Consider the following 144,179-nt stretch of genomic DNA (forward strand, 5'->3'; position numbering starts at 1 on the left):
AACAAATCCAGAAGAACATTTTAGCTTCATAAATAAATGCTGGTAATGCATTGACACCACTGTCAGTGTGTGCCAGAAAATGACAATTACATTTGAAGCAAGTAGCTTGCTAAAGTAGCGACATGCAATTAGCTTGCTAAAGTGGCAGCATGGAAGATGCTCTACAACTTTGAGTTGCTCATTAATTTGGGATTGAAGGACTTCCACTTAGGAGAACTGCCAAGAGCATCAGATGAATCAACTACAACACTGCGTGAAAGGCAAATGAACTTGTTGGTTTTGGTGTGATTCCATCAAACTCCAACTCAAGTATCAGGAAATGAGTAAATAACACTCTGAAAATGATTTTACAACATTTTCATTAAGGCAGCAGCAATTCCTTGACATCAAATGTATCAAACAGATAAACAGATTTCAGCTACTACACAGCCTTCATCAGGCTTCCATGAATAAAATTGCATGAACAGGGTCCTGAAAGAAGACCTCATGAGGATCATGTCATCCTTGTGCTGCAGGGTCTGCAGTGGCTGCTAGTGGTAATGAGGCCATTGTTAAAGATGTTGACTACCTGAGGAGACTGTGTTACTCTATATTCCTAAATGCAGGGCCTTCTAAACAAGTGAGGGACTGCTAGTAGTTTCCAATGGGGGTCTTCAGCCATCTGTTAGGTGATCTTCAATGTCACTGCACTGTAAAATTCATTACCTTGTTGCATTTGGGTTTCACTACCTTGTTGCACTTGGGAGTATAATATTGAAACCTATTTATGAGGTTCCATAAGGCTCTCTGTGTTAGTTATGTATTATTGTAAATGAAAATACAAACTCTAAGATTAATTATTGCATCTCTTGTGGTATGTTTCTTGACTGACTCTTCTTTTTGAATGGTGCATGTTCACAATAATTATAAAGATATCTGTACATGATCACCACCTGCTGACCAAACTTGCTTCCATAAGCATGAAAACCATTAAAGAACTGTTTTCTAGTACATTTATTGGTTTAATTCTTAAGCTTATTACCACCTGGCCTTCAAGAAGCTTGATTGTCATAACCACATGCTGGTATTTTCTAATTGTCATATAAAAACTCAGTAAGAAGCTGAAATCCCTTATAAGATCCTCCAAAGCTAGCTATGAAAACAAAATCACCACTAATTCTAAGGACAACCACAAAGCATTTTATAGCTATGTCAAGAATCTCGATGGCAACGCCCAGATCTGCTCTGAGTTACAGCACAAAGGCACGAAAATTACAGAATCAACTAATATTGCCAACATCCTGGCAGATAGGTTCAGTGCTAACTTTACCCCCCCCCACCCCCTAATGGGCCCATATCTGTACAGGAAGAATGCAGAGTCCCTGTAATCAGGTAAAAGCTGCACTCTCTAAAGTCAAGAACACAGCATCCATGGGACCGGACAACATCCCAGGCTGCGTTTTACATGAACTTCAGAACTAACTGGCTCCCCACTTAAGCACCATGTTCAATAATAGCCTCGCATCAGGCTTTGTGCCCACTGAATGGTGCACAGCAACAGTTATCCCACTCCACAAAGGGGAAGCCACCACTGATCCTGGGAACTATCGACCTATTAGCCTGATGAGCCTGGTCTGCAAGGCCATGGAACGTATCATCATGGAACTCATAAACAAAGACATTGATAACGTCCAAACTCTAGATCCCACCCAGTTCAGGTTTGTGAAAGGCAGATCATGCCTCCTGAACCTAAATGACTTCTTTGAGGCAGTCAACCAAGCCGTAGATTAGGGTAAGGTGGTTCACACAGCCTATCTTGACTTCGCCAAGGCTTTTGACACCATCCCCCATTCTGGAATTATAGCTAAGCTCACTAAACTAGGTATAAATCCCTATGTCACAAGATGGATTGCCAACTGGTTCACTGACAGAACCCACACTGTAAAATTTGCAGACTCCAAATCTGACCTCAAAGCAGTGACAAGTGGAGTACCACAGGGTTCCGTCCTGGAACCTCTCCTGTTTGGTATCTACTTTTCTGAAGTACAGACTAACACATAAAGCCTCTGGCTAATGAAGTTCACAGAATACTGCAAACTAGGAGCCATAGTCAAGTCCCCAAATAATGTGGACATCCTACAGAAGGGCCTCACTGAGACAGATGCCTGGTGTCAGAGCCATGGCCTCAAGCTCAATGCCAAAAAGTGCAGTGTCATCCCCTTTGGTAAAAACTCTGTACCCATGAACTACCACATAGGCAGCAATCTACTTAACACCGAATGTGTGATAAGAGACCTTGGGACCCAGGTGGACAGTAGTCTCTCCTTTGATAGTCACATCACCACAGTAGTCAGGAAGTCCTTCTACGTGGTACACCTCATCATAAAAGGTTTCTCATCCAGGAAAAAAGAGGTCATTGTTCCCCTCTACTCGACACTCATTAGATCCATTATAGAGTACAACACTCTTTTTGGAATGTACCTCACAAGATATCTGCAGCAGCTGGAAAGGCCACAGAAGTACCTCACAAAAAGGATTACTGGCCTCAAACAAATGCCCTACACTGACTGCCTCAAAAAACTCCAGCTTTACTCTGTAGCATATCACCTACTCCGAGGTATTCTCTGCCTAACATATAAAGCTATGTTAAAACCGGAGCTGTTGGACATGCTACACCTAAAGAAATCCCAATCCCTCCGAGCTACACACTCTAGGGACCTAAACCTTGTCACTACAATAAGCAGGACATGACGGAGGGATAGATTCCTGTCCCAGAGACTTCCCATAATCTGGAACAGGCTACCCATCTATGTCAAGCAAAGTTTTTCATTACCACTCTTCAAGAAAAATCTTGATGAGTGAATGGGAAAAAGGAAATACACCCCAGGGATCACATCTGTGTCTCTGCTTGACAGTGGCACAGGAAAATAACTTTCTTGGGTGGCGTAAGCCAGGGAATCTTGTTGGTTAGGCTTACGTAGGCCCTTGGGCCGATAGCCTATTACCTCCCTATGAACCTATGAACCCATGAAAAAGACTATTTTACCAGAAGTTATTGACTGGAATCGTCTAATTATAAAAGTAAGCTTATGCTATAATCTTGGAAGGGTTTTATAATGTGTCTATCACATTTTTGTATTGGTGGCTTTTATTTTTAATATTAGGTTCCTCAGTCAGTTGTTAGCTCCCCTAAGTGCCCCAGGCATAGACTTTTAAAAAATGGAATTGGACTTGATATTTCATTGCGGACTACTCTTGAATAAAGATACAGAAGCAGGAGAAATGCTATTGATCTTTGAACTTGAACAGTCTCTACAGTGTCAAAGAGAGAAAGAGAGAGGACAGAACATGTGGATTAACAGAAAGTGATACTACTGAACTGGAATACATGAAAACACATCCTATACGGTAAACTAAAATACTTTTTTAAGCAGTTTATCCCATTAAATGTCATTTTTTTGGTTTGTATAACTTTTCCTCATATTTTTTTTGTCTATCTCAGCTGTTTATGATTATCATTGCCCATTGTCTCCTGCCTGTCCATTCATTCCTCTGATCTGTGGTGTTCTAGGACACTGAGAGTGGGAGGCACATGCTCTTAATATTTATTATTTTGGCTATAACACTTACTGCACTGTTATTGTGCTCTTTTGTGTATGTGCTGCACCAAACACCCTCAACCACAGCAAGACTATGGGCACTCCTTGACAAGCTCACATTCCACCTGACCCTAGTGTAATAGCTGCAGTCCCAAACCTTCCCCCACGTGGAGCTGTTGCAATGGGACTCTACCAAAGCCTTCTCCAGAAATGTGTGATACAGCATCAATCAGTAACTTCCACCTCTCTCTGGCAGCTTCTTCAGTGTCCAGACCACTGATGGTAATGACATCATCTGAGATTTAGTGGAGGTTATAACCTCTATGTTACAGAGCTGGCAGCAGCTTGTATAATTAAAAAGCAAACAAAGAAAAAAATAAGAAAATGACTTAGCAAAATTCATATCATACTGACATGATATAAGATTTATAACCAAGAAGAAACACCAAAAACCAGGGAATGTGTCACAAACAGTTTAATGGCAAACCACGAACAATACACAATAACGCTGAAGTATTCCACAACACGTTTTTGTCCTTGACTTCATCAGATAAAATCACATAATTAAACTCATCTTATATATATGCAACCAATCACAAAATACCCAATAAAAAAACAGGTCCAATTAAACAATTAAAAGAATTTAAAATTACAAGCACCACTGTGAAAAAGTATTATATGTAAAATTATATATGAATATGTACAAAGTTTTATAATAAATAACCCCCTAATATTTCATATGCCAAAACTAAAACTTATGAACTCATATTATAACTTGGCTGACCTCAGTTTTAAAACTGGAATAAGAGAAATAATTTCGTTGAGACCCGGTGTTCTATTGGCTTCTAGTATAATTTGCCAATAAAGTTCTCTATATTCCACCAGTGTTTCCCAGTTCCCACCTCTAGGATCAACTAAAACAGTTTCAAGAACAAAAAATTTAAATGTAGCAAACTTACATACATTGGTATGTTTATACAATGCATTATTTTCTTTTTTTGTCCTAATATCATAAAGGTGCTCATAAATTCTTTGCTTGAGCATTCTTTCACTTTTCCCTACATAAAATGAGTCACATTTTGTACAAGTGGCTAAATATATAATACCCTTGGTGTTACAATTGACAAAAGTACCTAATATTAATTTATTTCGTCTACTCGATAAATATAATGACTCTCCTACAATGAGATATGTGCAATAACTACACCTTCCACATTTAAACAATCCTGTTTTTCTCTTAGTGGCATTTTCAAACATTCTGTCATGTGTCCCCTTCTCCAAAATGTTCTTAATATTAGTACCTCTCCTGTAAATGAATTTTAATTCATTGTCAAAAATGTAGTTTAGATCAGATAATCTAGCAAAGTTTTTCCATTCTTTGTCAATAACTTTTTTGACTATTCCTGACTGCCCATCATAGGTTGTAATAATACCGGTTTCATATTTAGTAACACTATTTTCATTATTTGACTCACACCTTGTACAGGTTTCACCTTTACCTAAAATTGGTGCAAACCTGCCTCCTCTTTCATTTGACACCTCACTACATACCTGGTCAAAAAGTTCACCCGGGTAGCCCCTATTTAAAAATAAACCTTTCAAAATTCTACATTCCATATTATAAGTACTGTCATCTGAGGTCATTCTACTAAGGCAAACTAATTGCCCTTTCATCACACTTCTCTTTTGGTAGGTTGGATGCGAACTGGTGAAATATAAATATGAATTCGAAAAGGTATCTTTTCTGTAAATTTTTGAATTAAAACCGTCTTTGGTCTTAGTAATATTTACATCCAAATAATTTAACATTTGATTGTCAAGTTTATATGTAAATTTTAAAAAATCGGTCGTACCATTCAAGAATTCGGTATATAAGTTGAAATCATCCACATTCCCTTTCCATAAAAAACATAAGTCATCCAAAAATCTACCATAAAACGTCCAAAATTTACTAAAAACGGAAGTTAATAAATATGTATTTTCCCAATAATGATATAAGATTTCTAATGTGGAGAAGAAAAAATACCAGCTGTCTAAGTAAGCAGCAGTCTCTGCAATACAGGAAGTGTCACTTACTCATCAGTTTTAAAAATCCCCAGTCCATTAGCGATTTCTTTCAGTATTATACGTGGCGATAATAATATTAATAATAATAATTTTAATAACATATTTCAGTCCAACTGTATTGTTTGAGGGTCTCTGTATACTCTCCGTGTTTTGGATATTAAAATGTTTGCCCCTTGAATGGCTGTGTGTCTACAAGAGAATCTTTATTATATTTAGATACCCTGAACAAGCCAAACTATCAGATGCTCATTCTTGTCATAGATAACATTTACCTCCATGTCTTTAGGTTTGAGATAATCACTTTATGAAGAGCTCTGCATATTGGGATTTGCACCAGCTTTCTTGTGAAATATGCCAGTTTGTCTTTCCAATAATACTTTACTTGCAAAATAAAATCTTTTAGATAGACTACCTTCTAAATGCTTTTCTGTAAGTCCATGCAGTCTGTAAAGCTCCTTATGATATGTATTTTTGTGACATTCCTGTGATGTTATGATGACTAATCTAAAATGTCAATACCCTTTTAGGTGGCAGGTATTACAAGGAAGCAATGCATATGTGTAAAAAAATGATGTGACTTTTGTATATTTGATGCTCTTCATTTTGAAAGCACAGTTTTTTTCTTCATCAGAAAATACAGTTTAAAGGCCAAGCCAATAAAACTGGTGAATGAGTTGTTAAGACCAGAATGAGGTCAATATAGATATTTTTATCATTCTTTTTTCTCTATTATTTTGCTCAGAGATGTATTCATTTGCATACCTCCTAAGTTCACTGCTTAAGAACTATGGAGAAAGACTAAACAGTGGTTGGCAAAGGCACAAAATCAGGGGAATTGTTTTGAATATTATTTAATTCACTTAGAAAGTTAACAGAACAACAGGTTTTGCATCAACATGCATTTTCTGAATAATAATAATAAGTACACAATTCTTAATATCTGCTATTAGAGACTAAAATCCTTCAAGATTTAACAGAAAATCAAACATTTTCAAGGGACATGCCAAAAATATGAGGCAAAATCAGAGACAATTTGCAGAATCAGGTATCATTGCGATATATGTTTTGATGAGGCATATGACTTTTGAGCACAATAAAGCACAAGTAAATAATTCTGTATGCATTTTAGAAAGATGAGTTGCAGAATATTAGGAATTGTTTCAATTAATTTTGTCACTTCAGCTCACTAGTTTGGAGCATATTTTCTCAGTCATTAGCAATGTGATCCTAACTCAAGTCAAGGAAAAGACATTAGATCTCCCATAGATAATAAAATATGACATTGTTTGCCCTCATCAAAATTACTATGGAAAGAAACCTATGCTTGCACCTCTGTTTTTCACCTGACTACATTCTCCTACTAGCACCTATGCACTACTTCTTTCTTTTTTTCTCCAAATTTTTCTCTTTTTCCCATCCTTATTCGTACACCCACTCTCTACCCTACTACACTTCTTACTTCCTTTACACCTTTAAAAGTCTCCCAACTCTAAGCTAATCTTTACCTCTCTCCCTTAACTATATAAAACTTCTTATTACCCATAATAATTGTCGCAGTTTTCTCTTAGTAACAAATAAATAAATAAGGTACTGCAAACTATTTATAAAAAAAGGCAAATCTTTATACAATTGCACTGTCATTTATTACTGAAACAGTATCTTTAATTCTGTACTTTAAGTTATACTGTCCAATGAATAGTCTTCCCTGATCTCTATCACTGTAATGTACATGCCTAACTGTCTTTTAGTTACAACATATATTGGCATCAGATGTTTATTTGATTGTATTTGATATTATATTCTGCTTGTTTACTATTGAAATGGCCTTATATAATTTTATGAAAATTTTAATTTTGTGTTTCACTCTGGCGCTTTTCTTCCTGAACCTCTGCTGAAAATGGGCAGTTACCTAGTCAGACCTTCCCAGTAAACAAATGTCAATAAATAAAATTAAACAATAATGCAAACATATTGTAATACATACCATCTTTAAAATTTAATGAATACTATGTATTAGAATTACATTTTAACAAGTTATCTGTTACAGTTCAGGTTACAGTTCATGCACACGCAAATGCACTGATTTGAAAAACGAAGCAAATGACAATGAAGTTGCCATGCGTGTCCTAGCTCTGTATATGGAGTTAGACAGTTCAAGTTTTAGAGAGATGCGACTTGATATAGAAGTCTTAGCAAAACTGTATTCAGAAGATACATTTTCAAAAATCTGTTCTAGAATTAACCAAGATATAACTAAGCACATTACACTTTACAAGCAAGAATGTCCAAGAGGGTGTTTGGTCTTTTGTAAATAACACATGCACAGTGGAGTTCTGAGGCTTGACACTGCAGGTGGATGGCCTCTACACCCATGAAAGGATGTTATTTACATAGTATCACATTTCCTGGTGGGCATTATTACACTTAGAGAATGGACTGTCTGAAAATTGTGTTTCAGTTATTTTTTTATTACTATAGTATCATTTTTTTATATTTTTGATGTAAAGCAGTTCCTCTACCTAATGTTACATCCAAAATATAAGCTTATCGACAAATGTCCAGACATTTATCTCTTTTTTTCTGGTCCCTTTTTTATAAAATGTGTGGTTTGTTTGCATTCATTGGGGATTTAAATCTCAAAATAATAATATATATTTGAGTTTCAGACTTTATTTCCTTCAGAAAAGGCGTGCTAACACAAATCCTGTTATTCTAGCAATTTTCTAATTTTCTAACAATAATATTTAAAATCTGTTCCTATTTTTGAGCCTCCCCCCCCCACACACCTTTATTTTAGGCATTATCCAGATTTCTTCAGCTAAGAGGTTGCATGGTATGTCTACCTCTTAACTGCTGCTGCCACTGCTGTCTCACTCTGTCTCTTCCTCACACACACACACACACACACACACACACACACACACACACACACACACACACACACACACACACACATCCACATTCGTGCATGCAAGCATGCATGCAGAAACATAAACACACACAATTCTTTATTTTTTTTAATGTTTCTTTAATTTGACATTCACTAAAGAGCAAAATTGCTGCTTAGTGAGCATAAAATAATAGCAGCCATTAGCTTCCTTACATTCTGAGATTCATGGCACCTTAATACAATTTCTGAACCATCAGACTCATTTTTCATTGGGCATTACCTGCACATTAACACCCTGCTGGAGAATATTCACTCTCCAATCAGCGTGGTGATGTACAAATCACCCATTCTCTAAACTGCAACAGTACCTAGTAAGCGGGATTCAGACAGGGTTGCAGTGGGGTAAATCTTATGCTCTTCAGAATATATATTGTATATGGTGTGTCTTAGACATGATTCAAAGGAGAGATGCACAAAGTCTCGTGATACACTGTGTGCCTCTGTATGCAAGAGTGAAGTGCACTTCTTGCAGAATACTACCATCTGCAGTGCTGCACTGGTGTTCTTCCCCAGAGGAACAAGTATGTCTCCTTCTACAGTGGCTGGAAGTACCTGTAGGACAGCATAAGCATATGGCACAAAATATATAAAGGTGATAACGTGCAGTTGGAAAGTAAAATATGCTAATGAAAGTGGTATTGCTTCCTTTCAACATGAAAGGCTATGAAGACATGCTGCTATGTATATCAACCAAATTCGTGAAGAGTGATAACAAACAGGACAGATGCAAAGTGAAGACTTCCTTGGATAATTAGAATACATTTTCCAAATTATGTCATGGTACAACAATTGTCACCATTCACAGGTGAGCCTTCTACTTTTCCTTTGTAATATACCATTTGTTGTGCAGATTGTGTCCTGTACAGCAAATAATGTGGCCATTTATACACTTGCTTGAGAAGACTACACTTGTATTTTTGTTGTCATATGTGAATCAACTATACATATGTGTATTCTATGGATGACCTCCTCTAGACTTGTCTTGTGTGGAAACTGGTTGGATGTGCACTTTGGTGATTTCCGAGTCAAGCATTGTCACATATTCATGATATAAGCTCAGCTGCATATGTCATAACACACCAACATAGTCTGTGGTATTTGGTAATATACAGAGCAGTGTGTGAAGAAAACAAATACTTCTTTGAATGGGTAGCATGTTTTTACAGCTCTTCTCTGCATACTGCTATTACATACCATAATAACTCTCTGCAACTTATCCTAATGTTATCATTTTAAATTTATCCAGATCCAATCATGAAAATATTATGCACTGTCATCCATTTTCAACCATTTTAATTTTATCATGATCTTAGTATGGAACACCATTCATTGTTATCATTTTAAATTTAACCTAATCCCAGCATGGCAACATTACAGAAAAGTCAATATAATTTTAAAAATATGCACATTTTCGGACTTGTTTTGTTCTTCCTTGAAACAAATCCTGGTACCCACAAAGAAACTGTCCTCAGCACTAAAGATATATTGGCCAAAAGGATCAGTCACATTGACAGTGTGATACTTAAGAAGGAAACAACTGATTAACTAACTCTCATTAATACGAGATGCCTGCAGTATATCTTTTTCAATGTCAGCTACAAGGTGAAACATAATGATGTAATGAATCCCAAAGAGGAAATCTGAGATCTTACTGTGCGGTTTCATTGACTAATAGCTCAAGTAAAGCATTTTAGACATGCACTAGCAAAGCAGGCTTAATACTTTGGAAAAGTTGTGCTTCTATGACGTTGCAATGGGTTATGACTACAGATTTTATCCAGAGCACAATGCATAACAAAAGGTGCACAGAATAAGAAAATAAACGACATTTAGACAGGATGAAAGAAGTTTTGTTTAGCCATTGTCCACTTTATTTATTTACATTTGTTAAACAGGTATGTAGATTAATAGGGCTACCTTTTTTGTCCACGACCTGGCCCACAAAGCAGCAATAACACATCAAGAGAATAACTGCACAGTTGTGACACTTTCAATGTTTTTCTTTTTTAATGGATATATTAAAATGAACTATTTGGCTGTGAGACATTTGGCTCCTTTTGCACATTTTTTTCCACAGAAACACAGATATTAACCCCCCAGATTAGGAATGTTCAGGAATGTATATTCAGATATGAGATATGACTCTCAAAAGAAATGTGTCGCTGAGATGGACAGACAGATGACCCTGAAATGCTGTTTTCACATAATATCCTGTACATCATGACTGTCTCAGCCAGATTCTGTAGCAGATTTAGAATGACACTACAGGCAATTATTTTATTTTATCAAACAACAAAGTCATAATTTTATTAACATCATGAGCACAGGGCTATGCACATCTATACTCATTTCTCACTGTTTATTTATTATGTAAATCTTTCTTTATAAGACTAATTTGTAGTAAAGAAGAATAATGTGTTAGGTCAGCAAAGTATGTTGAATTTTTAACTACTTCTGAAAATGCAGTATGCATGTTGATGAGGTTACTCTGGACTGGCTATTCATAAACAGTATATAATAATGTCAGACAAGAAAATAGTTCAATTTAGAAATAATACAGTATGTGATCTACGGTCTGCAATCTGATTGTCATTGATTGCGCTACACTACCACACATCACCATTATTTTGTTCCCAACTTCCAAAGGATAAAATAAGTGAAGATATTAAATGTGGACAACTGATAGGAAGATAAGGAACATTAGCACTACTATAAGGGTTATACAATACTGCAAATGTTTCAGTCACAATTGCTTGATATAATAGCTATCTCAAAGAACCAGTTATGGCCAACAGTATCTTATATTCCCTTATGGGTGCTAGTCCTGCATATGTGTTGTGGGAATGTATGACCTTTTTCTCAATTTCTACAATTAGTTTCTTATATCAATATACTGTTGTGCATATTTTTCAACTGTCCTTAACTTTCCAGAATGTCCGTGATTTTGCTTCACACTTTGCCCTGTCCCTAATAAAATTATTGATTTTCTGGTTAGCCACTGAGGATTGCAGTTGGTCAGTATGCCAGACATTAGAGTTTCAAACTTGCCACTGAACAGAAAATGCATGTTGTTGCAAAAATTGTCAGTCTGTTAACAATTTAAGTGAATTAGACTAATATTAAAAAATAAATCCAGATATTGGGCCTTTTCCCCCCTCACATTAATTTTTCTTTGACAACAGCTCTTGATCAAAGAAGTTGAGAGATCTGAACTTAGTAATGATCAACAACACCTCAAATCACACAGAAAATGGAAGACTCTGAAGCGTGTCAATAAGATTTGAGGATCAAGTGTTCTCCAAAGTTCTGTTTCATCTATAAAAACTGAAGAACTGCTAATAAAGCCACGCATAAAGAAATGCAGCATTACAATAAGACTGTATAATAAGTGCTACTTTACGCAACTGAAATTGACAGTTCCTGACAGGATGACAACAAACTGTTTTAATGACCAATCCTTGATAGAAACAATCCTTCAGCAGATGTAAGATAAACTCATAGCTGACCATCTCATGCTGGTATTGCCTTTATACCTTCATTTAGTAAAATATCTCAGAATAGTATCTATGAACAGCTGAAAACTAAGCTTGCCTTTCACCTTGTAGATTTTATCACTAAAAAAAGAATGCAAAGAGGTACATAGGTCAGGATAATATGAAGTATTAATTAACACAATCATAAGTGGGTATGTTACAAGAACCTGTATATGGTCATAACATCATAAAGCATAATGTATCTATAGAGAAAATAATACACAAATTACAGGTACTTGCAATATGTACCACTGTTAAACATGAATTAAAATGTGGAAATAAGGAAGTGGAGGAAGGCAGAAAAGATTAAAATAAACAAAAACATGTAGTAGGGGGGAGTCAGTTGCTATGTGTGTGCCTATCACCTATTGAAGTTCAACATATCCAGGAAGTGCTACAGGAGTTTGGGAACACCTTCACTGCTAAGCCAGGGTGTACCCTCCTGATGAAACATTATGTAGACACAGGGCCTCAGTGGAAAAAGCCTCCTTGTAGTGTGCCTGAGTGAGTTAAGCAGAACCTCAAAGAGGAATTGCAGGAGGAGATCTTGGATCCGGGAATAATCCATCATTTCAGTGGCTTATTCCTATTTTAATTTATCTTATGACAAAATATAAGTTAATGAATAAATATACTGCATTACTTTTAATATGCATTAACATAATACTTTCCTGTTATCTAATCTGGAATAGACTTAACTTTGGGATGTCAGCATGGAGAAATAGTTGGGTGGAGTGATCAGCTGAGGGACCCCTCCAAAATGGTCCAATTTGGGCATCGCAATTGCTAAGGCCGACCCAGAGAGGCAGACAATTGGGAAGCCATATTTTTCTGAGATGATAATGGCAAACAGATAAAGTGTCTAGAATGTCTGAAAAATGCATTATGCTATATGTTATAATGGGAGGTGCAGTGGTGTAGCTGATAGCATTGCCACCACACAGCAAGAGGTTCTCTTGTTCGATTTTTGGCTGGGGTGCCTTCTGTGTGGAGTCTGCATGTCCTCCTTGCATTTGCATGGGTTTCCTCCAGGTACTGCATTTTTCTCCACATTTCAAAGACATGCAGTAGGTGGATTAGACACTCTAAATTGGCCCTAGGTGTGAGTGTGTGTGTGTGCAAGTGTGTATGGTGCACCCTCCATGGAGGGCTGGGCCTTGGACTAGTAACCTGATTCTGTAAAACCTATAATTCTACAGAAACAACAAGTTTGTTGCCCAATGTAGTACATGATGTGTAAATGGGAAAGAGAGAGATGTTATAATAGATTCTTCCATTAGGATTTTCAGATATACTACAATTTGCATTTAGATCTGAAAATAATTTGAAACAACAATTGTATTGCAAACATAGGCTGATGCCCGATGCACACAATAAAGCAAGTAAAATAGGAACAAACCCATGTTGCTCTTTTTTATTTTATAAATACATTGTGAAAAGGTTGAGGTTTATTCACTCAAAAAAGGCAGATAGAATATGATTGTACAATATACTATATAGCTGAAAAAACTATTCTATATTAAACAATATACACTAAATATGTTGCTATTTGTAGCAAAATAAAAAGTTGGTTTAAAATAGGGTGGCATAACATTATAATAATATTAATCATAGTATTCAGAGAATTCTATTACTGAAACTTTTATAGCACATTTTGTCAGTCTTAATTCTAGAGACTGGGCTTAGGCTCTTAAAACAGAGCTACATGAATGCCAGTGGATAATGGTATTAAAGAGTACTGAACACATTTGGGTTGAATAAGATAACTAACATTAAATCACTGTTGAGAAAGCTACATTGCGATGTTACTGATTGGTCTATTATAACATATCAAATTCCAAGGAAATCATATCTTTTTCCAGTATTCAGGCAGCCCAAATGTGGGTGTTATCAATAATCATCCTGGAAAAAAAATGAAAAAGCAGAATTCATTGTCTATATTTGCATTTTTAGTGAACAAGCTAATAAAGTGCATGCAGCCATGTAACATCTACAGTAAACATAGAGTAACAATATTAGACCTTTAACAATTTTCACCCTTATACATAAATAACGGAATTGTGAAACAACAAAATAAAGAAAAAACATAGTAAATAAAGAGAGCCAATATTATCCCCTAAAGTATATTCAGGGAAAGATTCAACAAATGAAGTAGACTATACATAACATTTCACTAATGGCACTATATTATGTCATGGGTGTCCCATAAATGTAGGTCAAAATAAGCCCTTAATTTAATGCACTCCTTGTACTCTCAGTTAACCAAGATGCTCATGGAGAAAACTAGGCATTTCTTTGGTCCACTTTATGAAATAATACATTTCCAAAATATAAAGATAATTTCAAAAATAACATCTACTGCTATCCTGATTTTAATTTATAAATCACGAGGTACTGATAATCTTGTCCCAATAGGAACAAGTAATGAGATGATACAATTGCTAAGATGCCTAGACCAATTGATAGTAGCGCTAACTCCAGACATACATTGTAGAACATTCTGATATCGTATGAAAATATCAAACATTGGGTTAATTATAATAATTACATTTTCAACATTGTGATGACTCTTTCAGCTCTCTCTGCTATAATCCATCCATGGAGTATTGCCATGTGTTCACCATCTTAAAAAAGTAAATTACATAGTGAGAGATAAATTATGGTCATTGATGTCCTTTATGAGGTTTAACTATTTCTACCCCCCCTAACTCCCCACTTGATCCATCCCACTCAATGAGTCCTAAGATCTATTATTCTGTAATTTGGCTCTTTAATAAAGAATTTATATAAATTAGAACTTTTTGCTCCTTATCTTGATGTAAACCAAATATTTATACTAAATTGTTTCCTGATGCATTTAATTCAAAGTCTTTATTCCAGTCTTGAGTAACAAAATTAAAATTGCCTCAGATCCAGTTCTGCCGTATAATCAGTATATAAACTTTACAGAAATGATCATTAAACCAAATTCTTTTCCATATCCCTCATAAGGATTTGTTAATTTGAAATTCACCATCTCTCTGGTCCACAATCACAAAATCAGATTGGATTCATTTGAAACTAGATGCCCCCTAATTCAGGTCAGAACCAAATGGGTCTGGGATCGGGTCTTACTCTACACAATCAACGTTAGAAAATTACCAACAAATTTTTCAATTGTATCACTAATAATATATTGTGTCACTAATATCGGCTTTCAGGTTACAAATATCCAGGCCTCTAGTCCATCTAAGAAACAATAGAGCCTTTCTATTCACTCTGTTGTTGACCTACTGCAATGTCTATATCTTCTCTCTCTATTGTGATCTTGCTGGTTGAAGAATATGACAAAGCTAAAACAGTACCTTAAGAGGCAACCTCATTTATTTGATTGTATTTTATGCAAATATGGTAGTTTCAGATTTTCTTATCTTTAGATTTTTATTCTTCACTTCTGAATATAAGATTTCTGCCAAACATAGTTTTGGGTGGACAAGTAATAGTGATCTCCAAGTAATTACGTTCTTTAAGCATATCAATATTACAGATCAGGAAAGGAGACCTGCTATTTTCCACATACACCCTATTCAAAGGAAAAAACAGTGTTTTATCCAAATTTACATTGAACCCTAAAATGATGCAAAATTATTAAATAAATCCAGGAGGCATTTGGATAAATATTTCTGAATCACTGATTCACACCATGCTGTCATCTGCAAACCATGAGATCATAATACATACATGAAACTTGTTCTAGCATATGATGCAGTTTCTAAATAATTAGCTAAAGTTTCCACTGCCAGTAAAAAAGAAGTGGGGAAAGGGAGAATCCTTACCTCATGCCTTTTGACAGCTTAAATGAATTTGAACATTGCTATTGCCATTGGTGCAAACAGAAACAAGGAGAGATCTATAAAGTGATTGAATCTTGGCAACAAAGTCATGAAAGAAATTACAATCTTCCAAGACTCTCCTCAGAAATTCATATTCAGTAGAATAAAATGTACTTTTAAAGTACAATGGTAAGGCTGCTATTCGTTCTGAGCTTCTATCTTAGATTTATTGTGTAATTAACCATAGTCAAACCAAGTCTGGCTCTCCAAACTAATATGCAATAAACAGACAATACGAATCGGACCAAGTGCTAACCAAACCAGAAACAAGACCAAAAGCACTTGAAGGAAATAAGGCTCCAGGCGAAAATTCTGATAGTTTAATGAGGTAAAAAAGTAGCGTAAACACTCCACACTGCGTTTTCGTGTAAATCCACTTCATCAGACAATTTTACACCCTCAATTCATGCCCCTTAAATACAAAAACTTTAATTGGATAAACACCAATTAAGCCAATATTGCAACCTTCTTAATTGCTCTATTAAGACAAACATAAATCAGAAATTAGCTGCTGGATTCAGTTTAACTAAACTGGCAACAAAAGGAAAAAGCAAACTCTCCTTATAAAAATGAGCATGGCTTGATAAGCTTCACTTAATTTATAACTAAATATTGCACTACTTCCATTACATATCAAATAAAATAAAACTCTATTTCTCTAATTCAAAACATTTATACATAAAACTTTAAAATATACATATATTGAATGATAATATGGTGCCATCTAATGGAAGAAACCATTATTACAATAAATTCAATGTCATACAGAAAAAATAAGGTGATTCACAATGAATTTTATCCATCACACTACTTAATATTAATGTGAATAAATTGGAAAAATTTTTCCAATACAAATATTATAGACCAAATCTAACTTAATATTTAGTAAATAATTCATAAATTTTCCTTCATTACAATCAATAAATAAATAAATGAATAAATATATATAAATACACAATTTAAAAACAATTCTGTTAAAAATAATTTTATTAAAATGATTTTAATCAAAAATAATGCATATGTAGGTACTTCAAAGTTTAGCTGCCCTCATTTTGAGTACTGGAGTTATTGAAATCAAATCATTAAGGCCAGGGGGTTTATTGGCCTCCAACTGTAATTGCCATAGAAGCTCCTTGTACTCAATGAACGTCTCCCAATGGCCCCCCCTAATATCTTTCTCTACTACTTCTAAAACAAAAAAATTATATGTGGCCAAAGGGCAATCCATCTTATGTCTATACAAAGCATTCTTTGAATTATTTGTTCTTATTTCATAGCGATGTAATCCTATTTTTAACTTCTTTCCCAACATAAAATGAATCACATGCTTTGCAAAGGGCAATATAGACAATGCCAAACGTATCACAGTTGGAGAAAAATTTACTCTCTACTAACAAATCTCTACTCTTTATAAAAATTGATTCATTTGCACAAATATGTGGGCATTGTGAGCATTTCCCACACTTAAAAGTACCCACTTTAGTTCTTCTATACTTATTCTTTCCTTTATTTCTTTCGAGAATGGTTTTTAAATTTCTGCCTTTCCGGAAGGTACACTTTAGGGGTTCTGCAAACAGGTAGTTCAGTTCTGATAACTCACTAAACTTCATCCACTCTTCTTCCAAAGTTTTTATAATCCTATTGGCTTGCCCACAATAATCAACTACAAAAGTATTTTCCCTTACAATTTGATCAGTTGTAGGTATAAATGGGGCCTCAGATTTGCCTCTACCTAAAATAGGCTTGAATCTCCCCATTCTACCTTCCCTAACTTCTTTTTCAATTTCTTTAACCAAACCTGGTGGGTACCCTCTTTCCATAAACATTTTATACAGAATATTACATTCTTCATCAAAATCTGTGTCCTTTGAGGTCATCCGGCATGCTCTAACATACTGTCCCTTCACAATCCCTTTCTTTTGATGGAAAGGGTGTGCACTTGCAAACGCTAAGTATGAGTTAGAGAAAGTTGTCTTTCTATAAAGCTTTGAAAAAAAAACCACTCTCACTTTTACCAATATTTATATCAAGAAACCTCAATTCATTTCTATCGCATTGGAATGTAAATTTCAAAAAATTGGTTGATTGTGAAATATATTCAAAAAATGCTTGAAATTCAGCCTCTGTGCCTACCCACAGAAAACACATATCATCTAAAAACCGCTTATATAATTTCCAGCATTGATTAAACTTAGAATTAATTATAAACTTACTTTCCCACTCTGAAAGGATTATATTCATCTTGCCCCATTGCTACCCCTTGCTCTTGCTTATAAAATTCCCCTTCAAAATGAATAAAATTATTATTAAGTACCACATCCATCAAGGTTAATATTAGATAAAACTCATTATTATTGAATTTCCCATAATTAACTAGAGCTTCCTCAAAAAGCTTCATACCTTCTTCATGGGGTATTGATGAGAACAAATCAACTATATCTATTGTATAAAATATCAAGTCTTTATCAAAAACATCCGGGGTTAATAATTTTAGCATTTCCCATGAATCTTTTAGCACACCATTACCAAAATTGGAAACTACCTTCAATTTTGTGTCCAACCATTTGGCTAATGGGGCAGTGACTGAGTTTTCCGAAGCCACTATAGGGCGCATAGGTGGACACTCTATATGCTTGTGTACCTTCGGTACCCCAAACAACGTCGGTACCGTTGGTTGATCAACATATAAATACTGAAATGTAGTAATGTCAATTGACCCTTCTAATACTAAATCATTAAGGACTGAATGCACTTTTTTATTCGCAGTATTAATTTCATTTATAGAAGCCCTATGATACCTTTCCTCATTATTCAATATATCAATCATTTTTTCTTTATATAGCACATAATTCATGACTACCGTCCCACCCCCTTTATCCGGTTTTGAAATTCTAATTGATTTATCCATACTTAAACTATCTAGTAAACTATTTTCCTCCTTTGATAGATTGAAAGCTATCTTATTTCTACCCAACTCATTTCTTAACTTTTTCTCCATAAGAATCTCAAAATTTTTCAATTGTGGGTGCAGTGGTGGGTTAAAAGTTATTATTAAAGAAAATGAAAATGAAATGGAGTTTTTAAGTAATATTATAGAAGATGTGAATGGTAGAATTACAAGGGACTTACTTTTTACAATTAATGAATGTCAGAGAATGTACTATGACACATTAAAAAGAGTTGATAGAAGTATTAGTAATGTGTTTCAAAGAAAAAGTAGAAAGTTAGAGAGGGATGTACAGGATTATAAGAATAAAGTAAGCTACCCCAAACCCCGTAATAATTATAGTAATGCATTTAGGTATGAGGGATATGAAGCAGCATGGGTGGATAATGAACAGCATGTCAATGAAGTTATTAGTGAGAATAATGAAATAGGTGATATTAATGATTTATCAGAATACCCCCCACTGAGAAGATCTGAAAGAATTAAGAATTATCAGAATAGCCATCAGCAAAATTTTCAGAAGGGGGGGGGGGGGACTGCATATGTGAATTACAACAGGGGTTACCAGCGATGGTAATAGAAAAGCAGGTTTTTAAATCTCAAGATGAAGAACAGATTGCAGTGAATGGGCCATGTCATACCTTTCAGGGCTATAATATTTTCAATTATAGTAATGTTAGTATTGAGAAAATACATTTTAGTTTGTTCTCTAAAGGGCTAAAATTTGTGCCAAATAGAAGGGCTGATATTAGGAAAGTTCTTATTGATCTTAAGCTTTTCCTTAGAAAGAAGAATTTTGAGATTTTATTCCATGGACAAAAGACAAATAATAATGCCAATGGTTGGCTAAAAAGAAGAAGTACTTTTAACCCACCACTGCACCCACAATTGAAAAATTTTGAGATTCTTATGGAGAAAAAGTTAAGAAATGAGTTGGGTAGAAATAAGATCGCTTTCAACCTATCAAAGGAGGAAAATAGTTTACTAGATAGTTTAAGTATGGATAAATCAATTAGAATTTCAAAACCGGATAAAGGGGGTGGGACGGTAGTCATGAATTATGTGCTATATAAAGAAAAAATGATTGATATATTGAATAATGAGGAAAGGTATCATAGGGCTTCTATAAATGAAATTAATACTGCGAATAAAAAAGTGCATTCAGTCCTTAATGATTTAGTATTAGAAGGGTCAATTGACATTACTACATTTCAGTATTTATATGTTGATCAACCAACGGTACCGACGTTGTTTGGGGTACCAAAGGTACACAAGCATATAGAGTGTCCACCTATGCGCCCTATAGTGGCTTCGGAAAACTCAGTCACTGCCCCATTAGCCAAATGGTTGGACACAAAATTGAAGGTAGTTTCCAATTTTGGTAATGGTGTGCTAAAAGATTCATGGGAAATGCTAAAATTATTAACCCCGGATGTTTTTGATAAAGACTTGATATTTTATACAATAGATATAGTTGATTTGTTCTCATCAATACCCCATGAAGAAGGTATGAAGCTTTTTGAGGAAGCTCTAGTTAATTATGGGAAATTCAATAATAATGAGTTTTATCTAATATTAACCTTGATGGATGTGGTACTTAATAATAATTTTATTCATTTTGAAGGGGAATTTTATAAGCAAGAGCAAGGGGTAGCAATGGGGGCAAGATGCGCCCCGACATACGCAAATATAATCCTTTCAGAGTGGGAAAGTAAGTTTATAATTAATTCTAAGTTTAATCAATGCTGGAAATTATATAAGCGGTTTTTAGATGATATGTGTTTTCTGTGGGTAGGCACAGAGGCTGAATTTCAAGCATTTTTTGAATATATTTCACAATCAACCAATTTTTTGAAATTTACATTCCAATGCGATAGAAATGAATTGAGGTTTCTTGATATAAATATTGGTAAAAGTGAGAGTGGTTTTTTTTTCAAAGCTTTATAGAAAGACAACTTTCTCTAACTCATACTTAGCGTTTGCAAGTGCACACCCTTTCCATCAAAAGAAAGGGATTGTGAAGGGACAGTATGTTAGAGCATGCCGGATGACCTCAAAGGACACAGATTTTGATGAAGAATGTAATATTCTGTATAAAATGTTTATGGAAAGAGGGTACCCACCAGGTTTGGTTAAAGAAATTGAAAAAGAATTTAGGGAAGGTAGAATGGGGAGATTCGAGCCTATTTTAGGTAGAGGCAAATCTGAGGCCCCATTTATACCTACAACTGATCAAATTGTAAGGGAAAATACTTTTGTAGTTGATTATTGTGGGCAAGCCAATAGGATTATAAAAACCTTGGAAGAAGAGTGGATGAAGTTTAGTGAGTTATCAGAACTGAACTACCTGTTTGCAGAACCCCTAAAGTGTACCTTCTGGAAAGGCAGAAATTTAAAAACCATTCTCGAAAGAAATAAAGGAAAGAATAAGTATAGAAGAACTAAAGTGGGTACTTTTAAGTGTGGGAAATGCTCACAATGCCCACATATTTGTGCAAATGAATCAATTTTTATAAAGAGTAGAGATTTGTTAGTAGAGAGTAAATTTTTCTCCAACTGTGATACGTTTGGCATTGTCTATATTGCCCTTTGCAAAGCATGTGATTCATTTTATGTTGGGAAATCCGAACGGAAGTTAAAAAACATCTTTACGAAATAAGAACAAATAATTCCAAGAATGCTTTGTATAGACATAAGATGGATTGCCCTTTGGCCACATATAATTTTTTTGTTTTAGAAGTAGTAGAGAATGATATTAGGGGGGGCCATTGGGAGACGTTCATTGAGTACAAGGAGCTTCTATGGCAATTACAGTTGGAGGCCAATAAACCCCCTGGCCTTAATGATTTGATTTCAATAACTCCAGTACTCAAAATGAGGGCAGCTAAACTTTGAAGTACCTACATATGCATTACTTTTGATTAAAATCATTTTAATAAAATTATTCTTAACAGAATTGTTTTTAATTAGTGTATTTATATATATTTATTTATTTATTTATTTATTTATTTATTGTAATGAAGGAAAATTGATGAATTATTTACTAAATATAAAGTTAGATTTGGTCTATAATATTTGTATTGGAAAAATTTTTCCAATTTATTCACATTAATACTATGTAGTGTGATGGATAGAATGTATTGTGAATCACCCCATTTTTTCTGTATGACATTGAATTTATATTAATAATGGTTTCTTCCACTAGATGGCACCAAACTATCATCTAATATATGTGAATTTTAAAGTTTTATGTATAATTTCTTTAATTAGAGAAATAGAGTTTTATTTTATAGGTAATGGAAGTAGTGCAATATTTAGTTATAAATTAAGGGAAGCTTATTAAGCTATGCTTATATTTATAAGGAGAGTTTGCTTTTCCTTTTGTTGTCAGTTTAGTTAAACTGAATTCTGCAGCTAATTCTTGATTTATGTTTGTCTTAATAGAGCAATTAAGAAGGTTGCAATATTGGTTTAATTGGTGTTTATCCAATTAAAGTGTTTGTATTTAAGGGGCATGAATTGAGTGTGTAAAATTGTCTGATGAAGTGGATTTAAGTGTGGAGTGTTTTTGGCTTACTTTTATACCTCATTAAACTATCAGAATTTTCGCCTGGAGCCTTATTTCCTTCAAGTGCTTTTGGTCTTGTTTCTAATATGCAATAAACCCTTGCTGCCAATCCTTCATCAAATAAGAGATTGCATTTTTGACTTTGTACACTAACACTATAGCACACCTTTTACTGTCTAAGAAAAGCAAGAAGGTAGGCTTATATGCCCCTAGTGCTTTGCAGTCTATGTATGAATTAATAAGGAAGAAATTCTACAATCATTGCTGAACCTGGTGATGAGCATTCCTCAGTGTAAAATTCTGGAATCATAGGGACTAATAGTTTCTTATCATTTTTAAAAACTCAGGTGTGAAACTATCAGTGGCACACAGAGCTCCAATAAAGGCTGTCCCTCCTCAAAAACAAGTGTATCACAAGGGAACCACTGGCTCAAGTGAAAGTATAGAATGTAAATCTTTAATATCTCCAAACACATGGTAAAAACAGCAATGTTGCACAATTGGATTAAGCTCTTTCATCTTCTTACAGAAGACGTCATCAGAATCAAAGAAACCCCTCACTACACCACTTTATAAAACAGCACAATGTCTCCCAGTTGGATATAAACTTAATTAGTTCAATTCTTCTTCTTTCAGCTTTTCCCAGTTAGGGGCCAACACAGTGGATCATCTGTCTGCTCATGATTGGCAGTAGAGTTTTACAGTGTCGAGTTGCCAGCCCGGCGCCCAACCTTCCACAGAAGGCACACACATGCACACACCTAGGGGCAATTTAGAGTGTCCAATCCACCTACTTCATGTCTTTGTGATGTGGGAGGAAACCGGAGCACTGGGAGGAATCCCACGCGACCACAGGGAAGACATGCAGACTCCGCACAGAAGGCACCCCAGCCGAGGATCGAACCGGAAAACCTCTTGCTGTGAGGTGGCAATGCTAACCACTGCACCACCGTGGCCACCCAACTTAATTAGTTCAATAATCGATGCAAAAGATATCAAGAACTATATTTTAAAGACATATATATATATATATATATATATGTATATATATATATATATATATATATATATATATATATATATATATATATATATATCATTGTTATTGTTAGACAACTGTATAATAAAAAAATAAATAAATTGTTAAACTTTTAGTTATAGTAAAAAATATTATACATAAAGGCATGAAAAAGCATGGAAAACTGCTCCCAGAAGGCCATCCATTAAAAAATTTCATAAAAAAGCATCTGTAAAAACCTTGTATAAATGTAACAGTGCAAATAAATTAAATAGAACAGAATAAATAATTGTTAAAATTACTGGTTGTTGGTTACATTTTATAAATTACTTACATTGAAACTTTCCATGAAAAATACACATAAAAATATATATAATATATAATAATAATATAAAATCCGCATTAATAACCACAATAGTGTGAGCATATATATGTATATTGCAGGATGGTTTGTTTTTTGATTTTTAGTTTTTAGCCCTTTTGAGCTTAGATGCCTTTAACTTTAGTGCAGGGAGAAGTGATATATGATCATTCATACCAGGTGGAGTACAGGCATCTAACCTCATCTGCCATATCATCTCCCTGTACTCCAACCTATTCTCCCAGTCCCCACCTCTGTCACTAGTAACCACCTTTTCCAGTACCCAAAATTTGAAGTCTGCTTGGGTCCAACCCATAAAATGTCGGAACAGGCATTAGTTTTTCTCCTCCTGCCAGGATGACTTCCAAAAGGAAGGATTTTATTCAGGAGCTGAAGTATGTCCTTTCTCTTTTTTTAGAAAGAGGGCATCCAGAAGAACTAATTAGACCTATTAAGGAAAAAGTTTTACAGGGATGGGGGAATATATATATATATATATATATATATATATATATATATATATATATATATATATATATATATATATATATATATATATATATATATATATAAAATACCCCTTCTCTATGGTGAAAGTTTAACGAAAAAACAGAGTTCTACATCTGGTGCATTACCTGTTACACCATACTTGGTAATGACTTATGATCAGGATACCTGGTGGATTAAGAAAAGTATAAACAGAGTTTGGGACATGTTCCAAAGAATGCCCAGTAGGTTGGACATTTTCAACAAATGTTAGAATTATAGTTTTAAGAGGAACTACAGTCTTAAGGAGCTATTGGAAAAGAAGGATAGTATTGTTAATGGGACTGTGGCAAAAATGGGGACATATAAGTATAGAAGATGTTCCCAATATACTTTTATGGCCAATTGTAAAACTTTAGAAATTCCTAGTATGCCCTTTAAGTTAAATGCCATGACATATAGTAGTTGTTATTCAAAAGGGGTTGTGTACCTGGCATACTGTAAATTTTGTTGGGCATACTACGTTGGCAAGACTGAATGTAATTTGAGACAATGTGTGTACGAACATATGTATGACATTAATAGGAAGAGAGAAATGAATGCCTTGTTCCAACATTTTACAGGTTGTACCCAAGCAGACTTCAAAATTTGGGTATTGGAAAAGGTGGTTCCTAGTGATAGAGGTGGGGACTGGGAGAATAGGTTGGAGTACAGGGAGATGATATGGCAGTTGAGGTTAGCACTTGCTTTTGAAGAGGGACAGCCTTTATTGGAGCTCTGTGTGCCAGGGTTGTGTGTTATTCAGTTGTCATACCAGCGTTCATCTGTTTACCGGTTAAACTATCAGTGCCTTGTGCTTTCCCAGAACAAACTTAACTCATAGCAGCATATATTTCAGTTACTTTAAGGCTTTACTCAGAGTATCCTTGTCTTGGGAGCACACCTGATTGTGAGAGAAAACCATTTTGTTTGGGTAACATTACACTTCATATCAGATTGGCATAATTATTTTAATAATTTCAACCATTTAATCACCTAATTTGCACCTTTTTAAAAATCTTCTCTTTTAATAACACATATGGCTGCCAGTCTACATCACTCAGTTAGTTTTTGGGCAAGAAGTATTGATGAGGTAATACCTTTTGCCCAATAAAATATTTCTTTCTATTTTGTATGTAATGATGCATATTGAGGTGCCTTATTTTTCTTCTTTGATTGATGTTCTCCATTGCTACATTCATTCTGTCTATAATGTGATTACACTTGATCACTTTTATTTTCTAAAAAGTCATTTTTTTTCTTTGTGACCTCCTTTTTTCCTTTCTTGATTGAGGCAACTTAATTTTATTTTAATCTGGATCTTAAATCTGGAACTTCATAATAAGTGCCAATAACCCAATCAATATTCTAGAATCTGCACATTGAAGTTCAGGATAGCTTTATACAAATCCTTAATAATATAATCTTGATTATCACTGGTTATGTAGTAATTGTCTAACAAAATCAACACACAAGCAGCTCTTATTTTTGAAAACAATCATCTACCCTTAGAATTCCTTACTTCTGCCTCTAAAGTCCACCACAATTGTTTATGTCTTAGCATCAAAACCACTCTCTCAATCAGGCCACATTCTGAAAAACACTCAGTGTTGCAATGTTTGATGGAGATTCTTGTAATAAGACTACCAAGGCATTACGCCTCTTTAACCACACTAAAATCACCTTCCTTTTATAAACAGTCCCTGGAACCCCTGACATTCTAAGAAATTTTTAAACTGTGTCCACACATTTACCTGCATTTTGTGTGACTCTTGCTTCCATTGAATTATTAATGAAATGTCCTTACTGAATTATAATTGCATTCTCCCATCCAGGTTGAGCCTAAATTACACCAACAAGGTTAAAAGGAAGGAAAGAAGGAAGAACACTCCAGGCACATAATCCAAGATAATTAATTATATTCTGTATATGGGTCCTTATCAGTTGACTGAGTTTTCAGAAACTTGAATTCCATGTGGTCGAGACCATATGATTATGTTTTTGAAAGCTTTTGAATGAACATCATGGTACAGTGACGATTGAGAAATTTACCCCTTTCCTCGCTGTAGTGCAATCTTGGAGTTGGTATATATAATTTGCACGGAGTGTGGTGGGATGCAGCCCTCCACATGGAGTGTGCAGGGGTTAGGTAGGTTTTTGTGCTTTTTTTATGCTTGCATATTCAAAAACTAGATATTATGGTCTATTTGATATATTTTGAGTTTCTGAAAGTTTGATCATATGACATAGACCCCTATATACAGTTCATATGCAGTTAAGAGTCAAGCAAAAAAAAACATTACGAGGAAAAAAGTACTGACAGTTTAGAAAAATTAATTGCATAGATCTGCTTCACAGCTATACACAAATTATCAACTGATTGCCCACTCAACCCTTCAAGCAAAGATGTAAGAAACAAGACCTATTAACTATCTGGCAGAGATAATAAACCATAAGAACCTGCCAAAATATTTAGTCTATATAGAGTGAAGTCTTAAGCAAACAAAAAAAAAAACCTTCAGAGATCCATTTAGAAAACAGCAGAAACAATTGTTTATAACATAAACAACTTTCCATAAAAGTGAGCCCAACACTTATCTGAAAGTCCTTAAAATAAAAATGTGGTTCTTAAATCATGTGAGAAGTGAAGTTATAACAGATCCAGATGAAGAGGCGATGGAATAATTTTGTTCTGTTTAAGAAATCTTAACAGTATTTGAATCTGGCTTGGAAAAACCATTGAGTCCATATTGTTTACCTTCTGCTAGAGCATCAGAGCAGTTGCAAATAGTGAGGGCTCCTGCCTTTCTAGATTCTTTGTCCAAATGCTGAGACATATCAAATAAGGCTCAAAGGGATTTGCTTGATATGTTACAGGAGCTTTGTCTCTCTCACGTTACAGTCCATGATAACACATCCTTCTAACTGGGTTCACCTGAAACAACTCGATTTTCCCAGCCGATATTGTGATAAAATTTCAAGGGTTGTCTTAGCTTCTCCATGTTTGAGTTTGAGTCCAAAACACCATGGAGAATCTCAACTACTCCAGCCTTATTATTATTAGTCATCAAAATACCTTTCAGCTCTTTGTTTTGAACAAAGATTTTACCTGCCAGTCATTATACTTGAAGTTGTAAATAATGAATTGTCATTGTACATTAGGGATTCTCAACTTCATTATGATTCTATAAGCTATTCAAGGACCAGCAAAGTATTATTATTGAGATTTTTAAGTGCCATGGTTATAAATCAGAGAGGTTCCTACCTTCCTCTTCCTTCCAACAGATCAATCAGACCAATCAGATGTAAATTGTTATGTTTTACCCTACTTTCAGTATAGTTTATTTTATTTTCTAATTTAATTGTTAGGAGTCAGATTTCTTGGATATCAGCAGAGGTTGCAACTGCTATATTTTTAATGGTCATTGCTGTGATGCCCGTGCGCTGGCCCAGTAATCAAGGAGCCACAATCCTCACCACTAACACCAGTGAAGGGCATCCACATTGGGAAGGATAAGAAATACACACACAGTAAAGTACAATTTCTCTTAAGAGCACACAGAGATCACAGTCAGTCTGGGGCTGGTTTCTCCCTTTCTCTCCAGATCCCCAATAAGACTCCCCACTGGCACAGTTATAGAGAGGGGTCCTTAGCCAGGGTCCCAAGCCAAGTCCTCCTAGCACTCTCTCTGTCCAACCAGTGCTTCATGTCCCGCCCCAAAAAGCTGACACATACATGCACACTTTGAGATATGAGTTATATACAACCACACAGACACTCCAGGGGAAGGCTGGCACAGGTTCACTAGCTGTGCCCCTTCTGTCAAGCTATAAGGTAATAATCACTACCACCAGGACCCTTACTTATCAGCTGCTAAAAAAGCCCTTATCAAAGGGTTTCCGATTATTACTGTGCAATATTATTATCCAAATGGTAAGTGTGACTGAGCAGCAAGGGTTATTTGTAGTGGCTTTGTACAGTATCACTATATGCATGCAATGTACTCTAGAGCTTAAACTACCTATACACAAAACAGCCAAAGTTGAAAGGATTAAAAATATTTAATAAATAATTAAAACACAAGACAATTCTGTGCAATTCAACACAGTGCTATTCAAGAGTTCAGAGATCACAGGAAAATGCTTAAAATAATACTGTAGAATAGCTCTGACATAAATATAGAAAACAGCTAGACTAAACTTACTATTTTCTATTTTTTTCTAGGAGATGCACTAAAGTGTAAGATCTTACTTACATACAGACAGAGCAAAGCAAGTGCTGGTGAGTGGTCAGGTCTGAAGACAAATGCAAAATGCTCTCCCACTGTCTCTGATAAAGTTCTTTAAATTGATAATACATCCTGCTGACTCATTTTAGATAACATCATTCTTAACAATTCTATGGTTTCCTAGGCTAACAGAAACTCTACATTTACATTTCTTAGTAAGCTTGCACCTGGTCAGAAAACTACATCAATTAAAGACATTATATATATGTAAAATCTAGCAATTAACACTAGCCTCAAAATAATAGAAATAATCTGCTGGTTCAGCCACCACAGCTCTGAGCCCTGAGATCAAAACAGATATAAAATGCTTGACTTATCAGCTTTCTTACAGCAGAGTGCACTGTTGTTACATATTTGCAGTTCAACATCCAATACAGTCTTTTCACATTTAAGAGAACAAGTCTGTGGCTTATATTTATATTCACAAATGACAGAATTATCTACAAAATTATATCTAGCTAGGCTGGCAGCCTTCACGTCTTCACAATTGCCACCAGTTGCTGCTCTTTTAAGTTTTCTTCAATGGAGGATCATTTCTGTTCATGCTTCACTGTAGTAGATTTAATAATTTGAACACCTTACAAAATAATCTGCATCGCAGAAATAATTGTGTCAGTACTTGCTTTTATGTTGCATAGATGTTCCATTCTAATTTGTGCAGATCTGGCCATCTTGAGTCCTTGAAAGTTGTCATCCCTATGTATGGTAAAATGAACAGAAAAGAATAACTAAAATATTTCTAATAATAGGCACTATCTTACCACCAGTAAATTCTCTGTATTGAGTATATCTTAGTGGATGGGAAATGGGTAAGTAGAATTAAAAATAAAAAAAGAAAAGATGCTTAAATTTTAGAGTGAATGCCAAGGGAGTTTGGAGAAAGAAATCTAGCTGCTCATGCTTGCATTCTTTGGATGGTTTATGTATATGATTAAACCTTTGCCTTTAAACTTTCCAGTATTTCTGGAACTCTCTTACTATATTTTTCTGGACATACTTACTATTTCTAAGTACGGCTTTTGCAGCTTAAGCTGCATATTTACATTCTTTCTAATAGAAAAAAATAGAAGACATTATTTTCTTGATGTATCTTTATCAACAATTCTTATTCATAAATTATGAAAGAACTCACAGAACTTAACTCTATTGTAACATAGCCTGCAGAAGTTTTAGTACTAGGCTTTTTCCTAATCATCCAGAAGGAATGGAAGAAAATTGTAGTCTAACAGCAGTTTATTCAAGTTGAATATCACAAACACAAACAGAACACGAGTTAACCTAGCTTTCATCCTTAGGACTTCATCAGAACAAAAATACAAGTAACAGCTGGAGTTTAAATATCATACTCATTCACTTGATACTTCAATTAATCAATTAATGGATAGAATATTTAAACAAATATTACTATAAATTCAAAATGAATATTTTTTATAAATATATAAATATATATATATCCACATGCAAACCATAAAAATACATGTTAATCATCACTTTAAAAACCTTTATAAAATTCATTAATGTCTTCCTAAAATATGTTTCAACTTTAATAAGGGAGCAATGCTTACATAGTCATTTATACCAGGATAATGTTGGGCATCCAATCTTAATTGCCATTTTAATTCACATATGTCCAAGTGGACATCTAGTGTCCTACCTTGAACATCAATATTAATCTGTTGAATCACACAAAATTTAAAACTGTGTTCATTGTTGGCAGTAATATGCCTAGCTAAGGCATTAGTAGACTTAAAATGCCTAATGTCAAGTGTATGCTCTCTAATTCTTTCTCTAAAATACCTAGATGTTTTTCCCACATAAAGTACTGGGCACTTCTGACACTTAGGTTCATAGGTTCAGGATGATCATTTGCCATGAGAATTCTGATGATGCATGCTTGGTGCGCTTATAAAGGATTCTCCTTTTCCACAGGAGTATTTTTTTTCCTTTTCACCGATCAGGAAATTTGTTTGTTTTGTTTGAGGAGTGTTGAAATTTGTTTTAGAGAAGGTGTGTGGTTTTTGCAGTGTTGTGTGTGGATGTGGTATCCAGTGAGATTAGTTAGTATGATCTTATCTTACCAGTGAGGGACTAGTGTCTGGTCTGGAGCATAGAGTCCATAGTGTCCCCATGTTGGTGATCTTGTTGGAGTGGTGGTGTTTTCCCCCATAAGTTTTGGGATATTTGAGTTTATAAATTCTAGGAAGAACCTTTGACTGTGGGGCTGCCCCAGTGATGCTTTGGGTAGTTAGAGTAGCCCAATATAATGTTGATTGGAGAGGTGTTTGAGACCTTCTTCTTTTCTTTTCTCCCGAGTTCCAGTGGGGGGGTTGTGGGGTTCTGGGTTAGTGGGTGTGCTGTAGGCAAAAACTGAGTTTTTTTACCCTTTGTTGCACTTGCATGGATAGTCTCTGGGTCGTGATGTTGTCAGCATGGTATGGGGTGTGTGGGTAGTGGGTGAAGAATTGATACTCCCCTCCTTTTTTAGTGGGTTGGTCGTTTTTTGGAAAAGCATGGTATGAGGTATAACCTGGTAGTGCTGGGGTGCTCTCGGGAGCCTTAGCCACATATGCTATATTTTGAGCGTAACAATCAAAGTGTACTGTGATGGGTATATAATAATTATTAATCTTAATGTAAGTGACTGTATGTAATATATATTGACAAATAGAACACCTCCCACATTTGAAATTCCTAACTTTTTACCACTTACAATTGACTTAGCAAGAGGTCCTTTTTCCAAGATTTTTTTTTCAAAGATTGATCTTTTCTAAACACACATTGTGGGACACCCCCCACTTTCAATCATACATCTCTATCCAGTTTTAGGATGCCCCAATTTTTCTTGACCATCCATACAAGCCAATCCACATCATCATTAAAGGTGGTGATATATAATAGTGAATTTGATAACACCTTACTCCTACCAGTGTCACAAGTTTGAATATCAATATTCTCATCCATGAACTTCTTATCTTTATCCTTCATTAGTATAGGTTTATAAACTCCAATCTCTCTTTTATGTTAGATTTTGTGCATGACGTTCATGCACAAGTCCTCTGGGTAGCCTCTACTTCTAAACATGCTGACCATGTAATTAATTTCATCCAGAAATTCCTGATGGTCACTAACCATATGGGCCGCCCTCACCATTTGCCCTTTCACAATTGCTCTTTTTTGATGTTGAGGATGTCAACTATCATATTGGAGATAGGAGTTGGAAAAAAGTGTTTTTTCTATGAATATTAGATCACAAACATTTGTTAATTCTATCCACAGTCAATCTAACATCTAGATATGTTATTGTGTCAGAACTGAATTCATATGTAAATTTAAGAAAGTCTACCGTGTTGTTAATATACCTTATAAAGGCTTCCAGTTCATCTCTTCCACCTTCCCAAGCAATAAATATGTCATCCAAATACCGGGTATACAATTTTATACAGTGACTATAAGCACTAGTAAAAACATATCTCTGCTCCCAATAGGACATAATGTAGTTAGCATAAATGGGGGCACAAGTAGCCCCCATAGCCACTGACGTTACTTGTTTGAAAAAATGTCCCTCAAAGAACAAGAAATTGTTTTTCAATACTGCTTCCATTAGTGTGAGGTAAACATTAATTTGATCCTGGTCATATCTTCCTGTTTCAATCAATTGATACTCCAACCATGTTAATCTTGTATCATGGGGGATAACATTAAATAAATTGTAAACGTTGATGGTAAGAAGAATAGTGTGGCTATTGATGTTTAAAGATTTTACCCTATCCAAAAAATTCCATGAATCCTTTGTAATGTAAGAAAAAGTAGTTAAACCCTGTTTCATGTAAAAATCCAAATATTGACTGATAAAACATGTTTTACTTCTTTTACCATCTACAATGGGCCTAAACTTGACATTGTTTAGCCCCTTATGCAATTTGGATATCTCAAAATTACTACTAACCATGGGGCTGGAATTTCACATAAATTCATATTCTGTTTCATTTAACTGACCTTGAAATAACATGTCATCTAACATGAGGTCCAATTTTTGATGTGCAATGTTAATTTCATTAATACTACTTTCAATATAACTCTCTTCCATCAACATAGCCATCATCATATCAATATATTCATTTTCGTCTACAATCACCAACCCATTACCTTAATCAGGTTTCATTACACGTATATGTTCAGAATTAACCAACTCATTTAACAATTGGTGTTCATCATAAGACATGTTCTTGTAATCACATTTTTTATGTTCTTTAAAATATTTTTATATCTAGTTTACATGTTTTCTTGAATATTGCTATCATATTGTTCATTGGGGGGTTAAATTTACTAGGCTTTAATAATTTCCTTTGTTCTTACTGCAATATATTTTAGGAAGAAATTAATGAATTTTATAAAGGTTTTTAAAGTGTACTTTCGTTGAAGGTTGTGCATCAGGGCCGGCAACACGGCACGTAAAAATCTACTGCCAATCATTAGCGGACCGGAGTTCCACTGTGGCGACCCTTAACTGGGATAAGCCGAAAGACACAACAAAAGCAACTTAAAGTAATGATTAACATGTATTTTTATGGTTTTCATGTGAATATATATATATATATATATATATATATATATATATATATATATATATATATATATTTATATGCGTATATATATATATATATTTATTCATTCATGGTTTTTTATGTATTCAGTATATAATGTTGTGGTAATTTATATCACAAGAGTTTTTATTTCTATTTTTTATTCCTATATTTAATACATATATAATGGTTGTTACTTTTAACAGAAATTATTCATTTTGAATTTATAGTAATATTTCTTTATATGGTCTATCCATTGATTGATTAATTGAAGTATCAAGTGAATGAGTATGATATTTAAACTCCAGCTTTTACTTGTATTTTGTTCTGATGAAGTCCTAAGGATGAAACCTAGGTTAACTTGTGTTCTGTTTGTGTTTGTAACATTCAACTTGAATAAACTGCTGTTAGACTACAATTTTCTTCCATTCCTTCTGGTTGGTTTTCATGGTCTGGTTCTTGGTTTTAGTCTTTCCTAATCATGTTAGTGATCTACACACATTTCTTTCTCTCTCTCTCTGATTCTTAAGGGAATGAAAACCATGGCCAAGATATGTGTAAATGAGCTGTACAGCTCTCTTCCAAGGAAACCATCCTTCTTATGGGACTTCAGGCTAGTAACCTGCCATTGTACATTCCACTGTAAATGTCAGTTCTTCATGGATTTGGGGTAATTATTTAATTCGATTTGTTGAAATAGAAGAAAGTTGACTATTATGACTGCATCTTGTTCTAAATGAGTACTATAACTTATTTTGTTGTTTGTAATGCATGCTTGTTCTCCTAAGAGTTATTGTATTGCTGTTTGCCTGTATTTAACCTTTGTATGCACCTTTAGTCTAAATTATGGCTGGGAAGGGTCTTTGGACCAGCCCACCTTACTTTGTTAACAAGCAAATAAAGAAATAATATAAGGAAACCCAAATGGCATGCAACTTGAAATATGTAGGTTTGAATTTGCACTATGGTCACACAAGGATAGGTCTCCCAGTTCCAGAATTTTGCTGTATTAACATTTCTGATGGCATGCTGAGTGCACACTGTACACTAGTACATGTTGATGCATTTGTATATGAGCTATTAACTACTCATGCAGTTGCTATATATTACAGGAAATGCTGGAAATCAGGGACCCATGTTTTCTTTTTTGTTTTTCTACTCATGTCACAAATACTGGAAGTGTGAGTATTGCACATTGCCTCATTAGGTCACATCTGTCTAGGGGTATAGTAATATTTTAATTATGTTAAGACCTACTGGTTAAACACCATTCTGCTTTATAAATACATCATTGTTCAGTATTTATGAGTTTGATGAAAAATAGTTAATTATACTTGCTGTTGTGTGTCATTTTTCAAATGAGAACCAGGATTGCAGAGCTTAATGACATAGGACAAAGAACAACATATGCAGTTAATAGGGTGTAACATAGGCTGCTCTTGTAAACAAGGCTATAAAGTCATTTGATGATTCACAGTGAGTAGAGGTAATTAGAAGTCATGCAATTAACACTGAATTTTGTTTGTATTACTCTGCTCAAATAAAAAAAAAAGATTAACTTGCCAAACCTGGATTCATCTCCACTTTTTATGCTTCAGGAGAGGTGCATATTTTTCAGTTTAATCATCGGTAATCAATTTAGCATCCTGTGGAGAAAAAAAATAACAACATTTCTGAAAAGTTCTTCTGTGTCCAGACTTAGCATTGTATTCTGCCTGGCTGAGACTTTCTTGTCTGACCCCTACATAACATGTGGGATGTAGTGTTTAATCTACTATTCTGGATACAGATCCTATGTCCAGTTTTAGGAGCATGCAAACACAGAGCATGCTTGACAAGGTCATTTCATTACTGAACAAAACAATAAGTGTTCTATACATGACTGAGAGAACTTAAATAAAAGTGGGACAAACAAACCTAGAAAATTGATAGAATAACAGGTTTTGCATTAGCATGAATTTTCTGAATAGTATGAAGTCTGAAACTCAAATCTCTGTCATTATTTTCCAACTTAAATATTTAGTGATTTAGAACTATATTTCAGTGGATGTTAGGTCACAAGTGGCACGTGACATCCATCAATGTACTGCGTATGTTAGTAATTATTTACCAGACTTCGTACACCTAAAACAAAACTTCTCCACTTCCAAAGTAATGTGTCACTGAGAAAAGAAGCGTTAAAATGAAAAAGAGAAAAGCATGAATGGAAACTATAGCTATAGCCAATCTCACCAATGTACATAAACCAAAAGGAGAATAGCAACAACTGAATCAAAAAATGAGACCACGATCAGTCTCCGCTAGGTTAACCAGTTCAAACAGTGAAGCAGGACTCGAACAAGGATAAGGCAGCAGGTTTAATAACACTCAAACAGCAAACAGAACAAATGTAAGCGCTTTCATCTGCGATGGTCTGATGACGTCTGCATCGCAGATGAAAGCACTTACATTTGTTCTGTTTGCTGTTTGAGTGTTATTAAACCTGCTGCCATCCTTGTTCGAGTCCTGCTTCACTGTTTGAACTGGTTAACCTAGCGGAGACTGATCGTAATCTCACCAATGTGACTATATGCATGCGCAAATGATGCTCTAAGACACTACATGAATATAATGGATTTATGTATCATTTCCTGCCATCTGATATTTATTGCCACAGAAAATGCCATGAATATCTACTTCACCCTTAAAACCTATAATGTTACTAGTTGGCACATCAACAGGTTGTGTCACAATTCCAACAATGGTATATGACATCACAGGCACATGTCATATTAGTAACTACAAACTTTAGCATACTGTACTTTAAGTGTATATATTATTACCATGATGGCAGTGCAGCTATGGGTCAGTTGGCATTAAAAAGAGCCTTTATGCACTTGAAGAAATAAAGTCGCACACTGTAGGGCGAAGTAAACACAGCAGAATATAATCACAAGGGGAAGTCTGTAAGGTCAGGTTGCTGTGTTTGAGCATCAATATTCACTGGTAATATTTAATACCAATCAAAACTGGTCTCCTGTCAGCAGTGAAGTGACATTGGGAAGTGACTGAGGCACTCTGCAGTGATACAGAGAAAGAGCTCAGAGCATCAATAAAAGGTGTCTAGTGTTCTCTCACTATGCCTGCTTTGCTTCAACACATTTTGTAATATATTTCGGTACAATCCACTGAAGACAAGAAAATGTAATTGTCTGGTTTCTAATATATAGCATGTTCAGCAGTCATGGCATAAGGAGGAAAACTAAAAGGTTGAATAAACATATCAGCAGTACAGAGGGGAAACAGAAAGATTAAAGTGGTTCAGACTGTTTCCTAGAACTGCAGCACTCAAATAAGACACTGTCTATAGCACTACAAGAAAGGATCACTCTGACCATCCTTGCCTAACAATGAGTATAACGACTAATGTAACCAGAAAACTACTTCACAGACAGCAGCACTGAAAGCAAATGTATACTAGAGAGGGCAATACAGCCTTTAACTAGGATTAGCACAGTCCATTTAATTTCTTTTATATGCACTATAAATAAATGGACAAAAACACTCATCATGCAACAGCAGACTGTGAAAGACAGAGATAATAAGTATTAGACCACTGAAGTACAGGCCCAGAGGACACACAAAGGTACTCCAAGAGGGCCTGTCTCAGACAAATAGCTGGTGTCAAAACCATGGATTAAAACTAAGTGCCAAGAATGGGTATAATCATATCCTTTGGCAATTATGACTCTGATGTAACTAAAACACCCTGAAAGTTGAGCCTGCAGTTAGATTTCTAGGACCCTATGTGGACAATGAATTGTCCTTTAATTATCATGTATCCACTATTGTAAGGAAGTCCTTTTTAACTGCACAACTTATATCTGAAGGTACTGCGTCCAGACCCAAGGATGTCATTGCTCTACTCTACTTGGCACTCATTAAGCTGATCATCGAGTATAATGCCCCTTTTGGTATGTACCTGTCCAACAAACATATGTCCACACACTTGTCACATTTTGAATGACCATGACATTTTCTGATTAAAAAGCTCAAGGGACTACATCCTAAAAGCTATGCAGACTATCTCAAAGTGTTGTCCTTCTTCTCAGTATCATGCAGGCTACTAAGAGGTGACCTTTGCCTTGTATATAGAGCTTCAGCAGACACCATTCTATCATAGCTATTGCACATTCACTAGCCCAATAATATCATAAACACCCACAGAAGGCATCTCAATCTCTTTTGCAAACTAAATGGAACATATTGGAGGAATAGGTTTGTATCATATGGAGAACCACTTCCATGTATCTGTCTTCCACTCCACATTAAGAACTTCTCTTAATCTATTTTAATGTAATTTGGATGAATGGATGGGTAACTGCAAATTCATCTCCATTTAAGTACCCCTGTCCCACATGGATAGGAGAAACATTTAAATGTGCCAAAGTATCCTTGTTCAGACTAGATCTGGGCTACTTGTATTCAAAATCTAACAGTTGAAAACTACCATGGGGATGAAAAGCTAGGCTTCTTAGAATCCTCACAGATCAATAGCTTCATAAGTACCTAGGAATCTACAGACAAGTCACTGTCAAAATGTTCTAAGCACCAGCAGAAAATGATAAACACATACACACATACATATAAACACATATAAACAAGCACAGTGTTAGACATGCATTGGTATGTGACACTTAAAAGTAATAAGTAAATACCAACATAAACATGCCCATCACTAAGAGTACTCATTCACAACTACACCAGAGTCAGTGACTCAGCTAGAGGCCTGAGCAGGTAACATCAGTATGCTTGCAGAGAAGATCCAAGAATGATATAATCTGGACTGCTCACTGCTGAATGGTATCCTTAATGCCAATGGGATGACCACAAGAAACAAACAGTACATAAGTTAGTGAGTGGCTGATGATGTCTATTTGCCTGTATTCCTCTTATACTAAAAGCATGCACAGCCTACATCACTTCTTTGAAAGTTTTATTGTAAAACTATCATGAAGAAATATCATTAATATATGCTGACATCATAATGAAGAATAATAGTTAAATAATACATGACTGTACACAATAATTATGAACTAAAATATACACATAAATAGGTACATACAAAATCCAGGAGTGCAAGCAACAATTATGAAGTAATATGCATATGGGGGAGTATAATAAAGCCTACATGGACTTTTTTTCCATGTAGGCATCATGGCATACTGCTTACATGAAAGTAAGCAGGTTTGCGATCCAGTACACAGAGCTGGGTGGTGTGCACTCACGCGCCAACACGGAAGCATCCGTGCCATGCAAATCACCTCATAAACAGGTGAATTGCATGCAAATGAGGGAGGTAGAGTGATCCAATAAGTGGATAGGCAGTCCTGCAGACCCTGTGTTGGTGTCTGTAGTGTACATGGAAAAATTTCATGTACTGGAATTTAAATAGGCAACAGAGGCCGCAAAAGTGTGGTTTGCTGGACAAAAATAGGATAGCAGACCCAGATATGTGCAAAATTATCCACCATGTGTTCAAAACCACATGGAAAATACTTTGAAATAATTTTGATCTGTGTATGTTTGTGAGGTGCGCCACAGTGCGCAAACATGCTGTTATGAAAAAAAAAAATAAAAAAAGATTGTAAAAACCAAATTTAGTAGTCTGTGACAGTAATGTATTATTGGACCCTGCATAGAGTATCTACAATTGTGGAATGGTGCTGTTGCCAATGAGGCAGGGCCTGTAATCGTGTAGTTTCCAGGTGTCTGCACGGATCCCTATTCAAATGAGGTGAGGTTACTGAAAAGCACAAATGAGTATCCATGTCTGGAGATCCCATTCATGTAGGCACAGACCATGGTGGTGTCCAGAGAAGAGGTAGCTGACATCAAGAAGGGGGTGTGTCTGAGGACTTGTAATCTCATTGGAGCTCAGCTGCACCTGTTTGTGAGGCATGCCACTGTGCTCAGCAGGGGGCTGTACACTGGCTGCTAAGCTTTGTTTTCCTTCAGGGCATGTGTTTCAGTCTGTTTGCATGGCATGCTGCCATGCTTAGCGTGACCTCTCATGGGGTGCATGCAGTGACTGCTGAGCATTGTTTACCTTCCCGGCACGTGTTTGTGTGACGAGCTGCAGTGCTGAGTGAGGAAGGCTGTTCAAAAAAATAAATAAATAAAAACTTGGCTGAGAAAGTCAACTGTATATTAATTACTGAGGACTTCTGTTTCAATTAAACTAGGACCACTAACAGTCTGTAATGATGTACTGTACTTGGCAGGTGGAATGCATTAGAAGTAGCCAATCACACAGGCTGCACCTACAGCAGAGTACTATAAAGGTTGCATACACCCTACAATCTGATTTCACCCCTATACTCTGCACCAATGGAGTAGAGACTTGGGACTTTTAACTGAAGAAATGCTAGGGGCTGCTGCTACTCTGCTACATCTGTATGTGTTAGATGGTGAGGTCAATGCTGCTGCTGCTGCTGCTGACTATAGGCCTAGACTGAGAAGAAGAGTGTTCAGGCCCAGGGTAAATTTCCAGGGGCTACATGAGCTGGAGATCATAGATTGCCACAGGGTGGACTGGGACATACTAGAAGAACTCACTGAGCTCTGCCAACCTCAACTTAGACCCAGAGCCAACTCATCCCAGTGGAAGCAATGGTATATGTAACTCTTAGGATACTAGCTATGGGTACATTCCAAAGACCAACTGGGGACATGATGGGGGTTTCACAGGTATCAGCATCCAGGGTACTCCACCAGTTCCTGGATGGATGCTACCACATGCCGGTGAGCACATTTTTCCCTCACCCCTGAGGCAAGGGCCAGCAGTATGCAACAGGTCTACTGTGTAGCACACTAACTTGATGTACTGGGTGCCATAGATTGCACTCATGTACACATCAAGGCACCCCTCGGTGAGGAGTGTATAATCTATGCCAACCAAAAGGGGTACCACTCCATCAACTGCCATGTCATGAACAATGCCCAGGGCATAATCATGAATGTGTGTGCTGGCAGCCCTGGCAGTTATCACTACTTCCATATCAGACATGCATTACAGCTGTACCAGATGTTTGCTAGGGGGGACATCCCACATGTCCATTTACTGGGGGATGCTGGCTGCACACTGGAATTGTGGATGATGACACCCATCAGAAATGCACACACACCCACTGAAGAATGCCATAATGAGACACACACACACAAACTAGGAACATCATAGATCATGTGTTTGTGCTGCTGAAGTCATGGTTCTGGTGCCTCGATATATCTGGTGGAGTCCTGCAGTACTATCCAGCCACATGTGTACACATGTTCACAGTATGTGCCATGCTACATAATATGATCCTGCGAAAACAGTTGCAGCAGAATCAGCAAAGGGAAGGAATACACAGCTCCCCACCAGTGCCTAGGTCACCACAGACACACCTACAGGGGGACTTGGTGGAGGAACCCCCTAAGGATGTCCCTGTTGGCAGACATAGGTTTGCCCAGTATGCCCTGACAACCTAGGGGCCTAGGGACTAAAACCTTACTCTGACTCACCTACATATTAGTAAAAATTATGCCAGCTAGCCCACACAACCTGTGCCTAACCATGTATTGGCTGTGTACTGCATGCATCAGACAGATTCAGACCTGAACTACAGGTCTGACAACTGTTGCAGTCATAAGGTAAGTCATACACCTATTCACCACTTGTAAGGAGTACTAGAATATGGTAGCATATGTATAGACCTGCCGCATGTATACAGGGGACTATAGTAGAATACTGGGCTACTTGGGAAGATCTAACAGCCACTTGGGACAACAGGTATTCTGTCCAATAGTATGTGCTCCATAATATGCACTAGGCACATGGCTGAAAAGTCCACTGCAATATTCAAGGGAGGTGGCTAACAGTGGGGTGTCACAACAGTTGCACAACTATGTATGCCATTAGAGCATGGGGTGGTTGTACCCCAACCCCATCTCATTAGTTTGCCTATACAGCTGCTGTAGCACTATATCTGCAATGATATCAGCAGACCACCCAATTCCAGGGCTCTGACGTAGAATCTGGCCACATGTTCTATGTCTCATGTAACACAGGGATGACAATGTATGTCTTTATGCTGTTGATTGTGTGATATATGATGCATCCCTGTCTGGCAGCCTGTGTGACTCAGTAGATTAGAGACATTAGCATGGGTGATGGTGTTGATGGTTCAAATTTGTCAATAGCCACATCCTTTGCATTTGAGGTAGTCGTGTTGTGGTATTCCCACAGACTGTCATAACCCCTCTATCTGTTACTGCAAGAAAGCTGGACAAAGCGAGAGTGAATGAGGGAACAAAGGGCCAAACCTACAGACAGACATTGTACATGCTCTGAGTAACCTAGAAGGTAACTAGTATAACAGCAGGTTGCAACAGGTCAGATTAGCTGCAGGATGTAAAGACCATCACTTAAATGTGTCAGTAGTTCCAACAATTCACTGACTGCAATTTACAGTATATTACTGGAAAACCACAAATTTATGAGGAACAGAGCAGACATACGTGGCAAATTATTGTACATTCTGTAAAAACATGTATAGGGAGAGGTATGCAGACTGTCACCACGTGTGTGGTGTTACATCATGTACCCCAGTCACATCATACCTCTCAACCTCTTAGAGCAAGAAATCTGGCCAAAGCCATGAAGAAAAATGGGACAAAGGCACACAAATAGGGAGACTTTTAAATATTGCTCTTACAAATGTAGAAAGTTGATAGAATAGCAGGTCTTGCATTACCATGACTCTCCTGATGAATATGGAGTCTGAAACTCAAATGTCTGTCATTACTTCTTAAACTCAGTCTTCAATGATTTGACACTAATTTTCCAGAAAACCACAATGTTATGTAAAAGGGACCAAAATATGAGGCAAAATTCTGGACCGTCTGTATAGCTAAGTATAGTTGAGTGGTATGAGTCACATATTAAGTTCAGCAAACAGCTGGGGAATGCTTTGGACAATATCAGGGAAATGCTGTACTCTGGTAACAGATGCAACAGCCAATGGTCTGCAGCACACAAAATCCCGGACAGGAGTACAGGTAGCTCTGGCCTGAAGTCACCTTGTAAGTACTGAGATTCACGTTGGACATGCTCCTACACTTAGCTAACTTGAGACTACGTCTGTTGCCTGTTCCTCCCAAACACCTGTTATGTGGAAATTTGTCTGTACATACATGCATACAGCTCTCTCTCTCTCTCTCTCTCTCTCTCTCTATATATATATATATATATATATATACATATCTGTCTCTCACTGTCCCCCTCATGCATGACTAGCTTATCCATCAGTATGAGGTACATATATATATATATATATATATATATATATATATATATATATATATATATATATATATATATATATATATATAAGATATACATATAGATATATAAAGTACAATGATACAGAGACTCTCCACATTTATCTGCATAACACATTTACATAACATACACACACACAGCAACAGTTAAGGAGACATCTCTGTTATACATAGTTATATAGATATGTGTGGGGATGTACAATTGTCCCCACATAACCTCAGAGTGCTGGGGTTATCTGCACTTACACACCACAACAGTTGTCCGATGGAACCAGACCAAGGCCACGACAGTACATAATCCACTCACGCACAGACTCTTGTGTCTGTGGAATGTCACCTTGTAGACAGACACAGGTGAGCAGGTGGTGTAATGTACAATGGTTGCAACGCCTGCCTTGGACAGGCCATATTGTCCCTGGCCACATGTCCACCTATCAAACTGCAGACAACTGCATATGGCCATGCTGATAACTGTACATGCATAGCAGTGATATTGCCAGGTATCCCACTCCTAGGACACTAGAAACGATGACAGTACCAAGCAGTATCACTCTGGAGGCATGCTGTCTAACACAAGACCACCTTGCATGCACCACAAGTACTGTGTCTTCATCCACATATACAAGAGACATAACCTATGGAATGTGAATTAAATACTGTGAGCTGCAGTGTGTAATAGTAGATAGGTAGGGGTTCTAATCTTATATCATCTGACTTGTATGCGTGTCTGTAAATATATCACCTTACAGCACAACAGACATTCCCATCTGGCCTATCTCTGTGCAATGATTATGTATTATAAGGTTATGAATTTTATGATCCTGTGACTAGCTGCTAGCCTCTACATTGGCCTCCTTTACAAGGCTTGCTGATGTCATCCACCTGAAGCATGCTGGCTGACAGTTTAATACAAGGTAAACTCCATGGCACATGTGATAAGTATTGCAAGCTGTAGTGTGTAATAGTAGATAGGTAGGGGTTTTAATCTCACATCAGCTAGCTCTGTGTATGTATAAATATATCTCCTTATACCACTCCAGACATGCCCATATGGTCTATCTCCATGCAATGGTTATGCATTTTATGGGCATGTGACTAGCTGCTGGCCTCTAAATTGCCCTTAGCCACATAAGCATAACTGATGTCCACCACCTTCTAGATTTGTACATTTAGAAAACCCACATCACATGTTTCAAGGGTAGCATTGTCCCTGATGCACTATTATACACATATGCTCCTAGGGAGATATGCACATATACCGCCTTACCTTGCTGACATTGTATTTCTATTGTGTCACCATGCCATCCTGTGCTGCTGTATTGCTATCATGTGTCCATTGTTTAACCCCTCACAATCCTGGAACAGACACATACACAAGTCTTGGACACACCTGTCATTGTGCAACACTACCGTCAGTCTAACATTATGCAACAAAGATATGCAAAGTTTGATGTGTAATCATGACACAGTTTGATTAGCACAATCACTAGCACCCTTGCTATTTTCCATTCCTCTTTTTTCATTTGGCCAGGAAAAAATATGACCAAAACAGAAATCTGCAATGTCCCTGTTTAACTTATGTTGCTTCTGACGCTGAAGCTTAATATCATAGGTGGATAGCCGCTCATGCATTGACTCAATTGTGTAACACAGTCAGAAAAAACAGGAGAATTAAGCAACTCATTTTCCATCTTAACTATTTCCTTTCTTGGCCGAAAGAAAAAAGAGGAATGGAAAATAGCAAGGCTAATCAAACTATAAATAAGCAATAGTCTCTGTATGGCTTAGATAATCATGACACAGGCCAGCATACAATACCTGTAGTGGTCCACAACATGTGCCATGGCAAAACAATACTGCACTACACAAGTACATGTAAAGTAATATAGTCACCCTGTGTAGCAGACACGTATTTGCATTTCCCTGCATCAATGTTATGGATGGCAGGGATATGGCACAGGTATCATCACATGCATAGGGTGTGGTTTGGGGTGCCAGAGGCCTAGGCTGTGCCAAACAGGTGACTGCATTTGTGTGAGTCAGGAAGGGGTGCAGATTAGTAGGGCCATGGAGAGGAGCTGTGTGTGTGTCTGTTGGTGACCTGCATGTGTCAGTGATGTTTGAGTGTGTGTGTGTGTACACAGTCAAGCCCATTGTTGCCCTACACATGTGTATGTTGAACAGCTGTGGACCGTACATGGTAGAGTGTACAGTTCACTGTGTCTGACCATGAACACGTGAACTGGCTAAGCCAGGAGTCGCACTGGCACCACCTTGCCCAATGTAATATGCGGTGCTAGTACCTGACAGTGACTACAAAATGCTGGGACTGTTTCCCCCATGGGACTGCTTAGGACCATGTGCCCATGGCCTGCCACATCATGGTGTGGGCAGCACACTTCCAACTGTAGCACTGGAGGTACTTTCACTACGGGACCGTGACTGTGCACCACCATGTGGACTCCCAGCAGATGGCATTACTGACTTTCGTCCACGTATCCAATGCCCAACTCCAAACAGATGTTCAACCGCAATGTGCAGTCAAAGACAGACACTGACTCAGCCCACCATCTATCTACTACTTCAGTGAACCAATCCAAGGTGCCCCCAATGCTGTGGAGGCAGTCACAGATGTCAGACTGTGCTGCATCCGTAACCCTAAGCATCCATCTGGTGTTGCATTCATAATGTGCCTGTGCCTCCATGATGGCCTGAAACATGCGGCAAGTGACCCATGATGTGACACCTGCAACAGGTGGTGGATGGACAACAGTCCTCCTATGAGCATCTCTGTAAATTTGCCTGTTTGGGACCTCACCAGTTCTCTGGCTATGGCCTGCATCTACACTCACTGATGCCATAGTTGTCAGACTGTCCTGTTCAATGTTGCCACCTTCTCACTGTCCAATATCTGTGGCCTCTGGGGACTAGGTATGTGTGGGCATACTGACTATGTGCAGTGACAATGGGGGCAGAAGAGTGATGTCAACCTCTGGGACAAATTTAGCCACTGACAACCCCACCTGTGCCTCACTATGGCAACCATCGTCATCAACATCCAATGAGATACTGACATCAGGTTCTGAGGGGGACAGAGTCCAACCCCCCATCACCTGTGAGAAGCAAAACAACAGCAGCACATTACTACCTGCACTATTATGCATGGGAATCCACACAGACTTATACAGATGAGCATCCACAACTGCATTACAAGTCCCATATCTTCACATCTGCTCCCATGCACAACAGACAAACTCACAACAACAAACACAGACAAGTCAGGCCTGTTATAACCTGCACTTAAGCTACATTCAGTTAATGTTGCCAGTACAATACACCTGTAATGTATGCAATATGACAGAATGAAACATAAAACCCAGTACACCTATATTGAGAATGATATGCAAGTAGTCGTATCACTGCATCAGGTTTGTACCATCTCCCTGTTGTGTTTGAATAGGCATGTTGGAGAACTTGCCTCATGTATAGCAGGCTGCGTAGTCACTCATAACTATAAGTGCAAATGTGTTAATGTTTGTACAATTATACACCTGTCATTACCCAGTCTTTACTCTGTAGTTAAGTGTTCCAGAATGGAACATAAAAATATCCTACTCTGGCTAAGCACAACAGTTGTACATAGGTCAGAATGGCAGCCCTTAACTTTCTTAGGGTATATGTGATCCTTAAAACAACAGTATTACACTTACACAGTGCAGGACCATGGACTTAGGCCACACCTGATGTACCTATGAAAAAGTGAGGGAGAGAAATTGTCAACACCACCAACTGTTGCAGCACTACAAGGTAACTTGTGCATATATCCACATGTACAGCAGCTACTGTGATAATGGCTATATTGCTGACATTCTGAGTATGTGTGCACAACTGAGCATACCCCCCCCCCCAATGTACTGGTATGTACAGCCTGCTACAATGGCTGATACAGTATTACATTGGTAAACACAGTAAGCTTACCTGGATGCTCCACTTCTGTGGGAACTGTGGCACCCACCTCCACAATGTATGGCATAATTGATGCCTGGGTGCTGTTGGTTTTTCCTAGGTTCACCAGGAATTCCTCTATGGCTGAAAATGGTTGTTCCATCACAGGCCCTCCACCAGTGGCAGCACAATCCCTGGCAACAGCAGCTGCCCTTGTCATGCAGCATTCACCATATCTGTGGCCTGGACCAGCTCATAGGTCCTGTCCTGCTGACCAATCTGATTGACAGGCTGCACAAGGTCTGCCTACAATGCTGCCCACTTTTCCCAATTGTGCCTACATGGACAACAAGATCTGATAGTGATATCTCAGTCAATCCAGTATGTCATTCTCCACAGATGTGAAGGGTGCATGTCTCCTGCAGTACATGGTTCCTGAAAGACAACAAGAGGGGAACACATTGCAGGACCAGATACATGGATGTCCACTATGTACAGATCCCAAGCCCATAATGGACTGCACTATCCACTGCTCCCTCACACTTCATACTCAATAGTTTAGCAACACACTACATGTGTGGTTATCACCAATATGCTAGTAATACTGGGGTATGTCCCTGTGTGCCATGACTGATTCTGCTGTATGTTCCTACACCCATCACTGCAGGCTACCGTGGTGTGTCCCCTATGGGCAAACTCCCACTAATATGTCATGCAGCCACTGTCAGACTAATAGTAGTGTGCTATTACAATGACTATATGGGGACAGTCCAACAGCACCAGTGTGCCACATTGACCAAAAGCAATGCAACCCTCTGTAGAATATGTTCACTGTAGGCATCATACCTCTCAAATATACCGATGTTTGCAGACTGTCAAGATGTTTGCTTCATAGTCTTGGTCATTTTCATACAAACCTGTGGATGTCTGATGAATGGTTGGCCAAAAATTGATGGCTGATGTCAGAAAATAAAGACAGACATCTGAGTATCACATGTCATACTCATCAGAACAGTTATGCTACAGTAATATCAGTTTAGTCTAGTCATGCTATTACTTTTTACGAGCAATACATAAACATATCACTGAGTTTGGGCCACCCCCCCCATTAATTATGGCTTTGTCCTGAGCTTTTGCTGTAGGAGGTTGACAGGTATGTTAGGCCCAGCTCTCAACCAAGCAGGGACACATCTCAACAGATATAGGAAATTAGCCAGAGTACATCAGGGACATTCAGGGACAGTTTTACAATGTTAGAACTAATTATGAGAGACATGGACAGAATGAGAGGAGGTGAATTACAGTACAATGTTTGACGTTACAAGGGTGTACACGCTCCCTTATTGTCATTATGTACTATGTGTAATCCACTAGCTTTCCTACAACAGCTGACCATTGTAGGTGGGATTGGCAGGGACAGAGCTGAGATGTGATTGAACTCAGGGACAGTTGAGAGGCATGCCTATAGGTGTAGGACAGCAGAGCATCAATGACATGTCATTACCGTAGATTTAAGGCAGGCTTACTGCTATAATCTCTATCCCCCATAACTCCATCCTCCCATCTGTATCCTGTAATATAGAGAAATCTATTACATACCTGGTGGAGTGCAGTACTCCTTTGTTGAATTTTGCTTTCAGTAATCTTTTGATAATGCACTCTATGTGTGTTAAGCCTCAAACAGACCTGTTCCCCATAACCAGCTGTTTGCCTTTATAAGGTGCTGCTCATTAGCAGGTAATTGCTTTTGCACCACTGTGTGGCTCAGAATTGCTAACTGCAGCCAAAACAGCTATATTGCACTATCATTAGCCAATGACACACCACCACAGTGTAATATATGTCTTCATGAAGGGTCCCAGTTGTACATGTACTTTGCCATTAATAGTTTAGCAGGTGTTTTTCCACAAGTTGCTGATAAAAGGGCATATATCCCTGCCATCACAGGCCTCACTTACATCCTTTTTATTTCAGTTACATGCATAATGACTGTAAATAGCAAGCAGTATGTTGTGCTGGAAACAGATGCTTGATTTAAGGTCTGTGTAGTGTGGTGGGTTAATGCAGTGTGCTATAGGTGAGAGGGGCTGGATTTGACACTTGGCAATGATGTTTCTTTTTTACATGTAAGTAACAATGTAATAGACATGTATAGTCAGTAAAGCTCTTTAAAACTCATTAAAGCTCATTTAACCTGAGCTAAGTGAAGCGGCACAAGGTGCCACACCCCGCCATTTAGAACAAACCTGCACTAAAAAAAATGAAAAAAAAAAAAGGGGATGATAGGAAAGTGGTAAAATGGGAGCAAGCAGGGGGAAAACAATGTGAAAGGCAGGTAGGGATGTGTAGGGCAGGTGTAGGAAAGAACAGTAGCTATCTATTTCTTGTACAGCAACAGCTGTGCATTTTGACAGGTTTTGTAAATGAATTTGGGCTTTCAAACCCCAGAGAGAGGGGTCAAGCCATTTGGGCCAAATTAGTTGTATCCAGTGGACACATGTGGAAAATGGAGAGCTATGTATGTGGTGATTTTTTTTGTGGGACAGGTGCCTATTTTTTAAGGAGAGAGTGGAATGTTGGGGAAGGGACATAGTTACATGTGGTAAGTTGGGTAGGAGAAGATGTGATAGTAGATAGACAATACAGACAAGACAGCAGACAGGGGCAGTGTGTGACACATGAGGGGTAAACACCTTGGATGGGGAGAATGTTGTAGAATCAGAGTTGCATGTGCATCATGACAGCAACAGCGTGACTGACATCCCCAACCATGGGCAATCAATACTGTTACTTCACTGCCCCAAAGGTGGCTGTGCTGGAAGCTGGTTGTCAGGGCCAGCCTGGCCCATCAATTTGGCCAGTGTGTGTCCTCAATCTGGTGCAGGTGACGTTTATAGGTCCAATGAATGATCCTGCACGCTATTACTGGAGGTTGCTCTTGGGTGACTGCTGCTCCTCCACCACCACTCCCAGCGGGAGGCCAGGCCTGATCCCCTGAGGTGGTTCCGCCCATTACTGCAGGTGGTGCAGGGGCTGCAGAGGGGGCAACACCAGCCTGGGTCCCAGACATGCTAGGACAAGGTACCACGGCCAGTTGAGGCAACGTAGGCAGATCTCTGGAAACCAGCCTACCCTGACATATGTATGAAATGGCTGCAGCAACATTTATCAGACACTGCAGGCATATAGCCATACCAATATTATACATTTTATTTATTTCATATTATTTTATTATTACTATATTTATTTCCTTCATGTTATGCTGTATTTTCACATTCTTGCTAATGATTTTAACAGTCTGTATCATCTAAACACACAATTATTTACTCATAATATGGGCTGCCTCACCCATTTCCCTGAAATTCCTGTAGAGAGAGAATCTCTAAACATTATGTGACTGATACTGTAATATTTAGTACTATGTAGCACTGGATTCAAACCCTGGTCTATGTGTGGCAAAATGTACTACAGACAGAGCATTTAACAGACTGAGCTACTGAGTTACTATTGATTACTAACTGACTGATATTTGTCCAGAGCTCACCTGGAACCAATATATGACCTGGTAGTAGTACTACAGTTTTATACTCGACTGCAGTGACAGTGGAACACACATGCATGAAATAGAAGCATGACAGAGATAGCAGGTAATCTATACATTAGTATATAGAATTCAGGTGTACACAATATATTGTTATTGGTCTGAAATATCTGTGAAGTCAATAAATATCAGATCATGGAGTGGGCTCCCTTACCCATATACCTTGCTTACCTGCTATTTGTGGATAGCAGAGCATTATGTGAACAATATCGGCCTAGAAACAACCTTGAACAGTACTGTATGTGTTAAACAATACATTTGGCAGCCATTATATTTGCATTCTACAGCTATTACAGTGTTATACTTGACTGTAGCACCTTACTGTACAGCCTGAATGCATAAAGTTGTACTGCAATGGTTAAAACAAGACAATCCTGATGTACACAATTTACCTTGGTGTTATTGGTATTGGTTCATGTGTTATTGATTGCAGAACACTTGGCATTATTCATTTCTTGAAAAACAGTTCTAATTCCACACTTACTGCAATACAGACTTTATTGTATATACTTTAATGCAGTTTCTGGTATTGTTTTGAGTTTTTATTGGACAACAGTTGTCATTATTCAGGTCTTGCAATACACCTCTACTTCCACAGTTATTGCACTACAGATTTTATCGTATATACTTTAATGCAAGTAATGGTATTGTTTTGTGTTTCTATTGCATTACACTTGGCATTATTCATATATTGCAGTACAGCTCTAAGTCCACATTTATTGCAATACAATCTTTACTGTATATACTTTATTGCACTTAATGCTTTACTCTTTCTTGCTTATTTCACTACAGTTAGCATAATACATCCGTACTCACCACAGTTATGGTGCATCCTGGCCAAGTGCCCTGCATGCACCTTGATGTTGCAAGCCCTCTCCTCTGCAGCTGTTGTGAGAGAAGCACACCATTATGTTTTACAGTTTAGCAGACATTCAAATTAGATATTCGTGAAGCAGAGGTAAAAGTACTTACATACTTGTGGGGAATTCCCTGCCTGAGCTTCTTGGACCCAGGTGACTAAGAGATCTCCCTTCCATCTCTTCAGGGCATTATGATGGTGATGACACTGCTCATCTGTGTGGGGGATACCAGTAGCAGTGGTGAGTTCCTTTGCAACTGATCCCAGGCCTGGAAGCCTCCCTGCAGCAGCCGGTCTTCATGGTTTTTACTAGGAGTCCAACCATGACCCTGGACTCCAGAATGCCCCAGCATTGTGCCTGAAAGCACAAATCCTCACCAACATATGCCATAGTATCCTTCAGAGCCAGAACTCCAATGGATTATGCTATATTCCTGCCTATTGGGCTTAATATACCCTGCTTTCCTACCCTTACACACCACTGGGCAACATTTAGAAATGTAGTGCATCACTTAGCAGCACACAAACCAGCACAGCTGAGCTGAGCGATGCAAAAACTCAAAAACTCAAGCCTAGCCCATAGAAGTGCCCTGGCATTGTGACACCCAATGTTAGTTCCCAGTGCCTCTGTCAAGCATTGATAATAGAGCTGGGTCAGGCATGGCTTTGTAAGTCAAGAAGAGATCGTCTCTTAGTAGATGATATGAGACAGAGAATAGCTGGGATTTTTGAGTCTGTCTGTGTAGGACATGTGTGCAAGGCCTAGGATCCTCTTCATGAGGTACTTTTGTGTCCTTTCCAGATGCTGCATGTGTCTAGTGAGGTACATGCCAAATGGAGCATTATACTCAATGATTGGCCTAATGAGGGAAGAGTAGAGAGAGATGATGACCTCTTCCTTCCTGGATGCAAAACCCTTGGTAATGAGATGTGTCACATAGAAGGACCTTCTGACCACTATGGCAATGTGGTGGTCGAAAGAGAGGTTGCTGTCAACCTGTGTCCCCAGATCTCTTATAACATCTTCAGTGTTCAGTGGGCTCCTACCAATGTGGTAATTAGTGGAAATTGAGTTTTTCCCAAAGGGGATGATGACGCATTTTTTGGCATTAAGCTTAAGGTCATGGTTTCAACACCAGTCATTGGTCTCAGTGAGGCCTTTCTCTTGGATGTCTACATCACTTGGGGAGTTAATAATGGCTTCCAGCTTGCAGTCATCTGTGAACATGGTCAGCCAGAATCGCTCCATGTTGGTGTGGACTTCTGAGAAGTAGATGCCAAACAGGAGAAGACCCAGTATCCAATCCCTGTGGGACTCCACTCATGAGTGGTCAGCAGTCTGACTTGGAGTCCACTACTTTCACACCGTGGGTTATATCTGTGTGCCAATTTGCAACACACCTAGTGATATAGGGGTTGATGAATAGTTTGTTGAGTTTAGCAATAATTTCTGAGTGGGGAATGGTATCAAAGGTCTTGGCCAGATCAAGGTAGGCTGTATAAAGTGCCTTGCCCTCATCCACAGCTCTGGTGACTGACTCAAAGAAGTCAACCAGGTTGAGTAGGCATGATCTGCCTTTCACAAAACCAAATTGCATGGAATCTAGAGTTTGGAGATTCCCTATATCCTTGTTAATTAGGTCTATGATTATGTACTCCCTAGCCTTACATATAAGACTCATCAGGCTAATGGGGTGATAATTCCTAGGGTCTGTAGTCACTCCCTTTATGGAAAGGGATAACTGCAGTAGTGCACCATTTGGTAGGGACAAAATGTGGTGTCAGTTCATTTTGTAGTTCATGTAGAACACATCCAGGGATATTGTCGGGTCCCATGGAAGCTGTATTTTTGGCCTTGGAAAATGCAGCTTTAACCTGTGCTGCAGTAATGCTGGGTGCCTGGCATTCCCCCGGTATTGTGATTGGTCCTTTAGGGGGGATAGAGGGGTGAAGTTGGCAATGAATCTGTAGGCCAGTATGTTGGCAATATCTGTTGGCTCAGTATAGGGGGCACCATTGTGCAGTAACTCAGAGCAAACCTGGGTATTGCCATGGAGATTCTTGATATAACAATAGAAGACTTTGTGGTTGTTTTTAGTGTCTGCCGCAATTCTGCCTTCATAGGTTCATAGGTGTGCACTAGGCTAATTGCCCTGGTGCCTTTACAAGCCTAGCCCATAGGGTTAACCTGGCATCATGCCACCTGACCTTAGTTCCCAGTGCCTTAGTGGAGTAAAGCCACTGGAGTAATCTCTGGGGTGAATTTTCTATTTCCCATCCACTCATCAAGATTTTTCTGAAAAGGGCCAGTGAGGTGCTCTGCTTGACATGTCTGGGAAAACTATTCCATAGCATGGGCAGTCTCTGGGTTATGAACCTGTCCCTACAGCATGTTCTGTTGATTTTGGCAATGAGGTTGAATTCTCCAGAGCAAGTGGTGTTTTGGGATTGGAATTTCTTTAGATGTAGCATTTCTAACAGAGCTGGGTCAGACATGTCTTTGTAAGTCAAGCAGAGATCGCCTCTAAGTAGGCAATATGAGACACAGAATAGTTGGAGTTTTTTGAGTCTGTCCATATAGGACAAATGTTTAAGGCCTAGGATTCTCTTTGTGAGGTACTTTTGTGGCCTCTTCAGTTGTTGCTGGTGTTTAGTGAGGTACATGCCAAATGGGGCACCATACTCAATGATTGGCCTAATGAGGGAAGAGTAGAGGGAGACAATGACCTCTTTCTTCCTGGATGCAAACCCTTAGTAATAAGATGTGCCACATAGAAGGACTTTCTGACCACAGTGACAATGTGGTGGTCAAAAAAGAGGTTGCTGCCAACCTGTGTTCCCAGATCTCTTATAACTCCTTCTGTGTTAAGTGGACTACCATCGATGTGATAATTCATGGGAACTGGGTTTTTCCAAAAGGGAATTATGACACATTTTTTGGCATTGAGCTTAAGGCCATGGTTCTGATACCAGTCGTTGGTCTCAGTGAGGCCTTTCTGTAGGATGTCAACATCACTTGGGGAGTTAATAATAGCTCCCAAATTGCAGTCGTTTGTGAACTTTGTCAGCCAGAGTCCCTTCATTTTGGCCTGGACTTCAGAGAAGTAGACACCAAACAGGGGAAGACCCATGACCAAACCCTTTGGAACTCCACTCATGACTGGTCGGCAGTCTGACTTGGAGTCAACTACTTTCACACTGTTGGTTCTACCTGTGAGCCAGTTTGCAACTCACCTAGTGATATTGGGGTTGATGCCTTGCTTAGTGAGTTTTTCTATGATTCCTGAGTGGGAAATGGTATCAAAGGCCTTGGCCAGATCAAGGCAGACTGTTTGAACCACCTTGCCTTCATCCACAGCTTTGGTGACTTACTCAAAGAAGCTGAGTAGGCATGATCTACCCTTCACAAAATCAAAACGTGTGTGATCCAGAGTTTGGAGATACCCTATATCCTTGTTTATTAGGTTCATGATGATGCGTTTGATAGCTTTGCATATCAGACTCATCAGGCTAATGTGGCGATAGTTCCCAGGGTTTGTAGTCAGCTCTCCTTTGTGGAGAGGGATGATTGTAGCAGTGCACCATTCAGTAGGGACAAAGCCTGAGATGAGGCTATGATTGAACAGGGCACACAGGTGAGGTGCCAGTTCAGTCTGTAGTTCATGTAGAACACAGCCAGGGATATTGTCAGGTCCCATAGAAGCTGTATTCTTGGCCTTGGACAGTGCTGTTTTAACCTGTGCAGCAGTAATACTGGGTGCCTGGCAATCTACTGATATTGTGACTGGTCCTTTGGTGGGTGAGAGGGGTAAAGTTGACATTGAATCCATCGGCCAGCATATTGGCAATATCTGTTGGCTCAGTATGGGAGGTACCATTGTGCAGTAGCTCAAAGCAAATATGGGTATTGTCATGGAGATTCATTATATAACTATAGAAGGCCTTGTGGTTGTCTTTACTATTTGCTGCAATTCTGTTTTCATAGCTAGCTTTAGAGGATTTGATGAGGTATCTCAACTTTTGTTGAGGCTGATAAGGGAGTTTTTCCAGTCTTGGGACTTCACCTTATACCACATCAGTTTCCTACTTCTGTTGTAGAGTTTGTTTATGGTAGGAGACCACCAGATTGGCTTCCTTTTTTTGGAGGAGTGAGTCTTGGTTCTATTGGGTATGGTGAGATCCATGCATTTGTGTACATGTTTGTACAGCGCATTGGTATATGATTCAGCAGTCATGCAAATATTCTCCATTTGCATGGGTGCCGTAAGGTTAGCCACCTTTGTTTTTAGGAGCCCAAAGTTAGCATTGGAGAAGTTTTTCATGATGGTTTCCTTTGCAAGGGGGTGGGAGTGATGTGGATTTCCAAGGTGATTAGTTTGTGGTCGAATCTAACTAGGGAGGAGTTGACTATTGGTGTAGAGCAATGGTCGCCATGTTAGTAATGACCAGGTCAAGGATGTTGCTACCTCTAGTGGAGGTAAGATCGAGCTAATCCAGGGCATTGGAATTAATGAAATCCAGGAAAAGTTGGGCAAGGTTATTGGTACATTACTAGTTTTCCCAGTTAGTGGAGGAGTAGTTGAAGTCGCCCAGTATGAAAGTGTTAGGTTGGACCCTAATATTCTCCAGGGTGCTTAGGAACAAGGAGTGTGAGTCTTGGGACATGGTTGGGGACCTATAGCAGGCTACAACCTGAATCGTTGTCTTACCCAATGTTAGCTCCTAGACAATCTGTGATGTGTTATATTGGGCAACTAGTCTGGAGATGTGCACATCCTTTATGAATATGGAAACACGACCGCCTTTGGAGCTTCAGTCCAAGTTCTGGGGCCAAAAGTTGTGGAATGAGTTAGTAGTGCAGGGGTGCTTTCTGCTGCCTAGAGCCAGGTCTCTGTAACAGCACAAATTTCAATGTTCTCCATTTTAAGGACTGCTTCAAGTGAGTGCATTTTTAGATTTAGACTTCTAACATTGAGCATGACACTCAGATTGCATTTGTTTGTAGCTGTTGCACTGGTAATTTGGTCTTTGGAACACCTCCTAAAAAAGGCACTATAGGGGTGGCAAGAACCTTGATCAGTATCCAGAAGCCCAGGGGTGACAGATGCAGGCCATCTCTGGCAAAGCATCAAGATTTGTTAGTCATGTCATCCCAGGCAGACAGATACTGGATCCCCTTAGAATGACACCAGAGCCTCCATGAAGGTGGGTCTGTGGTTTGTGTTTTTATGTGAGGGCAGTGCTGGTGCATGTTCTGGAGGGCGATGTGTTCCATGTGGTGTGGTGCAAGTGTTGAACTTCTCCTCTTGACCAGCTGTTCCAGTCTTGGCTGGAGAATGTGTGGCTTCCAGTTTGGATATATAAGTGCATCTCTCACAAGTCTGTGTGTTGAGAGGTAAGATGAGAGGGTTGTCAGTGTACATGAGGCAGTTGTTACATTGCCTCAGGATGCCCAAGTTCACCAGGTTAATAGGAAGAAACACAGGGAACTGACATTTAGACATGCCTGGAGGGGTGGGCATTAATAATAAGTACTGGAGCTGTTTCCTTGTAAAACATTTAGTGCTGGTAGTACTTTTGTGTGCTACAATAATTGCTACACAAAGTCTGGTAAAGTGCTTGATTAATAAGCTAGTAAAAGTGCAGGAGAGGAGAGAACTAGCAGATCTAAGGGAAAAATTGAAGAGCAGTCTTTGGCACTGCTCAGAAGCTTACAAACAGTCCTGGATACAGCAAATCTGTATCTGGACTAGACTAGTTACAGGAAAGGCTGGAAACAAGTGCAAATGTAGGCTTTTAAACCAGAAAGTTGCAAGATATGGACAAACTGCCCAAACTGCCAATAAACTACAATTTCTGGACCAGAAACCAGTCTTCTTGTGGTAGACAGGCTACATAGTGTTTACCATTCCCACTGATAAGCTAGAAGGCTTCCCTCCAACACAGAAAGGCTTGGGGGGATCAGAAGCTTACATACAGTCCTGGATACAGCAAATATGTATCTGGACTAGACTAGTTACAGGAAAGGTGGAAAAAGCATAAATGTGGGCTTTTAAACCATAAAATTGAAGAGATGGAAAAAATGCCCAAACAGTCAATAAACTGCAATTTCTAGGTCAGAAACCACTCCTCTTGTTGTAGATAGGCTACTTAGTGCTTACCGCTCTCACTGATAAGCTTGAAGGCTTCCCTCCAACACAGTAAGGCTTGGGGTGCTCAGAAGCTTACAAACAGTCCTGGATACAGCAAAAATGTATCTGGACTAGACTAGTTACAGGAAAGGTAGGACACAAGTGCAAACATGGGCTTTTAAACCATAAAGTTAAAAGAGATGGAAGCTCAGCCAGACTAACCCGGTTAACAAATGCAAAATAAATAAATAAATAAATAAAATAAACTAGCTAGAAATGATTTATAAACAGTGTGACATGAAAACCTTATTTATCAGGCCCTGTCAGGTAGAAAACTTTAGTACAACCATGCAGATTAGTTTATAGCTATAAAATACAGTAAAAAGTATGCAGCAGACAATAAAAGTGCTACAAATATCTAGAATAAGCAATAACTAGTAAAAATAAGGAAAAAAAAAAGAAAAAAGAAAACAGGATACATAATATTATATATCACAGATTAGAGTTTTGCTCAGTGCCCCTTCTCTGCTTAGCTCTGTGTGAAAAAAAAATAGCTGGCTTTAGAGGTTTTGATGAGGGATCTCAACTTTTTGTTGAGGCTAATAAGGGAGTTTTTCCAGTCTTGGAACTTCACCTTTTTCTGCAACTGTTTCTTAATTCTGTTGTAGAGTTTATTAATGGCAAAGGACCACCAGATTGGCTTCCTTTTTTTGGAGGAGAACGTATCGGTTCTGTTGGGTATGGCTAATTCCATGCATTTATGTATGTGTTCATACAGTGCATTGTCATATGATTCAGCATACAGGTCTTAGCAAAGATTAGTGGAGTACAGATCTTAGCGGAGTGCAGCAGGCCAGAATTGAAAAATAATTAGCATAATTTGTATTTCAAAAATAAATGCTTATTTTCCCTTCCATGTATTCAAACCCTGCACCTACTGCTCATGAGGCCATACCTCTACTCTTTCAGCTACGAGGGTATGTGGAATTCTCCTGTACCTTTACATATACTTCTGAGCTATGTATATGCACTGCTGTGCACCGTGCTGTGCCATGCAAACCCGCTCAGCTATGCTTAAACATGACATTTAAATAAATAATTAAATGTATCTGTTTTCTATTTTTTGATGTCTGGCAGGTGTCTCTGTGTAGCTTAGCTTTGCTGTGCACTGTGCTGTGCCACATAAACAAGGTTAAAAAAAAAGCAGACAAAATAACATTGGAATAATACAACTGGACAGTGTAGGGAGTGGCTTACTCATCTGTGGACACAGTTGGCACTACACTCCCTACACTGATTCAATAACCATGTTCCACAGCTCTCCCTTGGCAATGTGCCATGTTTAATATGCATGGCACTTTGCTGAGTGGGAACCATGCACATGGACATGGTAATATTCCATGTAGGTTGTGCACTGTGCCTACACAGATTTTATTAAATCCTGGGGAAGAGAGTTGCCTGAGTAATGCAAAGACACATTGTATATATTGCCCTCTGCAGTATGCACTATTAGGCAGTTAATGGATTAGAAGCACTTCCAGATAATTTACTAGATACCATGTGGAACAGGTGAGGTTTGATGGCAATCTGGGTGCAAACAGTGGCATCCAGAACCATAGAAAAATGTGATATGTGTGGCAAAATGCTAACATAGTGTTGATTTTGTTCTCTGCTGTCCACATAAATCAAATATGCTTCTACACATGCTGCAGCATTATGTTAAAGAAATGGTGAAGAACCTGTGAGACTAATGACTGTAAGATTCCTAATGTGTTCCCTTTGAAATGTTGAAAAATCCTCATAACAAGGATGATTGATGCTGCACAAACCTTCATGTCCACAGGAAGAGGTTCATGCTACCCCCTTGATTTCATGTTTGGGTAGATATCTACTAAATGCCATATTGTGTTCTCAGTTACATGGTAAAAAATTCAAGTTTACATTTGTTATAGTGCTTATTTTACAAAAAAAGTAATAAAATCAAAGTAATTGAATAATGTAACTGAATATAAACCTGCAAGAATTAAATACATCTGCAATGAACAGTTCTTACTAAAATGGACATATAAAGATCTATGCCAATTGATAGAATGACATTGTTGAAAATAACATGGTCAAGACCACATGACTGAATATGCAGTTCATCGATATATATATATATATATATATATATATATATATATATATATATATAAGTTGCACTACAGTGGGGAAAATGGTACATTACTCAATCCCCACTATACTGTAATGTCAGTCAAAACGGTCGACAAACTGCATGGTCAATCATGTGGTCTCAGTCATATGTGTTTCAACAATGTAATTTGTTGGCCAAGTGAAATAGACCTATATACTAAACTGAAAAAGATAGACTGATATGAAGTAAACAATTAACAAATAGTGCAGCAAACACTGCTACATTTCAAAATTACTTGCCAAATGATAGCCATTTAGCTCAATGTTCAATTAATAAAGGTTATAAAATAAGAGTTCCAGAAAGCAGTGACTTAACTAAAATGACCAGTTCTTAAAGTAAGTATCCCAACAGACTTAAGCCTTCAAATGGAAAACCTACACTATGAATTTCTTGTAAGTAAAAATCCAAGAAATCGTTCATTACAATATACCAAACAAATGTAATAAACTGGCTTGAAACATAACAAGTGGTTTGCTAAACATAGATAATGAATAATAACCATAAAGGTGCTTACAGCAATGTCTTTAGGCATACTCATCTGATATAATTCAGTCAAAGAAACATCGCCCCATTATGAAAAGTCTAATTATATTGGGTCTTCGAATAAAGTAGTTCCATAATGGATGAAAGTTCTTTTTTAAATACTCTGCAGGAAACAACCTTTCCCTAAGACACCTCCAAAAAGTCAAAAAGACAAAACCATTTTCTATCTTTTTTATCACCTGGAAAATATCTTAACATAAATGAGATCAAGTGAGCCAGATCACCAAGGTTTAAGAAACAGCTCACAAACAACAAAGTCACTACTTTACAGTGCCAAAAAGTAATCAACAATGTCCTGGTTTTGAAAATGATTGTAAGTTAACTTCTGTGGGCCCATATGTGAAATAAAGCAACACTGCCCAACATCACAGGCACAGTGTCCAAGAGTGGCCAGTAACACTTGTTGTTCAGCATAGGCACTATGAGTGAAGCAGCTGCCCATAACAGATGCGTGCTGTGGCTCATAGTGCTAGATTTATACATATCTGAATCAATTCAATATGTTTTTGTTTTATTGTCATTTGCATATGCAATAAGTCTTATTTGCATGAACAAACCCATTTGCATTACATTATTCATTCATCTGCATATTGTGTATACCCCACAATTTCTTTCATAGCATAATTGTGCCTTGTTTTATTTTGAATTGCCTTCTCTCTGCACATTAACAGTCATCACTTAATGCTATGTGCTAAATTTTTCTGAATACCCCTCTACCTGATGACAACATACTAGCCTTCTACAGTTCTGTGCAATTTCCATTCCTGTTTAAAGGAGCATATTGGGTGGCTGTGGTGGTACAGCGGTTAGCATTGCCACCTCACTGCAAGAGGTTCTCTGATTCGATCCTTGGCTGGGGTGCCTCCTGTGTTGAGTCTGCATGTACTCCCTGTGGTCGCGTGGGTTTCCTCCGGGTGCTCCACTTTCCTCCCACATCCCAAAGACATGCTGTAGGTGAATTGGACACTCTAAATTGGCCCTAGATGTGTGTGTGTGTGTGTGTGTGTGTGTGTGTGTGTGTGTGTGTGTGTGTGTGTGTGTGTGTGTGTGTGTGTGTGTGTGTGTGTGTGTGTGTGTTTGTGCCTTCCATGGAAAGTTGGGTGCTGGGTTGGCAATTCGACACTGTAAAAACTCCACTGCCAGTCTGCTGTGGCGACCCCTAACTGGGAAAAGCCAGAAGAAGAAGTTTAAAGGAGCATATTTAGCACTCATATCTCTGATCACTTTTTTACATAGACAAAAAACAGTGAAGTGGATTCATGTAGTTTCAGTTCCCGACAAGGAGATGAATCTAAACTCTTCAAAATATAATCAATAAAGTGAATAGAATTTTGAATACATGCATACAACATTAAACGGTTATTCTTTAATTGTTTTTTTAATTGTTTTATTGAGGGTGCTTTAAATATGAAATTTAGTTCAACTTACTTTTACATTCTGATGAAGTCCTATGGTCTTGGATGAAAGTGCTTAAAATTGTAAGTATTTGAAATTCTATTTACTTTATTGATTCAGTTTTGGAGAGTATAGATTCATCTCTGTATTTTTTGGGTTTGGGAACTGAGACTATGTGAACCCACTTCTCTGTTTTTGGTTATTGGTGTTGGTTTGGGTTACATGGCAACTGTCTTACATTTCTGATTCACTTTTTTTTTTACATAACTGATCATGATTACTGAAAGAAGCAAACTTAAAATGGTATATAATTATTGGTGTTAGTCTTCCTTATGGAAAGCATTAGATGTTTAATGAATGTTATTTAATGCTTGTGGATATGCATACAAATCTTAGATTTTTTTATTAAGTAAACTGTTCCTTGCTCTGGACAGTAAACCTTCATGTTGGAGTTAGGATGAAAGGACAGCACTGTAGTCATTCTTTTCCCCTCTCACCACTTCACAGCTATGTTACTTGACAAATAGTATCTGCATTTTAGTAAAACAAAATGGATAGCTGCAAGGGGGAATAGGCTTTAAATCAATAATTTGCTCTTGAAATTACCTGGGCTATTGCATTCTTGAATGATTAGAGGAAAAAACAATACAGCATTGTACTACAGGAGACTTGAGAATAACAACACTAGTACAACATGCAAAGTGATCATCAAATAAATGTAATCATGACAGCTCTTTACCATCACTCTGCTCAAAATACAAATGGAAGACACATGCAGTTGACTTCACATATCACTCTGCATATCTTACAATGCATTTATTTATTCACATAGTGCTTGTTCATTGGCACAGTGTCCATTTATAGTACTGAGAAAAAATACATGATAAGAAACACTTTGTTAGAATGTGCTACAGCTGCATAAGAACACGATATATACCAATAGAAGGTAAAGTGAAACACATGATCTGCTTATTTACCAAAAAAAAAATAATAATAATAAGTGTCTTAAGGACCCTATATTTAAACGGGAATGAAGAGGAAGTCAGGTAGTAGTCACACTAAAAATGACTTATCTCATAGGTGTGATTATATTCAGTTAAGCCAATAAGGGAAAGATTCAGTCTTAGGAGAAAATCTGCTGACTATCAGCAGTTAAATATCAGATGCAATATATTCTGATAGTTTCATCAAGCGCACAGTGGTGTGTGTATGTAACATATGTCTGGAGGTCAACAGCCTGAACCATTCATTAAGGTGACACTGGCAAATTAATAACAGCCCAAATGGGGCAATGTGACATACATTATTACTTTGTTTAATTTGTCCATTACACATTTATTACTATGGAAAAAAGGGAACACATTATATTGAGAGTAGACTGCAGGGCAATTTGGACTGTAGCCAAACTACATTCTGGAGTTATGACACTGTGCAATTTGATTAGACAAATAATATCTTTAAATTTTTCATTTAATACGCTGCAGGTATGTGCAGCTTAAAGTGACAGTGGCAGCTAAAGGGCATCTAAACGTATGACAGGTAAACAGGCCCTATTTGGATGTAAAACCAGACAGAAAAAAAAATGATTTTTTTATTTATATAAAAAATGACTGAATGACCTTGATACTATGTAATTTCCATGCTTTCTTGGAACAGTGTATTCAGATCTATACTTTATACAGATTGAACGAAGTTCCTAAACATAACAAATTTAAATCAACTGACAGTCTTATTATTGGTGAGGTAATACATCCCATTGGTAAGTAATGAATATAAGTCAAATACATATTCATGCACAAAGGTGAGAAAGATGTCAATTTTTGATTATCTGGTATTAGCATCACATCCAGTTATTGTAAAGATGGTACATTTCTTAACACCAAATTGTATTATAATAAATCAACATTGTTAGGAAAAGAAAAAAAAAACGTAATTTTAAAATTTGCCTCTCCCTCAGAATTATGTACTTAGTATGAAATCTTCATATACACCCATTAAATATTCACTATCCCTGGGATTCAATAACACCTACACTAAGTGTACACCGTGTATACACCATTCTGAGTGAACAGACAACACAGACATAACTCACATCTTCTTCCTTCTAATTTTAATTTTCCTACTGATTTTCCTGCACCTTTAAATATTGACAGGGATTCATTGAGGTTAGCACAAAGTGTAGACTACATGTATCCTTTGTTTAATATTTCTGAGTGACTAGAAAGCACAACAAATATGGTAGGCATGTTATTGAATGCATATTGTGTATGCATTAATAAATCTGGCCCTATATATCTTTATGTGTCTGAAACACTGTTAACTCAATGATTTCTTTGTTCACACTGAAAAATTGACACATCTATGACCCACATTCTTCACATTTTAACATTATATTTCAATGGTCATGAAATGCAATTATGTTACCTGGCATCAATATGAATACCAAAAATTGAATGAACAATGGCTACTCGTGAATGTTAAAATTGCATTAGAAGATCCTATTAAGTAATGTTCACTTACATCTCTGATTATAGTGTTTTCTACTTTACCCCTGTTGTACCAGCTGTTTGAGCTGCACGTCAAGGTGAGATATACAGCTCATAATAAGCACAGGTACAACAAAGGGGAAAAGAAAGTGCTCTAGGCAACATGATTCGCAAAGATCCTTCTTTCAAATTGAGTTTATGTGCAAACAGAAAGCGATCACAAATGTAGAGTGGACTGAAGATGGGAGGGCAGGACTAACCATATTCATGAAACAGGGATGCAGTTCTGGAAAAGCACTTGAACTTGAGTCAGTCAGTCCTGAGAGTTAAAGAATTGTAACCTAAAGAAAAATGTGAATAATGACTGCTATACACTATATACTAAAGCTAAAACTAAAACGTTCTGAGGAAGCTTGTTTTATTCAAGTGAAAGCGCTTAACTATTCTTTGTTTGTTGGCATTACAATAAACTTTTGTTCACTTCCACTTGGTTTCATTGAAGGTGTTGTGGGCTGTTATGAGCGTTGAATAGAGGTGAATTCCCAAGACACAGAGACGGAATTTTGCACACAGTGCATTTGCTGCTTTTTCTTTTCTAGTTGAACTTTTAATCTCTACCAAAGAAGGAATAGAGAACTTCTGAATGAATAGCATTTATTTTTGTTAATGTACAACTTTGATTTAGGCTTTGCTCTGTGAATGAAAAATGAGAAGTGTTTCATTGGGGAAGCCCCCTCTTCTTAACTTCTTAATTGACTGTTTGAGTCAGTCAACAAAACATCGTTGTTGGATGAATGGGCATCCTATTTTTAACAAGTGAAGTGGATTGTATATATGAAGAATGATGTAATCTTGTTGGCTAACATCACTTTTTAACCTTTAATAAGTAAAAATTAACGAGAGGTTTTGAATGGATAGTATCCACCTTGCTAAGTAACGAGTTTGAGACAGACTTTGCTTTACTAATGGGGACTGAGAGGCATTATTCTATTGGGCAAGCCATTTTTCGTGAAGTTTCTGATTGGTTGAATATAGGCAGAGTGAGAGAATGAAACACTGTCACTGGATTTAATTAATATTGGTCTGATTATGGATAGCAAATAGATCTTTGACGATACACAGAAGATAGCTGAAGTGAAATGTTCATCTGTAAGATGCTTTAAATATGGGACTAAAGTGTTCTAACCTCTGCTAAAGAAGGAACAGAGGAGCTCTGAATGACTACCACTTATTTTGCTAATGAATAAATTTTGACCTAGGCTTTGCTCTATGAATGAGGAACTAGAAGTATTTCATTGGGCAAGCCCGCTCTTTTTAACTTCATAATTGGCTGTTTGAGTCTGTCTGTGAAACATTGTCATTGGATGAATGGACACTCTATTCTTTACAAGTGAAGTGAACTGTATATATGCATTGAAATTTCATTGGGCAAGCTGCTTTTCCTTGAAGTTTTTGATTAGCTGAATAAAAGAAGACAGAGCAAGACAATTAAATATTGTCACTGGATTTGATCTTTATCTGCCCGATTGTGGATAGTAAATAAATCGCTGATGACAAATGACAGGTTTACTTGATAGTGATGTGAAACTTGAGAAGTAGTTTCTAAGACTATTACATACTACATCGAGTTTGGATCAGATTTTAGAACATTGGTTTATGAACGAAACCCAGGAAGAATGGCTTTGTTCGGCAAGCCCCCATTATTGGAAGTTCTTATTGGATGAATTACGTTTATGAAGGATGGACTAGAGAATAAGATCCTCCTTTTAAGTGATATAAGATATGGAGATTGGCTATAAACAAAATAATTGGCTGGACTTCCTTTATTGTGAATTTTATGCATTCTATAGGTACCATCTGATTGAGCAAGCCCCTTTATCCAAGTTATATTGATTAGTCAAATGTTGATTATGCCAAAAGCAGTTTAATTGGATTGGCTAATTGCTATTTTAAAATTGTTACACGGAAACTATAGTTTTAGGATCTGAAGATGGCATTAGCTGAAAGCGCTTATCTTCTGCACTATTCTGACTAACTTAAATGTGTTTTTATAAGCTTATATATTAAAAGTTTTATCTATTTTATATTGCATCTAGTGATTTTTCCTTTTCCGTGGTGGATCAGCTTTGTGTATCATGTTCAGTCCTGAGAGATAGGTGAGCACCATTCCAAAGAGATGGGCAATGGCCTCCGTTGCCCTCGGCTGATCGAAAGGGAGTCAGGATCAGATCCCCAAATCCAGAGTGGCAGAGATGGGTGCCTAGTGGCATCCAGTGTGGTGATGCAAATGATCCTGGAGAAGGTTTTTTTTATTTTGTTTGTAAAGAGCAGGGTGCCCTGGAATGTGATCACCTCAAGAGAGGGTCCAGCACCCTGAAAAGCATTGCAGTTCTGGCGGTGTCAGCTGAGCTCTCGCCAACCCTTGAAAATCCGGGGGAGAGGGTGTAAGTCTCGAGCTAGGCCGTACCCATATCTGCAGCAGGTCTCCAAGGTAAACAGCCTCTGGCATGTTAGAACAGTGTAGGTAAGGGAAGTCAGCAAGCCATATCCATAACTTTGAGATAAGGATTGGCTCTAAAGGCTGGGTCATTCGGGCTTGGCTGTGAAGTGAGGCTAGGCGTGCACCATGGCGGGATGAGGCATCACCCCTTCATTGCTCAAAAAACAAGCCACCCTGGTGGAATCACAAAATCAGTAGGCTATATAACAGGAGGAAGAAAATCATGGCAAAAATTAGGAGGTGTAGCACCCAGCAGGATAAAAGCACTCTCATCAAACTAAACAAACAACTCAAAGGACAAATAAAGTCTGTCAAAGAAATATCTGAGATATGTTTGGCCTCCCAGGCCAAGGACAACCACAGAGCATTCTTTAGCCATGTCCGCAACCTCAAAGGCAATACACAATTATGTGCAGGACTCATTGTAAATGGAGCCACCTTTACTGAGCCAGAAGATATAGCAAACCTCCTGGCTGATAAATTCACCTCCAACTTTAATCCTGTCACCCTTCAACCTTCCCTCAGGAAATATCATGAAATATAGCTACCCCTACTATCACTAGGGAACAGGTCCTTAATGCTCTGTCTAAGACCAAGAACACTGCATCAATGGGCCCAGACAATATCCCAGGATTGTTTCTAAATAGCATGAAACATGACCTATCGGGCTTCTGGAATTACTATGTAACTGTAGACTCCAAACAGGCTTCATGCCTCATGAATGGAAAAAGGCAACAGTCATCCCTCTGCACAAAGGTGGGCCATCTACAGATGCTATAAACTATAGACTCATAAATCTCAGTAGTCTTACATGTAAAGCCATGGAAAGAATTATCATGGAGATGATCAATAGAGATATAATAAACCTCTAGACACTGGAACTAAGCCAGTTTGGTTTTGTCAAGGCAGATCATGCCTACTCAACCTGGTGGACTTCTTTGAGAAGGTCACCAAAGCAGTGGATGAGGACAAAATCATTCACCCTGCCTACCTTGGCCTGACCAAGGCATTTGACACAATACCCCACTAACACATTGTTGACAAACTCAAGAGGTTAGGTACAAACCCATATGTCTCCCTGTGAATAGCCAACTAGCTCACAGACAGGACCCAGGAAGTCAGAATTGGGTAGTCCATCTCTACAATGAGGCCAGTCACAAGTGGAGTCCCTCAGGGATCAGTCTTTGGACCACTCCTTTTTGGCATTAACTTCTCAGAAGTCAGGGCCAATGTCAGTGGTCTCTGGCTGACTACATTTTCAGATGATTGCAAATTGGGAGCTGTCATTGAATGTCACACTGACACAAATGTTCTCCAGGTAGGGCTGACAGAGACAAACAACTGGTGTCAGAGCCATGGACTAAAACTAAATGCCAAGAGATGCATAACAGTACCCTTTGGGAAGTCATCCAACACTGGTAACTATCATTATTGACAACACACCCCATAGACTTGACCTAATAGTCAGGGACTTAGGGACACACATAGAGAGTAATCTAGCCTTTGACCATCATGTGTCTTCAGTGGTGAAGAAATCATTCTATTTTGTGCAACTTATAAACAAAGATATGGCATCAAAGTCTAAGGAAGTCATTGCTCCACTGTATTCAGCATTCATCAGACCTATGGTATGTACCTAATCAGGCATATCCAACAAGTGGAACATCCACAGAGGTTCCTCACTAAAAGAATACAAGGCATAAGTAAAATGTCTTATACAGACCACCTCAAGGCCCTATCCATATATTCTGTCTCCTACAGGCTTTTGAGGGGAATGTCAGACCCCACTCCAATGGACCTCATCCATATCCCCAAAACAAACAGCACCAGAGTTATACATTCTAAAGACTTAAACCTTGCCTGTGATATAAATAGGATCTGCTGGAGAGATAGGTATGTGTCCTAGAGAATACCCCATCTTTGGAACAGTCTGACCATCCATGTGAAACAGAGTTCCTCCCTAGCCCAATTCAAGTGCAACTTGGACAATTGGATGGGAAACCAGAAATTCATCCCTGGTTTGACACTTATGTCTCTAATGGACACAGGTAACCTGTAAATGCTTCATCTCCCAGGCCCCTGCTTACACTTATCAAGGGTATCAGAACTTGTCAGAGACTTGGGATGCATAGCTATGCTTAAAAAGGCCCTCGTGGCCATTAGCCTAGTAAATACCTATGAACCTATAAAATGGGGAGAGAGAGGCCCACAGAATTTATTTATTTTATTTATTCCAGTTGGTGACTGGAGAGGTCCACTGGGCTCAAGAGCCCATTTTCAGTGGAAGCCCAGGGAGAAAAGCTCCACAGTACAGTGTTACATCACATAATGAAAATACAAGTAAAAAATACATAAACTTAAAATACAAAGAAAAAAAATATTTGTTTTACATTCAAAAATAGGTGGAAATTACACAGACAGCTGGTAAAAGCATTCAGTACTAAAGTAATTCATAGTTAAGCAACTAGGAAGTTAAAATGAGAATTGTCCTGGAGGAAGATAGGCATAAAGCATAAGGTTGGATGCAAATATATTAGTTACATTAAGAATGTAGGATTAAGTGGAAAATTAGCAAGGTATGAAGTTTAGCCAGGAGAGTAGGAAGATGACAGCTTGGGTGGTAAAGAATAAAGAGTGCAGTTGCATTTTATTTGAGTTTTCAGGTAGCAGTGGAGTTGTGTTTTGTAGGAGTGTCACATGTCCTCAGAGTAGAGGGCAGGGTGTTCCATTTTTTAGCTAGTGAATAGGAGAGTAGAAGTTGGCCAGCTGGGAGCTTGGGTTTGTGGATGGAAATAAGGTGTTGGTGAGAAGATCCAAGGGGTCTGGAGGGGGTATATGGTTGAAGAATATTGGATAGTGTGGGGCAGCCGGTAGGTTGGAATATTAGTTTGTGGGCAGAGACTATTTGGAGGTATTCTAGTTGATTAGGGAGTTCAAGCCAATTTAACGTTTGTAAGGAGGTGCAGTGATGAGAGAGGGAATTTGCCTTGGTAGTGAATTTGGAGATTTTTATTGTAGCATACTTCCAGTTTAGAGGTTAGGGTGGAAGATAGATTTGTAAGTAGAGGAGCACCATATAGAAGAGATGGGAGGAGATAAGTAGTGGCCAAGGTCTGTCGAGTAGAGGGGGAGAGGAATTGATTGTTTCTGTACAGTAGGCCGAGTTTTATGTGGGTTTTCTTGATGTTAAGTTGGATGTGGGTATTGAATTTTAAGTGTTCATCAATGGCGACCCCTAGGAGTTTGGCGGAGGGAACGATGTCAATGGTGGAGTTGTTGAGGCTTGTAATACTGAATGAGTTTTTTTTCGATGGGGGTGGATTTAGAATGAGTAAATAGAAGAATCTTAGTTTTGTTAGCATTAAGTGAGAGGTGGTTTTGGTGCATCCATTTTTCAGTGGTTGAGAAGGCGGTTTGAGTTAGAGACTTGAGATCTGTATGGTTGGAGGCATAGCAGATCAAAGTAGAGTTGTCTGCCTATTGGACAATTTTGGTATTGAGAATGCCTATGTGGAAATCATTAATGAAGATGTTAAATAGCAGAGGGCCAAGTATGTACCCTTGGGGAACTCCTGTGGGGGTGGGAAGGAAGCTGGAGGAGGCTTGGCTCCATTTCATGTCTTGGGACCTGTTTGAAAGGTAGCTGGAAAACCAGGATAGGGTATTTGGGGAGATGTTGAGATTTGATAGATGATTTAGTAGATGAGAGTGGGAGATAGTATCGAAAGCTTTAGATAAGTCTAATAGAATGGATGAAACTAAGTTGCCAGAGTCTCGAGCTGAATTGACAGAGTGTAAGAAGGAGAGAAGGGCTGTGTTGATATTATGTCTATGGCAGAAGCCATGTTTGGTAGGAGAGAGCAGCTGGTGTTGGGATAGGAATGGCATGAGCTGCAGATGAATGCATTTTTCAAGAATTTTGGAAATGGGTGAGAGGATGGCTATGGGGCGGAAGTTGGAGAAGTTACAGTTTTTGCCACCTTTATGGAGTGGAAGAATATAAGCAGAGCTCCATGGTTTGGGTACATAGGACTCGAGTAGTGATCTATTTATCAGGATGCTGATAGGGAGTGCAATACCATCAGAGGCAGTTTTTAAGAAGGAGGAGGGGATGTTGTCAGGGGCATTGTTGCAAGGTTTGAGTTTGGAGAGAAGTTTTTTTATAAGGAAGGCAGACACAGGTTTAAGTTCAAAGACTGGAGTTGAAGGGGACGAGGCAGAGGAAACTTGGTCAGAGGGAGGTGGGGGAGTGTTGTTGGGGAAGGTTTTGGTTAGCTCTGCAATAGAAGAGGTGAAGAAGGTATTGAATAGTTTGGCAATTTCTTGGTCAGATTTGCTAGTGTCAGGGCAGGGGTTGTTAGTTGTACCAGGCTTAAGGAGAGAGTTAATGGAATTCCAGAATTGTTTAGGGTTTTTTGCATGGGTTATTTGTAGATGGTTGTAGTAGGACTTTTTATTTTTTATGACTTGTTTTTTGGCTAAGTTTCGTAGTTGTTTGTATTTAAGTAGGAATACAGGTTGTTTATGATGTAGATAGCTTTTCCAAGATTTATCTCTTTGTTGCATGATTTTTTTGGTTTCTTTAGTTAGCCAAGGAGCAGTCTTGGCTTTAACTCTTTTTGTTCGTATTGGAGCTAGTGAGTTTAGGACAGTAAGGAATTTGGAGTTGAAGAAATCAATGGCTTCGTCTAGGGGTAGGGTTTTTAGTGGGTTCCAGTTGTTGTTTTTAAGGGAGTCAGAGAAGGTGGAGGGGTTAAAGTTAGTTAAATTACGAGTATGTAAGATTTTGTAGGAGAAAGATGAAGAGGAAGTGGTTCTGTGGGTGAAGGCAGGGAGGTGGTCTCCTAGTGGGTCGGGAGTGACACCAGATGTAGTGGTTCTGTCAGGGTGAGACACCAGGATCCAGTCTAGGATGGAGCCTGTGACGTTAGTTTTGTTGGGTCTGGTGGTAGAATTAATAAGTTGAGTAAAGTTGAAAAGATTGATAGATATGGTAGGATTATGGTTACTGATTTTTTGCCAGTCAATATTTACATCTCCCATTATATAGGTTTCATAGTTAATGTTTGAGGAGGTCCAAGAGAGGATGTCTTCCAGGGTTTTGGTGTTGTTACCAGGAGGAATGTAAAGGGAGATGATGCAGATACTTTTATGGTCATTTAATTTTAGAATGCCAGATACTAGTTCAGCGTTATTAAAGGTAGGGATAGGGTTTGGGAAGGGAGTGATGGATAAGTGATTGGAGTAGATTACTGCTACACCACCACCTCTTTTATTTAGGCAGCCAGATCGGAGAGAGTGAAAACTGGGGGGAAGGAATTCAATGTCAGTTATGTGTGGTTTTAACCAGGTTTCTGAGATGGCTAATATGTCAGGTGAATTATGGTTAAGCCAGGCATGGAAGGGGGTAATTTTATTGGCTAAGCTTTGGGCGTTGATGGTGAGGAATTTGAGATATTTACTATTTGGTTTGTTGTTGGAGCTAAGGTTATTTGTTTGTGAAATGTTTGGTCCAGGGTTGGGATGAATGTCGCCTGCTAAGCAAAGGTAGGGGAAAAAGTGAATACATTTGTTAGGAGTGTGTTTGGTTAGGGATGGATGGGAGGGGGTGGGTTTAGGTTTGTAGTATTTGGTTGGGATTCGGAAGAGTTTTAATGCTGAGAGCAAGATGGGGTGAAAGGGAGTTAAAGAAGGAGAGATATTGTGGAAATGATGTGTAGGGAAGGGAGGTGGTGGTTGGTATGGAGGGTTTAGGTAAAGGTTGGTATAAGAGGTGGTATGGTACAGAGGGAGAAGAATGAGGAGTAGGAGTATTGTAAGGGCAGGGATTGTAGTAGGAAAAGAGAGAATCTTAGAAAGTAGTTTGATGAGAAGTGAAAAGAATTTGTAGGCTGGAAAGAGTTAGGTAAGGTTTGTGGGTGGGGAGGAGAATTGCTTAATGAGGTATGGTTGGTGGAGAGGGAGGTTTTTTTTGAGAAAAATGGGATGAGTACTGTTGTGAGGTTATTGGGTGATGTGAGAGGGTGGGAGTATGGGATGGCAATAAATGTAGGACCACTGGGGGCGGGTGGGAATTGGGGGCAGGTTAGGGGAGCGGAGTGAGCCCGCAGGGCAAACGGAGCGGGATGGAGCAACAGGTCAGAAGAGTCCAGCTGAAAAAGTATCAGCCACTGCAGGTTGGAGCAGAGGTAAGTAGGTAGAAGTACAGTAAGATTAGGTGGAAAATAAGTAGAGTATGAGCAGCACTTGAAAAATATAATGTAGGTAAGGTGGAGTGAGTTAAGGGAGGTTTGGCTTTGAAGTATTTAGAGGAAAAGTTGTAGATAAAATTAATAGAGTAGGAGCAGGCAAAAGGTGATATGGTGCTGACACCTAGTGGAGAAAGGAGAAATGCCAGGCAGAGAGGATGGGGAGTAAGAATAGAGCAAAAGGACAAGACTCTAAGGTGAAGGAGGATAGACAGTAAACGGAGATAAAGGGTAAGACTTCAAAGGGGTACAGAAGGATAGGAGGATGGAGGTCACTAAGTACCAGTGAGAGGGGAGTTGTGGTCTGTGGTAGGCTGCTGAGTCGCACACACTGAGGGACCAGTGTACAAAATATGGAGGTTTAGATATTTGAGTAAGGTATAGGGCTACATACATTTACTGAAAAACAGTTTAGGGATTCCACACAGAGGTTCTGTTTCAGGTAAGCCCAGACTATTGCGTAGAGAGAGTCCAGGTAAGTCGACTGAGCTTTTGCAGGAGGTAGTCCGTATGTTCGGGAGGTAGAATGAATACATAATGGAATTAAGAAAGGGAAAAATGAGGCAGGGAACAGTGTAAGTGCTGAACATCAAATCACAAATGGTATTTAGAACTGGAAAAAGGAGTGGCTAGAGAAGAATAAAACATGTGAACATTTTAAAGGGCTGTTTCCAGTCAGACGGTGTTTTGAAAATACCTAGAATTTGATGCCAGTTGTAAGCACTAAAGTTCTGAATATATATGCTGTTAAAGAGTAATGGAAATTATATAATTTGCTCTTTCATGGAGATGATTTATACCACTAGTGACATAGACCTAGAACAAGTTAACTTTGGCTTCTGAGCACTCAGCTTGACTGAGGTTTTTGAACAGCTTTCTGGGGGATGAGGGTTAAAGGAACTTTGGGCAAAATCTTCTTTCTCTGAAGGAAGCTGCAGCAATTCACATGGAAGCGAGTGGGGCTCAACATGTTACATACTTTGGGGACATGACTGACCTGCAATGGTTAATGCACATATGTGAATGTTTATTTACTAGTTTCTTATCACTACATGTAGGCTACCACTGTGGTTAAAAAAAGGAAACTGAGCCCACCCATTTTATAGGACCTGTCTGATAACAGCTCTTCCTCTGTGATACCATTCTCCTGTTTCTTTAAATCATGTGTATTTACTTTAATACATTTTAATACATATTTTTTATAAATCATTTATATATTATTTATATATGTGTATCCTATATCACTGTTTTACAATCACTTTTATCTTCATACATTTCTTCTGAATAACTTTATACGGCTGCCAGGAGCTCCATTCAATCATTGTCAACTCTTGATAGCACTCAGATTTTGATATTTTTATCTTCTTCTACTTATCTCCTACCCTTCTGCAACTGTATACCTTAACTGCTTCCTTAGCTGCAATTCCCCCTATTTATTACCTTTTCCTTCTTTGATGACTGCTACTTGTCATATTTACCTAGACATGTTGTCTATGTTTAATCTGTAATCACTATATTTCAAATATTGTTTGTACACACAAAAGGTCTGATATAATTTGTTTGTATGTTTAATACTACTAAATATGTTTTTTAAGCTTTCCACCCTGGACCTCTGCTGAAAGTGGGTCTTGTATGATCCACTCAGATCATCCTAGTAACCAAATGCAATTAAATAGGTAAACAACCTTATTTAATTTGCCATTCATTTTCTTTTAAGTATTGTATCAAATCTTTTTTTTGAGTTTTGATTATTTAAATAAAAAAGGAGGTTCTCCCCCTTTTTATCCGTTAATTATATACCTCAGGACTTTTAACCATGTTCTCATTTTTTTCAGTTTTTGTATAGTACTTCCTCTTTTTGCAATAATTCCTCCTATTTTCATTCAGTCCCATAAGTGGCCTTCATTAACATGGTATGCAGCTGGGTAGGACTGGTATATGATAAAATCACAAAACAGAAGCCTATGCAGTTCTTAAATGTCTGCTTACAGCACAGCATACCTGCAAGGACAACTGCATACACAGAATAGTCCAAGTATATCACAGGTGTGTAAATGAAGATCCACACCAAGATCCATAATTCCCAAAGATATGAATCATGGAGTCCACTGTGAAGCAGTAGCTAGAATTTATAGGGGCTTAACTGCAGACATACTACCCCAACAGCAATTGCCTGGCAATTGATGTCCAGGAAATGATGTGCTGCTCATTGTAACAATATTAACTAACAATACAATTACATGAAAACACTACACATACAATTTGTATTAATAAAGAGATCCAAGGGGATATCCCATTATGGAGTACTGTGCATACAAACACACTGCCAGAACAAGTGTTTAGCTCTCAACACAGTGATACCATCTGTCTCCTACCAATGCAATTGTAATCCCTAACAAATCTATTCATTATAACTTACTCTGCAGGCATGGCCAGAAAGACAGACACTTTTATGATTCACATGTATGTATGAGTCACCCCTAGCCATGTATGCAGAGCAGGAGCAGACAGGGCACACTGTTTCTGCATCAGCCACCATGCCATACCAGGAGCAGTATAGTCCAAACCACTTTAGGTTTACATAGTGATATGTCTGCTAGGGCATACTCTTTTGATAGTTAACATATGTTGATAGTAAGTAATCAGTAAATAATTCACCCAAACTAAAATTTCTGGAAGGAAAAACAAAAACTTGATTAATAAGTCAACACCCTCACAGCAATTCAAACTCTAGCTCATGCACACTACTAAATATCAAAACATCCAAAATAAGCTAGGCAAAATTAGCTTATTCCTCAAAGGACAGAGCTCAGAAATAATTACTGTTACAGCATTTTGGCTTCAAAATAACCATCACATTATCCAGTGTTTCTTTCCAGGCTATGATTACATATTTTATGCCAGGCCATGTGAAAGACCAAGTTGGAGGACCTTTCTACTGTACAAAACATAACTAAACATTACTACTATTTCCCACTATAATATTGTAATGACAACAGGTTGCTAGTATGAGTACCTTCCAAAATACATCACTTTATATTATGGTAACCCCACATTCATCCTACAGTCAACTATATCACTTCCAAACATTCATTCCTACCATAATATCATCACTTACAAAAATAAATTTCTTCTAAGAGGACTTAGTCTTTAACCTTTAGGGTCAGAAAGAAATGATACCACAGAACTTCTAATAGATCTTGGCCTTACCTCATTATTGAACCTACTCAGCCTATCTCATGTCACCTCTCATTTTCCAACTTGCAAATAACCAATCGTCTCAATGACATATCTAATATCCCCATTTACACCAAGCACTTTCAATGACCACTGCCTCACTACCTTCAACATCCACAACCTCCCCATAAAGTAATTCCACAAAACTTGTCACCTTAAGATCTAAATCACAAAGTTATCTTTCCCACTGTACTTCAATCCTTATTTATATATTTGCCATATATCATACACATGTATCACTTTTCTTTAAACATGCACAATCATACTATTTTTTCAATTTTTGCCTAAATATTTTTCTTTTGTACACATCAGAAAAGTACATTCAATAGACTATTTAACTTTATACACTTTACATAACCTCTCTTCTTATTGCTTTTGTTTTTCTTGTCCATTCACAGTTATTACTAGTAATTAGATGCACAAATGTGTTTGAATCTTTGCTATCACTCTATTACATCTTTTTTATCTTCTTCTTCTATCTATTCACAGTTTAATATAATAAGTGTATACCATAACCCTTCTATATTGATTATACCATTTCACTGGATCTCTAAATCAGCATCTACTACATCAACCACAGATAGCCAATTCAATCAATCAATCAATCAATCAATCAATCAATCAATCAATCAAACAAAAAATAAATAACACAGTGTTTTAAGCAGGAAGGCAAACTCTCATGTGAGAAGTTGCACCGCCTGATGATTAAATATGCCAAGTCTTAGACTGCAAAACAGTGGTGAAGGGCAAAATCCTACTCTATACTGTCTAAATGAAATTGGCCTCCATTTCTTAATATCTGTGCTTTTTCTTCCTTATGCATACATTTTGTAATACCGTCATACAATTCTTTATTGATCCCACATAATAAATGCTGGCATCCTGCGATGATCCAACAGTTTGCCAAAACAACTCTCCTAAGTAAATGTTGCAATGAAAATAGGACCAAACACACAGAGCTCTGTGTGGATCCCTCTGTAACATTAATTTCTTTTTACATTTCCTACATCAATATCCAATTTCCACATTATTCTTTTGTATACATATTCATGAATTCCTTTTACTTCACATTTTTCTTTTTTTCTATTTTAATTCTGTCCATGGTTCTTTATATTTTTCTACAAAACCCTTCACACAATAGTATAGGTCCTTGTCCCATCTCCTTTAAATTTCAAAATAAATGCAAAGTTGGCAAATGTATAATAGGACATAGCAATCATAACCATCCTTCATTCTTGGCACAATACAATACCCCTCTTTTTATAGAATTTAAACTTGAACTCCATATAATACTGAATACCATATCCAGTAATTCCTTTTTTTCTGTCAGTAAGATGTTCATACATGCTCACCATGTCTCAGCTACCCCATAATATAACAATACATCAGATGCACTTTTTTCTCATATGACACCTGGATTGCCTTACATAATATTGTACCATTTTTATTTCTTCTGGTATTTCTTCCCATTACATTTTTTACTACATCCTGCTTACTAAATGTCATTCCTAGTGAACTGATTTCCTGAATGGAAAAATGTACACATCTATTTTCAGTGTATTACTAAATTCTTTTTTATTTGGTTTCAGATTTAAATCCTTTAGTTCCTCTTCTTTTCTTGCTGTCATCTCCTTCACCCTAGAAATTTTCTTGTTATAACTAAAATTGTCTTTGTAAGACATACATAGAGACAATACTACCCTTTTTACAATCCATACAGCTTCTATTAAATCTCCCTAACAGATTTCTAAAACTGGAATCCAAAAACGTACCACGGAGCCCTTGTACCAGCAACAACAAGTAGGTAGTCTTAACGAATTTATTTATCACAAACGTTTTCGCCGCACAAAGGTGCAGCTTCCTCAGAGAAAACAAATTAACAATGAGGTAAAAGTGCACGCCCCTTTTATACAAAGAAAAAGGAAATGACAACATGGTAAGGTGAAACTCATTGTAGTAATTGGTAAACAAGTAGAAGCCTACACAAGAACAACTTGTTCCTCAAAGAGAAAATGCAAACATTAATTCATGTTAGTAATAAGCATTTCAAAGTGTGGAATGTTACCAAAGAAATAAACATAAAATTTAAAATGACATATTTAAAATTCTTAAAATATGTGAAAGAAATCATAACGTTAAAGTAAAAATAAAAAGTCATTCAAATAGCAACTCATAAAAAAGTAAGTATAATATGCAGTAATGGATTAAATCTTAGTAAAAAAGTAATGGTAATCCATTATAAGTATGAACCATAATGAGCAACTGTGTACCTTAAAGATATTATTGTATAAACAACAATAATAACTAAAATCTAGGCAATATTTAACATGAGAGGTGCTACAACAAAGGCACGTCACATGAAGTCAGAAACAAAAAATTTTGTATATTTTAAAAAGTCTTTATGTATGCATAAGAAAGTAAGGAATATCTACAAAGGGGTACTACCTTAAATAGCTCCTCAATTTGAGTACTGCTGAGATGTTACAGTTTTCGTTTAAACCCGGGTAGCAAAATGCGTCTAAACGCAGTTGCCACTCCAGTTCACGTACTTCTAAGAGTAGAGTTATTGGGCCTCCCCGGATGTTATTGGTCACTTGATCTATGGCCATAAACGAGAAAAGAGTGCCCAGGGTGGTTGGCAATGTGTTTAGCCAAAGCGTTAACGTCAGAGTTTTTCTTAATTGCATACATATGCTCATAGACACGGTCCCTAAGTCTGCGGTCAGTCTTTCCCAGATAAAATGAGGGACAGCAATCACAAAGAGCCAGGTATACAACTGATCTACTTTCGCAGTTGAGTGGAGCTTGGATTAAAAACTTCCTGTCCCTTATAGTGTAGGTCTGCCCTACCTTCATTTTGTAACACCAGTTGCAAAAACCACATGGGTACATCCCTGTGCGCCTGTTAAAGGTTTTTTTAGTTAGGTCCCTCTGTAGAAGTTCCTTAAGATTGTTGTTCCTCTTGAAGACAAAATTAGGACAGGGGCCTAATTTCTCAGAGAGGCCAGGACTCCCCAAGATAAATTGCCAGTTTTTCTTAATCAATGCAGTGGTAGTATGAGTGTTAAGACTAAATGTGTGGACGTAACTAATGGCAAAATCGCGTACATGGTTGGTCAGAGAGATGTCATTAGGAGAGGGGAACACTCAATGGGTGACAGTAGTGTGTTGTTAGAACTAAGGTCAAGTAGTACATGGCTTTGCAAGATAGGTTTATAAACCCCGTTTATCCTTTTGGCTGTAACTTCAAGCCTAATTTCATCAATGAGATTCCTCGGGTAACCCTATTAAGGAACATGTTACACAAAAGTGTGCATTCGTTCTGGAAGGTGTCAAAATCACTACACATTCTAACAGCCCTAACCATTTGGCCCTTCACAATAGATTTCTTTTGTTTGAAGGGATGGTGGCTTGTGAAGTGCAAGAACGAATTACAGTAAGTTGGCTTTCTGTAAACACAAGATGTGTAGGTGTTCCCTTCCTTTCTCAACTTTACATCGAGGTAATCGATTTCTACAGGTGAAAAATTAGAAGTGAATTTCAAGAAGTCAGTAGTACCATTTAGAAACTGTAAGAAGTCTACGACTTCTGTGTCATTACCATGGAAGAGGATGAAAATATCATCCAGGTAACGTGTGTAAAATTTCACTGTCTGCATCCTTTCACTGGAAAAAAGGAAGTTCTTTTCCCAAAAACCCATAAAGAAGTTGGCGACTGAGGCCCCACAAGGCGAGCCCATAGCCACGCCTTTTTTCTGTAAAAAGTAATCCTTATCAAAAGGAAGTAATTACATGAAAGGACTATGTCCAAGACTTCTGTAACCAAGTCAATTTCAGTCTGTGGTGCTCCACAGTCTAAAAGCAGGAGGGAAATCCATTCCACAGCTTCTTGGTGTGGAATGGAGGTGTATAAGTCAACAACGTCGATGGTGAGAAAATTATTCCCATCATCGAACGGAATGTTGTTGAAGTTGTCTAAAAAGACCAGGAGTCTTTACATACACCCGAAGGTCCTTCAGGTATTTAGACAGGATAGTGTCTACCAATCTGGCGCTGGGATATGTCATAGATGATCTACCATCAACCAGCGCCGCGCATGGGGGATTATTGACATCCTTATGGACCTTGGGGATGCCAAACATGACTGGAATTTTTGGCATAGAGATGTCGATGTAATTGTAAGTTTCTATGTCAATCTTACCCTGCAAGAACAAGTCACGGAAGACGCCCCTCATCATACTATGGGTACGGTGTATTTCATTGAGAGAAGCAGGGGAATAGGCAGGTGTGTTAAGGACATCGAGCATTTTTTCGTTATACAGTGAATTGTCCATAATTACAAGTCCACCCCCTTTATCAGGTTTGACTACTCGAACTGGGTAATGGCATAATTCATCTAAGAGGAGACTTGTTCTTTAGTAATGTTATACCGAGGAGTTTCGGTATAACTATTACATGCCTTAAAGGAATGTCTGATGTCTGCTTCACAGATCCTTTCGAAAAGCTGAAGAGAAGGGTGGATGGGGGGGTTATACACACTCGGTAGTTTGAGAGAATCATGTGGCAAGGCAACTTCATTGCTAAACAGTAACTTGAAATTTAACTGGACAAAGCATTTTAGTTCAGTAAGTTCCTTGGATATGTCACCCATTTTACTAGGGACAAATGTGTAACCAAGGAAAGTAACTCAACTAATTCCTCCCTTAGTTCCAAGTCTGTGAAATTGTAAATAGTGAAGTCCCCTTTACGGTTAAGTATAATTCTTGGACCTTGGTGTAGGAAACAAGGGTTAAGGTCAGCAGTCGTGGTGAAGGAGGAAGAGACACCTGCTGTGTAAGAGAAATGAGAGTCCGAACAGTCAAGAACTGAGAGACCAGGGGAAGCTTCTTCCGCTTCTATCTCTTGTTGTGAAACTGTCGGTGGTTGCGGTTGCCTAAAAAACTGTTGTTGTTTTTGTTAGTATTGGTCCTATTTGTGTTGGTGTTATTATTGCCTTGATTACCCTTCTTAAACCCTTTAATCCTGTCACTGCGTCTAGGGCCTACCTCGTCCTCCTACCTCATCTTCGTGAAAGTGAGGGCTGGCCGAGACAGGGTGGGGTGCAGGGTTAGGATGTTCCTGGTGGGTACTAGTAGTAGTGTTGTGAGATTCAGAAGCCTGTAATTTAGGATATGCAACGTTATCCTGATAAGCCAATCTGTCTCTGACTAATTTTTTATTTTTGTTAAGCTTTAGTTTGACAAGAAGCGTGTTAATACTAGAAAGGGTACGGTCATAGTCGAACCTGTACCTTACAAAATTCAAGTCTGCTTTAATCTCCTTGTCTAAAACATCAATCTCCTTCAGGAGAACACAAACATGTTGGTTATAATGTTTCACAATAAGCTGTAACAGATCTAAACCTTGCTGTTGGAATAAGTCTTTTAAGTCACAAAGGAAATTGTTGTTGTTGATTAAGCCTGAAGGAGAAAAAGTACTACGTAGACCTTTTGGAACAAGTTTCTAATGAATGCACTGGTTAAAGTAACCAATCTCAAGCTGTAACTTTTTAAGTTTGAGAATTTTACTGTCAAAGATCTTTAATTTATTGGACAGTGACTCATTACTTGAAATGGTATCATGCTGATCAGCTGTACTTTCCATAGGGTTAGAAAAAACAAAGTTGTCAGTATTTGTCATCCATTCAGAAAAAATGAATGGAGCATTCACATTGTCAGTCTGGCCTGAAAAAGAGCCAGTGTTAACAGCTGCAGCTATACGTAAAGAAGAAGTTGCAGGCCCAGTGGGCCAGGCAGAGTTAGTTGTATTATAATTAACTGAATGTTCTCCACTACTGTTAATGTCTGCACCTAATAAAAGGGCAGGAATACCATTAGGAAAAGTACCTGTAGTTGCCTCCAATCTTGTACCACTGTTGACAAGGCCAGCAGATGTAGATGTAGAAGGCGGTGGTGCATTATGTTCATTTGCAGAATGAAAAGGTTGTCCTGCCGGTATTAGAGAACCAGAGTTCGCCTGTGTAGTATTAGTGGCTGAAGAGCCTTGAGTAGATAAAGGTATAGAAGCTACCTGGCGGTTCCTGTTGCCATTAATACCTTCCAGTAAGTCAAAGCGTGCATTAAGCTTGTCGAGTCTTTCCGACAATGAAATCAGCAAGGCAGGCACATCAAGAAGTGGATTAGACTGCGCTTCCTTCACTCCAGAATTAAGAGAGATGCGAGGGCTGCTGGGACTAACAGGGCTCCCTGTGGCCATGAAAACAAACAGGCAAATGCAAAAGAGCAGGAAGGCAAACTCTCATGTGAGAAGTTGCACCGCCTGATGATTAAATATGCCAAGTCTTAGACTGCAAAACAGTGGTGAAGGGCAAAATCCTACTCTATACTGTCTAAATGAAATTGGTCTCCATTTCTTAATATCTGTGCTTTTTCTTCCTTATGCATACATTTTGTAATACCGTCATACAATTCTTTATTGATCCCACATAATAAATGCTGGCATCCTGCGATGATCCAACAGTTTGCCAAAACAACTCTCCTAAGTAAATGTTGCAAGAAAAATAGGACCAAACATACAGAGCTCTGTGTGGATCCCTCTATAACATTAATTTCTTTTTACATTTCCTACATCAATATCCAATTTCCACATTATTCTTTTGTATACATATTCATGAATTCCTTTTACTTCACATTTTTCTTTTTTTCTATTTTAATTCTGTCCATGGTTCTTTATATTTTTCTACAAAACCCTTCACACAATAGTATAGGTCCTTGTCCCATCTCCTTTAAATTTCAAAATAAATGCAAAGTTGGCAAATGTATAATAGGACATAGCAATCATAACCATCCTTCATTCTTGGCACAATACAATACCCCTCTTTTTATAGAATTTAAACTTGAACTCCATATAATACTGAATACCATATCCAGTAATTCCTTTTTTTCTGTCAGTAAGATGTTCATACATGCTCACCATGTCTCAGCTACCCCACAATATAAGAATGCATCAGATGCACTTTTTTCTTATATGACACCTGGATTGCCTTACATAATATTGTACCATTTTTATTTCTTCTGGTATTTCTTCCCATTACATTTTTTACTACATCCTGCTTACTAAATGTCATTCCTAGTGAACTGATTTCCTGACTGGAAAAATGTACACATCTATTTTCAGTGTATTACTAAATTCTTTTTTATTTGGTTTCAGATTTAAATCCTTTAGTTCCTATTCTTTTCTTGCTGTCATCTCCTTCACCCTAGAAATTTTCTTGTTATAACTAAAATTGTCTTTGTAAGACATACATAGAGACAATACTACCCTTTTTACAACCCATACAGCTTCTATTAAATCTCCCTAACAGATTTCTAAAACTGCACTGATTTCCATAGTAAATATAAACCTTAGTTTAACATATTTTGGCTACTGAGCACTATCACATACCCACCCATTTACCATAACTTTATTTCATATCTATTTATTCACTGACTGCAAAAGTATTTTACAGCTTTCATGTTTTAATATTTTCTATGCTATATTATGAATTATACTACCAAATGGTTTTGCAGCATCACTCTCAAACAACTTATCATTTTTCTTTTATTATGCCTATCACCCCCTTTAATAAAATTTTCATCTGTGCTACTTCCTTTTATTCTTTCTATACCACACAGACTATCCTACAACTGGTCTATATTACAAGACTGAAGACGTATTCTTTCAAATGTGTCTTGGTCGAACTTAAAAGGCTGAAAACTTAAAATATCAAAGCAGCTGTTAAGCAAATTCTTTCCCTGGGAAAGAATTTGCTTGGCCGCTTTGGTACTTTGCCATTTTCAGCACTATATTGCGGTCTCAGAGTTGGTATATTTAAGTGGGGGGGGGGGCATTTTTTTTTTGGAACAGCGATTTTTTTTCCCTTGGTAAAAAATCAAAGTTTTGACACTTTGACATTGTAAGCTTTCACTTACATAGGGTTGATTAATTGAGTAATCACCATTTGCTTTTTTAAGCGTTCTGTGATTTAATATAGACCCCATACAACAAATCATATACCACTTTACTAAACCCATTTTTAGAATTTTCATAAAAATCACATAATGTGTATTACTTAAGGAATACTAAACCCATTTTTAGAATTTTCATAAAAATCATATAATATGTATTACTTAAAGAAATTGGCCTCCGATTCTTAATATCTGTGCTATTTCTTTTCTTACATATGAATGTTGCAATACCCTCACACAGTTCTTTATTTATTTATTTTATTTGTACTTATTTTCTAGGGCAGAACACGGATGTCCATGGACCTTTGCGCCTGAGCCGGGGAGCTGTGACTGATTAGGTGACTTGCTTAGAGTCACAGTTAGGCAATGGAGACTGAGGGAATCAAACCTTGCACCATGAGACCACATAAACATGAATATTCTTCATCCCTGAAATGTTCTTGCACCTATTCATTAGTTTCTTAAAAAAAAAAAAAAAAAAAAAAAAAAAAAAACACTTAATCTCCATATGTTCCATCTGTTTAAAAAACAGATTTTTTTTCACTCTGCCATAGGTATATTCTTTGTATTAACTTACTAAAGGAAGCAACTGAAGTATAAGTAAACTGTATACTTCCCCCAATTTTCCTTTAACAATATTTCTCTGTCTCATTAAAAACTTCACTAACTCCTTGATTATTATTATTATTATTATTTTTTTTTTACCTTTTCTGGTTAACTTTATCCTTTACTCCTTCTTTATAAATGTAACTATTTTCCTAATTTGGTCCTGCTTACACATCCCTTCCTATTTTTTATTCTGTAAACCATTCATTTCATCTTCATCATATTTCTCATATTTTCCAAGAATTACTCTACTTTTTCCAACCTTTCTTTCAACAAGTAGTTTTGCTTAAATGATATATTTTTTTTGTTTTCTGTCTATTATTTTCATAAATTTCTCTTTCTTTTCAGTTTTACTCCTTCTTACCATTCCTTGGTACTTCTGTACTACTCAGCTCTATTTGTTTTTCCATTTATTTCATTTATACTACTCCATTCTCTTATATATACTCCTATAATATGTATACCTAATTTGCCACTATGACAATGCTTCATAAAAATCCACCATTGTACTAGGCTTATATTATATCATTTGTTTTTCTTGTGACAACTTTTTTGTCTTATTAGTATCTCCCATTAACCTTTATAAACCATTTCCTTCTCTTATTAGATCCTTACTTCCCCATATTCTTTCCCGTATTGTCAAATGATTTGTATACTCATTTGTCTTCCCTCTTTTCATTGCATATAAACCACGACACATCATTATACAATCAGGTCTGTCTTAATATTTCCTCTAACTTATGCAGAGTTCTTCTGTCTTCGGAAATGAAGTCCTCCATACTAAAATACTTCCTTACATACTCTAATGTCTTTTATTTTCCCTGTCATTTTTCATAAGTTACAGTTATAATCAACCACAACTATTGTGGCTCTGTTACTTAATATAGTTTTATTTCTTAAACATTTTCACTGTCGCCCTGCATATATGACTGGCATCCATATTGGTTTCTCACATATCCTCATGCCCTATATCACCATTCTTTCTGGAGTTCCATATATAACATCAATTATCTTAATGCTTTCTTTTGGTACTAGAATGGTTATTCCCAAACAAGTGTCTTTACCAAAGTTTCATTTAAAGTGCCCCACAGTTTTATTTTTGGTTTGTGTTCGAATGTTGTATGTTTCTAAACATATTGTATTGAAGCTTCACTATCACAGCATTCATGACACTAATAACATTCTCACTTAGTTTTTAATACTACTTACATTTACAGATGCTACATTTATATTAGCCCTTTCCATTTTTGCATCTGTTGCAGCCTGTTTTCAGTTCCCTTCTTCTTAACCCTTTTTCCAAATAGATGCATAATCCTCCCCCTTCATTCATATTTTACTCTGCCTCTTCTATACATTATAATGCAGCATAGGCCTTCTCTGTTGCTAAATGAAATTTCATTCTCATTCTCTCTCTCCCTTTCCTAACCATATTGATGTTCTACTTTCTATTAGTTAATTTTGCAACATATTATTTTGTTCCTTTCATCATGCATCACTTCACTTTAAACAGCTATACTTCCATCCTTAGTTTACAAATTGCTAATATCAAAAATGTCAGTGTTTACTACATTTTCATTACTGTCAGCATTTACTTCATCTTGCAATAATGGGCAGTAAATCCATAAATGACCCCTATAATTATATTTCCTATGGACATTTTTATAGTCCTTTCTAGAATGCCCATATTCCCCACACTGGGAGGAGTTATTTTGTATGCAATCTAGCATCATAGCAATTGTGTCTCCACAGGATAAAAAAAAAAAAAAAAACATAATTTGGATTGCCCCCAGTATGTATTTGATCATGTCTTGCTAAGCATCATAAACACACCTGGTAAATCATAGGAGCATAAGAGGTTACTAGGCTATTGGCTCTGAGGCCCTTATAAGCCTAGCCAAGAGTTTAGCCCATGTTTAGAGAAGTCAGCACCCAGAGCTCCTATCCAGTATGGATACAGGTGGAATCTCAGGAGTGTATTTGCTGCTTCCCATCCAGTTATCCAGGTTGTGTTTAAAAAGGGATAATGAGGTACTCTTCTTGATGTGAAGAGGGAGTTTATTCCACAGATGGGGGAGTCTCTGGGACACAAATCTGTCCTGCCAACAAGTCCTATTGATGTCACAGACCAGGTTGAGGTTGCGTGTATGGGTTGTTCAAGTGGAGCTTAACTTGCCAATATGCAGCAGTCCCATCAAGGTGGGGTCTGAGATTGATTTGTATGCCAGACAGAGGTCACCTCTGAGAAGTCTGTATGAAACTGAGTAGAGGGACAGGGCTTTGTGTAGGGTAGGTGTTTGAGGCCCTAGATTCCCCTGGTGAGGAACCTCTGTGGTCTCTCCAGCTGCTGCATGTGCTTTGCAAGGTACATGCTGAAGGGGGCATTGTACTCAATAATTGGCCTTATAAGGGAAGAATACAGGCATCATATGACCTCTTTGTCCCTGGATGAGATGACCTTACTTATGAGGTGGTCCATGTAGAAAGCTTTCCATACAAAGGGAAAAACACGGTGGTCAAAAGTCAGGTTGCTATCAACCTGGGTGCCCAAATCCCTCACTATTGATTGTGTACTTAGGATGTTGTTATTGATGTGATAATATGTGGGGACATCACTCTTCCCATGGGGGATGATGATGCATTTGTTGGCATTCAGCTTGAGGCCATGTTTCTGGCACCAGTCATTTGTTTGGGTGAGACCCTCTTGGAGGATGTCTACATCACTTGGGGAATTGATGACTGCACCCAGCCTGCAGTCATCTGCAAACCTGGTCAACCATAGCCCTCTGGTTTTGGCCTGCCCCTAGAGAAGTCTATCCCAAATAACAGAGGCCCCAAGAGTGATCCCTGGGGTATGCCACTCGTTACGGGTCAACTGCTTGAGGTGGCTTCCCTTATTTTGATTAGGTGGGTTCTATCAATGAGCCAGTTTGCTTCCCATCTGGTAACATACGGATTGATGCCTAGATGAGAGAGTTTATCTATTATACTCAAGTGGGGAATAGTGTTGAAGGTTTTGGCCAGGTCAAGGTAGGCAGTGTGCACCATCTTCCCCTTATCCATGGCTTTGGTGACTGTCTCTGATAAGTCAACCAGATTTAACAGACATGACCTCCCCTTGACAAAGCCAAACTGTGTCGGGTCAAGTGTTTGGAGATTGCCAATACCCCTGTTAATGAGGTCCATAATAATCCATTCCATGACCTTGCAGATCAGGCTAGTTAAGCTGATGGGTCTATAATTTCCTGGATTGGTGGACGTTCCACATTTGTGTAAAGGGATGACAGTGGCTGTCCAATTGGCTGGGAAAAAGCTGATACTCAGGCTTTGATTGAAGAAGGGGCCTATCGGTGCTGCAAGTTTATGCCTGAGTTCATGTTGGATGCAGCCAGGGATGTTATTGGGTCCCATGGAGGCTGTATTTTTTGCCTTTCAGAGGGCAGTGATGACCTGTTCCCTAGAGATAAGGAGTGGGGGGCAGGTACCTGGGATATCCTGAATTACTGATGGGGTGGACAGAGGTGAGAAGTTTTTGCTGAATCTGTCAGCTAGCAAATTGGCTGCATCTACAGCATTTGTGTATGTGGTGTCCTTGACCACCAGTTCTAACAGATCTGTGTGCTTCCTTTGAAACTGCAGACATATGGGAAGAAGGCCTTATGATTGTCTCAAATAGATGCGATCAATTTGGACTCAAAGTTTGCTTTAGAGGATTTCACTAGTGCTCTTATTTGCTTGTTCAAACCAAGGAGAGATTGCTTCCAATTGGGAACCTGCTCGTTCTTGGTCCTGGACAGCAATTTCTTCCTTTTGTTATATAGTTTATTTATTGCAGATGTCCACCAGAGAGGTTTACTCTTCCATGCGGAGGATGATTTTGTCCTGTCAGGTACTCCTGATTCCATGCATTTATATAAATGCTCACATAGTACTTTGGTGTAGATTTGGATATTGGGGGAGGGGGCTGTGAAGCTGTTTATACCATCCCTCAGGAGGTTGTAATCAGCTTTGGAGAAGTTTTTTGTTTGACACTAGCTAGAGGGGGGTCAGGAGAGATGGTGACTTCAAAAGTGACTGCTTTATGGTCGGATCTTACCAGGGAGGATGATACCATAGGGGTGCTGCATGTTGGTTAATACCAAGTCCAAGATATTATCATCTCTTGTGGGGGGTATCAACTAGCTGTTCCAAGGCATTTGAAGTGATAAAATTGAGAAATCTCTGGGCGTTTGTGTTCTGGCATGAGTAGTTTTTCCAATCCAATGTAGTACTTTCCATTTTTTCTTTTTTTAAAGTCAGTGGCAAATATTTCTGCTAAATAAATGTTTCATAAATCATCTCTCAGAAATATTTTGTGCCCAAATGTATTAATGCTTTTACATAATTCACAACATATCAAACTGAAGTAATTATAATGTCCCAAATAGCAAACTTTTTAAGTGGAATACCATTTTGCTTCCAATATGTACACTTAAGTCATTTCACCTGCCTGTAAATCAGAGTTTACCTCTGTAACATTCCTCCACTATTGACTACAGCAAAACATTTCTCTGTAACATCCTGTATTCCAGTGATCCATTGATTTCCTACTTGACCATTAGCAGGTGTTTACTTCTCCAAATGAAATGGAACTCCATCTATCATTTCAGGCAAAATATGTACAGGTTATACACTCACAATCTCATCACTTTGTGACTGTACAGGACAACATTTCACCACATCAGCCTACAAAGTCACAATTTATCTGTTTTTCTTTCTTCCAAAAGCCTCACTGTGGCAGAATCATTCAAGCCACCTTCTGCCATTTCCATAATTTCCACAGCCTTGCCAATATTTTTGCTCTCTTCAGTAGAATTACTTTGCGACTGTGATCATTACTAGCATCCAACATCTTTGGTTTTTCTCAACTCACTTGAGCTGCAATCCACAGTTGATATCTTGAGAAAAAAGTATAGGGAATTTACCTACTGCTCTGATCAAATTACTTCTAGTCAGTATGAATATCACCTTGGGCTCCCATGAAGATAAACCATAGTCCTAGTGGAACTAAATTACTTAGCAAAGTATAAATAAAATAGTCCTAGTGGAACTAAATTAGTTAGCAAAGTATAAATAAAATAAAATAAGAAAAATATTCATAATTTAGCAATATTGATTAGACTGCTATTCTTTTTTTATTTTTACAACTATGACTCTGTTGTTTATTATAATGCTTATATATATATATATATATATATATATATATATATATATATATATATATATACACACATATATATATATATATATATATTAACTGTTGTAATCATTTTAAATTTATTTTTGATTGTGTAGCTTTTCTCCCTGGACCTCCACTGAAAAAGGGATTTGTTGCCTAATCAGACTATCCTAGTGAACAAATGCAAATATATCTAATGCACATCTCTGTCTCTCTTTCCTTTTATATCTATCTATGTATATATATATATATATATATATATATATATATATATATATATATATATACACACACACACAGTATATATTAGACAATCTAATGCAACACCTCAAAGATAACAACCTTCACTCTGCTTCACAACATGGCTTTAGACCATCTCACAGCACCACCATAGCCCTGCTATCATTCACGGATATAGTTAACCACCACAGAAACAATGGTCTGTTTGTATCCTCCATATTCTTAGACTTATCAAAAGCCTTTGATATGGTTAACCACATCATTCTTCTCAATTCTCATTCTAGCATAAACATAAGCCCCTCTATTGCATGGTTTAACAGCTACATATTTGTCTGTCAACAAATGGTTCTCTGGAAAGACCAACTATCCCCCTATTGCCAGTTACCATAGGAGTCCCTCAAGGGTCTATTTTTAGTCCCTTACTGTTCTCCTTATATACTAATCACATCACTTTATCCTCACCCTCTGTGTCAGTAGTACAATATGCGGATGACACCACCCTTGTTTGTTCCACCTCCACAATACTTGAACTTTAATCTTTAACCCAGAACTACTTCACCCTCGCAGAAACATGTTTCACCAATATCAATCTTCTTCTCAACCCCCCCCCAAACAAACTTATTATATTTGACCCAGGAAAATCACCACCCCTAAGTGATAGCTTCTCCATCAAATTCAAAGACAACAGTCAAATCAGCCCTACCACACACACACAAAACTGCAAGGTGTTGAAATTGACAACAATCTTAAATTTGACATCCACATTGCTCAAACCATCAAGAAGGATAGCAAAAAACTTGGACTCCTTTATAGGAATAAAAACGTTATGACTAATAACACTAAAGCAACCATTAAAGGATCCATCTCCTATCCATCCTCTTATATGCCTCTCCCATCTTAACTAATCTCCGGCAAACCGACCTAAATAAAATGGAATCTTGTTACAACAAAATCGCTAAATTTGCTACTGAATCCCCTTATAGGTCTCATCACTCTCTATCACTTAAGCAAGTCAACTGGTTGGAGCTACCTCATATGCTACTACTCAACCAACTATCTACTGCTCATAAACTCTACTACTTTCACAACCTAACCCCTGCACTAGAGGAAGTCATACAACCACACATCCCCACTAGAACTCTTAGATCCAGCAACCAAAACCTCATAATAGTCATCAAGCATAGAAATTATGCTGGTAAATCCCTTTTTGCCAGCACCATTGCCAAAAAATGGAACACCCTACCAAGCCATACAACCTCTACCACCTCCACTACTCAGTTTAAAAAACTCATGAAAAAACATTTTCAGAATAATTGGCTATGCTCATGATTTGGAGTTGAAATATTTAAGTAGGGGGCTGTGTGGGGTGAAGCCCCCCACTTCAGTGGGTTTAATTTGTTTATTTATTTTTTTTTATTGTCAGTGGTGGCCAAGTGGATAGTTTCCCACAGGCAAAATTTGTTGTTCTGGGAGTTCAATCTTTTGAACTTTAGATGTTGTTGTCTCCCTGTTAAGTGAGTCGATGTTATGGTAAGTCAATGATGTAAAGTAGAATTGTGCGTGTGTGTGTGTGTGTGTGTGTGTGTGTGTGTGTGTGTGTGTGTGTGTGTGTGTATATATATATATATATATATATATATATATATATATATATATATATATATATATAGACAGATATCTACATAAATATAAATATAAAGGTTCCACCACATTTTGTCAAATGCTGTTTGTTCGAAATGCAGAGGATGTGGTTTAATGTCGATGGGACAGATAGATGAACATAGAAATTTTGATCGTGTGCAATGTCGAAACAGGTAAGTGAGGTTAGAGGGGTGAGAGTGTTTGTGAGTCTTTATGTGAATTTGGGTTAGGGTCTTTGATGAATGAATGATAGTCTTTGTATGTTTGTGTGTGAATTTGTGTTTTTAGTGTTAGAGTTTGGGTTAGGTTAAGGGAAATATATATTAGTGTTTGTGAATGCTTATGTGTCCAAGTGTGTCTTGTGTAGTGGCATTGTTAACGGAAGTTTTTATGAAGGCAATTGTAGGGTTACAGTTGAGGGAAGGGGCAATATTAGGGTTAGGTTAGTACTCATTACTAAAGTGATGCAGAAGATGAAGACCCTGTCCTCTTTACTAATGGGTACTAACCCTAATTCAAATGTTGCCCCTTCCCTCAACCCTAACCCTACACCTTACCTACATAAAAACATTTCCATAATGCTGACACTATAAAGATTAATTTGAGGCTAATGTTATGGGGGTTAGGGTTTATATCAGGAGAGGAAATAGTTTTCCTTTCTCAATAGTATTTCATTCAATATTTTTTTTTTGTTTATGGCATTGTGTATGCTCAAACTTTTTTGTCTGTGGTTTCAGTTTGACATTAAATTAGTTCAATCGTACACACTAGAACCATATGTGTGTGTGTGTGTGTGTGTGTGTGTGTGTGTGTGTGTGTGTGTGTGTGTGTGTGTGTGTGTGTGTGTGTGTGTGAGCATGTATATAAGCATACTTATTGCAATACTATTGTGATGTCATTTTATAGAGAAATAACTTAATAGTATTTCAGTATGCCAATGTTCATATGTTATGTACTCATCTAGCATTCTCATTACATACAGTTGTGGTCAATACTCATTTTTTATTATATTTTTTAAAGAAAATATCTTTTGTTAGGTGAAACTAGCTTTCTATGGCACTTGTATGTGTGCTCACCTTCTTGGATGACCTTTAAATGAAATTATTTTATATGACAGAAGAGCTGATGTAAACATTCATAAATGAGGATTTATTTGTAGCCCTCAGGCAGTTAAGTATATTACTGTTACAAACTTTCTTTGTAGAACTGTCTTGTTTTGATAAAAATGCCAAAACTTGGATCAATGTCACATGGGCTTCCTTTACCACCTCTTGCTTTTAGACTTGAATGGCATTTGATTATAGTGCGCCGATCATTTTGTGTAGTAATTTCGTCAATTACATCATTATTTTCTTCACCATCTTTTGACCTATTGTGCTGGTGATTTAGAAGTCAACAATGTCAGATGAAAGGGTGTCTGACAATTGTGACAACCAGTGGTGAAATTGTGAACTGAATGAGGTGTAATGCTTGTGTTGTGTATAGTTTTTCACCACCACTGCTATATTTCAAATGAGCACTCTATGCTCTTCTTCTGTTACCATTTTATCACATCATTTTGTTCATCTGCCTCTGAGGTCTTCCTCTGACTTCTTAACTTCTTCTTTCCTAAAAGTGCAAAGAAATACTAGGCTAATTGATTTAACATCAGTGGTAATATGTACAAATGTTTTATAGGCTCTCACTGAACTAACTGTTGTTCCCATTACATATATTTAAATTGTATAATCTTGGTGCATCACTATTATTCTGAATAAAGTGTCCAATAATATGTGGTAAGCATGAGTCACTCTTAGGTGTGTAATACCTTGGAAATGGCACTCAGTCTGCATTTGCTTTAGATTCATTCACTTCATATCTTACATTTTTGAGTATGTTCCTACTGTGTTGCACAGTACCATCAAAATAAAATGTTATTTTTATCTGTTTCACTTTCTTTGCTTCATTATAGCACAATGTTAGATCTTTTTCCTCTCCGGTTATTGCGTTTTTTTACATTTGTGTTCTTCTTTAATTTTGAAATCTTCTGTAAACAGCCTTTAGTAGTTAAGTGCAGATGCTTTTTGTCACTCTTTAGCTCTGACCTTGGCCTTAGGCTTTTGTATATCTCATTATATTCCATGTCTATTTTTAATCAGGGTATAAATATTTGACCATGTGCCTTTTCCCTCCAGCATGGGAAAAATTGCTGTTATTGCTCTACATGTTTGCCCAGCTTTTATTTTACCCTCCTCTTGAACAGCCTTTAGTAGTATGTGCAGATGCTTCTTTTGACTCTCTTCAACTCTGACCTTTGAGATAGGTCGCTGTATATCTTATCAGATTCTATGTCTATTTTTACTTTAGGTATAGGTGTTTGACTATGTATCTCCCAGTATCTGACACTATTATAACTTTTTTTTACTAGTGCTATGTGGGATAACTGCTGGCTGTTTTTTTTTTTTTTCTGTTTAAAGCATGCTACTAGCCTGAAGTTTTTGTTTCTGCTTTTGGAAAGTGAAAGCTGCTGTAATTATTTGCATCAGAGCAGCCTGTTTCCTTTTTCTTTGTTTTATTGTAGTTTTATTTATACTATTATTTTTATACCTATTTATACTATTATTTTTTATACCTGCATTCTTCTATAGTTATGTACCGTCTGAGAAATTCTGCTGTGCGTGGCTTCTTTTATTTTACTTCATTTTCTGGTTAATATTTTCAAAGACAATTTCTATGCTTGTAGTCTAGGAGTCCATTTAAGAGCCCAGCATAAATTCCCAGTTGCCCGCAAGCACTGTCTGGTTAAGTGACACAATAGGCAAATGATGGCTAAGGGGAATAAGATCCTATATAGGAACTATAGCTGACCTCCTTAGCCCTCTTTGCCAACTGCTAGGATTACAAGCACAGCCAATACCACATTGTATCTCTGAGGTATAACATTAACCATAATGCCAAGCCACAAACCCAAGTGACATACTAACATTCTGTTACTGGTGCTTTGTTGGATTACTTCTGCCTAGATGCTTTCTTATAAAAAAAAACTAGCTACTAGTGAACAGACACTAGTTTTGTGTGGAAATTCACATCACACACAAGGACATCTTTGCATTGTTATGTGGCTAATATAACAAGTGGGACCAGACCTTGGGTATTTCATAGCAGCACATTCTATTATCAGGCAAGTGCAAATCTTGGATTGTTGTTTTGCTATGTATTTTAATAAGTTTTATACATTTCATATTCTGCTCCTCATTCTTGATGCTCTTCTTCAATCTTATTATTCATCTGTGTTTTCTTTTCTTTTTTTATTATTATATGGCTTGGTAGTCCTGTTGAATTCTGCAGTTATTTATTATATACTGTATACTACAATAAGCTAAGCTGTCTCTGTTATATTTATCCAGTGACCAAAAACTCTTGTCTGTCTATAAACCTAGCAAATTTGCTGACCATTGTCTGTACTCGTACAAGGTTGCTAAGGCCTGGAAATCCTTACCTGTATCCATCAGGTTTATACCTTCCTTCACTCTATAAAAAGCATAATACGCCCCTTATAAAAAGAAGTCTTAACATGACTCAGGAAAATTGAAGAGGGTGATAATCAGTATTAAGATGAAATATGAATAACATTTACCTCACAAAGATCATAACAGAAGTATCTTATTTCAAAATGTGTACTCGCAAAAGTCAACACATTCCAAGATGACCCAGTTTTAAATGCTAGTGAGTTAGCAGTATAGCCTAATGGTCTTGATAATAATTCTGCAAAATATGATTCAGATATGACTGTTATGTAAATACATACATAAACTATCCTGATTTTATACTCCAGGAATTGGCCTATAAATTAGAGGAAGCTATATTGTGATACTTACTACAGCTTTAAACAACATGAAGAAATATTCAAAAGTAGATCTTGACAATATTTGCAAACACTTTAAAAAAAAAAAAAAAAAAACAGAAAAAAATTGTTGACTGAACCTACTGTATAGATGCTTAACTTCTTATTACTTGTGATTGGCCAGCACAGTACCTATACAAATAAAGGAGGAAGATCAGAACTGACAGAATTATCAGATGATAAGTCTTATATCTGTCCTTTGTAAATGTTTTGAGAGATGCCTTTCTAATATTCTGTAATCTACAAATCTGTACTCTTTGCAGCTAGACCCAGTGCAATATGGGTTCTTTCAGGGAAGGTAAGTGCTAGCACATTCAAGTGACTATTATGAGGCTGCCTCTGTCACTGCTGACATAAGCTTTCTAGTGGCGACTGCACACCTTGACATAACTAAGCATTTGACTCTCTATTTCATATGTATATAGTTAACAGTATTATAACTCAAAATATTGTTCATTATTAGATAGATTAGTGAATGGTTGAGAAAGCATAGTTACACTGCCATGCCATACTCCAGACTGGATAACAATGGGCAAATGAAAACCTTAGACTCCATGCTCAGTGTTATTTCATTCAACTTTGTATTTACCTTCCAACCTTTTATGTAGAACAATTGGATGAATGAATATGGTGACAATAAAGAAGAAGGAGCTATTGTGTCATTCACAAATAATGATTCTAAAATTAACAAATACTTAGAAATAATCTATTTATGGTTAAGATATAATAGCCTTAGTCTTAGTATCCAGAGCTATAATGCTTTCAGAATGGGTAAATATAGTTTTCATATGCAGGTAAACCTTAACATAGAAGATTACATTTAGGTACCTGATTATAGCCAGCTTATTGCATGATCATTTATGTTTAGAGAGAGACTCGGTCATAATTCTTTTTACTGCACAGAACTTTATGTGTTCCCCATACAACCTGTCAGAAAATTAAGTATAGAATGCAAAATGTTTAACAGCTTAGAAAGCAACAAAACACTCAAGTGTAGCCACACAAAAAGTAGCCAGAAGATGTGCGTCCCTTTCATATTTAATTATTTCTGCCACATTTTGAGAAAGCTTTTGAAACTGTTTTAGCTTCTTGCTGTTGTTCTGTGGTGCATGGTACTACAGATTAACAGCACTGACATGTGCTAAAACTCTGTTAAGCACACTTTTTACATCAGTAATGTACCTAATGTATACTTTCCAAAGTTTGGAGCATTATTATGGCTGAACATGGACTACTGTGCTGTTCTAGATTAGATCAAAGTTGATTTCTCTAATACATGTGTTTTATTCCTAACAACTGTATTTTTTAAGTTACTTTGTTTTTTGATATTACTGCTCAAACCATTTTAATGCAGAGAACTAGCAATGGTAACAGGGCTGTTTAAGTCAGTTATATGCTCTACTCTGGAATATAATACATCATTCTGTTGGTATAGAAAGAAAAAGCAAAATATTATACTATTAGACATACACAGAAAAAAGTTCAAGCCGGGGTTTCTACATTTGGGGGCAGGTTGTGTCTGGTATTTAGGAATCTGGGCAGGAAACAATTAAAAATCCAAGGATGTTAAGAAATCCTGAACACTGTTGCTGATGGCAGGCAAACAGGTGCAACATATCTATATCTATCTATCTATCTATCTATCTATCTATAACTGTATCTATCTATATCTATATCTATATCTATCTTTACACACACACACACACACACACACACACACACACACACACACACACACACACACACACACACACACACACAAACACACACAATTACTTCCCACATTATAGAACAGACTTCTGTTTTAGATTAGGAAATATTTTCTTTAAGCAATTTTACTATAGAATTAGATCGGTATGGGCATGTAAGATTTCTGTGCATTGGAATTTGCATTCAGTTTTGGCCTCATGACCTGAATGAAGGTCTCTCCCAGCACCTATGAACTCATCATCTTTACCTCTTTGTTTAATAATTTCACTGCTGTTTAAGGCATCTTGCCATTGTGGGTATAGTGTAGAGAATTGCTTTCTTTATTACTATTTTATTTCCATCCACACTGTTCACTGTTTTGTGTCATATGTCTTAAAAAGATTATGCTACTATGCTTGTTTTGCCTGATACCAGTTTTATATGCCGACTGATGAACATGCCCCAACATGCCCCTACCTATTTGCAATAAATAGAGGTTGTGTTGCCCGCCCATCCTTCCCAAAATGTTGTCAAGGTGGGTGATGGAAGAAGGGATCTTGTAGTTGTTCAAGGTGGTAGAGCCTCCTCCCTCCCTTTTTGAATTCAGCTGGCACTTGCATTTTGATCATGCAAGCAGTATTGCAGTGCCTGGTGTTATTAAATTGTGGTTAGTGAGCAGTGGAATGCTGCTAATGTGTGTGGTGAGCAGTCTAACACACTGCCAAGTATTGAAAGATATGCTGTTGAATTTATCAAAGAGCTTAAGATGTAGGTGAGCATTCTGTCATGCTGCTAAGTTGTTTGTATGGCTATGTTGATGTGTTTTCCATGTTTGTTAATAAAGCTGGTTGAAATGGCATGACCATTTAGTGAGTTGTACTATTAAGTAGGTGGGACATCCAGTGATAAAGAAGCAGATTTTTCCACATTTTATCCATACTTTACATATTTTAAGCCACATCTACTCACTATGACATAAAATTTATCTGTAGGCATTTTTGTGGGTCTTATGCACCTTCCTATATGATATGCTATTGCATATCAACCTCATCTTATTGAGAAATCTTCCTGATCAGTGTTACTTGTGCTTATACCTTATTTTTATTAAGTCAGTAGTACTAACAATGGTAAGTAATACTGTCTCTGTCGTTTTCAACAGATAAGCTTTATTATTAGTTCAGAAATCTTTGCTTGCAGTTAGTGCCACTTTTACTTTTTCTGTTTCTGTTTGGTAAAATATAATCTTATCTAAGCAGAGCTGTTCTTTATATGTTAGGATATCATTATTTGACCTTATAAAGCATGACAACATTCAACACTTAATACATGTGTGAGGCTGTCTGAATAATGCTTTTGTGAGATGATCTGAATAATAGGCCACTGCTTTTGTTTTTTTCATTAGCCTAACATATTCATTTTTTGTATACTCATGTTTCACATATGGCTGATTTCTAGTTAACAATATCATTTGTGAAATAACAAGCATTTTCTTTAATGTTGTAGTATTTCTAATGTCATGCTGACTTCAGCCATTAATGCAGTATGATTTATTGTTACTTGTCTTCTATGATATATAGTATTCTGATATTTTTACACTAGCTTGGCTTTATATTTTATCGTGTCTAAGTTTACTCATATATTATTGATATCAGCTATATGTGCATCTGCTCAAGCAAAAATGTTACAGTAAATGTTTCTGCTTGCAGTGGCTGTCCATGTTAAATTCATATTTTTTCCAAGATATCTTCTGAAAAGATAAGAAGTTAAGTAGATAACGTTGTAAAGACATCTATGGGGGTGGGTTTTCAAATTTTCTTTTTTGTGAAGGGATCACTGCTTTTATTTTATGTAGAGTATTCCGTTTTTGAAATGCAATTCATTTGAACTTAGGAAATCATTGAACTCTGGTCAGGATACAGTTATTTACTTCATTCCTTTTATTTGTCCTTAGGATGCCTTTGAAGAAATACTTCAGATAAACCCATGGCAATGTGAAACTTGTATTCATGTGCTTGGCTTTTCATGCTATTTATGAAAGCTGTTTGCCATGACAAGGATAGGGTACAATACAGCAATGTTTACATATACTGCAACTGCCATCTCATTTTAACATTTGTCAACTATTTCATTTGATAACATTTTTTTATTACTTGTATGCCTTCAGTATGATTTTGGTACATAGATGTCACCTACTTTGCAGTGAATGATCAATGCAGACTTCAAACCCTTCATTTCTAGTTTAGCCTTACTTCTTGTGAGATGATTGTTAGTGTTGCTTGCAGATCAAGGCTGGCCTAGAATGACTCATGCAGTAACACATCAATAAACAGTGTCATAAAATTCACTACTAATTATGAATTATTTACTGTACTTAAAATAATCTTTTAAATAAACTGCTGAATTGGAAAGCTTTAGCACAAGTCTTGCCTTACAGATTAAATTTGTTGATCTGCATAAACATTCCTTTTGCTGTGACAATCTGTTTTAATTTTATGGTTATCACTTTCCTACTCTTTCATTCTGAAATGAACAGCTTTGAAATTTATGGGTCTATATCATATGAGCGAATAGGAAAAATCACGAACACTCACAATATCAAAAGTACCGGACCTCGAACTTGCAATTGTGGGGCCTACACCCCCCACTAAATATATATTCCAACTCCGAGATCGCACTACAGTGAAGAAAGGGCAAATATTCCATTCTTCACTGTACCACAATCTCAGAAAAAGCACTTTGAGGTCTGGTATTTTCGAGATTATGAGCGTTTGTGGTTTTTCCTATTCGCTCATATGATATAGACACGAAATTTATGACAACCATGCTCAATTACAAACATCATATAAGTTCTTTGTATAATTGGTTAAATCTCCTATACTCATTTGCCATTATTATTGTTTCTGTAATTAAGTAGTAATAGAATAGTGTGCCATGTCAGCAACATGCCCTGTGAAGGTTAAAACAGAAAAATATATAAAAAGGGAAAAGTCAATACATTCATATAAAGCCCACCTGTGAGTATGAGTATCACCTTTTGCAATTATTACAATATTTACTTCTACAAAATACTCTGTATTCCTACTCTGTCTATCATTCTATTTCCTGTTCTTGCAACTGCCAGCACATCCAATAGAATAAAGAACAATACTAATTTAAATATGCAATGAATACACTAAAAAAATAACAACATATACAATCACTTTTTGATATATACCCTACGATTCTTTAAAAAACATTTAATATTGATGACATTGTTCAAGCCTGGTATTTTATCTGCCCTTAAATTAATTTGTCATTTGGTCTCCCTTTGTTCTAAATATTTTTTGAGTTTTAGTATTGTTCTTAATTGTATAATGATCAATTAGTGAAATTAAATGGTTTGTATCATGCTTCCATTATGTTTTGAGTATTTATAGCCAGTTGTGTACAGGTTTTACATTATTCTGATGAAGTCTTACCAATGAAAGCATTGATTAAAGAACGTTTACGCTAATTTGTTCATTGTTGGTCTCTGACTGTGGCAGTGGTTTTAATTTTTACTAGTTTTTTGTTGTACTTTGCACTTTGCACTTTTTTTTTGTTCTTTATAAATAATGCCCTGCCTTGACTGTGGACTAGAGTGCAGACATGGTGCACAGCTGACTCTCAGGAGGATAGCATGCAGTCCCTAATGGGATTGTGTGCAATGTCACTTATGCACAGTCCTGACAGCAGAGTGATCCAGTTTAAAGAATCTTTCTCTATTAGGACCATAGATGTTCAACACCATCGCCCTAATGTTCCAGAACAGCCTGGCTCATCCCCCACTTGTACCCTATCAGTAACAGTGCATTTACCATGCTGTTAAAAATAAAAAGAGCTACATGTGGTTGAGAAAATCCATTATTACCTTATATCCAGTTTTGTGGATTTAAGGTTAATGACAAATTCCTCTCCATTCAATGAATGTATAAGGTCACCCAATTTTGAGTTAAAGCTAGTAACTCTTATTTATCCTTTTTATCTTCCATAGAGACATGCACTATCAAAATGTGTGACTCCGCATCAACCAACAGACCTGTCACCAGTGGAGTGCCACAGGAGTCAGTGCTGGGCCCCCTGCTGTTTGTTATATACTTCTCAGAAGTTCAGGTCAAAACTAAGGGGTTGTGGCTGATCAACTTTGCAGACAACTGCAAACTGGGTGCAATTATTGAATCCCCAAATGATGTCAGTTTACTTCAGGAGTGTCTTATGCAGACCAACGACTGGTGTCTTAGTCATGGTCTCAAACTGAATACAAAGGAATGCATCATAATCCCCATCGGCACAAACAACGTCCCCTCACACTATCAAATTAACAACAATACCCTAAGTACCTATGAAGCGGTAAGGGACCAGGGATTACAAGTTGACTACAACCTTAACTTTGACCACCATGTGTCTACTATAGTAAGGAAAGCTTTATATGTAGCACACTTGATTAGTAAGGCATCACTACAAGGGCAAAAGAAGTTATAATCCCCCCCATACTCAGCACTTATCCAGCCCATACTTGAGTATAACACCCCATTTGGCATGTATACTTCTAAGAGCCTGCAGCAATTGAGAGAACTCAGAGGTTTCTAACAAAGAAGATCAAGGGGCCCCAGTATGTGCCTTACACAGACTGACTAAAATCCCTGCCACTATACTCCATATCATATAGACTTCCTATTGGAGACATTTGCCTGGCCTACAGAGCCACCCAAGATCCAAACCTAATGAACTTGCTGCATATCCATAAATCAAACAGGACTAGGGCTACCCATTCCAGGGACCTAAATATGGCCTACGAATTAAATAGGACATGCTGGATGGTCAGATTTATCTCCCAACAACTGCCACTTCTTTGGAACAGGCTAACAATTTATTTAAAACAGAGCACCTCTATGATACTGTTCAAAGGAACCTGGATGAGTGGATGGGGCACCATTAATTCTTCCCAGGGATAGAGCCCACAACCCTCCTGGATATGGGCAGTCATCACTAAATACAGTCTTGGGTATTGACTAGCATTTGTATGATATTACATTGGGATGAAGCAGCTAGGCTTAAAATGCCCTCTGGGTCGATAGCCTAGTAATCTGCTATAATCCTATTATCCTATGAGTAGTCAGACATTAAAACTATATATTTTTTCTTATTTTCTGTCAATTTTCAATGCAGTAAATGGCACTTTAAAAAGATACATCATATCATATTATTATCCAAAAAATTGCTGAAGCGTATTTATTAAGAACAATATTTACTCTGTCACAGTGGTTTGCATACAGAAAAAGAAGCACAATATTATGTATTCACCACATGTGGTGTCAGTATATAAATATTTAAGTCATAATCAGTGATTTTTCACTTATCATTTACCTCATTTATGAAGTGAAGATTTCAGCAATGTGGGATTTGTCATATTATGTAGCAGTTTTAACCAGCTGGTACATAATGAGGGTGAAAGCAAAAATGTTCTTTGGGATTTATACAAGTCGTACTATTATCTTGTTACTGGATGCTCTATGTACTCATTCTTTTTTGACACCTTTGTTGAATTAAAATCATAAGACATAGTCAAACATACATGTATGTTAATGAAATCAAACCATATTAACATATTTCCAGCTGCGAACATTATATATCACATATCTTATATCACACCTCCTCCAAAACACTGTTCTGTATGTATTTTTCCCACAATTCCCATTTTTTCTATGTAATTTGCTCCTGCCATTTTCTAAAGATCCCACTTACAGTTGTTTTATCTCTATTACAATTTCAATATTTCAAATTTAGTTGATTTAGACTTTGAATTCTGTTTTCTGGTAACAGCTTGTTTTGACAACTACCAGAATAAAATTTAACAAGGCTTTACAATGTCTATGCAACTGAGATCCTGTATCCCAGCTCAAAAAATAAATACATAAATAAATGAATAATTTCCGTAGTTATACCCATTTGCTTAGCTACTGTTTTTGACGGAGAACTCTGTAGAGAATTTTTAAAGTCTGCCAACTAATTACATTTCCAAAAATAATGTTCCTAGCTGCAACTAGATTCCTGATCACACCTCCATCATTTGCCATCTATATGAGGAAAAATTATTTGGAGTCTGCTTGGGGTATAAAACTACCTATATAAACACTTCCAAGCAAAAATTGTAAATCAGCCAAAAATCGTAAATATTCTAGACATTGTTTCATACTTGGGAGCCGATCTTATGTTTTCCCATTGTTTCCTTGTGAATAGTTTTTCTCTCTTTCTAATCTTTTCCAACCTCCTCTGATTGATTCCTATAGTTATCGTGCAGTATTTTATATGTCCTACTTATTATTCCTTATTAAACATCAGTTTTTGTTCTTGATTCAATTAAAAATGCTACCAGAGCAGATGTTTCACTTATGTTTCCCCTATTCCTTTCTCTTTGTCTATACTCAGATTGATATCCCTGGTAGGGAAGGCAATCGCTAGCCTGCAGTCCAAATATCTTCTTGGCTTCTTTCCATTCTATTACATTCCCTTTCTAGCAATTTTTTCCCAATACCTTGGTTCGTTTTCCAGTTTTCTTCAATACATTCCAGCCCCTCTTGCTTATTCTCTATACCCCTATTTGCAGTCATTCCTATTGGTGAAATCTCCCGTCTCATGATGGCTTAGTTGGTGGAATACTTTCTGCTACTTTATGAATACAATATTCTGTGTTGCTGTTGTTATTCTTTCTAAGATTCTGCATCCAAAATCCCACTCTCACCTTAATTCTTGAATTACCCCCTGTTTCATCACTATCTCTTTCTACATTTAATTATAGCTTTCTGCTTGTTTTATGGGTGTATGAGTCTTAGCTCTAAAATATCCCTTCACATCAGATAAATCTAATCCATCTTGTTCTATTAGAATGATCAGTTTATCCCACTTGGTCCTTGCCCTCTCCCTGTCCTAGATAAACTCCTTCAACTCCTTATTAATTACTGTCCACAACTTCTCCTCTGGTTGATAAAAATATGACTGACCTGTATATAAAACTAAAGGGACTAAAAACATTTTCACTGCTTGGATCTTGCTATCCATATTCATAAACAGGAATGCACAGTTTCTCAGTTTTTGTACCATCTTTTGTTTAGCCACTTCCTATGTATCCTTAGCTGCCATAACAGAATCCTTTTTAACCTACACTCCTAAATACTTTGTTTTTTCTTGTCCCCATAAATATAGGTATCGCTGTACTGATTCAAGTGTTGGTTCACAATTTACAGTTATAGTCTTTGTTTTACTTTTAGTAATTTTATATCCCCAAAAGATCTGAAACTATCTTAAGATGTTACTCAACACTGAGAGGTCCTTTTCTGGTTTTATGAGGTAAAAAATAATATCATCTGCAAATAAAGCCAACTTTTTTTGATTACCATACTAATAATATCCTTGCATTTCTGGGTCTCTTATGTTCTTGGCCAGTGGCACTAAATATAAAGCAAAGCAAATACCAAAGGAGAAAGAAGACAGCCCTTCCTGGTTGCTCTGTTCTGACAAAACTTGTCAGAGAGGAACCGTCTCACTTTAATTTTTGTCTCAGATCCCTAATGTGTCCTCCCTATTAACTAAATTATTGTATCAGGGAATGCAGATGCATCCAATGCTGTACTCATGAAATTGCAAATTTGTCTGTATCAAGACCCACTTACAGCAGAGTACAATACACGTAACTCCATATGAACTGCAGAAGGAGTCATTATTGGGCACATTGCGGGTGCTGCGAAGAGCACTGTTGGCTGACATCAAAGACTGAAACAATACTAGTTTAATGAACTTTAATCATACTTTGACTTAGGAATGGAGTACATTCCCGTCATGGTATGAGAAACCCAAAAGGTTTGGAGAAATTAAAAAACAGAGGTATTTTCTTACACTCTGTTAACCTCTGGATCGTGATTATTCTATTAAATGTTAGCAAATGTTTGCCTCCCTCCACAAAACAACATTGATCCATACATATTAATTTTGGCAGCACATTTGCCATTTGTTTTGCAACTATAAACATAAACACTTTTTATTCGTTGTTTAAAATTCAGATGGGCCTATATTTAGTTGGGTTGAATGAGTCTTAACCATCTTTAAGGTTTACAGCCACCACAACTTTCTAGAATGCTGGTGCTTCCCCTCCATTTAAAATACTGTTAAACAAAACTTTCCAGATCTTTATCACCTTCTTCCTTCCTAGCTTCCAAACCTCCACAACAATAACATCTGTTCCTGTAGACTTTCGTAGAGATTGATTGTGCATCACCATTTTTATCTCATCTTCTCCTATCAACTGTTAATCGTTGAGTCTCATCTACCTGTAATCTTGACATACTTAAGTCTTCCATAAACATTTCCATTTGTGCTCTTTCTTGATTTCTGCATTTCTCTGCTTTATTCAAATTTTTATAAAAGAAATTCTGAAATATCTCTAATACCTCTACAAGATCTCTGGTTATCTTTTATCTTATAGGTTCCCTAAGTCTGACAACAACCGTTTCCACTTTCTGTTGCTTAAATTATTGTGCTAAAAGTTTCTGAGCATTATTATTAAAAAATAGTTGCTTAAGAGCCATCTTTCTAAACTGATGCATATTTTCCAGATACTCCCTTATATTCTCTTTAGCACTCTGCAGTGGCACCTCTTCTTGTTCTGTGAGATTCCTCTTATTCTGCAGTACTTTTGTTATCCCCTCTAAATTATTCCTATTTATTCTTAACCATATTTCTTTCTCTTTTATTTCTACCATATTATTAATCTCTAATTTCATTTTATCCCACTAGCTGTCTGAAGAAATTTCTATCTTCCGTAATAATTCTCAGGTAGGTTTCTGCTACCTATTCCTTAAATTACTCTCTATTTACAGGTAGGTGGGAAGCACCAGTGTCTCATTTTTAATTCATTACCTTGTATTTTTATCTTGGTACTGGTGCATGATCTGAAATAAATTTTGGATATGTGTCAATACTTTCAATTAAATGCAATGCAAATGTCTGCCTCATCTTGCCCAGTTATTGTACCTTAGGGAATAAAATGTAAATTCTCTCCAAGTTCTAATACTGAATTAATATCTTCCATACCAAATATTTTCATAAATTTCTGCAGAAATCTACCCTCTTTTATCATTTTTCCCCTTCTATGTCCCCAGAGACACCCCCACTGTTGCAAATCAAATTTCGGTTCCACTTATAAGTAATATTCCCTGCTGAAAGTTAATTATTTCTCCCAAAATATTCTTAAGCCCTATAAGAGCAAGTTTAGTTGGAATATAAATACATGCAAGAGTACGTCTCCCTTGACATTAGCCCTTAGAACCACAACTCTACCATTATCTGTTTTCCTCATCTATCAGTATTGGATCTCCTCTAGCAATTAGTATAAGTGTTCCCCTTTCCATATGCTCCTTGACAAATCCTTTCTTTATCAAATTCACATGCTCATTTCTTTCCAAGTGTTTCCCCCGCAACTTTGCCATTTGAACTCTACATTTCTTAATATATTTCAGTCCTCTTTCCTTTTCGTCTATGCCTGTAATCGTTATGATAAGAAGTCATTATTTCCATCTATTACATACGATAGCTTTTTTAAATGTCTATTTCCAGATTTTGTGTAACATGCAACCAGTAATTTTTGGCATGTTGATCTTTTATATAGTTGCTTCTTGTCATGTCCATTTGAACCTATGTTATATTTTACAAGACTTTGGCTGGTGTTTATAGTCAGTTATGCAAATGCATTAAAGTTGTCAAAGACGTACATGAATGAGTGCAGCCAAGTTGCAATCAATAGTGGCCATTTTTGCTAATGAGAAATTATCTTGAATGTACTTATGCAAATAATCAAATAATGAGACAGAAATGAGGAGTGATGCAAATCTTTTTATGCTAATGAGGTCTGTTTTACACCATTTATAATTCATATCAATTTTTCCTGCATTTCTAAGCTGCTCACAGATGCTCTATAAAATGAGAACCATCGCCAAATCTATCAGAGTTGCAATCAGTGATAATTATATAAATTGCAGTGAGTTTTGCTATTTCTAGAACAGAGTTGCTTGTCTAGGCTGGGCCAAAACCACTTTTGTCTAGCGGCACGCACCCACCAGCAAGATGAAAATATAAGTAAAGGATTACTCATTATAACTTTGATAGTCAGGAAATCCTTGTTAGGTTTAGAGTGGACAGGAACATTATAAGGGTCTTAGTGGACATGTTTGACCCCCCCCCCATAGGAGCACTGAAGGAATGTGTGGACTTTCTGTTCCTGTACTTGACCATCCAGAAACCGACAGAAGACATGTTGCAGACCTCACAGGTTTCTGCCTTGAGGAAAATAAATCTGTTCCTAGATGTACTGTTTGTACATGTGGATCAGTAAATCTATTTTCCCATGTCACCTCAGGACCCAGGCAGGAATATCCATGCAGTTTATGGGCTAGTACATTTTCCTGAGGTACTGAGTGCAATTGATTGCACCCATGTTGCAATTAGGGACCCTCTAATCCACGGGGGGGGGGTCCACAATAGGAAGATCTACCATTCCATCAGTGTGGGGGGGTACATCACCAATGTCTCAGCCCAGCATCCTGGCAGTGCACATAATTTCCACATTCAGCACACTAGAACACTCTACCACCTCTTTCTGCATGGTGGGATGCCCAGTGGTCATTTTGTCGGTACACTGAATTTCTTTTTTTATGCTGTTAAAGTAGTTATATATGTTACACTGTACTGCTGTATATTAATGTTTATTTTCTTGTTTTGCCTCCTCTTTCTCTCTCTTTTTTAAGGTGATGCCAGATATCAATTGAAGCCTTGGCTCACGACTTCAGTGACAAATCCTTCTGGAGCTGTAGAGGAGGCATATAACACATCCCTATCCCAGACCCATATTGTCATTGGGGGGGTGTTTGGCATCCTGAAGTGCCATTTCAGGTGCCTGGATGTATATGGGGGTGCCACTCAGTATGATCCAGTTACTGTGGGCATGACATTTACTGCCTGCTGCATTCTGCATAATAGGATCATGTGCTAGTCTGGTGGTGAAGTGACCAACTCTGTCACTGCAGCTCCCAGTTCTAGTCCTACTTTGACTAATGATGACCAACCAGTAGCAATAGCAAGGGACCCCTTGCAGCATGCAGCTGCTCAGGTTAAGAGGCAGCATCTAGTCCAAAACTATGGACTGTGATGTTCAGGCTAGTGTTTCATTTTTTTTATAAAAAACACATACACGGGAATTCAATGAAGTCTACACAGATTAATTTATCATGTAGGCATAGTGGCATGGAGCTTACATGGAAGTAAGCAGCCATGCAATCCAGTAAATGGAGCTGAGGGTCATGCATGAGTGTGTGAACACGGACGTATCCATGGCATGCAAATCACCTCATAAGCAAGTGTACTGCACGCAAATGAGGGTGCTGGAGCAATCCAGCAAGCAGACAGGCAGTCCTGCAGACCCCGTGTTGGTGTCCAAAGTGTACATGTAAAATGTCTGTGTACAAGAAATTAAAAAGTGAACAGGGGCTGTAAAAGCCCAGTTAGAAGGTCAGCAATATCACAGCAGACACAAATATGTGCAAAACTATGCCCTGTATGTCCAACATGTAATGGAAAATAATTTAAAATAAATATTTTTTAATACCCATATTATGTTTGCACAACGTGCAGCAGCGTGCAAACATGCTGTTATGCAAAATAAAAATATTTAAAAGTATAAAAATGAAAACTATAAATATGTGACAATAATGCATCATAAGGCCTTGCATGTAGTATGTACAATGTTAGATTGCTGTGGTTGCTAAGGAGGCAGGCCCTCGAAGAGTGTAGTATACTGGATGTGTGCACCAGTATGTATGCAAAGGAGCTGGGGTTATTGAATAGCATAAATAGATTTCTAACCCACAGATAAAATCTGGGTAGCCCCAGAACTGTGCTGATGTTCACAGGAGAGCTAGATGACATCAAAAGGGTGTGTGTCACTATCTTTTTAAGCACATTGGAGCTCAGCGTTGGCCATTTGCGCAGTGTGCTTGTAATATGAGCAGGGGGCATGTGTCCAGTGCTGCTAAGCTTTGTTTAGCTTTGGGGCACATGTCTTAGCTAGTTTGAGTGTGTTTGCGTGGCGTGCCACTGTGCTGATGTGCCCATCCATGGGGGGTTTCCAGACTGCTGAGCATTGTTTATACCTGCCACAGTGCTTAGCAGGGAAGGCAGTTAAAAAAAATGAAAATTTCCAGGGAAAGCTAATCATGTATAAATAACTGATAACCCCTGTTCCACTTAAACTGAATGATTCAACCCCCTCAGTGATGTATTTGGCAGGTGGAATGCATCATAGTTAGCCAATCACACAGGGTGCATCTGCAGCAGAGCACTATAAAATATGCATACACCCTACAATCTGATTTTTCCTCCATACTCTACACCATTGGAGTACAGACTTGGGAATTTTTACTGAGAGAAAGGGCTGCTGCAGTTCTGCTATATCTGTATGTGCCAGATGCTGAGGTCAGTCCTGCTGCTGCTGCTGACAATAGGCCTAGACTGAGAAGGAGAAGAGTGTTCAGGCCCAGGGTAACCTTCCAGAAACTACATGAGCTGGGGATAGTAGAGTGCTACAGGGTGGACAGGGACAAACTACAAGAACTCACTGAGCTCTGCAGCCCTCAACTCAGACCCAGAGCCAACAGAGGGGAACCCATTCAAGTGAAAACAAAGGAATGTGTAGCCCTTAGACTACTAGCTACAGGTACTTTTCAAAGACCTACTGGGGACATGATGGAGGTCTCACAGGCATCAGCATCCAGGGTACTCCACCATTTCCTGGTTGCCATGTAAACACATGACAGTGAGCACATTTATTTACCCCATACCCTTGAGGAGAGGCCCAGCAGTATGCGTCTCTTCTACCATGTAAGACACTACCCAAAGATACTGGATGCCATAGACTGCAATCATGTACACATCAAAGCAGTGCCCGGTGAGGAGGGTAGAGTCTACATCAACCGCAAGGATTTTCACTCCAACTGCCAGGTCATGTGCAGTGCCCAGGGTATTATCATGAATGTGTGCACTGGCAGCCCTGGCAGTTATCATGACTCCCATATCTGCCTTGCATCACAGCTGTTCCAGATGTTTGCCGGGGGGGGCATCCCTTACAGCCATCTACCGGGGGATGCTGGCGACGCATTGGAACCATGGATGATGACACCCATCAGAAATGCACACACACCTACTGAAGAATGCCATAATGAGGCACACGCACAAACTAGGAACATCATAGAGCATGTGTTTGGGCTCCTCAAGTCATGGTTCTGGTGCCTTGCTATATCTGGTGGAGACCTGCAGTACTCTCCAGCCACATGTGCACATATGTTCACAGTATGTGCCATGCTACACAATATGATCCTGTGGAAACTGCTGAGGCAGAACATCACAGGGAAGGGACACACAGCCCCCCACCAGTGCCTAGGTCCCCACAGCCACACACACAGGGGGACTCAGATGAGGAACCCCCTGAGTCTTTCCATGTAGGGAGATGCAGACATCCCCAGTATGCCCTGGTCTTGGCAAAGAGGCAACGCAAAGCATGTGCATGGACAACCTAGGGTCCTAGGGACTGACACCTTACTCCGACTCACATGCATAGTAAAAAGGATGCCAGCCAGACCACACAACCAGTTCCTTACCATGTATTGGCTGTGTACTGCATGCATCAGACAGAGTCAGCTCTGAAACCCAGGTATCTCAACCTGCTGCATTCACAAGGTAAGTCATTCTCCTTTACCACAAATGTACAGGGTACTAGACTATGGTAGCATATGTATGGATGTGCTGCATGCATGCAAGGCAACAGAGTGGGCTACTTGCACAGAAATAACAGCTACATGGGACAACAGGTACTCTGTCCAATACTGAGTGTGCCATAATATTCATTAGGCCACATGGCTGAAAAATCCACTGCAGTATGCAAGGGAAATGCCAAACAGTGGGGGTCATAGGACAAACACACAACTGTCAATGCCAGAGTCCCTTACCCCATACACATCAGTGTTCCCCTACAACTGCAGTAACTGCATGTTTGCAAGGATTTATCAGCAGGCCACACAATCTCAGGGCTGTCACAAAGAACCTGGCCACATGTTCTATTTTCAACAATACACAGGGGTCAAAGTGTTTGCCTGCTGTTGATAGTGTGAGGAATTAAACCTCACTTTCTGGTGTCTGGTGTGGCTCACTGGGCTATGTACATTAGCATGGTTGATTGTTTGAAGCTGGCTGCACCTAAAACAGTTGCATGTGAGGTACTCATTAGGGTAGGAGTCACACAGACTGTCAATATGCCACAATCTGTTACTGCAAGAAAGCTGGACAAAGTCAGTGTCAATGGAGGGACAAGGGGCCAAACCTACAGACATTATACTTGCTCTGAGTAACCTAGAAAGTGGCTAGTATAACAGCAGGTTGCAACAGGTCAGAGTAGCAGCAGGATGTGAAGGCCATCACTTAACTGTGTCAGCACTTACAGCAATTTAGTGTGCTCCATTTAGTAGTATATTACCAGAAAAACACAAACTGTATGAGGAACAGAGCAGACATATGGGGCAGAATGCTGGACATCCTGCAAAAACACGTACAGTGAGAGGTATGAAGACTGTCAACCTGTGTGTGGTGTTACATCATGTACCCCAGTCACATCATACCTGAAACCACTTAGAGCAGGAAATCTGGACAAAGCCATGAACAGTAGTGGGACAAAGGCCCAAATATAGGGAGAAGAATTAACTACTGGCCAGACAAATGTAAAAAGTTCAGAGAATAACAGGTCATGCATTAGCATGAGTTTCCTGATGTGTATGGAGTCAGTGACTCAAATGTCTGTCATCATTTCCTAACATCAATCTATAATGATTTGCCACTACTGTACCAGAAAGTCACAATGCTGTGTAAAATGTACCATACATGTGATACAAAACTCTATACAGTCTATTTACATCTGTACAGTAATATGTATGAGTCATATATTGCGTTCAACAATCTCTTGGACAAAATATCATGGAAGTGCTAGATTGTTGAATCAGGTGTAGCAGCCAATTGGCTGCAGCAGATAGAATCCCAGATTGGAGTGCAAGTAGGTCTGTGCTGAAGTCACCTTGTATGTACTGAAAGTCACACTGGGCATGCTCCTACACTTAGCTATCTTGAGCCCATGTCTGATGCCTCATCTTCTTAAAGAACTGATATATAAAATATGTCTGTGCATACAGACAGCTATGTACATGTGTCTGTCTCTCCCTACCCTCCTCACACATGATTACCCTATCAGTATGTTGCACATATATATATATATATAGATATATGTATATATATATATATATATATATATATATATATATATATATAGATATATATATATATATATATATATATATATATATATATATATATATATATATATATATATATATATATATATATATATATATATGTAGGATTGGTACTGATCCCGGAAGCAACCTTTAACTGAAGCACAAATGGATGGGCATATTTCCACGAAAGTGATTTTTACTGAAAAAGCACTTTTGCAGAAATAGGCCTGCAGCTAGAGAGAGTAGTGGGAGAATGACTGTTGCTGAAATTGTACTACGGTGTGGATCAGGGAATCTTACCTTTTCCTCACCGTAGAGTGATCTTGGAGAGAGAATATTAAAGTGGGGGGTTGTGGGGGGCACAGGCTTTTAATTTTAAAACACTTGAAATAGAAACAGCCTCATTCAACCCAGGCCAAACCTTGGTATTTAAGCACAACTACAATATCAATTCTTTCCTTTCCAGTAGTAATGGCCATGCACCCCCCTGAATAGATGACACCTAATTTTTATATACATTTACATATATACAAGTTACTTTATGTAAATACTTGATTTTATAAGTGTTTTACAAGTATTTTGCACTAGGTTTTTAACAGAAAATAATATGCTTTTTTACTTATTTATGTCTATTAGATATGCATTTTAACAGTGTCTATTTAGTATTTATATTTGTTTACAATTTTAAAATGTTTGATATGTTATCTTATACATTACATTTTATACTCGAGTCATTCATTTAGATATTTTCTCTTAAGCAAGGCTGTATATATGTCATGAACCAGGGGTGTGGTTTAGTTGAGTTTAGAGGTGTGGTTTGTGATGTCACTACACATGCACTTTAAGTTACAAGATTTAAAAAGCTGTTGGAACATTTTTTATTTGTCTGATGAAGTTCCTAGTTTGTTTCAGGGACAAAAGTGCTAACCTTTTACTACAGTATAAATAAAGTGGATTTATTGCTTCTTCTTTGTGAAGTCCTTTGGCCTGCATTTGCTTTTCTGTGGATTATAACTGTACACACATAGCAGGGGTAATAACAGGTACCCCTCTGCTAGGACACTAGATAGAATAACAGCATAAAGCAGGTTCACTTTGCAGGCCACACATGAATAGTCCACAAGTACTGAGGCAGCAGCCACCAGTTCAACAGATGTAGCCAGTGGCATGTGCAATAAGTACTAGAAGCTATAGTGTGAAATAGTATTCAGGTATGGGTTCTAATCTCACATCAGCCACCTTGTGTATGTATGTGTGTGTGCGTGTGTGTGTGTGTGTGTGTGTGTGTGTGTGTGTGTGTGTGTGTGTGTGTGTGTGTGTGTGTGTGTGTGTGTGTGTGTGTGTGTGTGTGTGTGTGTGTGTGTGTATGTAGATATTTCCCTTACAGTGGTACAGACATGCCCATCTGGCCTATGTCTGTGCAATGGTTAATCACTTCATGGCCCTGTGACTAGTCTCCTCCTCAGCATTGGCCTCACTGTCAACACCTGCTGATGTTATCCACCTTAACAGCACTGGCTGATAATCTAATATTAGATAAGCACTGTGGTGCATGCGATAAGTACTTAGTGCTATAATGTATACTAATAGATGGGTAGGGGTTCTAATCTCACAACAGGCAACTGTGTGTGTGTGTGTGTGTGTGTGTGTGTGTGTGTGTGTGTGTGTGTGTGTGTGTGTGTGTGTGTGTGTAAATATATCCCCTTGCAGCCATGTACACATGCCTGTTTCACCTTATCACCTATCTCTGTGCAATGGTTATACATTTTAAGGCCCTGTGACTACCTGCCAGCCTCCCCATTGGTCTCCTTTACAAGACCTGCTGATCTCATCCACCTTAACAGTACTGGCTGACAATCTAATAACAGATAAGTTCCGTAGCACATGTGATAAGTACTTAATGCTATAGTGTGAACTATCAGATAGGTAGGAGTTCTAATCTCATTAAAAGTAACTGTGTATGTGCATGCATGTATACTATATTCCCATGCAGCAGTAAACATATGACCATATGGGTGTTAATTGTCATGCATTTTACTGCCCTGTGATTAGCTGCTGGCCCTGAATAACCTGCATCTCCCTAAGCATAAATGCTGTCCTCCACCACCTAGCTGCTGGCCCTAAATAACCCACACCTATCTATGCATAAATGCTATCCACTGCCACCTAGATTTGTATGTACAGACCACTCAGGTGACATGTATCAGAGGTAGCAGGCCTTGTCATGGGGTATGCATGCATGATTACGCTGACTGCCCCCATTGTCCCTGACACACTGTTCTACACATATGTACCCACACAGGTATACAGCCATACCTTGCTGATGTCATATTTCTGCTGTGCTGCCGTGCCATCCTGTGTATTGCCACCAAGTCTCCATAGCTTAGCTACTCAGACCCCTGGAATAGAAACATACACAGTTCTGTGAGACACCTGTCATTCTGTAACACTACTGCCAGTCTAACATCATGCAACAAAGATACGCAATCTTTGATGTGTACTCATGACACATGCAATACAGCACCTGCCATGGCCCACAACACCTGGCATGGCATAACTCTACTGCACTACACAACTATGTAAAGTAATGCAGTCACACTTTGCATCAGACACATATTTACAGGTCCCTGCATCAATGGCAATGATGGTAGGGATGTGGTTCAGGTATCATCACATGCAGAGGGTGTGGTGTGGAGGTGCCAGAGGCCTAGGCTGTGCCAAACTGTTGACAGCCTGTGTGTAGTGAGGAAGGGGTGCTGGTAAGCTGGGCCATGAAGAGGTGTTGTGTGTGTCTGTTGGTGACCTGCATGTGACAGTGATGTTTGAGTGTGTGCGTGTACACAGTCAAACCTAGAGATAGCCCTACACATGAGTATGTTGGACAGCTGTGGAACGTACATGGCAGAAAGTGCAGCTCACCGTCTCCAGCCATGAAATTGGGAACTGGTTCTGCCAGGAATTGCCGTGGCACCACCATGCCCAGGGTCAGATGCAATGCTAGTTTCTGATGGTGACTGGTGTCTGCTGGGCCTTTGTCCCCCACAGCACCACCCAGGACCACATGCCCTTTGTCTGCCATGTCATGGTGTGGACAGCACACTCACTTCTGTATTGCTGGAGACACTGCCACTATGGGCACGACCATGTGGACTCTCAGCAGATGGTGTTGCTGACCTACATCCATGGGTCCGATGCCCTACTTCAACCAGATGTTCCAGCACAGACAATGGACAGTGAAAGACTGACACTGTCTCACCCCACAGTCTGTCCACTACATCAGTGAAATGATCCATGGCATCACCAATGCATTGGAGGCAGTTACGTATGTCAGACTGTGCTGCATCCATAATCCTGAGCATCTATATGGTGTTGCATTCGGAACATGCCTGTACTTCCATGATCGACTGAATCATGCAGTGAGTAACCCGTGATGTGACACCTGTGACAGCTGGTGGATGGGCAGCAGTCCTCCTTCGAGCACCCCTGTCAATCTGTCTGTGTGGGTCCTCACCAGCTCTCTGGTTATGGCTAGTGTCTACACTCACTGATGCCATAGTTGCCACACTGTCCTGTTCAATGTCTCCAACCTCCAACTATCTGTGACCTCAGGGGAATGGGTATGTGTGGCCATACTGACTGTGTGTGGGGACAATGGGGGGGTAGTGGGATGTCTACCCCTGGGACAGAGTCAGCCCACAACAACGCCAGCTGTGTCTCACTATGGCCACCATCATCATCAGAGTCTGATGAGACACTGACATCAGGTTGTGAGGGGAACAGACTGCAACACCCACAATCACCTTTGAGGAGGAAGACAAAATAACTACATTACTACCTGCATTGTTTTGTATGGTAATGCACACACACACACACACACACACACACACACACACACACACACACACACACACACACACATGCACACACGCACACACACACACACACACACACACACACACACACACACACACACACACACACACACACACACACACAGATAAGGAGCCACAACTGCATTCCAAATACCACCTCTTATTTCTGATCCATGTACAATACACAAACACATAACAACATACACAGACAAGACAGGCCCTTTACAACATGCACTGTAGCTATATCCAGTTAATGTTGCCAGTACTATACACCTGTGAGATATGCAATATGTCAGTGTATCTGATAGACCTACACCTAAAACACAGTGTATACCTTGTGAGCATAGTATACCAGTTGTACTATCACTGCCTCAGGTATGTACCATCTCCATATTGTGTGTGAACAGGTATCTGTGAGTGATTGCCTCCGGTATAGCAGGCTGTATAGTCCTTCTCAAAAATAAGTGCAAATGTGTTACTGCTTCTCCAAATACACATCTGTGATTACCCATTCAATACACTTCAGTTAACCCATCCAAAATTTAGCATACAACTACTGTACTCTGGCTAAGCATAACAGTTGTGCCTAGGGCAAAATGTCAGTTCTTAACATTCTTAGGGTATATATGATCTCTACAACATCAGAATCACACTTACCAGGTACCAGAATTTGGCCACATCTGATGGACGCATGAAAATGTGAGGGAGAGGCATTGTCAGCAGTATCAAATAATACATTGTTACAGGGTAATATGTGCATATATCCACATGTACCATAGCTAATGTGATACTGCCTACATTGCTGACATTCTGAGTATGTGTGCACAACTGTGCATTAAAACCAACTCCCCCATTGCAGATAGACCTGACGCCTGTGTACTGGTATGCAAAATCTGCCACTATGACTGATACAGTATTACAGTGATGAACACAGGAAACTTACCCGGATGCTCTTCTGATGTGGATGGAGTGGCACCCATCTCCAGGATGTATGGGGTGATGGATGCTTGGGAGCTGGTGGTTGATCTCTGGTTCACCAGGAATTCCTCTGTGGTTGAGAGTGGTTGTTCTGTTGCAGATCCTCCACTGGTGGCAGCATGATTGCTGGCTACAGCAGCTGGCCTTTGACATGCAGCATTGAACATATCTGTGGCCCTGTGGTAGACCTGCTAGTATGTCCTGTCCTGATGTCCACTTTCATTAACTGTCCTGATAAGTTCACCCCACAGTGCTGCACATTGTTCACAATGTTGGCGACTCCTGGTCAGCAGGATGTTATGATGCAGTCTGAGGCCATCCAGGGTAACATTATTTTCAGCAGCTGTAAATAGTGGGTGCCTCCTTTGATGCATCCTTCCTGAAAGACAACAAGAGTGGAACACATGACAGGATGAGATACATGGACATCCACTATGTACAGACTCTGCACAACCAAAATGGCTTGCACTATCCACTGCTATCTCCCACATCATACCCCGCAGTCTATCAACACACTATATGTGTGACTATCACCAGCATAGTAGCAATACTGCTTATGTCTCTGTGTGCCATGAGAGAGTCTGCTGTATGTCTCCACACCCATCAATTCCATCTACTGTGATTTGTGCCCTATGGGCAAAGTCACACTACTATGTCATACAGCCACTGTCAGACAAATAGGTGTGTGCTATTAGAACTATGTGTGGACAGTCCAGCAAGAGCAGTGTGCCACAATGACAGACAGCAATGCAAACCTGCTGTACTGTATCTTCCCTGTAGACATCTAATTGCTACAGTACACAGTTGTTTGCAGAATGTGTACATGTGCCTGATATATATGATCCTTTAGGCAAAAACATATGGATGTCTGACAAACTGGTGGCCAATAATTGCTTGTTATTGTCAGGATATAGAGAATCTTGCTGTCACATGACAGACCCCTCAGGAAACACTTATGCTACAGTAATATCTGTTGGTCTATTAATAGTCTTACTTTATATGGCCAATATGTACGCTCTTTTGCTGGGTTTGGGCCTGTCCCCCCCCCACTACTAATGGCTATGACATGAATTCCTGATGTAGGGTGTTGATAGGTATGTTAGCTAGGGTTCCCAAGCAATGAAGTATGAATGTCAACAAAACAGTGACCTTGCCAGAGTACATCAGGGACACCTTTGCAATGTCTGAACTATTTCTGTATGACATTTACAGACTGAGAGGAACTGAATAACAGTATATCATGTGATATTACAGCTTTGTCCTCCCTTACTTACTGTCAATATGTCTAACTCATAATCCACTAGCTTTTGTATAAGAGCTGACCATTGTAGGAGGGATTAAGAGGGCCAGAGCTGTAATGTGATTCAAAGCAGGCACAGTTGAGAGCAATGCCTGTAGCTGTTGGACAGCAGATTATCACCAAGATGTCATTCCCATAGATTTTCTACAAGCCTACTGTTGTAATCCCTATTTCTCATACCTCCATCCTCCCATCTGCATCCTGTTATATGGTGACATGTATTACATACATGGTAGAGTGATGTACTCCTTTTGTAAACAAATCCTCAGCAAACAGCTTGTTAAATCATAGTCTGTCTTGGTAAAGCAACATACAGACCTATTCCCCATAGGCAGTTGATTGCATTTTGTAGGTAATGCTCATTAAAAGGTAATTACCTGTGCACCAATTTGTGGCTTAGACTTGCTAATTGAATGCAAAACATCTGATTGCACTTTCATTAGCTAGTGACATGGCACCACAGTGCAATATTTAAGACCTTCATGTAGGCCTTGCCTCCTTTCTATGGACATTAGTAAGGTGTGGAGACTACAGCATCACACAGAGTAGGTACAAGTACAGTCCATTGTTGAGATTTATGAGATATGCCCACAGTTTTGCATGCTATGTTTGGCCATTTTCCCATGACATTGTGATTATCTGGAAGTTCAGTGTTAAACATTGTGGGTTGAGATTAGTAAGGGGAGAGAGACATGTGATTGTCAGATGTCATACCTGTCAGAATATGCATGCTGATGCAGTAGTTTATGTTCAGCTATCTTTGTAGGGGCAAACTGTGAAACATGTCCCTGTTGCTGGACCTTTGCCCCATCCCCATCCTTTATGTATGGTTTTGTCTGGATCCCTTGTTCTATGGGGTTGTGAGGTATGGTAGGTCTGTAGCAGCTAGCTTAACATACAGTTGCATATGGTGCAGCCTGCAGCTGCTGCTGCAGCCTAGGCCATAGAGTGGAGTGTGAACACTTTGGAGGACAGCAAGCTGTACGTGTAACTGAGGCAGCAGTGTCAGCTCTGTCAGTACAGCAGAGCCAGGGTAAAGGTACCCTTTACAGTTCACTTGAGGCATGTGCTTAAGGTACATCTGTTATGTAATGGTGCTAATCACAGAGTAGTAGGAGACATATAGTTAGGCTATATGAGTATGTGCAGTGTGTTCCTACCTACAGGACTTGCCACTACTTTGCCAGATACATACGTTTTTATGAAAACCATGCCAAAATATAAGGAGCAAAAGTCTTGCAATTCTGCAACAATCCGTACAGTTGACAGTTATACTTGCTATCCCAGGCCTCACATACATCCATTGTGTACTGGTGTAGTGTTTGTATCACACTCCCAAGTACACTCCCATTTTTCCCATTATATGTACTTGCAGTCTGTCAGTGGCAATCAGTATATGTTGCTGGAAACACCTGCTTTAATTGAGAGTTGAGTGGCTTAGTGGTCTAATGCACTGTGCTGTAGCTGACAGGGGCCTGGGTTTGAGATGTGGTAGGGTGATTATTTTGCAGATGTGCCTGATACTGTGAGAAACACGTAAGATCATTAAGGTAGATTTAAGCGGGTTTCTGTGGCATGCCACTTAGCTCCGAGAAAACCCATGCTAAAAATAAAAAAATAAAATAAAAAGGGGGTGATAGGACAGTTGTGAAATGGGGCAAGCAGGGGAAAAAACATATTGAAAGGTAGGTAGGCATGTGTAGGAGAGGTGTAGGAAAGGACCATAGTTCTACATTTCTTGTACAGCAACAGCCGTGTGTTTCTACAGATTTTGTACATGAATTTGGACCCTCAAATCCTAGAGAGAGGGGTGAGGACAACAGAAATGTGTTGTCAAGCCAAATGGACCCAATTAGTGTGTCCAGTCCAGTGGACATGTGTGTGAAATGGAGTGCTATGTATGGGGTGATATTTTTTGTGAGACAGGTGCCCATTTTTTTATAAGGAGAGAGTGGAATGTTGTGGGGAGGTATGTAGGTACATGTGGTGAGGTATGTTGGGTAGGAGAGGTTTCATTTGCAGACAGACAAGACAGCAGACAGGGGTGGTGTGTGACACATGAGGGGGTAAACACCTTGGACGTGGAGGGGGCTGTGTAATCTGAAGAGCATATGCTTCCAGATGGCAGCAGCAAATATGAGATCCCCACCCATGGGCAGTCAACACTGCTCCTTCATTCCCCTGAAGGTGGCTGCACTGGAGGCTGGGTGACAGGGCCACCAGTCCCTACCAGGTTGTCCAGTCTGCCCTCAATCTGGCACAGGTATCGTTCATAGTGCTTTGAACTGTCCTGTGCACCATAGCTGGTAGTTGGTCCTGGGTGACTACCGCCCCTCTGCCACCACTCCCTGGGGGACGGGCTCCATCCCCTGAGGTGGTTCCACTCAAAGGTGGTGCAGAGCCAGCATAGGGGGCACCATCAGCCTGAGTCCCAGACGTGCTTGTAACTGGTGAAACAGAGGTGGGGTAGGTGGATCAGCAGGAACTGGCCTACCCTGTCATGCTGTGGTGATAGTAATATAGCAATATGTATATGTTAGTTATTAGCAAAAATTTTTATTAGTAATAACAGCAGGCCAGAACATTGGAAATAACCCAATCAATTTCAATATATATTATAAGGAACACAACAATAAATAACGTAACAGTCAGTATATGAACAGCATGCCAGTAACAGTTGCAGCCAACAACATAGGTAATTCAACAAGATATGTTAATATGCAGCCATTGTAATGCATAACAATAAAAAAACACATGCCCAAAATAATGTTTATTGCAGAACATATGTTAATAGCAAAACATAACCAATGAATACAATAATAAATATATGTGAAGATAAGGGATGGGGGAGAGAGAAATGCAGTCCATTAATACCATTATAAGCTATGTAGTTGAAAACAGTACTACTATCTACTCTACAGGTCTGTCCTTTCTTTATGTGTATAGGTGCCATATAGCTGCTGTAGCACATACATGTCTCTCAAGCTGTCTGCATGGGATAGTATGTGTCATGCAGCAACATCTGCAGGTACACAACTACACAGAACACTTGCACATCAGGCGGACCTATATAGCTACCAAGGTGTTTGCTGGGCTGAAGTTCTGTTACTTTGCTATTGACATCCATCATGTTGGTGATACATTGGTAACAGAGGTGATTATACAACAGTAATTACATTCCATGACAGCATGACACTTGACAGACATGTATGTTTACGGTACAGAGAGTAAACAACTAACATGCCTTGCTTAGCAGGCATGGGGATAGATACCAATAGCAGTGACTGCAGCGGACATGTACAACTGACTGCAGCAGCATATCAGAGTCATTCCAGGCATAGAGATATACCAAGATTACACATTTTATTTCTTTATTTAATTTTATTAAAACTTGTACTTATTTCCTGTATTGTAGGCAGTATTATCACATGCCTGGCACTGAGTTTAACAGTCTGTGACATATGTGCACACAATTATATACACATAATATGGGTTACCTCATCCATTTAACTGTAGTTCCTGTTGAGATCAAATCTGTTATCATTACATAACTGATTCAGTACTATTTATTACTATATGCTACATAATTTGAACCCTGGTCTGTGTGTGCCAAAATGTACTTCATACAGAACATTTAACAAACTGAGCTACTGAATTACTACTGATTACTGATTGAATGATATTTGCCTAGAGCTCACCTGGAAACAAAATAAGACCTGATAATAGTTATACAGTTTTATAGTAGACTGCATTGACAGTTGGGCACACACATGCATACAATTTCTGCATGACAGAGATACTAGGTAACATACATTACTACATAGAATGCAGGTGTACATACAATATCATTAGTGGGTGGAAATATCTGTGAAGTGCACACACGATATCAGATTATTGGGTTGGCTATCTCACCCATTTACATTTGCATACAGTATATATGCAATCTACAGCTATTACACTGTTATACTTGCCTGCAGCATCATACATCTGAGCCTAAGACTGCCCATGCTCTAGAATAGACTTCCCATGCATGTCAAACAGAGCACCTCGTTGGCCCTCTTCAAGATAAATCTTGATGAGTGGATTGGAAATCGAAAGTTCACCCCGGGATCACTCCAGTGGCTCTACTAGATACAGGCACTGGGAACTAACGTTGGGCGACATGATGCCAGGGCACTTCTATGGGCTAGGTTTATAATGGCTCCAGGGCCATTAGCCTAGTATGCACCTATGAACTTATGAACCTATAAATGCATATAGATGAAATGCAATGGTTAACACAAGACAATGCTGATATACATAATATACCATGGGTGTTCTTGCTATAGCTTCATGTGTTATTGCAGAACAGGTATAATAATTCATTTCTAGTAAAACGTCTGTGACTCTACACTTATTGCACAACACTCTATATGAGATATACCTTGAGATAGGGATTGGTATTGTTTTGCATTTTTCTTCAAAAACAGTTGTCATATTTGATTTCATGCAATGCAGCCCTACTTACACACAGATTGCACAACACGGCTTTATTACTGGTACAGTCATGCAGTTATTGCTTTAGTTTCACATTTGTATTGCAGAGCACTAGCTGTACTCCATGTTGCAATACAGCTGTAATTCCACAGTTATTGCAATTGAAACTGTATTTAATTTACATTATCAAGGTTAATGCTTTACTCTTTCCTGATTATTGCACTACATTTGTTAGTAGTCACTTATTGCAGTCCAGGTCTACGACCACATTCATTGCAATACAATCAAAACTGTATATGCCTACTGGCAGTTAATGTTTTTCTCTTTCTTACTTATATGACTATAGATTGCAAGTCACAGCCCTACTCGCCACACTCACAGCACAACCTGGCCAGAAGCCACCCATGCATCTCAACATTGCGAGCTCTCTTTTCTGCAGCTGTAAGGAGAGAAGCACACCATTATGCATATGAATATGTGCAGAGTGTCCCTGCCTGCAGGACTTGCCACTACTTTGCCAGATACATACATTTTTATGAAAACCATGCCAAAAAATAAGTGGCAAAAGTCTGGGCATTCTGCAACAATCTGTACAGTTGAAAGGTATACCTGTTATCCCAAGCCTCACATACGTCCATTGTGTACTGGTGTAGTGTTTGCATCACCGTCCCAAGTAGACTTCCATTTGTCCCATTATATGTACTTGCAGTCTGTCAGTGGCAATCAGTATATGTTGCTGAAAACACCTGCTTTAATTCAGAGTTGGGTGGCTTAGTGATCTAATGCACTGTGCTGTAGCTGACAGGGGCCTGGGTTTGAGATGTGGCAGGGGTGATTATTTTTCAGATGTGCCTAACACTGTGAGAAACATATAAGATCATTAAGGTAGATTTAAGTAGGTTTCTGTGGCGTGCCACTTAGCTCCGAGAAAACCCATGCTAAAAATAAAAAAAATAAATAAAAAGTGGGTGATAGGACAGTTCTGAAATGGGGGGCAAGCAGGGGGGAAACACATTGAAAGGTAGGTAGGCATGTGCAGGAGAGGTGTAGGAAAGGACCATAGTTCTACATTTCTTGTACAGCAACAGCCATGTGTTTCTACAGATTTTGTACATGAATTTTGACCCTCAAATCCTAGAGAGAGGGGTGAGGACACCCAAATGGACCCAATTAGTTGTGTCCAGTGGACATGTGTGTAAAATGGAGAGCTATGTATGGGGTGAAATTTAAAATTCAGATTAGGTATTGGTAAAACAATGATAACAGTAATTAGAAACTTGTTGGGCATTCCCAGCCCAAGCTTCCTAGACCCAGATATCCAGAAGATCCTCCTTCTGATGCTTCAGGTCATCATAGTGGTGATGGAGCTGCTCACCTGTATGGAGGGATACCTGTAGCACTAGTGAGATCATATGCAAGCCAGTCTCAGACCTCCATGTTGTACTGTGAGCCCTAGAACTACACCTGCAGCAGCTGGTCTTCATGGTCTTTCACTAGAAGTCCACCCATAATGCTGGACTCCAGAATACTTGACTGTTGCAACCGGAAGTGCTCACCCTCTCCAACACCTGCCATAGTTACTGCACAGTTCAAACTTCAACTGGTTATGCTGTATTCCCACCTGTTGAGCTTAATATAGCCTGTTTTCCTGCCTTTTAACTCCATTGGGCAATTTTTAAAAATGTGTATAAACACGGTGTCACCAATAAGTGCACGATACCTCTTCTTCTTTTTAAAAAACAGATTTATTACAAGAGAACTGAGCCATAAAAACAGTGTTGAGCGCTTTCACCCACTACAGTGTGGGCTTCTACTGAACACTGTAAAACCAAACAAGAACTCCTTATATTTAAAACTTGGCACCAAAAACGAACCGGCATTTAAAGCCGTATACATGTTATACTCTTCATTATAATAATATACTGTATCTGAAACATTGTGTAAATATGCATCCTATAAAATAATTGGTACTAAACATCTCTTTAAATTCACATCTACTTCATTAGACAGAATTTTAGTATAATAAATATAAGGAGTACTTGTTTGGTTTTACAGTGTTCTGAAGAAGTTCACATTGCAGTGGGGGAAAGCACTCAACACTGTTTTTATGGCTCAGTTCTCTTGTAATAAATCCATTTTTTTAAAAAGAAGAAGAGGTATTGTGCACTTATTGGTGACACCATGTTTATACACATTTCTGTTGGGAGCAGTTCAGTGGTTTATTCTGTTGTTGAATTTTTAAAAATGCGGTGCATCACTTAGCACCATGCAAACCACAACAGCTCAGCAGTGCTTAAACTGGTAATGCTTAGCAATGCTTAGTAGAGCTTAGCATTGCTTATTAGTGTGAACAACAGTTAAGTACAGCTTCATGGTGCCAAGAAATGCCAAGCAGTGCTAAACCATATCTTGTTTAAGCAGTGCTTAGCACAGCTTAGCAGGGCTTAGCAGAGCTTTGCTGAGTGCAGCAAAGCTGGATTTAAAAAAAAAATAGCATAATTTGTTTTTAGAAAACAAATGCTTAATAACCCTTCCAGGTATTCAAACTGGGCACTTATTGCACATAAGGCTGTCACGCTACCCATTTCACTACGTGGATATGTAGAATGCTTCTATACTTTTACATATACCTCTCAGCTACATTTAAACACTGCTGAGTACTGCACCATGTCATGCAAACCTGCTCAGCTATGCTTAAACTTGACCTTTTCATAACTAATTAAATATATCTGGTTTCTATTTTTAGGCCATCTGGCAAGTGTCTGTTGCTATGCCCTGCAGCATGGTGCACAAACCTGCTTTTTATTTAAAAAATATTGTTAGTGATATAATGTGATTGGACAGTGCAGGGATTGTGTTTCTCATCTGCAAACACAGTTAGCACCACACTCCCTACACCGATTCTCTAACCATGTTACATGGCTCTCCCTTGGCAACGTGCCATGGTTAATATGCATGGTGCGGTGCAGAGACAGAATATTGTATATGGACATGGTAACAGTCCATGTAGGCTCTACACTATGCCTACACACATTTTAATAAATCTAAGGGATAGAGTATAACTGATGCATGCAGTGATATTTGTGGGCTATGCTCTGTGGTGCATTGTCTGATGTCACCTCATCTGATATTCTTTTTCATCTTAAAATATTTTTGTGTTATTACCTTCTTGCCTGACTGCTCTATGATTCATTTTCAGTGATACTGAAAGACAAATCAGTAAATAACTTGGCAGTTGTATTTGCTGTACTGAATAACTTTTGCTTTATTTATTTATTCATTCACTGTGCAATACAAACAACACTGGCAACAATGAAACATTCAGTTATATAAGCCATTTCTGTTTACTGTATTCTGTTGTACTGCACATCAGCTTATTTTTATAGTGTCATAGAAAATAAAATTTTACTTCAGAAACTGTCATCTGTGCGGTAAGGAAGGTGTATTGGCAGCAGTTAAGTTTACATGCAGGGATGCTTATCTTAATGTACCATTTCTTTAAGATATCATGGACCTGAAAAGGTTTGCTCAATACTACTGTGATATTTTCAGTAACTGCCATCAGAAGGAATCATAATCCATGTGTATCAAATATTCATTCATGTATTTAATAGCTGTATACAGACTTCCTTCCTCCCCACAATCCCCTTCCAATTAAACAGAAATTAATGTAAATAATTTGAATTCAAAGTATGGTGTAATTAATAGCTGAAGAGGGAATAACTGAATATATTTTCAATTACACCCTCCCCCAATATAACCCACCTCCAACTAAACAGAAACATTTTTCAGTGACTATAATTCACAGTAGCTCCAGATCAAATGAGTCAAACACATCGCCTATTGATAGGTCTGGTGATGGTGCTGCAAATTTGTAGAACAGCGTATCAAGAGAACTTTAAGTTGAATTAGCTCGATGGTTTGAGCTACTGGAGGAAGGTGATCCTGCTGTCACTGACCTGACACTGTTGAATGACCATGACCTGGAATGTGAGTTTCTCCTAGGTGTAGATGATCGTAGATATGGCCTGTGTGAAATGTGCTGGGATTGTTCACTGTGAGTACTGATTTTACTGCCTTCAGAAGCAGCAGTAGTATCATGTGATTTCCCCTAATGTGTCCAGATAGTACTTCATCCCCTGCACCTCATAAGGCTGACTCCAACTTCACTCTGGATATCCTGACTAGTGTACAAATGGAGGCTACAACTAATGCTTGATGTACCACCATATTATGCATTAGTGATACCATGGCTTTATCTTTGCTCTTCGCCATTTCAACGTAGTGCCGGAAATCATCACATAGACCCTGTAGGACTTTGACCATTTCCATCTTATCTATTGCAGTGCTCTGAGCCCTAGCAATGCCACAACACATTTCTTGTTGGGCAGCCAATATGTTATGTGTCTCTAGGAGTAGTTGTAAATAATTTCTGTGTCTCACACCCCTCTGTAATGGTGTCACTGTGGACAATGTGGATGCAGAATGTCTGCTATCATCCTTAAAGTGCTCTTCTGTGTGGCAATACTGGTGTAGAGGTGCAGGTTTGTTCCTGCTGTACAAATGTGAGTGGAAAGTCAACTTGTGTTTGACTTCATGATGCAGTGTCACTTTCTCAATATTTACTAACATATGGTGATGTAAGTGAAGCTGCCATTAAACCTGTGGACTGCCTGCCACTTGCCTCACACTGCCTCATAAATATAACTATGTCACCATCAGCAGCAGCAGCTGCACAACACCCATTCTGCTTCTGACTTCTTTCATATTTATTGATATAGTTGAAATGTGTTTCTTATGCTGAATCTGTAAAAAATTATTCCAGAATATTAATAACAATGCAACAGCATACAATACAGTATGTTTACAAGGTGGTGAGTGGCACACCTACCATGCACAATGTCTTCAATTTCATTATTTGCTGATGTACAAGGCTCACATAATAATAATGAATTGTGAAGCATTTCATTACAACAATCTTTGTCACCATTCAATTTTGACTATAAAAGGTGTACATTTTAAACCAACCTTCAGGAGCTGATGAATGCCCATGCTGCTGCTGCAAACATTGGTTAGATGAAGCAATGTCCACACCACAACTAATGGTTTATGATGCAGCATCTTCTGTATCATTATCATACTGACAGGAAGGCAGAAGGTATTCATCATCTGGTGTTAACTTAATAAGATTTGGAGGAGTGGTTTGGGAAATTACATTCTGTCTGGCCTTGCATCTGGTATGTGCTACTATATAATTTGCTCTTTCCTTGCATTATGCCATTGCTCCATTTCTGCTTCCAACTGCATTGATTCCAGCAACTATTTGACTCCAGGCATTGCTCCTCTCAGCTTGCGTGGACCCCCCCTTAACCAAAAGAAGTTTCCCATATGTCAAAAGTACTATCATGATGACATAATTTTCCTCATGGTTAAAGCTATCATGTATGTGCTTTGATCCCTTAGTCTCCATCAGTACTACAGAAAAAAGGGGGAGGACTCAGTGAGACACTTGTGAAATTACTATTTGTATGGCATCAGCCATTGCAATAGAAACCAACAGCTAATCCTGCCACCCATACTAAGGTATTATCTAAATAAGTATGTAAAAGGAAGAAACTGTTGCAGAAAAGAGGAAAATCCCAGGATGCAGAAAACTCTCTTACCAACCTCAGTAAGAAGCTGAGATCCCTCATAAAATCCTCCAAAGCTAGTTACAAAAATAAAATTGCCAAAGATTGCAAAGACAACCACAAGGCATTCTATAGCTATGTCAAGAATCTAAATGGCAATGCTCAGATCTGCTCTGAGCTACAACAGAATGGTATTAAATATATTGATCCCAAGGATATTGCCAATATCCTGGCAGATTGATTCAGTGCAAATTTCACCCCCTCTCGCCCCCTAAAGGGCCCATCTCAATACCAAAAGATTGCCAAATCCCAGTAATAATGGCCTCACAGGTAAAAAAACGCACTCTCCAAAGCTAAAAATACAGCATCCATGGGACTAGATGACATCCCAGGCTGTGTACTACATGAACTACAAAATGAACTGGCACCTCACCTAAGTGTCATGTTTACTCATAGCCTCACCTCAGGCTTCATGCTCACTGAGTGGTGCACAACTACAGTTATCCCACTACACAAGAGGGTTCCACCTTGGATCCTGGGAACTACTGCCCCATCAGTCTGATGAGCCTGATCTGCTAGGCCATGGAACGTATTATCATGAAACTTATAAGCAAAGACATTGGCAACGTTCAAACACTGGAACCCATGCTGTTTGGGTTCGTGAAGGGCCGATCTTGTCTCCTGAACCTGATTGACTACTTTGAAGCAGACTCCAGAGCAGTGGACAAGGGTAAGGTGGTCCACACAGCCTAGCTGGGCCTCACCAAGGCCTTTGACACCATTCCTCACTCTGGAATCATAGATAAGCTTACTAAGCTGGGCATTAATCCCTACATCACTCGATGGGTTGCCAACTGGCATACTGACAGAACCCACACTGTAAAAGTAGCTGACTCCAAATCCAGCTCCAGACAAGTGACAAGTGGAGTACCTCAGGGTTCAGTCCTGGGACCTCTCTTGTTTGGCATCTACTTCTCTGAAGTACAGGCCAACACTAAGGGACTCTGGCTAACAAAGTTCACAGATGACTGCAAACTGGGAGCCATTATAAAATCCCCAAATAATGTCGATATTCTACAAAAGGGCCTGACAGAAACAGATGCTCGATACCAGAGCCATGGGCTCAAGCTCAATGCCAAGAAATATATAGTTATTCCCTTTGGGAAAAAACATGTACCCGTGAATTGCCACATAGGTGGCAGTACACTAAACACCGAAAGTGTGATAAGAGACTTAGGGACACAGGTGGACAGTGGTCTCACCTTCAATAACCACATTGCCACAACAGTCAGGAAATCCTTCTATGTGGCACACCTCATCACTAAGGGCTTTTCATCCAGAAAAAAGGAGGTCATTGTCCCACTGTACTCATCCCTCATTAGACCCATTATGGAATACAATGCCCCATTTAGTATGTACCTCTCAAGACATCTGCAACAACTGGAAAGCCCGCAGAAATACCTCACTAAAAGAATCACAGGCCTAAAGCAGATGCCCTATGCTGACTGCCTTAAAAACTCCAGCTATACTCTGTCACATATCGTCTACTCCGAGGCAATCTCTGCTTAACATACAAGGCCATGTCAAACCCAGAGCTGTTGGACATGCTACCTTTAAAGAAATCACAATCCCTCAGAGCCACATGCTCCAGGGATCTAAACATTGTCATCACAATAAACAAAACACGCTGGAGGGATAGGTTTCTGACCCAGAGACTCCCCAGACTCTGGAATAGACTGCCCATACATGTCAAGCAGAGCACCTCTTTGGCCCTCTTCAAAAGGAACCTTGATGATTGGATGGGAGAAAGGAAATTCACCCCAGGGATCATGTCACTCGCCCTGCTAGATAGGGGTCCAGGAAAGTAAATAGTGTGGGAAGAAATAGCCAGTAAATTATTATGGCTAGGCTTGTATAGGCCTTAGGGCCGACAGCCTAGTACCAACCTATGAACCTATGAACCTTGGCTTCCTTCTGATGGCGAGGCTATAAGCATACATGTGATATGCCCTTTCAGTTAATAAATCCTGCTGTGTAATATTAGCCCAGAATCTTATTTGTGCTTTCATGAAATTAATGCAGTCTATTCCTTCCAGTGTCGATGGTACAACCGAAAATCTTAGGTTTTTACTGTGTGCTCTGTCCTCTACCATTTTCTGAACAGCTTTCCTTGAGCAGGCTCATAATCAGCAAACATTTTCTTTACTTCATAATCTGATATTTGCAGTTTTATCACTTCATCTAAATAGCTGTTTAAAGCTTCTTCCATTTTTTTCCATCATTTTATTATCTGAATTGATATACTCCTTGAATGTTTTGTTTCTGAGGACATTTGATTTATTTTTTTTCCTCTGTATTATGGAAGCCATGTCTTGCACCAAAGCTGGAGCTTCAGTTCCTTTTTACTGAACAACTGTAAAATTCTTCCCAGATATTGTTTTCTATTCATCTTTTCTAGCTGATTTTCTTTCAGGCTCTCTCAGATACTTCTTTGCTGAATTTATTAAATCTGGCTGAATTACCGGCCCTATTTCTCAGTCTCATTTTTCGCAGGGGAGAGTTGATATTAAGCTGTTGATCAAAGTGCAGCCATCTTGGAAGTCCCTCTATGCACCCATTCTTGAGAAGGAAGTGAGCTATACTTAGCTTTTGCTCCCTGTACTTAATTAGGACCAGTGGAGTTTTTCCTTCATTGAATCTTTAGGTGAAGAGGTTTTACAGTTGCATAAAATTATAGCTATTGGGGTATAGGGCATCAACAAAGCACCATAAAGCATGGCAATGTGCTAAGGACCATTTCTTAATGTCCATAACCACTAGGTATAGCTTCATGGGTATGATAACTATTGCTCGGCACTGGAATTCCTTATCAAAAGCATATGTCCAGATAGTACGAGCCTCAGCACTTAAAAAATAAACTGTGACTCAAACAAAAAAACAGTAAATTGCAAAATTCATTGGTTTACCTTTTTCATGGAATTAGTGCATAACCCTGATTCACAATTGTAAATTATTATTATCAGGATTAAGATTCAGGTCTTTGCACTTTAAAAGGACACCTAGCACTGGATAACAGAAGCATATTCCTTCCAGAAAGTGCAAATACTTGAGTAATATCAACTATGTTTATGCAGAGTAAGAAACGACTAAACAGCCCACCAATGTATTTGACCATCAAATCCAAAGAAGGCAGAAGGACCACCAGCATAAGAACAACTATTTATTAAGGATTTAGCACTTGTGTATGATATTTTCACTGACATTCTCAGAATCAAGCAACACATTAAATATTTTAAATGCCCCTTCTGAAGAACCACATGACTTTTCCCCACCAATCATTTTCACTACACAAATTACATCATTAGAGTACAATACCATAAAAGAGTAAAACACTGGTACATGAAATAAAAACCAAAGCCCTAAATAGGTGTCATGAAACTATACCAAGCAAGAGTTCAGACTCAGAAGACTACCAGTAGAGATATGGCCATTAAGTCCTGGTAAGGTAGTGGCGTTTAACCTAAGTTGCCACTCTAATTCACATTTTTCTATTAAGTCTTCCCAAGGTCCACCCCTAGGACTTTTGACTACTTGCTCTAATCCCAAAAAAACAAAAAATAGTGTTCTGGATATTTCAAAATATGCTTACACAAACCATTTTTTACATTTCCCTTCCTAATATCCAGAAAATGGTCATAGATACATTCCTTTAGTTTCCTTTTAGATTTACCCACATAGAACCCCTCACATTGTTTACATTTTGCCAGGTAAACAATTCCCCTAGTATCACAATTACAGCAAAACCTAGGTTTAATGAAAATCTGGTTGACCCTTATAGAATCAGCTACCAGGATGTGTTTTCATTGGGCACAGAACCCACATTTATTTATACCATGTTTTTTGTTACTAGTAAAACCACCACCACCACCATTTCCACTCTCCAAGATACTTTTAAAAGATTTACCTTTGTGGTTAGTGTGGAGGGTCTTACCCCCACCTTTTCTATAATCCCATCAAAACAAGAAAAAAAACAGACCAGTTTCTGCTTAACAGCTCTCTGATGTAATCAAATTCAAAAGTGAACTGTGCAATGAAAGAGAGGGAATAATTTTTCTTTACTTTATCACTAACTGCAGACATTTCACTAACCAAGTTATATGCTTATTTTAATAAAGGCAAAAAAATCTATTCTGTTCTTTTTTTGCACTACATAGGAACCTATACTGTTCACCAAATCCACCAGGTAGCCTCATGCAACTAACATGTATGCCAAGATGCGACTCTTTTATTCAAAAAGGACATCAACAGAGACCATAATAGTCAACCTTATACATTGCCGTTTAACAGCACCTCTTTTTTGGTATTCAGGGTGGTTACTAGTGTAGCAAAGCAGGCTATTTGAGTAAGTAGGTTTTCTAAATATAGTACTCACTATATTTTGCCTGCTTACATCCTTGGTAATATGCATATCCAAATAATTGATAGACCTATCATCGTATGAAAAAGTAAATCTTAAAAAGGAGGTCATGGATTTCACATATTTTATGAAAGGCTCTGTCTCATTACTGGGCCTGTCCCGAACAATAAAAATATCATCCAGGTAATGTACATAGAACTTTAATTGGACTGGAGCACATTCATTCAACACAAACTGCTTTTCCCATTGTATGAGAACAATATTAGCAAATATGGGGGCACATGCCCCCATAGCATCACCCTTGGTTTGCTGAAAGTATTAACCATTCAAGTATACAAAATTGTTTTTCAACATGCACAAGTTCCATGCACAAGTCCAAGGTATTGATTTCATTATTGTCCAACGTGGTTGACTCAAGTAAAAAATCATGAATCCACTCCAACCCCATATGGTGAGGCATGACATTAAATAATTCAACCATGTCCATAGTGAGAAAAACATATTTATTTGAATAGCCCAATTTTTTGAGTTTTAGCAAAAAGTCCCATAAATCTTGACATAAATGAGTAAAAGGGTCTAACCATTTTTTCAACTTAAGATCAATATATTTAGCTAATGGGTGGGATTTTGAACACCTGGCATTAACAAATGGTCTCATTGGTGGGTCAGTAGTGCTTTTGTGAATTTTCAGAATCCCAAAAATAGATGGCACTACAGGAAATTTAGCTGGCCATCTAAATCTTTTAACATGTAATCAATCTTTTTGTACACAATATGCGTAAAATTCAAAGAAACTTCTTCATAGACTTTACTATGCCAAACATACTGATTCATTTTGTTTAAGTAGTCATGTTTACTCATAACTAATACCCCAACCCCCTTGTTTATGCAAAGTCTCAGGACCTTATCTGGGGCTAACTTGTTCAGGCTGGTTGGGATTTAATGTAAACAAGTCTTTTAAGCAGCAACCTTTTGAAATGTTGAGAACCCTCTAGAATGAGGCCTAAAACAGACAGACTGAATAACCAAAAAAAAAAAAATGAACTTAAATATACCAAGTTTGAGATGGCCATTTCCCAGAGTATTATATTTTTTACAAAGTATGACAATCCCAGAGTCGGTATATAAAAGTTTGTGGGGTGCAGGAAGGTTTGCCCTCCCCCCTGCAAAAAAAAAGTTTAAAGGAGAAGAGCTGTGTTTGAGATTTTCTCTTCTCCTAGAATTGCAGTCTCCTTATTTTTTTTCTGTCTGTTGGCACTTGGCATTACGGTGTCTACATTTCAATGGGAAGCGCTTTACAAATATAGCCTTACAGCCACACAAAGAGTGGTTGTACTACTCTAGTAGAATTCCCATCCTAATAATATATTGATGTGGAGCCAACCTATACAGTGAGCACTGAAAGACCTATTCCTGTAATTCAGGTGGAAAGCAGTACATAGAACACTCACATAGCTCATTCTGATTGACTTCCTGCATATCTGCAAAACAAGCATCACCAGAGTTACTTGTTCTAAAGACTTAAACCTTGCCTGTGATATAAATAGGATATGCTGGAGATGCAGGTATATATCCCAGAGACTACTCCATCTCTTGAACAGGCTCCCCATCCATGTGAAGCAGAGTTCTACCCTAATGCAAGTTAAGTGTAACTTGGACAATTGGATGGGGAATAGGAAATTCATCACTAGTTTGGCATCTATGTTTCTAATGGACACAGGCAGCCTGTAAATGGTTCATCTCCCAGGCCCCTGCTTGTAAATCTTTCACCTCTCAAAACCCAGTTTACACTTATCAAGAGCACCAGAACTTGCCAAAGAGTTGGGTTGCATGGCTAGGCTTAAAATGTCCTTGTGGTCATTAGTCTAGTAAACACCTATTTGTCTTTGCACCTATGAACTCACATTGTATATGTTTAAGTGCCCTAAATGTGAATGGGACAAAGTGTTAAATAAATCTTTATTCTTTTTCATACCATCATTCCTTACAGAATGCACTTTTTATTATGCCTTTTGTTTGATGGGCTAAATTATTTTTTAAACAGAATATTCTTTATTTATAATATTTAAAATGCTATTTTCCTAGTCATCATTTATTATTTCTCTCTTTTTTTCTCTTGGATGATTTGCATTTTGGATTGTCTGTAATGTACACACATCACTTCGGAGTGTTTAAATCACAGTAGCAATATAAACGGGATCATGTGAATAAATTCAAACAGAGACGTCTTGCGTCTAGAGCAACATAGCTACATTTGGCTCCTAATCAAAGTTATGTAAGAAGTGTATGCGGATTCCCACAGATTAACTCATATAGATTAAACTTGAAACTAAATTGTATTTTACCAAAAGGCATTTTATTCAAATTATGAACCTAAAAAGGTAATTGATTCATTAGGTTATCTGGCAGATGCTAGGTTTGAAAGGTCATGTTGGATGAAAAAACTTCTGATAATGCTCAATAGCGTAACATTTTGTTTTCAATATTATCTAGCAGATTATGATTACTTTCACATCTTATAAAGAATGTGCTGATTTTCTTTATAAGAAATGATATATTCTGTATCTAGAAGAAGTAGGGTCCTAATAACAGTGGCTATAGAAGTCAATTTTTCTCAGAACTGACTAATATGTATTTATTTATTTACATTTGTTTACCGGGTAATGTCCGACTGGGCAGTTAGCCCATTTTCAGCGTAGACCTGAGGAGAAAAGCTCCAGAAAAGTAATATAATTATACAAAGCCATTAAAAATGCAAATGTATAAGGGAGAACCATATGGCTACATGTTGATACATTATTAACAATTAGGGTTAATAAACAGAAACATCATTACATCAGTGAAGCTGGGCAGTAATCAGGTTTATACATGATATTATGGGCATTAATAGTTGTTTTAATGTAATTTTTGGAGTTCTAACCAGTTCAGGTGGTGGAGGGAAATACAATAATGTGATTTTTGAGGTTGGTATTTCCTGTTATATACTGCACTGCATTACCAGGGCCACGGAATAGAGGGCTTAAAGTCATGCCTATGGCCCAGGCTACTTGGGTTTGATTTGTGGCTTGCTTCCTGAGGTACTGGTATGGCACTAGTATGGTAGGATGGGTGAGACCATCACAGGCAGGGAGGACATGATTGTGGGCATATTCCTCATACTAGATCTTCAGTGGAGGCTGCAGCTGAAAGAGGCAACACTGTCAACAGGGTGCAGAGGCACTGACTGAGTAGGGATGTAATGCCAGCATTCTCCATTGCATCTGTCCTGGAAGATAACAGATGAGTGAGCACATGTAGGTGAAATAGTTATAACACACAAGGTAAAGCACTCCCTTGCAGCAGTATGGCATCCCAGCAGGGTCTTCAGTATCCTCACTGGACCTGGGCATGGGTCAGGGTTAGCTCAGAGAACCCTAAGGTAGGTCAAAGTCTTTACTATTAAAATATCTTTCATTTTATACTAAAGGGCACAACATGTATAGCTGCAGTATTATGAGAATGGATGTAATTCAGAATACTTATTTTTTTACAAATGAAATTAAAATAACTTTTTGACCAGGGACACTGTAATGTTTAAAATTTAAGAAAGCTGGCAATCCAAACACCTGATATTCCTTGATATTTCAAGCTTTTGTACTCATTCTTTGAGTAGCCTGTTTTCAGTCCTAGCTATTTACAAGAGTGACAGTTTTAAAACTGGGAATGTAAATATATCTTTATTATTGCAGTATCTGACATTATGATAATATGATAATTAAAACTGATTGATTACCTAATCTTTGTAAATGTTTGTTTGTGCTTTAGGGATGGTGAATAGTAGCTTTAGTCTGGTCTTTAAGGTCTTCCATTTTACTGATTTTTATCCGTGACTATTTAAGACTCTATGTAATAAGTTTCTTTTTTCTTTGTATCTCCTGACATATCTCCCGAATAGCATTTATTTTCAAGATTCCATTCCTTCATTTTTATGCTTTGTACTACCAATAGGGAATTCAAAGTTATGCTATCTATATACCAAGCTTGCTCAAATCAAAGTAAGGTACAAAAAATCTCCCTGATTGTATATATGCCACTGTATAGAAATTTTCTGTCATTCGTGGATTATGTGTTGTCATATAAAGACATGGAGCTCTGATTGTATAGATGCCTCTGTACAGAAATGTTTTTGTCATTTTTTGTATTTGTACTGTTATGTTATGGAGCTTTTCTCGTCGGGCCTCCACTGTAAATGGACCTTGTTTCAGTTGGACTTTCCCGGTAAACAAATGTAAAATAAAATAAAATAAAAAATAAATTTGTACTTAAGAAATACATTACCATTACATATGTATTTATGATATACATGTCTAGTGTAGTTTTATATAATTTTTCTTTTATTTTAAATCTCCATTATAACTCTGTACAGTTTGTATGAAATGCATGTATAAATGTGTGCCTTATGGCCTATGTGTTTTGGAAAAAGGGTCATATGTTCAACTTACAGAATCAACAAGCAAACAAATACACAAAACAATGCCTTTTTATTGTGTTGATGTAGCTCATCATTCTGTTTCTTAAAAGTGTTAGGCTCTCTGACAACTAGGGGGAAGTAATGTCTTAGTGAATTTCAAATGTACTTCATAGTAGATATGGAGGTCATCTGGTAGTCAGCAATAACAAGAAATTGTACAAAACATTGAGCAATATTCTTCATGCACCAGACTTAATAATATTTTCTAAAAAACAATCTGCACCTTTGCAAATATCAGACCTGTATACATTTACATAGCCTTTTTTATTCCTTAATCTCCATTGTATATTGAAAGGATATGATACCAATGTATTTAATGAATAAATCCAAAACTTGTCCATTTATAAGAAGATAGAATCCTTCCACCACATCACGGCTTACCCATTCATATACCTCCAGAGCAATAACCTTAAGGAAATAATGATTCCTTTTATGTAACCTTTCAGAGTGAGTTCCTATCATTTTATGGACTGTTACTAGAGAATATAGAGAATATATGTTCTGCAGTAGTCTCCCATCAAAGTTATATTGTTTTTTCCAACATATAACACTACACAGAGGCAAATATAATAAATCCCTTGTTAATGTGTACCTTAATTTCAATGGTGAAATCATTCAGTAGTAAAATATGATTATATGCAAATACTATTATGGGAGCACCTGATGTACATTGAGTGAAGTCCATCATATTTTCAATAAATTCTGTGACTATTTATGGTGGAGTCTTAACAAATTGTTAACATTCATCCTAAATGTTTTTCCTGACCATTAAGCCATAAACTTTATTTCGTTTGCCATCCCTGAGACACAAAAAAGTTAGTTCTAAGTTAAGGTCATTTTTATACAAGCAGAATAAATTGGAAATGTAGTTCCTGCTGTAGAACAATCTCCATGTGCCCATACAGTCTTGAGAGATAATGTCATAAATCCAGGAAAAATATTCAGTTTGAGTAACTATAAAATAAAATAAAAATTTTAAAATATTTCCCCTAAGTTTTTTTTTTAAGTTAGGGGAAATATTTTTAAATTTTCATTTTATTTTTACAGTTACTCAACTGAATATTTTTTCCTGGATTTATTTATACATAATCATTGATCCTCAGAATCAGATTTTTCACTGGCTAGAACTTCAAAAAATGATTAGTGTTAATCACTTTTCCTTACTTCTCATCCTGTGTGTGCTCATTGTCCTCATTTTTTCACTCCATATTTTTTGTTCTTCCTTTTTTTCCTTGCTAGTTACATATGTACTATTTACTATTTACTGAAAGTACTCTAAAATTTTTACTTTTCCTTTTTTTTTAGAAGGAAAAGTAACAATTTTAGAGTACTTTCAGTAAATAGTATAATTAACATTGTAAGAAGGATAGAGATACTGGAATGGTATGCTAAATGTGATGTAGAAGTTATTCTGTTAGAGGATGTCAGAGTCCTGACAAGTGAAGGAAGATTGCAAATAGAAAAACTGTGGGGGTGGAAATATAATTAGGAACTTAAGGAAGTGAATGTTGTTCTGAAGTGACTGTGCTGTATGAAAAAAACAAGACAAAACAAGTGAATACTAGATGTAACGGTAAAGATGGGAAGATTAACTGTTGTGGTTGTGATCAGGAAAGAACATGCTTCTAGAATTATAGCAGTATATACATGTGTAACTAGCAAGGAAAAAATCTGTTTAATCATATACAAACTATATCGTAGTTAAAATTACAATTGCAGTGGACTTTAATTGAAATTTAAAAGGAAGATGTAAAAAGAAGGAGAAATATGTAAAAAATACAGGAATTGATAAAATGTGGTAAATTAACTTTGTGGAACAAAAGTTAATGGACTTATAGACCTGAAATTGATTATTTTGTATTATCAGAAGGTTTTGAGTAGCAGATGATTATAAAATTATGATGGAGTTTTTAGACCATTTAGCAATATGGATGGAGATGATGGAAAAGAGGAGTATATTAAAATAGGGAAGGGAATAAAAAGAATAAATGGTAAATGATGGGATGAAACTGGACAGTAGGAAATATTGCAGTTATAGAATGATCATATAACCATGAAGGACTTTTATAAAAACTGGACAGAATGGTGGATTGAATTTAAAAAGGAAATATAAGAAGTATTTATTTAATGGCAGGATGATGTAAGAAAGGAAGAGAAAGTGAATTATGGAACATTTATAGAAATACAAACTTTTGAGAGTAATACAATGGACTATTGTGATTCTGAAAAAGAAATATATAAAATAAATCAAGAAGAAAATTAAGGCATTACTGTTTAGGCAGAACTATTATTTACAGGGGAGAAGGGAGGAGATATCTACATATTTGGAAGAAATTGCAGTATAAAGACAGTAATTAAAAAAACATAAAAGTAGAGGTAAAAAGAACATACGAGCAAATAATGTGTGTTGTACTATAGCATGTATTAAATATGTATAAGAATAAAAATATGGAAAATAAGAGACAATGGAAATCAAACAGCAAACCCAGAATGAATTAAAGAAAAACATCTGGAAAAGAAATTATTCTTAGTCAGCTGGGTGAAGTCCTTATATAAGTAAATGTTGATGCAGTATTAATTCCAGGTGGTATAGAGTATGGAATGTACAAGAAAGTATTGGGCTGGTAAAGAGAATATTTTGTAAATGCACTGAATGAATGGTTGAATGAAAGGTTTATTTATGATGAGATATTTAGTAGGATATTAACATTTATATGAAAGACAGATGAAATGAATGAAATAAAAATGAAGTCCCATCACACTAAATAACACAGAATACATTTTTTATAAGACTAATAAAGAGGAGAATGTAAGGAAGGATGACAGATATTATGGAAGAAATTATATATGGTATACAAGGGAAGGGATACCAAGACTTGTTACTTGCTGTGAGAGAAATGATGCTATAAGTAAAAGGAAGGATGTGAAACTTATGGTACATAATACTAGCAAGGCATTGGATACAGTATGACAGGATGCTTTGCGGAATGTTATGAAGAAATATGAAATCGGTAATAGAATTAGAAGAGTGTGTATGTCAGCATTTCAAAATAATAGAATGAGAGTGTAAGTGAATGGGTGGCTGAAAATAGAAATATGCATAATGTGTGGTATAAGGCAAGGATGTCCCATGAGCAAAATATTGATTGCATTGGTAATGAATGTGGAAGTGAGTGAAGTAGCTTTTAAAATTAAAGATGCAAGACATGTGATGCAAATGGAGGTGGTCATTCAAGTAGTTTTGATATACTACACAGACAATATAGCTGTAGTTGCTAAGAACAAAGTATGGATGAGGGAAGTGCTGGTTTGTCAGAATGGATGTTTTAAGGAAATGAGAAGTACCTTAAATAAAGATAAAAGCAAAGGTTTGGGTAATGTGATAAAAACTGGGAGAGTATTTTTCAATGAATGACGTGTCTTTGCTAGGAGTAAAATTTGGGGAAAAGATGTAGTTGTGATGCAATGGGAGATTTTGATAAAAGAAATGAAAGAAATATTTTCTGTGACAAACTTATAGATTAGCATTCGAGGAAAAGGTTTATCTGGTGAATTTTCTATTAAAGGGAAAATAGTGTATATATCAAATGTTTATATGGTCCTAGAAAAATAAGAAAAGGAAATTGTACAATTGGTGTTTTTTTTCATATGGAGTTCAAAAGAGGTGGGTTGTATACGACTAAAGATGCAGCAGGATTGGGGTTACTAAAGCCAGTTGTTTATTCTGCTTCTTTATGCATTTATAGAGCATTAAAGTGGGTAAAGGAAGATAATGAGAATTTAACATTGAGAATGTTTAAACATAAGTACAACAAATTATGGGAGATGATGAGAATAAGAAAGGAAAAAAAGAATATGTAAATGAAGAAATTAACAATTATCAAGAAAACATACTAACATAGAAAATAAAAAAACTAATGACATAGAGAAAGATAGATGGATGTGGTATACTATGTTATGGAACAATATTATGTAAATCCATGGAAAATTTGTGTACCAAAGTAGTAGAGTATCAGGACTTCTTTTGAAGATTGGTAGTAAGTAAGTTACTAGTAAAGGGGAATATGCCATACAAAAAGAAAGTTGAAAGAGTGAGTTTATTTTTACAGGAGAAGAAACAAAAGAGCATGTTTACTGAAGTATAAAAGTGGCAGAATTCTGGGAAAAGTTCTGTATAGAAATTTTTTTGAAACTATTAATGACATAAACAATATAGATATGAATTAAAAACCTCTAATGAAGGAAGGAAAAATAACTAGAAAAACAAATTTTCGAACTTCATCAAAAATATTTCAGTATTCAAATATGAATACTTATTTACTTTAATTATTTATTTATTTGACATTTGGTTACCAGGAAAATCCAACTGGATAAGAAACCCATTTTTAGCAGAGGCCCAGGGGGAAAAAGCTCCAGTACACTGTAAAGGACAAATATAGCTTTTACAAAATTAGGAAGAAGTAAAAGGCTCACATAGTACTTCGGGTGACTTCAGGTGAAGAGAAAAGGTAACTCCCTTAACTGCAAGCCTGATAAATAAAAAAACTTGTATTGAAGGACTGAAGGAACAGACACGGTTAAGTGCTTTCTGATAAAGTCCTGGATGGTGGGATGAAAGCACTTAACCGTATTTGCTCCTTCAATACAAGTTTTTCTATTTATCAGACTTGCAGTTTCGTGTTTATTATTTCACCACTGATCTACAATACAGTTTGTGCTTGGACTGTCTGGGTGTTTAAACTGGAATACATCAGCTGGAAGGATGTTGTGCAAGTACAATTATTACAGTTATTGCAATGTGATACTATCACACAAGCTAAGGGCACTACCTTTTCTCTTCACCTGAAGTCACCCAAGGTACTACATGAGCCTTTTGCTTCTTCCTAGTTTCACTTTGGCTCAAGGACACACTCTAGTTTTGAGGTTTTACAAAATTAACTGCAAAAACAAAAACAAAGAGAAGTCAGTTTACAGAAAAAAAGGCACATACATATATTTTTATATGGATGATAAACAAGCATGTCTAAGAAAAACATAAATTTATACATTTTTACAGAGAAGATTAACAATTATGTCTGCAGACATACAATTTACATAGAAAGTTTAACAAAATATGGCAGACAGGATGTTTTTGTAGGAGGCATTGTTGCATCATGAAGGAATTACATAGGTGTGAATGGCAATAAAAATAGCATGTATAATTGGTCAGGTTATTTGTGTAAATACTGACATATTCACTTAGTAGGAATAGCATAGAAACATAGAACTGGAGAAAATGCACGATAGTGTGGGGAGAATGGAAGAATTAAGATACAAATTTGTTAAAAGATGTTAGGGTGATTCATCAACACAGAGAGTTAGTGATTAGGTAATAAGATGGAAGAAGGTAAATGAAGTTAGAAAAGGTGGTAGTTGTAATTCAGGTAATGGTTGAAGAAAGGGGGGAAGTGGTGAGTGGAGCAGTTGAGCAAAGGTAAAGTAAAAGCGGGTAGACGTCAACTTGATATAGAACAGGGAGAGATGCATGAACTGCTGAGGAAATCTTAGTTTAAGCTTGAATTTCTTGATGTTAGAGGTAGTTCTGATGCCTAATTGTAGTGTGTTATATAGTGTTGTCACTGAGTAGGAGTATAGACACTGTCTGGAAATTTTATTTGTTTTTTATAGAGTTAGGAGCTGCTTGTCTTTAGAGTGAAGAGCCTGGCTTGGAGTGTAGATTTGGAGAATTGAATTTAAAGTTGGACAGGCCTCAGGTTTATAGATAATTTTGTGGGCAATTGTTAGTTGGAGGTAGATTAGATTTTGCTGGAGTTCTAGCCAGCTAAGTGGGATAAGAGCATAACAGTGGTGTTTGTAGTAAGATACATATGTTGAAAATTTGTGGTTTTGTTATAGCAGGATTCAAGCTTATTTTTTAGCCTATTCTGAAAGTTGGTTAAACTGGGAGCACCATATAGCAAGAAGGATAGCAAGTTGGTTGTGGCTAATGTTGTTTTGGTGGCTATATCCATGAAATATTTGTGCCAATAGAGCATACCTAGTTTATGGTGCCTTTTTTGATAGTGTTACGTATATGAAGGTCAAAGGTGAGTTTATTATCTATTGTTACTCCTAATAATTTCATGTATGGGACCACTTCGATTTCTGTGTTATTGAATGAAAATACATTAAAGTCAGTTGTGAGAGCTCTTGGTGTAAAAAAGGAGGAGTTTGGTTTTATTGGGGTTGAGTAATAGTTGCACATTATTGAGCCAGTACTTGATGGAGAAGAAGGCAGTTTGGGTTATTTGTCCTAGGTGTACTATGTTATTGGAAGAGGAGATGAGAGTTGAGACATCTGTGTCCTGGATAAGGCAACTTTGGCAGAAGGCAGTGTGGAGATTATTTATGAAGGTATTGAAGAACAGGGCTTCAAGGATGGATCCTTGTGGAGCACATGTTTTGTTGGTTAGAAAATGAGAGAGACAGCCTTGCCATTTTACACATTGTTGCCTGTCAGATAGGTAGCTAGAAAAACAGTGTAGACAGG

The sequence above is a fragment of the Protopterus annectens genome, chromosome 8.part1 (genome assembly GCF_019279795.1).
Source record: "Protopterus annectens isolate FY-2018-M chromosome 8.part1, PAN1.0, whole genome shotgun sequence".
Taxonomy (NCBI): domain Eukaryota; kingdom Metazoa; phylum Chordata; order Ceratodontiformes; family Protopteridae; genus Protopterus; species Protopterus annectens.